The following is a 144,179-nucleotide window of genomic DNA, read 5'->3' on the forward strand; positions in this document are numbered from 1 at the left end:
ATCATACTCAATGGCGAAAAACTGAAAGCTTCCCTCCTAAGATAAGGAAAAAGACAAGGATGTCCACTCTCACCACTTTCATTCAACATACTACTGGAAGTCCTAGCCACAGAAATTAGACAATGTAAATGAATAGAAGTCATCCAAATTGGTAAGGCAGAAGTAAAATTTTCACTATTGTAGATAACATGATGCTATATAAAAAAAACCCTAAAGACCACCAAAAATACTACTAAACTGATAAATGATTCAGTAAGGTCATGGGATACAAAATCAACATACAGAAATCCATTACATTTCTATACACTAATAATGAAGAAATAGAAAGAGAAATTAAGAAAGCAATCCCGGGGGTGCCTGGGTAGCTCAGTTAAGCATCTGCCTTTGGTTCAGGTCATGATCTTGAAGTCCTGAGATCAAGCCCTGTGTCTGGCTCCCTGCTCAGTGGGGAGTCTCCTTCTTCCTTTCCTTCTACCCTTCTCCTCTCCACCCCACTTGTGCTTGCATTCTCTCTCTCTCTCTCTCTCAAATAAACAAAATGTTTAAGAAAACAAATACATCAATCCCATTTACAATTGCATGAAAATAATAAAATACCTAGAAATAAACTTAACCAAGTAAACGAAAGACCTCTATTCTGAAAACTATAAAACACTGATAAGAGAATTTGAAGATGATGCAAACAAATGAAAAGATAATCCATGCTCATTGATTGGAAGAACAAATATTATAAAATGTCCATATTACCCAAAGCAGTCTGGAGATTTAATGCAATCCCTATCAAAATACCAAAAGCATTTTTCACAGAAGTAGAACAAATAATATTAGAATTTGTATGGAACCACAGAGACCCCAAATAAGCAAAGCAACCTTGAAAAAGAAAAGCAACACTGGAGGCATCGCAATTCTGGACTTCAAAGCTGTAGTGATCAAGATAGTGTGGTACAGGCACAAAAACAAACAAACAAACACAGATCAATGGAACAGAACAGAAAACCCAGAAACTAACCTGCAATCATATGGTCAATTAATTTTCAAGAAAAGAAGCAAGACTATCTAATGGGAAACAGACTCTCTCTTCAACAAATGGTGTTGGGAAAACTGGACATGTACATGCCAAAGAATGAAACTGGATGACTCCCTTACACCATACACAAAAATAAACTCAAAATGGATTAAAGACCTAAATGTGAGACCTGAAACCATAAAAATCTTAGAAGAGAACACAAGCAATAATTTCTTTGATATCAGCCATAGCAACATTTTTCTAGATATGTCTCCTGAGGCAAAAGAAATAAAAGCAAAAATAAACTACTGGGACTTCATCAAAATAAAAAGCTTCTGTACAATGAAGGAAACAATCAACAAAACTAAAAGATAACCTGTAAGTGGAAGAAGATATTTGCAATTAAACATATTCAATAAAGAGTTAGTTTCCAAAATGTATAAAGAACTGATACAACTCAATATCCAAATAACAAAAAATCCAATTAAAATTAGGCAGGAAGACATGAACAATTTCTCCAATGATGACATCCCAGATGGCCAATAAACTCATGAAAAGATGCTCAACGTCACTTGTCATCAGGGAAATGCAAATCAAAACTACAATGAGATATCACCTCACGTTTGTCACAATGGTTAAAACCAACAAAACAAAAAACAATAAGTGTTGTTGAGGATGTGGAGAAAAAGGAATCCTTGTGCACTCTTGGTGGGAATACAAACTGTTGCAGCCACTGTGGAAAACAATATGAGAGGTTCCTCAACAAATTAAAGATATAACTACCCAGCAGTCCAGTAATCATACTACTGGGTATTTATGCAAAGAATGCAAAAACACTAATCAGAAGGATATATGCACCCCTATATTTATTTCAACATTGTTTACAGTAGCAAAATTATAGAAGAAGCCCAAATGTCCATCCATAGATAAATGGATGAAGAAGTGGGATATATACTTACAATGGAATATTACTCAGCCATAAAAAAGAATGAACTCTTGCCATTTGTAACAACATGGGTGAAGCCAGAGAATAATATACTAAGTGTAATAAGTCTGTCAGAGAAAAGCAAACACTATATGATTTCACTCAAAACAAATGAGTGAAGAAAAAAAAAGAGACAAACCAATGAACAGACTCCTAACTATAGAGAACAAACTGATGGTTACCAGAAGGAAGGTGGATGAGTGGGTGGATGTGTTAAATATGTGATGGGGATTAAGGAGTGCACATGCTGTGATGAGCACTGGGTGATGTATGGAACTGTGAATCACTACATTGTACACCTAAACCTAATATAACACCATATGTTAATTGTACTAGAATTAAAAATTTTAAAAAGTTAATAAAAATTATGTGATAGTACAATGGGAAACAATGAATGGTGGCCTATTATCACCTCTGCCTGGATAAATCATGTATAATGGATAAGCACTAAGGAAAACTGAATTGGGAGAGACATGCTTTTGAAATGTCCATTCTCACTTTTAGTGTCATGATTTTATGGGCTTTGCTCTAGCTTCTCTCAGGTCTCTTATTACTGTGTGCCAATTGATAAACTTCTGGGAGTAGCCATGAACACACTAAACTACATTTAAATGTGTGTGTGTGTGTGTGTGTGTGTGTGTGTGTGTGTGTGTGTGTGTGAAAGAGAGAGAGAGAGAGCGAGAGAGAGAGAGAGAGAGAGAGAGACCATGATGAAATTGGTTAAAAGCCCCTGCTCTGAATTTTTCTTTTCTTTTCCTTTTCTTTTCTTTTCTTTTCTTTTCTTTTCTTTTCTTTTCTTTTCTTTTCTTTTCTTTTCTTTCCTTTCCTTTCCTTTCCTTTCCTTTCCTTTCCTTTCCTTTCCTTTCTTTTTTCTTTTCTTTTCTTTCTTTTCTTTTCTCTTTTCTTTTCTTTTCTTTTTTCTAAGATTTTATTTCTTTGACAAAGAGAGAGAGAGTACAAGCAGGGGGAGTGGCAGGGAGAGGGAGAAGCAGTCTCCTGTTGAGCAGAGAGACTGACATGGGGCTTGATCCCAGGACCCTAGGATCATTACTGGAGCCAAAGTGAGACACTTAATGGACTGAGCCTCCCAGGCATACCTATCTTTCCTTTCTTATTAAAATTGACCTTAGCTATGTTTTATTGTTGAAGTGATTTGTAAAGTCACTAGCTTGCTTATCTCTGATAACTAATACCCATTTAAACTTTTTTATTGAGGTATAATTGAAATAATATATTTGTTTCAGGTGTACAATATGATTCAATATATGAATATATTGTGAAATTATCACCACAGTAAGTCTAGTTAATATGCATCAACACACATAGTTATACATTTTTTCTCATGATGTGAATTTTTCTTACTCTCTTAGCAGTGTTCAAATATACAATAGAGTATTATTAACTATAGTCACCCTGCTCTTTACTACACTCCAAGTACTTATTTATTTTATAACTAGACATCTCTACCTTTTGACCACCTTCGCCCATATTGCTCACAATCCAAATCCCACATTTGGCAACAACCAATCAATCTGTCTTCTGCATGTATCAGTTTATTATTATTATTATTATTATTTTCAGTTAGCCATCATTAGTTTTTGATGTAGTGTTCAATGATTCATTAGTTACGTATAACACCCAGTGCACATCACAACACATGCTTTCCTTAATACCCATCACCCTGTTAATTCTGCATATAAGTTAGAGCATATGGTCTTTGTCTTTGTCTAACTTATTGCACATTGCCTAATGTACTCAAGGTCTATCTACATTGCTGAAAATGGCAGGAGTTCTTTGTTTTTTCTTCATTTTTAAATTTAAATTCCAATTAGTTAACACACTGTGTAATATTAGTTTCAGGTTGTAGAATTTAGTTTCATCATGTACGTAGAGCACCCAATGATCATTACGTGTGCCCTCCTTAATACCCATCACCTATTTAACTCAACCCTCACCCTCCTTTCTTCCAGTAACCATCAATTTGTTCTCTATAGATAAGAGTCTGTTTCTTGGATTTCCTCTGTTTTTTCCCCCCACATGTTCCTTTGTTTTATTCTTTTTAAAGTTTTGAAGCAGTTTTTATTTGTATTATTGGTTGAATATTTAATAATTTTTAACTACTTTGGTCAAAATACAACTAGAATTTCAGGGACTCATTTACAAAAGGGTTCAATGTTATTGTCAGTCATTTATGTTTGGTTCACAAAGTAGTTCTTTAAACACTGAAATATTTCTAACATCAGTTTGATGGCAGACTGGAAAGAGAAAAACATGGACCACTTTGATGATTTTTTCATATTCCACATCAGTTTTGTCAGAGGCATCTTGAAGTTCAGTTTCTCTGTATACATAAAAGTATTTATCTATTTATTTTTATTGTTATTAATATTATTTTGTATAGCACATATCAGTACTTCATTCCTTTATTTCTGGCCAAATAATACTCCACGGATATATCACATTTTGTCCACCCATTTATCAGTTGACAGACTTTGGAAATGTTTCCAATTTGGGAGCCTGATGACTAAAGCTGCTGTGAATGGACACTCATGTATGAGTTCTGTATGGACATTGGTTTTCACTTCTCCTGGGGATACGCCTAGAAGTGGAGCCTCTGGGTCCCACCATTCCTTTTTAATGACTATGCTATCCATGAACTCCTCAAGTTCCAGCTCTGACATTTAAGTTCGAGATCAGGAGACAGATGATCTCCTGGATCCTTCATCTTTTTTTTATAAAAATTTTTTATTATGTTAGTCACCATACAGTACATCCCAAGTTTTTGATGTAAAGTTCCACAATTCATTACTTGCACATAACACCCAGTGCACCATGCAATACGTGCCCTCCTTAATACCCATCACCAGCCTATCCCGATCCCCCTCCCCCTCCCCTCTAGAGCCCGCAGTTTGTTTCCCAGAGTCCATAGTCTCTTATGGCTCATTCCCCCATCTTTTTACCCCCCCTTCCTTCTTCCCTTTCTTCTCCTACTGATCTTCCTACTTCTTATGTTCCATAAATGAGTGAAAGCATATAATTGTCTTTCTCTACTTGACTTATTTCGCTTAGCATTATCTCCTCCAGTCTCTTCCATGTTGCTGCAAATGTTGTGAAATCGTTCTTTTTGATGGCTGAGTAATATTCCATTGTATATATGGACCACATCTTAATCCAGTCATATGTTGAAGGGCATCTTGGCTCCTTCCACAATTTGGCTATTGTGGACAATGCTGCTATGAACATTGGGGTGCATATGGCCCTTCTCTTCAGTACATCTGTATCTTTGGGGTAAATATCCAGGAGTGCAATTGCTGGATCATAGGGTAGCTCTATTTTTAACTTTTTAAGGGACCTCCACACTGTTTTCCAGAGTGGCTGTACCAACTTGCATTCCCACCAACCATGTAAGAGGGATCCCCTTTCTCCACATCCTCTCCAACATTTGTTGTTTTTTGTCTGGTCAATTTTTGCCATTCTGACTGGCATAAGGTGGTATCTCAAGGTGGCAAAAGAATGAAACTTGACCACTCTCTCACACACCATACACAAATGGATGAAAGACCTCAATGTGAGACAGGAATCCATCAAAACCCTAGAGGAGAACATAGGCTTCAACCTCTTTGACATCGGCCACAGCAACTTTTTTCATGACACATCTCCAACGGCAAGAGAAACAAAAGAAAAAATGAACTTGTGGGACTTCATCAGGATAAAAAGCTTCTGCACAGCCAAGGAAACAGTCAACAACAACAACAACAAAAAAGAGGCAACCAATGGAATGGGAGAAGATATTTGCAAATGACACTACAGATAAAAGATTAGTATCCAAGATCTACAAAGAACTTCTCAAACTCAATACATGTGAAACAAATAATCAAATCAAAAAATGGGCAGAAGATATGAATAGATACTTTTCCAATGAAGACATACAAATGGCTAACAGAGACATGAAAAAAATGTTCAAAATCACTAGCCATCAGGGAAATTCAAATCAAAACCACCTTGAGGTACTTCCTTTGTTTTATTTCTTAAGTTCCACATATGAGTGAAATCATACAGTATTTGTCTTTCTCTGACTCACTTATTTTGCTTAGCATAACACACTCTAGCTCCATCCATGTCCTGCAAATGGCAGATTTCATTATTTTTTATGGCTGAGTTATATATATATGTAATCTTTATCTTTTCATTACTTGATGGACACATTTGGGCTCCAGAAATAATTTCGTTATTGTTGAAAATGCTGCTGTAAACATTGGGGTGCATGTATATCTTTGAATTAGTACTTTTGTATTCATTGGATAAATACCCAGTAGTGCAATTGCTGTATTGTAGGGTAATTCTATTTTTAATTTTTAAAAATATTTAATTAATTAATTAATTAATTTATTTATTATTTGTTTATTTACTTATTTGAGAGAGAGCAGTGGGAGAGGGACAAGCAGACCCCTCACTGAACATGGAGCCCAATGCGGGGAGAGTCAGACATAAAACCAACTGAGCCACCTGGGGGCCCCTGTTATTAACTTCTTGAGGAATCTCCATACTGTTTTCCAGAGCGGCTGCTCCAGTTTACATTCCCACCAACAGTGTAAGAGGGTTCTCTTTTCTTCACATTTTCACCAATACCTGTTGTTTCTTGTATTGTTAATTTTAGCAATTCTGACTGGTGTAGGTCATTGTAGTTTTGATTTGTATTACTCTGATGATGTGTGATGTTGAGCATTTTTTCATATGCCAGCTGGCCATGTGTGTGTCTTCTATGGAAAAATATCTATTCATGTCTTCCGCCCATTTTTTAACTGGATTGTTTATTTTTTGAATGTTCAGTTTTATAAGTTCCTTATATATTTTGGATACAAACTCTTTATTAGAAGTATCATTTGCAAATATCTTCTTTGTATTTCATAGGTTGCCTTTTTGTTTTTGTTGTTCATTTTTTCCTTTGCTGTGCAGAAGCTTTTTATTTTGATGAAGTCACAGTTTATTTTGGCTTTTGTTTCCCTTGTCTCAGGAGGTATATCTAGTAAGAAGTTGCTTTGGCTGATGTCAGAGAGGTTACTGTCTGTGTTCACCTCTATGATTTTAATTGTTTCTTGTGTCACATTTAAGTCTTTAATCCATTTTGAATTTATTTCTGCGTATGGTGTAAGAAAGTGGTCCAGTGTCTTTCTTTTGCATGTTGCTGTCCACTTTTCCCAACACCCTTTGTTCAAGAGGCTTTTTTTCCACTAGATATTCTTTCCTGCTTTGTTGAAGATTAATGACCATATAGTTTGTGGGTTCATTTCTGGGTTTTCTATTCTATTCCATTGGTCCATATGTTGGTTTTTGTGCCCTTACCATACTGTGTTGATCATAACAACTTTGTAATATGACCTGAAGTCTGGAATTGTGATGCCTCCAGTGTTGCTTTGCTTTTTCAAGGTTGCTTTGTCTTCTTGGGGTCTTTTGTGGTTCCATACAAATTTTAGACTAAATTTTAAGAAGGCAAGAGACTCACTGTCTTGTTCATGGTTCTATCACTGGCACCTACCACAGGGCCTGGCACTATGTGGGTTTCCAATAAGTATTTGTTGAAAGAAGGAATGAAATCTTGGAAGAATTCTATCTATTCCACTGTCCTTGGGTTTATATTCAGAACATCTACTGTTTTCAAAAGCACTAATATAATTTGCATTAAGAGTACTGCCTTAATTAGAGGTTTTCTGTCATTCTCTGTGCTCATTTGGCAAAGTCCTAATATCATATTCTTATGATGTGGGCATATGTAAGTAAGTAGAAAGTTTGAATAATATATTTAATTTATAACAGAACCAATTTTTAAGGAGTTAAAAACATTTAAGACCTTTTGTTTCCATTCAGCTAAGCCTAATTTTCATTTAATGTAATTCACTTTCTCAATAAATTAATTAAATTTGCAAAAACAGAAAGTGGGAGACACCTGATATTACCAAAAAAAAAAAAAAGTACATAGCTCATTACTGTGTTTTCCTCTAGCACGGCTCCACAATGCTTATTAAGCCATTGAAAACTCCTGCCAGGCCTAAGGTATTAGCAGGTAGTAGGAAGATTTCTTGTACCCTACCCCACTTACATGAAAGTAGGGTACAAGAAATAAAAGAATAGATTTTGGAGTCAGGTATGAGTTTAAACCACAGATCTTTCATTACTTGCTGTATGACTTGCACAAAATTCCTCAACTTCTCTAAACCTCAGTTTTTACATTGGTAAAATGGATTTACTAAAACTTGCCTTGCTGCTCATTGTCAAAAGTATGAGATTATACAAAAGACTAAAGAGCCTAGCATTTTATGTAATAGCTAGTAGCTTTGATTATAATTGAGGGAAGTTAGAGGAAAAGGAAAAACATGTGAGAAACAGTTAACAAAAAAGAAAATAAAAAATTAAAGAAACAGCTATATTTGGTTTGGAGCAAGGCTGGCTTGAGGAGGTAAGCAGTTATTGAAATGGGAGGAGGCACAACAGGTAAGCTTCTACAAGTTAAACTGCAACAGGTTTTTCTAGAGTAAATTTATTAAAAACAAAAAACATTGTTATGGGCTGAATTGTATTCACCTCCAATATTCATGTGTTGAAACCTTAATCCCCAGTACCTCAGAATGTGACTATATTTGGAGTTAGGGCTTTTGATGAGGTAATTAAGGTAAAATGATGTCATATGGACGGGCCCTAATACAACATGACTGGTATCTTTATAAGAAAAGAAGATTAGGTGTCTATTCATATCTTCTGCCCATTTTATGATTTGTTTATTTGTTTCTAGCGTATTGAGTTTGAGAAGTTCTTTGTAGATCTTGGATACCAGTCTTTTATCTGTAATGTCATTTGCAAATATCTTCTCCCATTCCGTGGGCCACCTCTTAGTTTTTTAGACTGTTTCCTTGGCTGTGCAGAAGGTTTTTATCTTGATGAAGTCCCGCAAGTTCATTTTATCTTTTGTTTCTCTTGCCTTTGGAGATGTGTCATGAAAAAGGTTGCTTTGGCCGATGTCATAGAGGTTGCTGCCTATGGTCTCCTCTAGGATTTTGATGGATTCCTGTCTCACATCGAGGTCTTTCATCCATTTGGAGTTGACCTTTGTGTATGGTGTGAGAGAGTGGTCAAGTTTCATTCTTTTGCATGTAGCTGTCCAATTTTCCCAGCACCATTTATTGAAGAGACTGTCTTTTTTCCACTGGATGTTTTTTCCTGCTTTATCAAAGATTACTTGCCCAAAGAGCTGAGGGTCCATACAAATGGCTAACAGTACCATGAAAAAATGTTCAAAATCATTAGCTATCAGGGAAATTCAAATCAAAACCACACTGAGATACCACCTTACACCAGTTAGAATGGCAAAACTTGATAAGGCAAGAAACAACAATTGTTGGAGAGGATGTGGAGAAAGGGGATCCCTTCTACATTGTTGGTGGGAATGCAAGTTGGTACAGACACTTTGGAAAACAGTGTGGAGGTCACTTAAAAAGTTAAAAATTGAGCTACCGTATGATCCAGCCATTGCACTACTGGGTATTTACCCCAAAGATACAGACGTAGTGAAGAGAAGGGCCAAATGCACCCCAATGTTCATAGCAGCATTGTCCACAATAGCTAAATCGTGGAAGGAGCCAAGATGCCCTTCAACAGATGACTGGATTAAGAAGATGTGGTCCATATATACAATGGAATATTACTCAGCTTTCAAAAAGAACGATTTCTCAACATTTGCTGCAACGTGGACAGCACTGGAGGAGATAATGCTAAGTGAAATAAGTCAAGCAGAGAAAGACAATTATCATATGGTTTCTCTCATCCATGGAACATAAGAACTAGGAAGATTGATAGGAGAAGAAAGGGATAAAGAAAGGGGGGTAATCAGAAGGGGGAATGAAGCATGAGAGACTATGGACTCTGAGAAACAAACTGAGGGCTTCAGAGGGGAGGGGGTGGGGGAATGGGATAGGCTGGTGATGGGTAGTAAGGAGGGCACATATTACATGGTTCACTGGGTGTTATACGCAACTAATGTATCATGGAACTTTACATAAAAAACCAGGGATATACTGTATGGTGACTAACAAAATATAATAAGAAATATTATTATAATAAAAAAAGAAGCTTAGGATACACAAATACATGAAATGTGAGGACATCTGCAACCTAAGGAGAAAGGCCTCAGAATGAAACCAACCCTACCCGAACCTTAATTTTAGACTTCTAGCTTCCAGAAATGTAAGGAAATAATTTTCTATTATTTAAGGCACCAAGTCTGTGTTATGTTGTTTTAGCAGCCCTAGAAAACTAATACAACCACAAAGGTTACTTGATTTGTAAAAGGAACCCATGAGAGACAACATATGTGAAAATATCTACTATAGTGCTTAGTTCATCAGAAATGCTCCATAAATACCTATTGAATATGCCAACAAACAGAAGGGGAGCTGACTCTTATTCCTGATAGTGTTGCTAACCAGTCTTAGGAATTTCATTTGCCTGGACCTCAGAATTTTTACCTATAGAAAGAATAGTTCTAGAGTAAATGAATTTTACTTTTCCATAGAATTGAAGAATTTAATTGTTGGAAAATCCTGATTTCCTAAATGTTTTGCCAGCACAGATGAAACTTGAAATCTGATCTTCACATTCCCAGAGCAATGTTTTTCTTTCTTGCCATAAGTTTTCTGCGACCATGAAATTTACCTTTGATACTTAGATATCTGTTAGGGACATTTCTGTTTGTTTATTTTATGTTAAAATTTTTCAGTGCCAGAAATTTGCCATTATGTTCATTGTGGAAATCTGATTTCAATAACTATGTTGAGGAAATGTTTGTTGACTGTGCTGCATTAAAGATTGCTTAAAGAGGGCTAATTTAAATTAAAACATATAAAAGAGCAAGCTACAAGCTAGTCTGTTTTCTGATTAAGCAATTTATCTTTTGTAATTGCATAGTCAAAAGAAAGTAAAGGATGGGGGAGCCACTGTTTTGGCCTACTTCTGGCTTGGTCAGAAGTGCTGTTTATATTTTGAATTTGTTTTCTTGGTGATAAGGCCTCAAGGTCTAACCTGTGTTCTCCAAAAAGATAAATTTACCTAAGGAAGGTAATATTTACTTCAATTCTTCAATTTCATCCCATAAAATAATTTAGAGCTATACAGTAATATCAAAGTTTTTATTTCACACTATTTAGACAAAAATAGTTGTTAACCTCTGTTTTTGAAACTAATAAAATGTTAACACTACACATGAAACACTGAAATTTACCAACTTGATTTGAAACTGGAAATATGGAATAATCTTATGTGTATTATATAATCTTATGTGTATTATATATTCCACTCTGCAAGACTTCATTCTTTTTGATGTCTAAGTAATATTCCTCTGTGTGTGTGTGTGTGTGTGTGTGTGTGTGTGTAATGTATATACATAACGCATCTACTTTATAGATTCATCTCTCAATGGATGTCTTTGCTCTTTCTGTATTTTGGCAATTGTGCACATTACTGCTATAAACATTGGGGTACATGTGCCCCTTCAAATCACTATTTTTGTATCCTTTGGATAAATACCTAGTAGTGCAATTTTGCTGGGTCATAGGGTAGTTTTATTTTTAACTTCTTGAGGAACCTCTGTGCTGTTTTCCAGAGTGCCTGCTCCTGTTTGCATTCCCACCAATAGTGTAAGAGTGATCCCCTTTTTCCACATCCTCACCAACATCTGTTGTCTCCTGAGTTGTTCATTTTTGTCATTCGGACAGGTGTGAGGTTGTATCTCATTGTGGTTTTGGTTTTGATTTGTATTTCCCTGGTGATGAGTGATGTTGAGCATCTTTTCATGTGTCTGTTAGATATTTGTATGTCTTCCTTGGAGAAATATCTGTTCATGTCTTCTGTGCATTTCTTGACTGGATTTTTTTGTTTTTCAGGTATTGAATTTGATAAGTTTTTTCTAAATTTTGGATACTAGCCCTTTATCTAATATGTCATTTGTGAATATCTTCTTCCATTCCATAGGTTGCCTTTTAGTTTTGATGATTTTTTCCTTGATGTGCAAAAGCTTTTTATCCTGATGAAGTCCCAATAGTTCATTTTTGCTTTTGTTTCCTTTGCCTGTAGAGATGTATCTAGAAAGAAGTTGCTGTGGCCAAGATCAAAAAGGCTGCTGCCTGTGTTCTCCTCTAGGATTTTGATGTATTCCTGTCTCACATTTAGGTCTTTTATCCATTTTGAATTTATTTTTGTTAACTGTTTAAGAAAGTGGTTCAGATTCATTCTTCTGCTATATGGCTATCCAATTTTCCCAACACCATTTGCTGAAGACACTGTATTTTTTCCTTTGGATATTCTTTCCCACTTTGTTGAAGATTAGTTGACCATAGAGTTGAAAGTCAATTTCTGGGTTCCTTATTCTGTTCCATTGACCTATGTGTCTGTTTTTGTGCCAGTACCATACTGTTTTGATGCTTATAGCTTTGCAATACAGCTTGAAGTCTGTATTGTGGTGCCTCCAGCTTTGGTTTTCTTTTTGACATTCCTCTCACTATTCAGGGTCTCTTCTGGTTCCATACGAGTTTTAGGATTATTTTTTCCAGCTCTGTGAAAAATGCTGTTGGTATTTTGGTAAGGATTGCAATGAATGTGTAGATTGTTTTGGGTAGCATAGTCATTTTAACAATATTTGTTCTTCCAATTCATGAGTATGGAATGTTTTTCCATTTCTGTGTATTTTCCTCAATTTCTTTCTTAAGTGTTCTATAGTTTTCAGAGTACAGATCATTTACCTCTTTGGTTGGGTTTACTCCTAAGTATCTTATGAGTTTTGGTGCAATTATAAAGGGGATTGATTCCTTGATTTCTCTTTCTGCTGCTTCATTGTTAATATATAGAGGTGCCAGAGACTTCTGTGTATTGATTTTATATCCTGCAACTTTCCTGAATTGTGTATCAGATCTAGCAATTTTTTTGGTAGCGTCTTTTGGGTTTTCTACATAGAATTTCATGTTGTCTCTGAAGAGTGAAAGTTTGACTTCTTCTTTGCCGATTTGGATGGCTTTTATTTCTTTTTGTTGTCTGACTGCTGAGGCTAGGACTTCTAGTACTATGTTGAACAACAGTGGTGAGAGTAGATATCCTGTCTTATTCTTGACCTTAGGGGAAAAGCTCTAGTTTTCCCCTGTTGAGGATGGCTTTTTGTAGATAGCTTTTATGACATTGAGGTATGTTCCCTCTATCCCTACATGGTAGAGGGTTTTTATCAAGAAATGATGCCATATTTTGTCAAATGCTTTTTCTGCATCTATTGAGAGGATCAAATGGTTCTTATCCTTTCTTTTATTGTTGTAGTGTATCACGCTGATTGATTTTCATATGTTGAATCACCCCTGCACTCAGGACTAAATCCCTCTTGATTGTGGTGATTAATCCTTTTACCGTACTATTGGATCCTATTAGCTAGTATCTTGGTAAGAATTTTTGCATCTGTATTCATCAGGGATATTGGCCTATAATTTTCCTTTTTAAAGGGGTCTATGTTTCTTATTTTTTTTATTTTTTATCTTTTATTTTATATGTATATATTTCTTTTTTCCTCTTGTTTGGTATCAGGCTCACAATTTTTTAAATTTCTTAGGCTGACTATTTGTTTCCTTCTGTTATTTTTTAGAGCAGGCTTCTTCTTCTTTTTTTTTTCTTTTCTTTTCTTCTTTCCTTACTCTTTTTTTCCTTCTTGATTTCTTATTTTTTGGAATCACCCTTACAGTTTTTTTGTCTGTCTCTTTGCATTTTTCTTCCTTTTCCTTTTCTCTTGTGTTGGATCAGGCTTTTTTTTTTTCTTTTGTCTTTTCTAGGTTTTTATTAACAAACAAATCAAAGCACACCTAGTTAAAGTTTCAAACATTCCCCACTACAAGCAAGGAAGAACTCTGTAGAGGATGGAACAGTGGATGGAAAGAGTAGTCAAAACACAACAGCAGGTGTACACAGCATACACTAGAAACACTTCCTGAAGTTTTTGTTGTTGTTGTTGTTTTCTTTTTCTTCTTTTCTTTTCTGGACAAAATGACAAGATGAAGAAATTCACCCCAAAAGGAAGAACAGTAGGTAGTACTCACAGCCAGAGATTTAACTAATACAGATATAAGTAAGATATCTGAACTAGAATTTAAAACAACAATTATAAAGACACTACCTGGGATTGAAAAAAACATAGAAGACACTAGGGAATCCCTTACTGCACAGATAAAAGTACTTTTTCTTCTTAGAAATAACCTTCACACACATCTTTGAAAATTTGAACGTGGAAAATCACACTTATCAAAATTTACAGTGTTGGTTTCATTAGGTATAAGTCTTTTACTTTCCAAACTCAGAGTTATTTAAATGTTTCAGTTTTTCTACCAAAAATATTATCAGCAGAATGTTATGAAAACTTGAATTAAATGCATTAAGTATATTGCTACTTACTAATTTTTTTTGTCTTAAAGCAACCAAAGTTTATTTCTTGCTCATGTTGCATATATATCTGTATTTTGTCATTGAAGTTGTCCAGGGATCCAGACTAATTGGGATTTTCTTCACTTTTTTAAACATTTTTTTTTTTTTTACTTTTTTAAAATTGAGGTATATTTGACATGCAATGTTATATTAGTTTCAGGTGCATAATGAATCAATTCAACAATTCTTTACATTACTCAATGCTTACTATGACAAATACAGTTATCACCTCTTTCCATACAGTATTATAATATTGCTGACTATATTCCCTCTGATGTACTTTTCATCTCTTTGACTTATTTATAACTGGAAGTTTGTACCTCTCAATCCCCTTTATCTATTTTGCCCACCACCACCCCCACCTCCCCTCTGGCAATCACCAATTCTCTGTATTTAAGAGTCTGTATTTTTGCTTGTTTTTTCATTTGTTTTGTTTTTTAGATTCCACATGTAAGTGAAATCATATAATATTTTTCTTTCTGTTTGACTTATTTCACTTTGTATAGTAACTTCTAGGTCTATCCATGTTGTCACAAATGTCAAGATTTCATTCTTTTTTTGTGGATCAATAGTATTCATGTGTGTGTGTGTGTACCACATATTTATATACCACATCTTCTTTATCCATTCATCTATTGATGGACACTTGTTTTGCTTCCATAGCTTGACTACTATATATAATGCTGCTACAAATATAGTGATGAATAATCTTTTCAAATTAATGTTTTCATTTACTTTTGGTAAATACTCAGTAATGGATTTACTGGAATATATATATATATATATATATATATATATATATATATATATTACTGGATACATATATATATATAGTTTTTTTACTGGAATATATATATATATATATATATATATATTACTGGATACATATATATATATAGTTTTTTTACTGGAATATATATATATATATATATATATATATATATATATATATATATATTTTTTTTTTTTTTTTTTGAGGAGGCTCCATACTGGTTTCCATAGTGGTTGTACCAGTTTATATTCCCCCAACAGTGCATGAAGGATTCTTTCTCTCCACATCCTTGCCAACACTTAATTTTATGTAGTTGGTTTTATTTTCTTGTTTAAACCACCTGCTTCAAAAATGGAAAAAATGTAATGAATCTATAAAATATGTGGATATTTCAAGAAAGTTGGATGATTTTATTATATATGTATGTGTATAATATATATGTAGTTAATATAAGCATTAAATAAATCTATATAATTTTTTTCTTTTTAGTACTTGAGAAATCACCAAATTTCAGTATAGGGTGTTCTAGTCAATTAAATACTTGTGCTCACTCAGCTCCATTGTACTAAACATCTGAATTTCTGGAGCAAATCACTTTCTAGATATTTTTCTTTCCAATTTTTATTTAAATTCTAGTTAGTTAACATATAGTGTAATATTGATTTCATGAGTAGAATTTAGTGATTCATCACTTACATGTAATACCGAGTGCTCAATACAACAAGTACCCTCCTTAATATCTATCACCCATTTAGCCCACCCCCTCACCTTCCCTCCAGCAATCCTCAGTTTGTTCTCTATAGTTAAGAGTCTTTTATGGTTTGCTTCCCTATTTTTTCTCTTCCTACATGTTCAACTGCTTTCTTTCTTAAATTCCATATATGGGTGAAATCATATGGTATTTTTATTTCTCTTACTGACTTCTATCACTTAGCATAACACACTCTAGTTCCATTCATGTCATTGCAAATGGCATGATTCCATTCTTTTGATGGCTGACTAATATTCCACCATGTATATCTACCACATGTTCCTATCCATTCATAAGTCAATGGACATTTGGACCCTTTCCATAATTTGGCTATTGTTGATAATGCTGCTATAAACATTGGTGTGTATGTGCCACTTCAAATCAGTATTTTTGTATTCTTGGGTAAATACCTAGTAGTGCAATTGCTGGGTCTTAGAGTAGTTCTACTTTTAATTTTTGAGGAACCTCTGTGTTGTTTTCCAGAGTGGCTGCTCCAGTTTGCATTCCCACAAACAGTGTAAGACAGTTCCCCTTTCTCCATATCCTCACCAATATCTGTTGTTTCCTGTGTTGTTAATTTTAACCATTCTGACATGTGTAAGATGGTAATTCATTGTGGTTTTGATTTATGTTTCCCTGAAGATGAGTGATGTTGAATCTTTTCATGTGTTCGTTGGCCATCTGGATGTCTTCTTTGGGAAAATGTCTATTCATGTCTTCTGCCCATTTCTTAACTGGATTATTTGCTTTTGGGTGTTGAGTTTGATAAGTTCTTTATAGATTTTGGAAACTCTAGATATTTATGTAGCCTCTATGGACAGTGTACTGCTACATTCTTCTAGTTGGTAGGCTCCTGGTTAAAAGAATCCTGTGTAGTCAGTCTTTCAATCCCCTCTTACTCCCATATTATTATCCTCTCCAGTTACTTCTATGGCCAGCTGTATAAATTGATATGGGGCCAGAAGGCCCAGGCCCACTCCAGTCTTATAACCAAGCTTGACCAAGGCAAAATATATAACAAAAAATAGATTTAATTTCCCATATCCTGAGATATTGGATGGAATCCTACCTTGGTTTGACTGACCACCCAAAAGCAATGCTTGACACCTTAACAGTATATCACATTAATAACTACTTGAACCACAGTTAAAATTCTCTATTCATTGGCCTACTCAACTAACCATTTAGGGCAAGGTAATTCAGCAAGATTAATTTCCTCTGCCCCCAAACTTACTAGCCTTTATGCCATCACCAAGTTCAAACATGTCTAAACCCGGAGCTTGTCACAATTATGACATGGAAGTCTTTTTTTTTTTTTTTTGGTCTGGCAAAATATACATAACATAAAACTTACAATTTTAAACATTTCTAAGTGTGCAACTAGATGGCATTAAGTACATTCACACTGTTGTGCAACCATTACTGCTGTCCATCTACAGAATATTTTCATCATCCAAAACTGAAACTCTGTATTCACTAAATAAGACTCCCCATTCCTTCTTCTCCCTGGGCTCCTGGCAACTATTATTCAACTGTCTTTATTAATTTGATTATTCAGAGGTAACTCCTAGGTGGAATAATATTTTTCCTTTTGTGACTGGCAATAAGTGAAATAATCACTTACTATAATGTCAATGTACAACCATGTTGTAGTATGTATCACAATTCCATTCCTTTTCAGGGCTGAATAATATTATATTATAGGTATATGCCCCATTTTGTTTTTCCATTCATCCATATATGGACATTTGGATTGTTACCATGTTTTCAATATTGTGAATAATGATGCTATAAATATGGGTGTACAAATATCTGTCTCAGTCTCAGATTTTAATTCTTTTGGGTATATAACCAGAAGTGAAATTATTGGATCACATGACAATTTTGTTTGTTTGTAGAACTATATACTGTTTTCTATGAACTATACACTGTTTTCTACTGAGGCCACACCATTTTACATACATACCAGTAATGCACAAGGGCTTCAATTTCTCCACATTTTCTCAAGCACTTGATATTTCTCTTTTGTTTTTACTTTTATGTAAAAAAACACTTTTTGGGAACTTGGAAGATGTCAGAGGAGTAGGGGATCCCATTTCAACTGGTCCCCTGAATTTAGCTGGATATCTATCAAACAATTTTGAACACCCATGAAATCAACCTGAGATGTAGAATATATATCTGGATCTCTAGAAACAGAAAAGTGACTGCTTTTTACAAGATAGGACATGTGGAGTTGGGAATCTGCAGAGAAATATCAGAAGTTAAACAGAAGGGGGATGGAGCCTCCATAAGCTGGCACCTGGAAAGTGGTATAACACTGGAGCACAAAATCAGAACCCTTAGAAATCTGCTCTAGTGAGAGACAACATCCCTCTCTGAAAGGGGCCCTGTAAATGAAAAGACAGAATTCTAGGTAGGGCATTTTGTGTTCTCTGGATATGAGGAACCACGGAGCTAAAGGGGGTGCCTGGATTGATAGAGTACCTGAGCAGTGGAACTAGGAAGGAGGTTATGGTGAACAAGCCCAGAAAGGCTCTCTCATCTTGGATCACCATAAATTGTGACCTGGGCTGGTCAATAATCGACCTTTTCCTGAGCAGCTTGAAAAATTCTGGAACCTGCACCCATGACTGAACAAAACTTGCAGGATGGTAGTGGCCTGGAAAGGACATTAGATTGGCACACAGACATGATCTAGGAGCTTCAGGTGCATATGCAAGACTGCAGCTGCTCCTGGTTTTAGAATCACAAAGGGCAGTGGCACTCCTGGGCCCAAGACTACCTGGGAGAGAGATGCTGTGGGTGTGCACCACAGGAGGCTGCAGTTTTTGACGGTGCATACAGAAGTGGAAATTATTTATCCCATATGGTTTATTAAAGAGAGAAGACTGTGATTTTTCTGCTCTGGGCCAGAGCTTTGGGTGCGGACATTTTTGCTCTGATCCTCTAAAGAGGCTCAGAAAGCCTCCAGAGGAAAAAAGCCACACAGAGGACAGGTTTCACCTGAACCCACCCCCTGACAAAGGGCAGGACAACTTCACATAAGCAGGGTTACCTGAGAAAAAGTGCAGCAGGCCCCACCCCCAGAAGACAGACTGGAAGAACAGGTGGACAACAATCCTATGGATCCCATTAGACTATAAAATCCCAAAGCCCATAGCATATTGAGATACAGGTGTGGCTGCAAAACTTGTTTATTTTTCAGGTAAAAGTCTCCTTTTTTTCTTTTTCTTACACTTTTTCTCTATTTTTTTCCTTTTTACCTAGTCCTAATTTCAACTAGATGTTTACTATATCAACTTATATTTCATAGTAATTTTTTAAATTGTATTTTTTCACACCTATATTTTTTATAGATATATGCTTTCTTTCAGTCCATTTTTCACTCCATTCAATTTTACTTTTACATATATACAAGTTTTACTTTCCTTGTAATTTTGGGATGTAGTGTCCTCTAACACACAGACCAAAATACACCCAGGCACAACTGGAACACCCTGCTTTGTCCACACTGAGAAATTATAGTTCCCCTTCCACTCCCCCACATTTTAAATTTTTAAATTTTTTAAATATTATTCTTGTGTTTCATTTTGGCTTTGTTTTTTGGTGGTGGCTTCTGACTACTCTGGATTTTGCTAGGGTGCATTCTGCTTGAGCTGTGGTTGATATTTTGGACTCTGCTCATTCACTCAACCATCCCTTGACAGAATGACTAGGAGGAGGAACTCTCAACAAAGAAAAGAAACAGGGACAATGTCCTCTGCCACAGAGCTAATGAATATGGACAGAAGCAAGATGTCAGAGATAGAATTCAGGATAGCAAGCATAAAGTCAATACCTAGGCTTGAAGAAAGCATTAGTGACAATATAGAATCTCTAAGAGAAGAAATGAGATCGAATCAGGTCAAACTAAAAAATGCTATGAATGAGATGCAATCTAAACTGGGTACTCTAACAGCCAGGGTAAATGAGGCAGAAGAGAGAATCAGTGATCTAGAAGATAATCTAATGGAAAGGAAGGAAGTTGAGGAAGACAGAGATAGACTTCAAGTAGCACATGACAAAAGGATTAAATAGGTTAATGATGCCATGAAATGTTCCAATGCCAGAATTATTGGGATTCCCCAAGGGGGTGGAGAGAGAGGGATGGCTAGAAGGTATACTTGAGCAAATCATACTGATAACTTCCCTAATCTGGGGACGGAAACAAGCATTCTAGTCTAAGAGGCAGAGAGCGCCCCTCCCAAAATCAATAAAAATTGCTCAACACCCTGATATATAATAGTGAAGCTTGCAAATCTTACAGCCAAAGAAACTATCCTGAGAGTAGCCAGAGAGAGGAGGTCCTTACATATGGAGGGAGGGTCCATCCAACAAAAAGATCTAACAATTGTAAATATCTATGCCTCCAACATGGGAGCAGCCAATTATATAAGCCAATCAAAAGCAAAATAAAGAACCAAATTGATAATAATACATTAATAGTAGGAGACCTCAACACTCCATTCACAGCAATGGACAGATCATCTGAGCAGAAGATCAACAATAGAACAAGAACTTTGAATGACACATTGGACCAGATGGACTTCATAGATCATATACAGAACTTTCCTTCCTAAAACATCAGAATACTCATTCTTCTTGAGTGCACGTGGAACTTTCTCCAGAATGGACCACATACTGGGTCACAACTCAGGTCTCATCTGATACCAAAAGACTGAGATTATCCCCTGCATATTTTCAGACCACAATGCTTTGAAACTGGAACTCAACCACAGGAAGAAATTTCGAAGGAATTGAAACACTTGGAAGCTAAAGAGCATCCTGCTAAAGAATGATTGGGTCAACCAGGAAATTAAAGATGAACATAAACAATGCATGGAAACCAATGAGAATGAAATCACATCGGTCCAAAACCTATGGGATACTGCAAAGGCGGTCCTGAGAGGGAAATATATAGCCATCCAAGCCTCTCTCAAAAAATTAGAAAAATCTCCAATGTACAAGCTAACATTATACCTAAAGGACCTGGAGAAAGAACAGCAAATAAACCCTAAACCAAGGAGGAGAAGAGAAATAATAACGATTAGAACAGAAATCAATGCACTAGAAACCAGAAAAACAGTAGAACAGGTCAACAACACTAGAAGCTGGTTCTTTGAAAGAATTAATAAGATCGATAAACCTCTGGCCAAACTTATCCAAAAGAAAAGCAAAAGGACCCAAATCAATAAAATCATGAATGAATGAGGTGAGATCTCTAACCACACTAAGAAAATGCAAACAATTTTAAGAACATATTACCAGCAACTATATGCCAACAAATTAGGCAATCTGGAAGAAACGGATGCATTCCTGGAAACTTATAAACTACCAAAACTGAAACAGGAAGAAAAGGAAACCGAATAGACCTATAACCAGCAACAAAATTGAAGAAGTAATCACAAAGCTCCAAGAGTCCAGGACCGGATGGCTTTACAGGGGAATTCTACCAAACATTTAAAGAAGTACAAATACCTATTCTCCTGAAGCTGTTTCAAAAAACAGAAATAGAAGTAAAACTTCCAAACTCTTTCTATGAGGCCAGCATTACCCTGATCCCAAAACCAGACAAAGACCCCAGCGAAAAGGTGAATTACAGACCAATGTTCCTGATGAATGTGGATGCCAACATTCTCACCAAGATACCAGCCAATAGAATCCAACAGGATATTAAAAGTATTATTCACCATAGCCAAATGGGATTTATTCCTGGGCTGCAAGAGTGGTTCAAAATTCACAAATCGATCAACGTGATACATCACATTTATAACAGAAAGGACAAGAACCACATGATCTTCTCGATAGATGCCCAAAAAAGCATTTGAGAAAATAGAGCATCCTTTCTTAAAACTCTCCAAGGTGTAGGGATAGAGGGAATATATCTCAATATCATAAAAGCTACTTACAAAAAGCCCACAGAGAATATTATTCTCAATGTGGAAAAACAGAGCTTTTCCCTTAAGGTCAGGAACAGGACAAAGAGGCCCACTCTCACCACTGTTGTTCAACATAGAACTAGAAGTCCTGGCCTCAGCAATCAGACAACAAAAAGAAATAAAAGGCATTTAAACTGACAAAGAAGAAGTCAAACTCTCTCTCTTCACAGATGACATGATACTTTATGTGGAAAATCCAAATGACTCTATCCTCAAATTATTAGAACTCATACAGCAATTCAACAACGTAGGAGGATACAAAATGCACAGAAATCAGTTGCATGTCTATACACTAACACTGTAACTGTAGAAAGAAAAATTAAGGAATCAACCCTATTTACAATTGCACTGAAAGCCATATGATACCTAGGAATAAACCTAACCAAAGAAGTACAAGATCTGTACCCTAGAAACTACCGAACATTTATGAAATTGAGGAAGACACAAAGAAATGGAAAAACATTCCATGATCATGGATTGGAAGAATAATTATTGTTAAACTATCTGTGCTACTCAGAGCAATCTATACATTCAATGCAATCCCTATCGAAATACCTATGGTGTTTTTAAAGAGCTGGAACAAATAATCCTAAATTTGTATGGAACTAGAAAAGACTCCAAATAGCCAGAGGAATAATGAAAAAGAAAACCAAAGCTGGTGGCATCACAATGCTGGACTTCAAGTGATATTACAAAGCTGTAATCATCAAGACAGTATGGTACTGGCATAAAAACAGACACATAGATCAATGGAAGAGGATAGAGCCCAGAAATATACCTGAACTCTTTGGTCAACTAAACTCTGACAAAGCAGGAAAGAATATCCAATGGAAAAAAAGACAGTCTCTTCAACAAATGGTGTTGGGAAAATTGGACAGCCACATGTGGAAAAATGTAACCGGACCATTTTCTTACACCATACACAAAGATTAACTCCAAATTTGTGAAAGCCTAAATGTGAGATACAAATCCATCAAAATTCTAGAGGAGAACACAGGCAGCAACCTTTTCCACCTCAGCTGCAGAAACTTCTCACTAGACTCATTTCCCAAGGCAAGGGACACAGAACCAAAAATGAACTATTAGAACTTTATCAAGATAAAAAGATTGGTATCCAAGATCTACAAAGAACTTCTCAAACTCAATACACGAGAAACAAATAAACAAATCAAAAAATGGGCAGAAGATATGAACAGACACTTTTCCAATGAAGACATCCAAATGGCTAACAGACACATGAAAAAATGTTCAAAATCATTAGCCATCAAGGAAAGTCAAATCAAAACCACACTGAGATACCACCTTATGCCAGTTAGAATGGCAAAAATAGACAAGGCAAGAAACAACAATTGTTGGAGAGGATGTGGAGAAAGGGGATCCCTCCTACATTGTTGGTGGGAATGCAAGTTGGTACAGCCACTCTGGAAAACAGTGTGGAGGTCCCTTAAAAAGTTAAAAATTGAGCTACCCTATGATCCAGCCATTGCACTACTGGGTGTTTACCCCAAAGATACAGATGTGGTAAAGAGAAGGGCCATATGCACCCCAATGTTCATAGCAGCAATGTCCACAATAGCTAAATCGTGGAAGGAGCCGAGATGCCCTTCAACAGATGACTGGATTAAGAAGTTGTGGTCCATATATACAATGGAATATTACTCAGCTATCAGAAAGAACGAGTTCTCAACATTTGCTGCAACATGGACGGCACTGGAGGAGATAATGCTAAGTGAAATAAGTCAAGCAGAGAAAGACAACTATCATATGATTTCTCTCATCTATGGAACATAAGAACTAGGATGATCAGTAGGGGAAGAAAGGGATAAAGAAAGGGGGGGTAATCAGAAGGGGGAATGAAACATGAGAGACGATGGACTATGAGAAACAAACTGAGGGCCTCAGAGGGGAGGGGGGTGGGGGAATGGGATAGACCGGTGATGGGTAGTAAGGAGGGCACCTATTACATGGTTCACTGGGTGTTATACGCAACTAATGAATCATCGAGCCTTACATTGGAAACCGGGAATGTACTGTATGGTGACTAACATAATATAATAAAAAATCATTAAAATAAAATAAAATAAAATGCACTCTGTATTATCACAAAAAAAAATAGATTTGCACAGCAAAGGAAACAGTCAACAAAACTAAAAGACAATCTATGGAATGGGAGAAGATATTTGCAAATTTCTTATCAGATAAAGGGTTAGTATCTGAGATCTATAAAAACTCATCAGACTCAACACCCAAATAACATATAATAATAATACAGTCAAGAAATGGGCAGAAGACATGAACAGACATTTTTCCAAAGAGGACATACAAATGACCAATAGACACATGAAAAAAAGTATGCTCTACATCCCTCGGCATCAGGGAAATACAAATCAAAGTCACAATGAGATACCACCTCACCCCGGTCAGAATCACTAAAATTAAAAGTCAGGAAACAACAAATTTGGTGAGGATGTGGAGAAAAGGGAACACTCTTACACTATTGGTGGGAATGCAAGCTGGTATAGCCACTCTGGCAAATGGTATGGAGATTCCTCAAGAAGTTAAAAATAGAGCTACCCTCTAACCCAGCAATTGCACTACTAGGTATTTACCCCAAAGACACAAATGCATTGATCCAAAGGGGCACCTTCCCCCCAATGTTTATAGCAGCAATGTCAACAATAGTCAAACTTTGGAAATACCATACCCAAGGATTAACTCTTGAAAGTAGAATTTCCAAGTTGGGGCTCTGAATTCCTCCCCTTGTAACAACATTATTAATTGATGGGCCTTTTCAGGGGGAGATTCCCACTTCCATGTGGGAACGATTGAAGTTGACAGTAACCCTAATTTATGTAAGAGATCCCTCCCTAGAAGGGGAATGGGGCATTATAGTAGATACAGAAATAAGTGGGTCAAGTGTATTTCATTCAGTTTATATTCCAAGGGTTCTATGAAGTTTTTCCTGATGCCCCCTAGTTTGGCATTTCCCACTGGGAAATTTGCCTTTTGAGGTGTTCAAGACCAAGTGAGCGTCTCCTGTGTTGACCAAAAAGTCAACTGATTTCCACCCCCCCCCATCTCTAGTGTCAGCTGGGGCTTCTCAGGAATTACTGGGAGGATTAACTGAGGAGCCCCCTGGCCCTGTCAATCCTCATCCATTTGGACCATCTGTCTTCATGGGCTATTAGGGTCAGGTGTTTCCCTTCAGAAGCAGAATGGGCACTCCCATTTCCAGTGCCCATTCTTTTTATACACAGCACATTGATTGGGTTCTAGCTTTGCTTTGTTCTGAGGTGAGTGGTCTCACCAGGGTTAAGTGTCTCTGTGGATAGGCACCCTCAGGTCCTGAATGCTGACACTGGGAGGCAATTGTCAGTAGGTGGGCTTGCCGTTTGGCCTTTTTTTCTTTCTTTAAATCCTCCTTGCATTCTTATTTTTTTTAATCCTCCTTGCATTCTTGTTCCCTATCTCAGTTGTTGAACACCCTATTGCCCAACTCAACCAGTCATGAAATGGGAGCATCAGGTTCCAATTCTGACTTTTGAAATTTGTGCCTAATACCTGATGCACTTTGAGAAATGAAATGGTACTTAATCACCATTCACCTTCCTATAGAGTTGGGATAAAGTGGGGTATATAATCTTAAAGTTTCTCTCAATCTCTCTAAAAAGATGGAAGTATTTCTTGGAGTCCCTGATCCACCTCCTTAATCTTGCTCCAGTTAGTTGGCTTTTTCCCTGTGCCTCAATTCCTTTTAGGAATAGGACTCAGTAATGCCTTCGACTTGCCCTTCTTATATCAGTGTCTGAGTCCCAAACTTGGTCTGTATTTGGAACTGCCATGTTTCCCGGTCTCTTGATGTGGTTATATGCTTCATCCCTATGGGCCTTATCAGGTTTCTCCTTTGCATTTCTAAGGATGGAGGTCTTTTTGCTCTCATAAGGAGGATATTTAGGAGAGATTGAATACCTGCCCAGTTGGGATCATGAGTTTGGAAGATGCTTCAGATAAGATTAAGAAACTGTCTGGGTCTTCCCCTCATCCCTCTGAGTTGGCCTTACAGTTGCAGAGGTCTGATGTAATGAAGGGGACATAAACAGTCACCATCCCTCCCTTTCTGTTTGGGACCTGCCTTAGGGCATCATGCCTGAGCGTTGGTAAGACACACCACTATGGGTGCTGGTGGGGCTAGATCTCTGTGAAGCAGTATCAAAAGATGAGGTCTGGGATTGATATTTCAGGGGAGTTGTGGGGGCTGTGGACACTGGACGTAAGGCAGGGGCTGTTGGCCTGATCATGGGTAAGATTTCTAAAAGGTCCTCAGGAGGCGAATCTAATATTAGCAATATGGACTTTTTCTCTTTGGGTGATATCTCTGTGGAGGTCAATTTACATTTCTTTTGCACCCCTCTGTTTTAATATAAAGCCATGAAAAATTGGATATATGGTATTTCATCCCATTTTTGTCTTTGACAGAGAAGGTCCAGTTGGAGGATGGTGTTATAACTTAGGGAGCCATTAAGGGACCAAGTCTCTCTGTCCCCCAGTTGATATTATGGCCAGGCTGTATTACAAAGAAAAATTAATTAGTTTTTGGTTAGTGGGTGGTACCCAAATGATTTCCAGTGCTGGAGGACACAACACAATGGTCTGTTCTCTGGTATCTGGGACACCTAGAGCTCCTTTTACCTGATTCCAACTCCCTAGTGGTAACCTAAAGTGGTTGATGGACACAGATACCACAAGATTTTGCCCACTGCAAGGCTAAAATCTTTTTTGCTAGCTAAGGCTGTTAAAGGTAGCTAAAGTTCCCAAGGATGCTCAGCCAGTGTCCAAGAGGTCTCCAAGGTCTTTCAAATTCTTGATGGGTGGTTTCCCCAATCTGATTAATCTGGGCATCTTCTTGGAGCAGAATGTCCCAAAGAGTGTTGGAAACCATGATGTTGGGGGTGTTTTTAATAATCAAAGAAATTTCTAATCTTAGAACATGAAGGATATGCAAAAGAAGTTCCTCTACCAAGGGATTAAAGATGCACCTTGGCCCCATAGACAGGTCATGAGGTTAATCCTTTGGGGTTTGTTAAGACTTAGAAGAGAGAGGGGATAAAGGACCCCAATGAGTGGTGAATGAGAAGTGGAAAGGGAGAGGGTGCACACTGTGTATTAACCAGAGTGAAAGAGAAACAAAAGTAAGAAAAACTGTTGCAACTATATCTTTTGACTATTGCACTCAGGCATCCCTGGTACCTCCCTGAGGACAAGCTGGGAAGCCCTGGGCCCTTCTCAGACAACCTTTGCTCTGTATATACAACCTCATAATGGAGATATCTTTCAATCTCCTAAGAATGAGTCCTGAACTTATCCTGCTACCATTTTTTTAGGTTTTGCCAATCACCTGGAAAACTGACCTATACTGTTGATCATATTATCCCCTGCTCTGCCTCCATCTGTGGCCACTGTCACAGAGAAGTGGCTGTAACAGAAGAGGCAAACTCAGGTATAAAGGAGGATGGCCCCGGGGAACCTCCCAGCTGGTGATCCCAAGAGGCTCTCCTCTGGTCCTGACAATGTGACAGGAGTTGGGTGACTTTTGAAGGCCACTGGAGATCCCCCCAGCTAGGAGGCCAATGGCCAACCCTATGGAGTTGCCAGAATTTGTTACCAAAGTGGTAGGTTCTTTCTCTACTCAATACTGTTGACCAAACAGCCAAATATCAAAACCGTACTTGTCGGCAAGCAGGTAATTGAATCAATGGCCAGATGACGGAGAAGGAAATCTCATGCTCTAAAGGCAACTTCCCCCTGAGAGGCAGGAGGGGGCATAGATGATATGGCCAGGGGCAGATCAGGGGATGCTTAATGTCAGCTGCATTCTGTTGAAAGGGTGAAGATTTCCAGGAACTTGAGCCATGTTCTTTTTTCTTCCTTATTTGGTCAGGAGTTTCCTGTCATGGTGCCTGTAGGGAAAACATTTTAGTATGTTAATATAATGTATTGAAGGACGATTGTGAACTTTGGTGCACTTTGTCAGCAATCTTGGGTCTGTCTGGCTTGATCTTGTTTCTTGCAGTCTGGTGTCAACCTTACCTGGACAGGAACCCCCATAGGGGAGATAAAAACAAACAAAAACAAAACAAAACAAGAAAACCAAAAAACAGCTTTAGAAAAATTCTCTATGGGGCTCTTTGAGGCTTATCTGGTGACAATAACACCAACTCAGCTAGTCACCAAAACTTTTCAATTCAGTCTATTAGAATATCTTTTTCTAGGGATTCATCTCAAATTTTGTCATGGAAATCAATAGAACAATAAGATTGGTTTTATATAGATTAGTTTTACAGCCATGTTTTTGGAAACACATCTGTTCCATAAAGAGAGCCTTATTTAAAGCAATAACTTGCTTTATGTAACGTGAATGACATTGTTTCTCTTGTGTTTAATGAACTTTCCCATTACCTACTTGTCACTTGGATGTAGACATTAGCAATTTTGGATCATGGCTCCAAATCTGGTCTCATTCCTATACTGTGATATCCTTGGCCAAATGTTATGTTATAGAAATGGCCACAGAGCCATTCCAGTCTTGACTATTGCTAAATTTCCTCTGTATACGTTTTGGTATATGGCTTGGAGCCATCTGTAGTGTTTTCCTGGTTATCATCAAGTTTTCCATCTGCCAGTATTTAACACTGCATGGATATGAACTCACGAGCTAAATAGCTCTCTCAAATCTATAACTATATTATAGGAGTAAAAACCTGAAATGCTCCATGTTTTAATTAAATAAAGAGAGATAATAAATGGAGGAAATAGAATCCCAGTGGTATGCAAGTAAATGAGGCTGATATTAGAAATTATTTCCCTACCTCATCTGAACTTTAGTAGCACTACAATAAAAATTTGAGGTCTGAGAGAAAGTATCTTTTTCTGGCCTTGGAATAAAGCCACTTGAAAAATTATAGTGATGACACAACAAAAGTAAGTCAATTACCATATTTTAACACATGAATATTCAGCTGAGTTGACTGGGGTTCTCTCTGTCATCTCCATGTAGCAGTTATTGTGTGTGAGTGTGTGTGTGTGTGAGAGAGAGAGAGAGAGAGAGAGAAAGAGAGAGAGAAGAGAGGGAGAGAGAGAGAAAGTTATTTTGTGTTTGTGTGCGAGTTGTTTGTTTTCATTTTGGGCAGGTGGGTTGTACTTCTTTCTGAGCAAGAGGAAAGAAACCAGGAATGTTACAACTGAGTGGCAGTGGTACTAAGGCTTTTAGAAACTTACCACCCACTATGATATACAGCAATGTTTTTCAAATTACATGTTGAGAATTATTAGTGGGTTATAAAATAAATTTAGTAGGCCACAACTGAAATATCTAAGAAGTAGAATAGAACAGAGAACATCAGTAGGGATCACATATAGTTAAAATATTGATTTGTAAAGTCTAGTTAAAATATTGATTTGTAAAACCTAGTTTCATATGTATACACACATATATATGCAGAAACACATGCATATCTATTAGGTTACAGTGCAAAATGTGTCTCTTTCCCTGTGTTAAGGTAAAAAAAAAGTTGAGGTCCTCTAATTTTGAGATTGATTAAGAATCTTTGTTCATCTTTTACAATTTTGTCAGAATAAATGATGATGCAGTTTCTTCTTGATTTGAGAGGGTTAAAAAACCACTAGTATTATTGAGTTAAAATTGATTATAAATTTTCTTTTCGTGGTAATGAAAATATCAAGAAAAATCATTTAGAGAAATCTGAGATTAGATTATCCTTAATTTATAAGAGTCATATATCTGAACATATATTGATGTTTCAAATTGCCTTTCTAGGAAAACTCCATTTTAAACACAAACAGCAAGAATCTGGCTAAATATAACTCTCTGGGAGTACTTCAGAACCCCTGGCATTTTCCAATTTTAGGAGCCTGCCTGAGGCAGAGCCCTCCCTCCTTCCCAATAAACACACACACACACACACACACACACACACACACACACACACACACACACACACACACACACACACACACGATGACTATGGTTGCTCTGAAGTTGCCTATCCAAACCCAAAGCCCCAGCAGGTTATTGGGTCCCCCTTAGGATCCTAAGGGCTTTCTTTAAGTTTTTATTTAAATCTCAGTTAGTTAACATACAGTGTAATATTAGTTTCAGGTGTACAATATAGTGATTAAACACTTCCATACAACACCCTATGCTCATCACAAGTGCACTTCTTACTGCCTCTTACCTATTTAACTCATCCCTCCAAACATCTCCCTTTTGTAAACCTTCAGTTTGTTCATTATAGTCAGAGTCTGTTTCTTGGTTTGCCTCTCTCTCATTTTTCCTTTGCTCATTTGTTTTGTTTCTTAAATGCCACATATGAGTGAAATCATATGGTATTTGTCTTTCTCTGACTGACTTATTCACTTAGCATAATACTCTCTAGCTCCATCCATGTTGTTGCAAATGGCAAGATTTCATAATTTTATGGCTAAGTAATATTCCACTGTAAATATATACTGAAGCTTCATTATCCATTCATCAATCCATGGACATGGGCTGTTTCCATAATTTCCCTATTGTAGATAATGTTGGCATAAACATCAGGGTGTATGTATCCCTTTGAACTAGTGTTTTGGTATTCTTTTGGTAGATACCTAGTAGTGTGATTGTTGGACCAAAAGGTAGTTCTATTTTTAACTTTTGAGGAACCCCCATACTGTTTTCCAGAGTGGCTACATCAGATTGCATCCCCAGAAACAGTGTAAAAGGGTTCCCCTTTCTCCACATCCTCGCCAATACCTGTTGTTTCTTGTGTTGTTGATTTTAGCCACTCTGACAGTGTGAGGTAATATCTTATTGTAGTTTTGATATTTATCTCCCTGATGATCAGTATTATTGAGCATCTTTTCATGTGTCTGTTGGTCATTTGTATGTCTTCTTTGGAAAAATGTCTATTCCTATCTTCTGCCCATTTTTAAATTGCATTATACATTTTTGGGGTGTTGAGTTTTGTGACTTCTTTATATATTTTGGATACTAACCCTTTATCAGATATGTAATTGGCAGACATGTTCTCCCATTCCGTAGGTTGTCATTTTATTTTGTTGATTGTTTCCTTCACTGTGCAGAAGCTTTTAATTCTGATGTAGTTAATTAAGGATAATCTAAGGTTTCTCTAAATGAATTTTCTTGATATTTTCAGTACCATGAAAAGAAAATTTATAATTAATTTAACTCATTGTTTATTTCTTCTTTTGTTTCACTTCCCTCAGGAGACACATCCAGGGAGAATATGCTATGGCTGATGTTAGAGAGGTTACTCCATGTGTTCTTCTCTAGGATTTTGATGGTTTCCTGTCTTACATTTATGTCTTTTATCCATTTTTAATTTATTTTTGTGTATGGTGAAAGAAAGTAGTCCAGTTTCATTACTTTGCATGCTGCTGTCCACTTTTCCCAAAACCATTTGTTGAAGAGACTCTTTTTTCCATTGGATATTCTTTCCTGCTTCATCAAAGATTATTGACCATATAGTTGTGGGTCATTTCTCAGTTTTCTATTTTGTTCCTTTGGTCCATGTGTCTAACTTTGTGCCAGTACCATACTGTCTTGATTACTACAGCTTTGTAATAGAACTTAAAGTCTGGAATTGTGATGCCTCCAGCTTTGCTTTTCTTTTTCAAGGTTTCTTTGTCTATTTGGGGTATTTTGTGGTTCCATACAAATTTTAGGATTGTTTGTTCTAGCTCTGTGAAAAATGCTGCTGATATTTCAATATGGATTGCATTAAATGGGTAGATTGCTTTGGGTAGTACAGACATTTTAACAATATTTGTTCTTCCAATCCATGAGCTTGTAATGTCTTTCCATTTGTTTGTCATCTTCAAATTCTTTCATCAGTGCTTTATAATTTTCAGAGTACAGATCTTTTTCCTCTTTGGTTCAGATTCTCCTAGGTATCTTATGGGTTTTGGTGCAATTGTAAATTGGTTTGATTCCTTAATTTCTCTTTCTGCTTCTTCATTATTGGTGTCTAGAAATACAAAAGATTTTTGCACTTTGATTTTGTATCCTGCAACATTACTGAATTTGTGTATAAGTTCTAACAATTTTTTTGGTGGACTCTTTCAGGTTTTCTACATAGCATATCATGTCATTTGCAAATAGTCTAAGTTTGATTTCTTCCTTGCTGATTTGGCTGCCTTTTATTTCTTTATGTTGTCTACTGTGGCTAGGACTTCCAGTACTATGTTTAATAACTGTGGTGAGAGTGGACATCCCATTCTTTTTAATGATCATAGAGGAAAAGTTCTTAGCTTTTCCTCATTGAGGATGATATTTGCTGTTTTTTTCTTTTCTTTTTTTTTTCTTCCCTTCTCCACCATTGTGTATATAGGTGTATTGTGTATAGGGGTGTATAGGGGGTGTATATAGGGTGTATAAGGGGTGTATTGTTTGTGGTTCACTTTAATATCTATTCCATGAATTATATAATATCTATATGAAGTTATGAAAGATAAAACAAGAGAAAAGCATGTAAATTAAAGAGCTCAGAATCTGATATGCAGATATTAAAGAGCCATGAAATTTTCTGTTGGAAATAAGAGGGTTTTGTTTTGTTTTGTTTTTTACTTTTTAAACATTAAGTTTATTGCACAAACTTAGTAGTATGAGATACATTGTAGTTCATGGAAATCAACCACGCTGCTAATACTTAATAGATTATTCCAAATATTAGCTGTTATAGTTTATTTATTTATTTTATAGTATTTTTTAATTATGTTATGTTAGTCACCATATAGTATATCCTTAGTTTTTGATGTAATGTTCCATGATTCATTATTTGCATATAGCACCCAGTTCACCATGCAATATGTGCCCTCCTTAATACCCATCACCGACCTATCCCAATCCCCCACCCCCCTCCTCTCTGAAGCCATCTATTTGTTTCCCAGAGTCCACAGTCTCTCATGGTTCATTCCCCCTTCTGTTTACCCCCCCTTCATTCTTCAGTCCTTCTCCTACCAATCTTCCTATTTCTTATGTTCCATAAATGAGTGAAACATTTCACTTAGCATAATCTCCTCCAGTCCTGTCCATGTTGCTGCAAATGTTGGGTAATCGTTCTTTCTGATGGCTGAGTAATATTCCATTGTATATATGGACCACATCTTCTTAATCCAGTCATCTGTTGAAGGGCATCTTGGCTCCTTCCACAATTTAGCTATTGTGGACAATGCTGCTATGAACATTGGGGTGCATATGGGAGTCTCCTCAATAAATGTTGCTGGGAAAATTGGATAGCTACATGCAAAAGAATTAAATTTGACCACTCTCTCACACCATACACAAAGATAAACTCCAAATGGATGAAAGACCTTGATGTGAGACAGGAATCCATCAAAATCATAAAGGAGAATATAGGCTGCAATCTCTTTGATATCAGCCACAGTAACTTTTTTCATGACACATCTCCAAAGGCAAGAGAAACAAAAGAAAAAAATGAACTTGTGGGACTTCATCAAGATAAAAAGCTTCTGCACAGCCAAGGAAACAGTCAAAAAAAAACCTAAGAGGCAGCCCACAGAATGGGAGAAAATATTTGCAAATGACACTACAGATAAAAGACTGGTATCCAAGATCTACAAAGAACTTCTCAAACTGAATACATGGGAAACAAATGATCAAATCAAAAAATGGGCAGAAGATATGAACAGACACTTTTCCAATGAAGACATACAAATAACTAATAGACACGTGAAAAAAATATTCAAAATCATTAGCCATCAGGGAAATTCAAATCAAAACCATACTGAGATACCACCTTATGCCAGTTAGAAAGGCAAAAATTGACAAGGCAAGAAACAACAAATGTTGGAGAGGATGTGGAGAAAGGGAATCCCTCTTACACTGTTGGTGGGAATGCAAGTTGGTACAGCCACTTTGGAAAACAGTGTGGAGGTCTCTTAAAAATAAAAATTGAGCTACCCTATGATCCAGCACTTGCACTACTGGGTATTTCCCCCAAAGATACAGATGTAGTACTGTTTTTTTTTTTCATATATTGCCTTTATTATGTTGAGCTATATTCCCTCTAAACCTACCTTGTTGAGTGTTTTTATCATGAATGGATTTTTTACTATGTCAAATGCCTTTTCTGCATCTATTGAAAGGATGATATAGTTCTTATCCTTTCTTTTATTAATGAGGTGTATCACATTGATTGATTTGCAAATATTGATCCACACGTGCAACCCAGGAATAAATTCCACTTGAATAATTCTTTTCGTGTATTATTGGATTTGGTTTGCTAGCATTTTATGGAGAATGTTTGCATCAATGTTCATCATGGATATTGGCCTGTAGTTCTCTTTTTTTTTGTGGTGTCTTTATCTGGTCTTGGTATCTGGGAAATGCTGACCTCATAGACTGAGTTTGGGAGTTTACCTTCCATTTTTATTTTTTGGAATAATTTGAGAAGAATAGGTATCTACTCCTCTGTAGATGTTTGGTAGAATTTGCCTGTGAAGCCATCTGGCCCTGAACTTTTGTTTGTTGGGATTTTTTTTTTATTCTTTTTCTTAGGTGGTTATCATATTGTTCAAGTTTTTTATTTCTTCCTGTTTCAGTTTTGGTAGTTTATATGTTTCTAGGAATTTATCCACTTCTTCCTGGTTGCCCAATTTGTTGACATATAGTTTATGATAATTTTCCCTTATAATTGTTTGTATTTCTGTGGTGTTGATGGTTGTTTCTCCTCTTTCATTTGCTATTTCATTTATTTGGGTCCTTTCCCTTTTCTTTTTGATGTGTGTGGCTAGGGGTTTATCAATTTTATTATTTTTTTCGAAGAACCCTCTCCTGATTTCATGACTTATTCTATTGTGTTGTTGTTGTTGTTGTTGTTGTTTAGTTTGTATATAATTTACTCCTTCTCTAATATTTTTATTTCTTTCTCTGTGCTGGCTTTAGGATTCGTTTTGCTTTTTCTAGCTCCTATTGGTGTAAGGTCAGGTTGTTTATTTGAGATTTTTCTTTCCCTAAGGTAGGCCTGTATTGCTAAATACTTCCCTCTTAGGATTGCTCTTGCTGCATCCCAAAGGTTTAGGACCAGTATGTTTTAATTCTCATTTGTTTCCATGTAATTTTTTAAAATTTGTATTTATTTACTTATTTATTTACTTATTTATTTATTTATTTTTAATTTCTAATACTAGCCCTTTATCTGATATGTCATTGAGAATATCTTCTTCCATTCCGTTGGTTGTCTTTTAGATTTGTCTACTGTTTCCTTTGAAATGCAAAAACTTTTTTCCTGATGAAGTCCCAATGGTTCATTTCTGCTTTTGTTCCCCTTGCCTCTGGAGACATGTCTAGCAGGAAGTTGCTGTGGCTGAAGTCAAATAGGTTGCTGCTTTTGTTCTCCTCTAGGATTTTTTTTTTAATGTTTAGAGCATTTTATTTACTTTTTGGGTTTTAGTAATACATATGTGAGCTTCTAATTAGCACATTTTTATTACTAATACATTAATAGATTTACATATACCATGGAAGTTAATTTGGAGAATTTCCAAGCATACTGTTGGTCTCTGACCCAGTGGAATTTAGCTACACACATTTTTTTTGAAAGTAAGTTCATAATGATCTAGACTTGTTTCAGGTCATTGGGCAGCTATTGCCTCCAAACTTTGTAATTTATTTTTTATTCATACATTTATTTTTTATATTTTAATTAAGTTCAATTAGCCAACATACAGTACATCATTATTTTTTGATGCAGTGTTTAATTATTCATTAGTCATATAACACCCAGTGCTCATCAGATCATGTGCCCCCCTTAATGCCCAACACCAAGTTACACCATTGCCCCACCCACCTCCCTTCTATGACCCTCAATTTGTTTCCCAGAGTCCAGAATCTCTCATGGTTTATCTCCCTCTCTGTTTTCTTCCCATTCAGTTTTCCCTCCTTTCCCCTATGGTCCTCTGTGCTATTCCTTATATTCCGTATATGAGTAAAACCATATGATAGCTGTCTTCCTCTGCTTCACTCATTTCACTTAGCATAATCCCCTCCAGTTCCATCCATGTTGATGCAAATGGTAGGTATTCATCCTTTCTGATGCCTGAGTAATATTCCACTGTATATATTGGACCACATCTTTATCCACTCATCTGTTGAAGAACATCTCAGCTCCTTCCACAGTTTGGCTGTTGTGGACATAGCTGCTATGAACATTGGGGTGTATGTGCTCTTTCTTTTCACTACATCTCTATCTTTGGGGTAAATCCCTACTAGTGCAACTGCTGGGTTGTAGGATAGCTCTATTTTTAACATCTTGAGGAACCTCCACACTGTTTTCCAGAGTGGCTGTACCAGCTTGCATTCCCACCAACAGTGTAAGAGGGTTCCCCTTTCTCCACATCCTCTCCAACATTTGTTGTTCCCTGTCCTGTTAATTATGACCATTCTAACTGGTGTAATGTGGTTTTGATTTACACTTCCCTGATGGCAAGTGATGTGGAATATTTTTTCATATGTCTGTTGGCCATTTGTATGTCTTCTTTGGAGAAGTGTCTGTTCATGTCTTCTGCCCATTCCTTGACTGGATTATTTGTTTTTTGAGTGTTGAGTTTGATAAGTTATAGATCTTGGATACCAGCCTTTTATCTGTAATGTCACTTGCAAATATCTTCTCCCATTCTGTAGGTTGCTTTCTAGTTTTTTTGAGTGTTTCCTTTGCTATGCAGAAGATTTTTATCTTGATGAAGTCCCATAAGTTCATTTTTACTTTTGTTTCCCTTGCCTTTAGAGATGTGTCTTTTTTTTTAAGATTTTATTTATTTATTTGACAGAGAGAGAGACAGCCAGCGAGAGAGGGAACACAGGCAGAGGGAGTGGGAGAGGAAGAAGCAGGCTCCCAGCGGAGGAGCCTGATGTGGGGCTCGATCCCAGAACACCAGGATCACGTCCTGAGCTGAAGGCTGATGCTTAATGACTGAGCCACCCAGGCGCCCCCGAGATGTGTCTTGAAAGCAGTTGCTGTGGCTGATATTGAAGAGGTTACTGCCCGTGTTGTCTAGGATTTTGATGGATTCCTGTCTCACATTTAGGTCTTTCATCTATTTAGAGTTTATCTTTGTGCATGGTGTAAGAGAATGATCCAATTTCATTCTTCTGTATGTGGCTGTCTAATTTTCCCAGCACCATTTATTGAAGAGAATGTCTTTTCTCCACTGGATGTTCTTTTCTGCTTTGTTGAAGTTTAGTTGACCAGTGTTGAGTTCCCATTTCTGGGGTCTCTATTCTGTTCCACTGATCTATGTGTCTGTTTTTGTGTCATTACCATGCTGTCTTGAAGATCACAGCTTTGTAATATAGCTTGAAGTCTGTAATTGTGATGCTTCCAGCTTTGGTTTTCTTTTTCAACATTTCCTTGGTGATTCCGGGTCTTTTCTCATTCCATACAAATTTTAGGATTTTTTGTTCCAGCTCTGTGAAAAATGGTGGTATTCTGATAGAGATTGCATCGAATGTGTACATTGCTCTGAGCATCATAGTCATTTTAACAATGTTTATTCTTCCAATCCATGAGCATGGAATTCTTTTCCATCTCTTGGTGTCTTCCTCAATTGCTTTAATAAGTGCTCTGTAGTTTCTAGAGTATAGGTCCTTTACATCTTTGGTTAGATTTATTCCTAGATATCTTATGGTTTTTGGTGCAGTTGTGAATGGGATCAATTCCTTAACTTCTCTTTCTCCAGACATATTCTTAATGTATAAAAATGCAACTGATTTCTGTGCATTGATTTTACATCCTGCCACATTGCTGAATTGCTATATGAGTTCTAGCAATTTTGGGGTGGAGTCTCCTCTAGGATTTTGATGGATTCATGTATCACATTTAGATCTTTAATCCATTTTGAATCTATTTTTGCATATAGTGTAACAGAGTGGTCCAATTCCATTCTTTTGCACGTGGCTGTTCGATTTTCCCAATACCATTTATTAAGAGATTGTCTTTTTCCCTCAGACATTCTTTCCTGCTTTGTTGAAGATTAGTTGACCATACAGTTGATAGTCTATTTCTGGGTTCTTTATTCTGTTCCATTGATCTGTGTGTCTGTGTTTGTGCCAGTACCATACGTCTTGGTTACAGCTTTGTAATACAGCTTGAAGTTTGGAATTGTGATGCCTCCAGCTTTGATTTTCTTTTTTAATATTATTTTGTCATTCGAGGTCTTTTCTGGTTCCATATAACTTTTAAGATTGTTTGTTTCAGCTCTGTGAAAACTGCTGGTGATATTTTCATAGGGATTGCATTGAATGTATAGATTGCTTTGGGTGTCATAGACATTTTACAATAATTGTTCTTCCAATCCATGAGCATGGAATATTTTTCCATTTCTTTGTGTTTTCCTCAATTTCTTTCATAACTGTTCTATAGTTTTCAAAGTACAGATCTTTTACCTCTTTGGTTAGGTTTATTCGTAATTATCTTATGGTTTTTGGTACAATTATAAATGGGGTGAATTCCTTGATTTCTCTTTCTGCTGCTTCATTGTTAGTGTATAGAAGTGTCAGAAACTTCTGTGCATTGATTTTATATCCTGCAACTTTGTGAGTTTGTGTATCTGATCTAGCAATTTTTTGTTGGAGTTTTTGGATTTTCTACATAGTCTATCATGTCGTCTCTGAAGAACAAAAGTTTTATTCTTCCTTGCCAATTTGGATGGCTTTTATTTCTTTTTGTTGTCTGATAGCTGAGGCTAGGGCTTCCAGTATTATGTTGAACAACAGTTGTGAGAGTGGACATCCCTATCTTATTCTTGACCTAAGGGGAAAAGCTCTCACTTTTTCCCTATTGAGGATTATATTCACTTTGGGTCTTTCATATATAGCTTTTATGACATTGAAGTATGTTCCCTCTATTCCTGCATAGTGGAGGGTTTTATCAAGAAATGATGCTGTATTTTGTCAAATGCTTTTTCTGCATCTATTGAGAGGATCATATGGTTCTTATACTTTCTTTTTTAATGTGGTGTATCACATTGATTTGTGGATGTTGTATCACTCCTACAGCCTGTGAATAAATTGCACTTGGTCATGGTGAATAATCTTTTTAGGTACTGTTAGAGCCTATCAGCTAATATCTTTATGAGCATTTTTGCATCCATGTCATCAGGGATATTGGTTTGTAATTTTCCTTTTTAGTGGGGTCTTTGCCTGGTTTTGGGATCAAGGTAATGCTAGCCTTCCATTTCTATTTTTTTGGAGCAGTTTCAGAAGATTAGGTGTTAATTCTTCTTTAAATGTTTGGCAGAATCCCCTGGGAAGTCATCCAGCCCTGGACTCTTGTTTGTTGGGATATTTTTGATTACTGATTCAATTTCTTTGCTCATTATGGGTCTATTCAGCTTTCTATTTCTTCTTGTTTCAGTTTTGGTAGTTTGTATGTTTCTAGTAATTTATTCATTTCTTCCAGGTTGCCTAATTTGTTGGCATATAATTGCTCTTAATATTCTCTTATAATTATTTGTATTTCTTTGGTGTTAGTTGTGATCTCACCTCTTTCTGTCATGATTTTATTTATTCGGTTCCTTTCTCTTTTCTTTTGATAAGTTTGGCTAGGGCTTTATCAATCATGTTAATTCTTTCAACAAAGCAGCTCCTAGTTTTGTTGATCTATTCTACTGCTTTTTTTTATTTCTATATCATTGATTTCTGCTCTAATCTTTATTATTTCTCTTCTCCTGCTGGATTTCAGCTTTATTTGCTATTTTTTTTCCCAGTTTCTTTAGGTGTAAGGTTAGGTTGTATATTTGAGACTTTTCTCGCTTCTTGAGGAAGCCCTGTATAGCTGTATACTTCCCTCTTAAGACCACCTTTGTTGCATCTGAAATGTTTTGAACTGTCATGTTTTCATTTTCATCTATGTATTGTTAATTCTGCTTTAATTTTCTTGTGACCCATTCATTCTTTAGTAAGATGTTCTTTAACCTCTATGTATTTGTGGTCCTTCCAAATCTTTTTTTGTGGTTGATTTCAAGTTTCATAGCATTTTGGTCTGAATATATGCATAGTATTATCTCAGTCTTTTCACACTGGTTGAACTCTAATTTGTGATCCAGCATGTGATCTGTTCTGGAGAATATTCCATGTGCACTTGAAAAGAATTTGTGTTCTGTTGGTTTTGGATGAAATGCTCTGAATATATATGTTAAGTCCACGTGGTCCTGTGTGTCTTTCAAAGCCCTTGTTTTTTTGGTTGATTGTCTGTTTAGATGATCTGTCCATTGCTGTGAGTGAGGTGTTAGAGTCCCTTACTATTATTTATTATTGTCTATAAATTTCTTTACATTTGTTATTAATTGATTTATGTGTTTGGTTACTCTCAAGTTAGGCTCCTAAATATTTACGAGTGTGAGATCTTCTTTTTAGGTTGACACCTTTATTATGATATGGTTTCCTTCTTCAACTGTTATTATAATCTTCAGTTTAAAAACTAGTTTCTTGGGGGTGCCTGGGTGGCTCAGTCGTTAAGCGTCTGCCTTCGGCTCAAGGTGTGATCCCAGCGTTCTGGGATCAAGCCCCGCATCAGGCTTCTCCGCTGGGAGCCTGCTTCTTCCTCTCCCACTCCCCCTGCTTGTGTTCCCTCTCTCGCTGGTTGTCACTCTGTCAAATAAATAAATTAAATCTTAAAAAAAAACCTAGATTTTTTGATATACGGATGGCTACTCAAGCTCTCTTTTGATGTTCATTAGCAGGAAAGATGGTTTCCCACCCCCTCACTTTCAAGCTTGACGTGTCTTTGGGTCTCAAATGAGTCTTTGGTAAGCAGCATATTGGTGGATCTTGTTTTTTTTTTTTTTTAAATTCATTCTGATACCCTATGTCTTTTGATTGGAACATTGAGTCCATTTACATTCAGAGTAAATATTGAAAGACATGCATTTAGTGCCATTGTATTACCTGTAATGTCGCTGTTTCTGTATATTGTTTCTGTTCCTTTCTGGTCTTTATGTTTAGACTCTCTTCCCGCTCAAAGGTCCTCCTCTAATATTTCTTGCAGGGTTGGTTTAGTGTGCACAAATTCCTTCTGTTTTTGTTTGTCTTGAGAAATCTTTGTCTCTCCTCTTTTCTGAATTACAGTCTTATTGGATAAAATATTCTTGGCTGCATATTTTTCGCATTTGGCACATTGGATATGTTATGCCAGTCCTTTCTGGCCTGCAAGTTCTCTGTGGACAGGTCTGCTGCCACCCTCATGTTTCTACCCTTGTGGATTAAGGTCCTGCACTGCTTTCAGGATTTTCTCTTTACCTATGTAATTTGTAAGCTTCACTATAATATGTTGTGGTGTTGACATATTTTTATTGATTTTGAAGGGACTTCTTTGTGCTTATTGGACTTGAATGCCTGTTTCCTTCTCCAGATTAAGTATGTTCTCAGCTATAATTTGTTCAAAAAAACCTTCTACCCCTTTTTCCTGCTCTTCTTCTGAGACTCCTATAATATGGATATTATTTTGCTTTCTGGAACTGTGGAGTTCCCTAAGTCTCCCTTCATGATCTAACAGTTCTCTTTCCCTCTTCTTTTCAGCTTCATTATTTTCCATAATTTTATTTTCTATATCACTGATTCACTCTTCTGCTTCATTCATCCTCATTTTAATGGCCTCCACTTTGGACATCTCAGTGATATCATTTGTAATTTTGGCCTGACTAGATTTCATTTCTTTTATCTCTACAGTAAGGGATTCTCTAGTGTCTTCTATGCTGTTTTCAAGTCCAGCTAGTATCCTTATAATCATTGTTTTAAATTCTGGTTCACTCATCTACTTATATCTGTATTGATTAAATCCCTGGCTGTGAGTACTACCTCCTGTTCTTCCTTTTGGGGTGAATTTTTCCATCTTGTCATTTTGTCCAGAAAAGAAAAGAAGAAAAAGAAAAAAACAACAAAAACAACGATAACAACAAACAACAAAACAAACTAGACCCTGGGTGTGTTTTTGTCTTTTTGTTAAAAGAAACTAGATCCCAAAATAGAAGGAATATATATATATATGTATATATATATACATATATATATGTGTGTGTGTATATATATATATGTATATATATATATATTAAAATACATTGAACAGAAACAAAAAATAATTATATATATATCATCAAAATCGATGCATACTATATATAGTATATATATAAATAAAAAAGGAATAAAAAAAATTGAAACAATAAGAATGTAATTCAAAATTAACAAAAACTAAAGAATAAACATACAAAGCATGCTTGAAAAAATATGAAAATAAGTGAAAAAAATAAAAATAGAAAACCTAAGAATAAAAGTACAAAGGATGATAGGTATTATTTTCCCTTAGACTTGAAGCTTGTCAGCCCTCTATCATCAGTAAACTTGGTGTGAGTTGTTTGTGCTTGTCTTCTGGGGGAGGTGCCTGTTGTGCTGATTCTCAGGTGGACTTGCCTAGTGGAAATGCGCCTCTAGTGGGCTGAGGCAGGGCTCCATGTAAGCGGCTCCGGACTCCACTAGGCGGTGCTGTTTTGCTCCCTGAATGTTTTAAGCACTAATAGGAGAGATGAATATGGCTGTGTCCTGCTCTCTAGCCCTAGAGCTGAAAATTTGCACCCCCCACTCTCCAATGAGCCCTCAAAGAAGGGCAATCACTCTTGCCTCCTGGTTTCCATCAGAACTCTGTGTTCACCCAGGCTGTGACCCAGCGTTTTTATCTCAGTCATGTGACTGAGCTTCAACACTCCAAATTTTAGGGACTCCTGTGTTGGCATGAATCTGCCCTGATCCTCCTTGGGGATAGAGGTGTCTCCCCAGCTTCTGCCTTTTGCTGGACCCCTGCCAGGAAAGTGGTTTGCAGTTTATGGCAACACAGAGCAGAAAGCCAGCACCTAGACTTGTTGTTCTCAGCCTGTTTCCATGCTCCTCTGCCTGGGAACAGTGCATCAGTTGGGCTCCAACTGTTCTACTTATTACCCAGGGGATCCTCAGATCATGGTGTCATACCTGTGATTCTGCCCCACTTCACCAACTGAATATCTTTAAGCCAGGCACGTCTCCCACTGTAGCAGACTCCTAAAAATTCCGTTTTTGCACTCTGTTGCTTATAATGCTTTGTGATAACCTCCTTCAACAGGCTCTCTCCCTGCTGCTGTATACTCAGCTACATCACACCAGATTCAATCTCCATACCTCTTACCTTCCAAAAGAATATCACCTGCCTACTTGTAGACTTGCAGTATTTGTTTTCTCAGACTTCTGATTAATTTCTCAGGTGTTCAGAATGATTTGATAACTATCTAATTGTATTTTAGGGAAAGAGAAACTTAAGTTCCCCCAACTCCTCCACCATCTTAACTCCTCCTCCTGGCATGCACTGATTTTGATGAGAGTTCTCTGTGTTTCCTGGTTCTGAATGTCTGTTTCCTTCCCCATATTAGGGAAGATTTTAGCTACAATCTCCTCAAATAAACCTTCTGCCCCCTTTTCTCTCTTCTTCTTCTGGGACTCTTACAATACAAATGTTTTTATATTTTATGGAATCACTGAGTTTCTTAAGTCTCTCTCATGTTACATAATTCTTTCTGTCTTGTGTAAGCTTCATTATTTTCCAACCTACTGTTCATTGCGTCACGTGTGTTTCCAATCTTATTTATTGCATTCTTCATCTCTGATTGATTCTTTTTGAACTCCTTTGTCTCTGTGATAAGGGTCTCACTGATGTCTTCTACTCTTTTCTCAAGTCCAGTGAGTATCCTTATAATTATTGCTCTAAATTCCACATCAGGCATGTTACTTATATCTTTTTCACTTAAATCTCTGGTCATGGCCTTGTCTTGTTCTTTCATTTGAGATAAATGCTCTGTCTTTTCATTTTGTCTAAGTCTCTGCCTTCTTCTCTGTATTAGGAAAGTCAGTTATGTTTCCTGATCCTGAATGTAATGGCCTTGTGAAGAAGAGGTCATGTAGTGCCCAGGGCCTGATGCTTCAGCGAGTGTCTACAGTGTGTGCTCTGGTGTTGTGTTTTGGCTGCTCTATCCTTCAGGCCAGTTGTCTGCAGAGGTTCTTCTTGCTGCTTTGGGCAGTGTTTGTTCTATGGCCTGAATTTGGCAAGTTTTAACTAGGTGTGCTCTGGTCTGCTTGTGAAATGAGGCCTGACACCACTCCTACTAGAACTGAGGCCCTGCAGAGCTCTCTGATTGGGAAATGTTGTATGGCAGGGGTTTGTGATGGTCTTCTAGGGGAAGGGCTCACCTTACTGGGACTGAGGCAGTAATGCCTGTGAAGTACAGTCCTATTAGAATGCCAGGGGGTGATGCTTGGTGTAGGCAAGTTAGGCAGCCAGTTTAGGCTCTGCACTGCCTCCCAAAGGTGGCTCTGTGTTTATGCTGAGGGGCAGGAGAGGAAAATGGTCCTGGCCATCTCCTTTGCTCCTAGAGAGGCATTTCCCTGAATGCTGCCTCTCAGGGGTAAACTCTGAAAAGAACAAATAATCTCTCCCTCCTGTGTGCCCCAGGCATTCTTCAGATCACTGTTTCCCTGCTGTCTGCTCCCCTGGTTGTTTGCCTGCCTTCTCTCAAGGAGAGCACAGTGCCCTCTGGGCTCTATACCAGCCAAGCCCACTGAGTTTTAAAACTCCAGGGTTTAAGCCCTGCTGGTTGCAAGAACTCATGAATTTCAGCCCCTCTCATTTTCCAAGTCAATGGCTTTGGGGAAACTTTCTCCTTATGTGTTCCCCTGCATGCTCCTTTCTGCTTGCTCTTCTCTACAACCATGGCTCCCCACCCCCTCCACAGCCCCTGATATCTGCTTCTCCCCTGAGCCACATCTCCACGCTTCCTACCTTCTTTGATGTGGCCGCTTCTCTCCCTTTAGTTGTGGAATTTGTCCTGTCAGTCTTCAGGTTGATTTCTGGGGTATTTAGGATGATTTGATAGTTATCTAGTTGTGTTCCTGGGACAAGGTGAGCCTAGGGTCCTCCTATTCTGCTGTCAGCTTTCTCCCCTCTCCTATGTTTTTTTTTTTTCTTGAGACTTCGTCAACATGATGCTGTTCCAGCTACTTATGGCATACTTCAAGCTATTTTGGTCTTTAGTTGTTTTCATTTCAATGAAAAAATTGAGTAGGCTAATTGATGATTCATTTGTTTTCAACATCCATGGCCTGAAACCAATCAGGTTTTTCTTGTCTGCAGAGGCTGTCAGTTCATCTATCTATGAGCTGTCTTTTCTAGCCCTCCATTTAAGTATATATACTCCCTGGCTTCCAGATAAAGACAACTTCTAAATCTACTATTTGCCTTACCTGAATTAGAAAAGTGCTTTGATTTTATCTACATGATGCTTGATTGGAATTGTGAGTAAAATTCCTTTTTTTTTTCTTTTCTTTTCAGCCAGGCTTGCTGTTTTACAGAACTAGTCTGAGATATTTGAGTATGGTTATACTTAAGTGACAATGGATCTGTCTGGCTTTAAGAAAGTAAAATGACATTTTGAATGGCAAAATTATTTGTTGCTAGCCTTCTTTATCCAAATGATCAGAGGGAGTATAGCTCTGTAAATATACACAAAATAAATGATGTGTGAAAATAGCTATTTATTTTATATTGCTTCAGTGATCAATGAAGGTCACCACTTGATTGATCCAACTATTGTGATCAGAATTAATCAAGAAAATGGCTGAAATTAATGTATCAACGGTGCTATGATATGAGTTTGCTGCTACCTAAAGCCTTTCATAATCAATAAAATATACTCCATTTATTATTTGTTTTGCCATATTATTATTTTTGGCCAGTGCTACTATTAAAATGGATATGTATTGTATACATGGGCATGTATGACAACAAGCCCATTAGTGTGGTAAATATAATAATGTAAAAGCCTCTGATTGCATTTGTAATGACAATCAATTTTCCTCTCTAATTACATAATTAATGTAATTATGTAATTACCATTACATACCTTTGCAATTTGCACAGGACTGCACTCAACTCGGTTCATGTTGTATTCCAATAAAGCATTTTGCCTCTGTCATAAATCTTTAGAACACTAAGTTGTGGGGATGGTGGCAATGGAAGATTGATCTGCAGTGTTGGAATTCAGTGGGAAATCATGTCTTGTCATTGATTACTAAAGGAGTCATTAATTTATGGAAGCTGGTTGGAGATTTTGGCAAGTTTAGACCTTATTTCAAAATCATTCTCAATCTAGCCACAGTGTTTCCCAGAGAGAGAAAGTGAAGATGGGATGGAGGGAGGAGAAGGCAAGGGAGTTGGGAAAAGAGAGAGAGAGGGAGAGAGAGAAAGAGAGAGAGAGAATATAAATTACATTTTGGGGAGACTGGGTGGCTCAGTCATTAAGTGTCTGCCTTCAGCTCAGGTCATGATCCCAGGACCCTGGAATCAAGCCCTGCATTGCACTCCCTGCTCAGTGGGAAGCCTGCTTCTCCCTCTCCCACTCCCCCTGCTTGTGTTCCCTCTCTGCTGTCTCTCTCTGTCAAACAAATAAATCTTTAAAATATATATATATATATATTTAAATTTAAATATATATATATAAATTTCTAAAATTGCAAAAATTATTTTATGTTGCATTTTGTTAAAGAAAATAGGGTGAAAAGTGTGTATATGATTATATCAAGCTCAATAGTCAGTAACCTGACTATTAATAAGCCAAAATTATGTTGAATAATTGATTTCTGACCATAATCTTTGTTCTTTCAGAAATGTAACTGTTGGAAAATATCTAGCTGCTTTTTTTTTTAGATTTTATATATTTATTTGAGAGAGAGAGAGAGAGCACAAGAGTGGGGTGAGGGGCAGAAGGAGAAGCAGACTCCACACTGAGCAGGGAGCCCGATATGGGACTTGATCCCTCGGTCTGGGGTTTTGGGATCATGACCTCAGCCAAAGGCAGATGCTTAACTGATTGAATCACCCAGGCACCCCTAGAAAATATCTAGCTTTTCAGTGTAAAAGCAGATGGCTCAGCATAAGAATTCAAATAGCAGGTGAAAAACAACGAAGAGTAAGTTATTTTCTTGTTTTCAACATGGAACTATTTTATGTTTTTTAAAGATTTTACTTATTTATTTGACAGAGAGAGAGACAGCCAGTGAGAGAGGGAACACAAGCAGGGGGAGTGGGAGAGGAAGAAGCAGGCTTCCAGTGAAACAGGGAACCCAATGTGGGGCTCAATCCCAGGAACCTGGGATCACACCCTGAGCTGAAGGCAGATGCTTAATGACTGAGCCACCCAGGTGCCCCTCAACATGGAACTATTTTAAAGGTAGAGTCTTATGTTTAGACACTAATTAAAATGGTATAAAAAGAATCTAAAACTATAAAAGGAAGATTTCAAACCTAAGAATTTCATAATTTGTCATTTAGTTTATGATATAGTTTTTGTATACCTTGTAATGTAGGTCTTATTTATCTGAGTTTCAAGTATATGTTTTATTTAGCTTATCTTCATTTAGGGCTTTGAAGTACCTGTGGCTAATTTTGTAAGTGAACAGAATGGATGTAAAAAACACTCTTTTCTTTCTTTCCCTTTTTTTGGTTCATTCTAATTTTTAAATTCTGAAAATGTGTTTGCAATAGTATAGGTTATGTAATGACAGGGAACATTTGAGCTTTTACCGGGGGTTGGAAGTTTTGAACATCAGCAATGCAGCAGAGCAGATAAAGAAAGAAACATAGTATTATTGTTGCTAAATTTTTATTTCTATGGTAACCATGATGTCACTGGTGCCTGCAGTGCTTAAGCCTTCCATTTCTAATAATGAGCTGATTTGGTAAGACAGAAATGTAAAATGAAAAAAATCTAATTAATAGAATGTACTAATCTAATTAATAGAATGTAATCGCCAGATGCAGTGATATAGATAATATTTGGGAATTGTAAAAGGCAGAATATTGGTTGGGACTAAAAGAAAAAAATATAGTATAGAGTTTATTTTAATAAAAGGAAAAATGTTTTTTAAATATAATGACTATGACATGAATGTAAAGGAGATTTAAAAAATACAGTAGAAAAAGAGCTATTCATATATTATAGCTTTTACTATTTGTAGCTAAAGAAGAGACTATAGAAAAATCATGCTTTGGGGATTAATATTTAGTTCCTGTTAAGAAACACAGAAAATAAGTGACATGCGTATTATCTAACAGTAATATTGCTAAGAGGCATATTAATAAGTTTACTGTATTGCAGGTGATTGCTGTTTATACTCGTTTTCCTAAACTAACTTTATTCTCTTCCTGGTGCTACAGGAAGCTTTCTATCTGCTATTACTATCTTATTTTATTTTATTTATTATTTTATTTTATTTTAATTATGTTCAGATAGCCAACATATAGCAAAGCACTAGTTTTTGATGTAGTGTTCAACAATTCTTAGTTGAATATAACACCCAGAGCTCACCACAACACATGCCCTCCTTAATACCCATCACCAGGTTACTCCAACCCACAAGCCCTTCCCTTCTATCACCCTGAATTTGTTTTCTGGAGTCCAGAGTCTCTTATGGTTTATCTGTTTCCCTCTCTGATTTCTTCCCATTCAGATTTCCCTCCTTGCCTCCCTCTCTCCCTTCCCTTCTTTCCTTCCCTTTCCCTCCCATCCACCCATTTCCTCCCTATGGTCCTCTGGGCTATTTCTTATGTTCCACATATGAGTGAAATCATATGATAATTATCATTCCCTGCTTGACTTTTTTTACTTAGCATAATCCCCTCAAGTTCCAACCATGTCGATCCAAATGGTAGGTATTAATCCTTTCAGATGGCTGAGTAATATTCCATTGTATATATATACCACTTCTTTATACATTCATCTGTTGAAAGCCATCTCGGTTCCTTCCACAACTTAGATATTGTGGACATTGTTGCTATGAACATTGGTGTGCCTGTGATCCTTTTTTTCACTGCATCTGTATCTTTGGGGTAAATACCCAGTAAAGCAATTGCTGGGTCATAGGGTAGCTCTATTTTAACATCTTGAGGAACCTCCATACTGTTTTCCAGAGTGGCTGAATCAACTTGTATTCCACCAACAGTGTAAGAGGGTTCCCCTTTCTCCACATCCGCTCCAACATTTGTTGTTTCCTGCCTTGTTAATTTTTGCCATTCTGACTGGTGTAGGGTGGTATCTCATTGTGGTTTTGATTTGAATTTCCCTGATGGCTAATGATGTTGAACATTTTTTCATGTGTTTGTTAGCCATTGTATATCTTCTTTGAAGAAGTGTCTGTTCATGTCTTCTGCCCACTTTTTGATTTGATTATTTGTTTTTTGGGTGTTGAGTTTGAGAATTTATTTATAGATCTCGTATATCAGCCCTTTATCTGCAATGTCATTATCAAATATCTTCTCCCATTCTGTGGGTTGCCTCTAAGTTCTGTTGACTGTTTCTTTTGCTTTGCAGAAGCTTTTTATCTTGATGAAGTCCCACAAGTTCATTTTCACTTTTGTTTCCCTTGCCTTTAGAGACGTGTCTTGAAAGAAGTTGCTGTGTCCAAGGTTGAAGAGGTTACTGCCTATGTTCTCCTCTAGGATTTTGATGGATTCCTGTCTCACATTCAGGTCTTTCATCTATTTAGAGTTTATCTTTGTGTATGGTGTAAGAGAATGGTCCAGTTTCATTCTTCTGTATATAGCTGCCCAATTTTCCCAGCACCATTTATTAAAAAGACTGTCTTTTTTCTATTGGATATTCTTTCCTGCTTTGTCAAAGTTTAGTTGACCGTAGAGCTAAAGGTCCATGTCTGGGCTCTATATTCTGTTCCACTGATCTTTCATCCATTTGGAGTTTATCTTTGTGTATGGTGTGAGAGAGTGGCCAAGTTTCATTCTTCTGTATATAGCTGTCCAAGTTTCCCAGCACCATTTATTGAAGAGACTGTCTTTTTTCCACTGGATGTTTTTTCCTGCTTTGTCAAAGATTAGTTGCCCAAAGAGCCGAGGGTCCATTTCTGGGTTCTCTATTCTGTTCCATCGGTCTATGTGTCTGTTTTTATGCCATTACCATGCTGTCTTGGTGATCATAGCTTTGTAATATAGGTTGAAATCAGGCAACATGATGCCCCTAGCTTTGTTTTTCTTTTTCGACATTTCCTTGGAAATTCAAGGTCTTTTCTGGTTCCATACAAATTTTGGGATTCTTTGTTCCACCTGGTCATAGTGAATAATCCTTTTAATGTACTGTTGGATTCTATTGGCTAGGATCTTGTTGAGTATTTTGACATCCCTATTCATGATGGATATTGGTTTGTAATTCTCCTTTTTGGTGGGATCTTTGGTTTTGGGAACAGGGTAATGGTGACCTCATAGAACGAGTTTGGAAGTTGTCCTTCTATTTCTCTTTTTTGAAACAGCTTCAGTAGAATATATATGATTTCTACTTCAAATGTTTGATAAAGTTCCCCTGGGAAAACATCTGGCCCTGGAGTCCTGTTTTTTGGGAGGTTTTTGATTACTTCTTCAATTTCCTTACTGGCTGTTTGTCTGTTCAGATTGTCTATTTCTTCTTGTTTCAGTCTTGGTAGTTTATAAGGTTCCAGGAATGCATCCGTTTCTTCCAGATTGCCTGATTTGTTGGCATATAGTTGCTGGTAATAATTTCAAATAATTGTTTCTATTTCCTAGGTGTTAGTTATAATCTTTCCCCTTTCATTCATGATTTTATTGATTTGGGTCCTTTCTGTTTATTTTGGACAAGTCTGGCCAGAGGTTTATCGACCTTATTAATTCTTTCAAAGAACCAGCTTCTAGTGTCATTGATCTGTTCTACTGTTTTTCTGGTTTCTAGTTAATTGATTTCTCTTCTAATCTTTATTATTTCTCTTCTCCTGCTTGGTTTAGGGTTTATTTTCTGTTCTTTCTCCAGGTCCTTTAGGTATAAGCTTAGCTTGTGCATTGGGGATTTTTCTAATTTTTTGAGAGAGGCTTGGATGGCTATGTATTTCCCTCTCAGGACCACCTTTGCAGTATCCCATAGGTTTTGGACCAATGTGGTTTCATTCTCATTGGTTTCCATGAATTGTTTAAGTCCGTCTTTAATTTCCTGGTTGACCCTATCATTCTTTAGCAGGATGCTCTTTAGCTTCCAAGTGTTTAAGTTCCTTCGAAATTTCTTCCTGTGGTTGAGTTCCAGTTTCAAAGCCTTGTGGTCTGAAAATATGCAGGGGATAATCTCAATCTTTTGGTATTGGATGAGACCTGATTTGTGACCCAGTATGTGGTCCATTCTGGAGAAATTTCCATGTGCACTCAAGAAGAATGAGTATTCTGATGTTTTAGGAAGGAATGTTCTGTATATATCTATGAAGTCCATCTGGTCCAATGTGTCATTCAAAGTTCTTGTTTTGTTGTTGATCTTTTGCTTAGATGATCTGTCCATTGCTGTGAATGGAGTGTTGAGGTCTCCTCCTATTAATGTATTATTATCAATTTGTTTCTTTATTTTGCTTTTGATTGGTTTATATGATTGGCTGCTCCCATGTTGGAGGCATAGATATTTATAATTGTTAGATCTTTTTGTTGGATAGACCCTTTAAGTATAACTCTGTCCCTCCACATCTATTACTACAGCCTTCAGTTTAAAATCTAATTTGTCTGAGGATTGCTACCCCAACTTTCTTCAGAGGTCTGTTGGCATGGTAAATTGTTCTTCTTCCCCTCACTTTCAGACTGGAGGTGACTTTATGTTCAAAATGAGTCTATTGTAGACAGCATATGGATGGGTCCTGCTCTTTATCCAATCTGAAACCCTGTGTCTTTTCATGAGAGCATTCGGCCCATCTACACTCACAGTAATTATGAAAGATATGAATTTAGTACTATCATATTGCCTGTAAAGTTCCTGTTTCCATAGATTTTCTGTTTCTTTCTGGTCTATGTGACCCTTGGAGTCTCTCTTTGCTTACAGAATCCCCCTTAATATTTCTTGCAGGGCTATCTTGGTGGTCACATATTCTTTTGGTTTCTGCCTGTCCTGAAAGCTCTTTATCTCTCCATCCATTCTGAATGACAGCCTTGCTGGATAAAATATTTTTGGATGCATGTTCTTTTCATTTAGTAACCTGAATATGTCTTGCCAGCCCTTTCTGGCTTGCCAGGTCTCTGTGGAGAGTTCTGATGTTATTCTGATGTTCCTCCCTCTGTACATAAGAAATCTCTTCCCCCTAGCCACTTTCAGGATTATTTCCTTGGATCAAAGATTTACAAATTGTACTGTTATATGTCGTGGTGTTGGTCTCTTCTCATTGATCTTGGGAGGGGTCCTGTGGGCCTCTTGGACATGAATGCTTGCTTTCTTCCCCTGGTTAGGGAAGTTCTCAGCTACAATTTGCTTAAATATATCTTCTAGACCTTTCTCTCTCTCTACCCCATCAGGGATCCCAATAATTCTGACATTGGAACATTTCATGGCCTCATTAATCTCTTTCAGTCTGATCTCTTGGGCTTTAACCTATTTTTCCCAGGCATCCTTGGTTTCCTTCTTTTCTATTATCTTATCTTCTAGCTCACTAATTCATTCTTCTGCCTCCTTTACCCTTGCAATCAGAGTATGCAGTTTAGAGTACATTTCACTAATAGCATTTTTAAGTTTGGCCTGATTAGATCTCATTTCTGCCCTTCAAGATTCTATATTGTTGCTAATATTTTTCTTAAGCCTAGATATTAACTTCATAAGTGTTACTCTGAATTATATTTCTGACATCTTGGTTATATTCATATCCATTAGCTCTGTGGCAGAGGCCACAGTCTTGATTCTTTTCTTTGCTGGGGTTCCTCCTCTTAGTCATTCTTTTGGGGGATGGTTGAGGGAATGTAGAGTCCAAAGTATTAACCACAACCCAAGCAAGATGCACCTGTTTTCTAGGGACTTTAAGGTTGTTGTCCTCTTCTTCTTCCAGCCTGTCTTCTGGGGGAGGGGTCTGCCGTGCAGTTACTCAGGCAACCCTGTTTGGGCAGATTTGCCCTGCTCCCATGGGGGGGGGGGCTGGGCTCAGTGAAAACCGGGTTTTTGGGTTTTTGTTCTCTGGTGGCTTTCCCTGGAGGCTTTCTCTGTCTCTTCTGAGAGTCAGAGGAGAAGTGACCACAACCAAACCTCTGTCTCAGAACAGAGAAATCACATTCTGCTCTTCACTGAGGTCTCCAGACCACACAGTCTCCATTTCTATCTGCATTGGTAAAAACCACAGCCTCCCCAGTCTGTGAGAGGCCCCTGGTTCATGTGTGAGCACCTGAAGCTCCTGGATCCCATTAGGGGGCTGTCCTGAAGTCCTTTCCCCACTGCTACTGGTCTGAGTCTGTGCCTGGTTCCCAGCATGAGATGCTTGTGCATTCCTGTGTTATATCACCTTCTTGGCACCAGCTTATGGCGGCTCCCCCCCACCCTGTTCTGTTTATCTTTCCAATATCTACCCTCAGAATCATAGCTCCATGCTTCCTTCCTACCTCGGGGCCAGAGATATTCTGTCTGTAGAGGTTGAGATATATATTCTTACATATCAGGCTGATTTTGTGGGTGTTCAGAATGGTTTGCTAGATATCCAGCTAAATTCAGGGGACTGGTTGAAATAGGGTCTCCTACTCCCCCGCCATCTTTTCTTTCTTCTGAGTTTTCTATTCTATTGATCTATGAGTCTATTTTGTGCCATTACTATACAATTTTAATTACTACAGTTTGTAGTATATATTGATACCTGGGATTGTGATACCTTCACCTTTGTTCTTCTTTCTCAAGATTGCTATGGCTATTCAGGGTCTTTTGTGGTTCTATACAAATTTTTGGATTATTTATTTTAGTTCTGTGAAAAGTCTGCTGGTTCCATAAATCTGCAGAATGCTTTGGGTAGTATGGACATTTTAACAATATTTGTTCTTCCAGATCATGAGCATGGAGTATCTTTTCTTTTTTGTGTGTCAGCTGCAGTTTCTTTTATCAGTGTTCTATAGTTTTCAGAGTACAGATCTTTTACCTCCTTTTATTCCTAGATATTTTATTATTTTTTGTGCAATTATAAATGTGATTGTTTCCTTACTTTATTACTTCATTATTAGTGTATAGAAATGCAACAGATTTCTATGTATTTGTTTTGTATCCTGTGACTTGACTGAATTCATTTATCAGTTCTGGTGGTTTTTTGGTGGAGTCCTTAGGATTTTCTATATATATGTCATCTGCAAATAGTGAAAGTTTTACTTCTTCCTTCCTTATCAATTTAGATGCCATTTATCTCCTTTTCTTGTCTGATTGATGTAGCTAGGACTTCCCATACTATCTTGAATAAAAATGGTGAGAGCGGACATACCTGTCTGGTTCCTGATCTTAGAAGAAAAGCCTCAGTTTTTCATCATTGAGTATGATGTTAGCTGTGGGTTTTTTCATATATGGCCTTTATTATATTGATGCATATTTCCTCTAAATTTACTTTGTTGAGAGTTTTTATCATGAATGGATGTTATACTTCGTCAAGTGCTTTTTTCTGCATCTTTTGAGGTGATCATATGATTTTTATCTTTCCTCTTGTTAATGTGATGTATCCCATTGTTTGATTTGTGAATATTGAACCATTCTTGCATCCCTGGAATATATCCCACTTGATTGTCATGAATGCCTTTTTTTAATGTATTGTTGGATTTGATTTACTAATATTTTATTGAAGATTTTTGCATCTGTGTTCATCACAAATATTGGCCTAGAGTTTTCTTTTCTCTCTCTTTTTTAGTGTCTTTACCTAATTTTAATACCCATTGTATATTCTTACCTCTGTTGTTATAAATTAATTGTCTATTCTGTTCCTTTGATCAAATTTTTGTCCCAGTCCCATACTGTGTTGATAACTATAGCTTTCTTAGTATAATTAAGATACAAACCCTTTATCTGATCTGAGTTTTGCAAATATTTTTCCCCCGGTATGTTATTTGTTTTTTTTTCATGATTAAATGGTGTCTTTAACAGAACACGTATTTCTATTTTAATGATGTTCACTTACCAGTATTTTTTCATAAGTCATAGTTTTTTTCTTTAAATATAAAAAGTTATTGCCAAACCAAAAGTCAGCTGGATTTTCTATTTGATTATTATAGTTCTTTTTTTTAATATGCTATTTATTTATTTGACAGAGATAGAGACAGCCAGCAAGAGAGGGAGCACAAGCAGGGGGAGTGGGAGAGGAAGAAGCAGGCTCATAGCAGAGGAGCCTGATGTGGGGCTCGATCCCACAATGCCGGGATCACGCCCTGAGCCGAAGGCAGACGCTTAACCGCTGTGCCACCCAGGCACCCCTGATTATTATAGTTCCGACACTAATTCCAATGGTTAGGAGTTTCCCACAGACCACCAATCAATTCTTCAACACTAGCTTGGCATCCTACAATTCAACTCAATCCTTAGACTATCTACTTGGAGATATCATCAGATCCCACAGTTTAAGAGATCACTTTTAAAAGGCTACACACTACCCACTTCATATGCCAATTAAGTGTCCAGATTGTCACCTGTCCTTCTGTTTTTAAATTTAAATTCAATTTAGTTAACATATAGTATATTATTAGTTTCAGGAGTAGAATTTAGTGATTCATCAGTTGCATATAACACCCAGTTCTCATTACATTAACATCCTCCTTAATGCCCATCACCCAATTACCCCATCTCCCCACCCACCTCCCCTTCAGCAACCTTCAGTTAGTTTCCTATAGTTAAGAGTCTCTAATGGTTTGTCTCCCTCTCTTTTTTTCCCTCCCTTCCCTGATGTTCATTTGTTTTGTTTCTTTAATTCCACGTATGAATGAAATGATATGGTATTTGTCTTTCTCTGATTACTTATATCGCTTAGTGTAATACATTCTAGATCCATCCATGTTATTGCAAAGGGCAAGATTTCATTCTTTTGATGGCTAATATTCCATTGTGTATATACTATATATTCTTTTTTTAAATGATTTTTTATTATATTATGTTAGTCACCATACAGTACATCCCCGGTTTCTGATGTAAGGCTCGATGATTCATTAGTTGTGTATAACACCCAGTGCACCATGCAATACGTGCCCTCCTTACTAGCCATCACCGGTCTGTCCCATTCCCCCACCCCCCTCCCCTCTGAGGCCCTCAGTTTGTTTCTCATAGTCCATAGTCTCTCATGTTTCATTCCCCCTTCTGATTATCCCCCCTTTCTTTATCCCTTTCTTCCCCTACCGATCATCCTAGTTCTTATGTTCCATAGATGAGAGAAAACATATGATAGTTGTCTTTCTCTGCTTGACTTATTTCACTTAGCATTATCTCCTCCAGTGCCGTCCATGTTGTAGCAAATGTTGAGAACTCATTCTTTCTGATAGCTGAGTAATATTCCATTGTATATATGGACCACAACTTCTTAATCCAGTCATCTGTTGAAGGGCATCTTGGCTCCTTCCATGATTTAGCTATTGTGGACATTGCTGCTATGAACATTGGGGTGCATATGGCCCTTCTCTTCACTACGTCTGTATCTTTGGGGTAAACACCCAGTAGTGCAATGGCTGGATCATAGGGTAGCTCAATTTTTAACTTTTTAAGGGACCTCCACACTGTTTTCCAGAGTGGCTGTACCAACTTGCATTCCCACCAACAATGTAGGAGGGATCCCCTTTCTCCACATCCTCTCCAATAATTGTTGTTTCTTGCCTTGTCTATTTTTGCAATTCTAACTGGTGTAAGGTGGTATCTCAGTGTGGTTTTGATTTGAATTTCCTTGATGGCTAATGATTTTGAACATTTTTTCATGTGTCTGTTAGCCATTTGTATGTCTTCATTGGAAAAGTGTCTGTTCATATCTTCTGCCCATTTTTTGATTTGTTTATTTGTTTCTCGTGTATTGAGTTTGAGAAGTTCTTTGTAGATCTTGGATACCAGTCCTTTATCTGTAGTGTCATTTGCAAATATATTCTCCCATTCCGTGGGCTGCCTCTTAGTTTTTCTGACTGTTTCCTTGGCTGTGCAGAAACTTTTAATCTTGATGAAGTCCCATAAATTCATTTTATCTTTTGTTTCTCTTGCCTTTGGGGATGTGTCATGAAAAAGGTTGCTTTGGCCGATGTCATAGAGGTTGCTGCCTATGTTCTCCTCTAGAATTTTGATGGATTCCTGTCTCACATCGAGGTCTTTCATCCATTTGGAGTTTATTTTTGTGTATGGTGTGAGAGAGTGGTCAAGTTTCATTCTTTTGCATGTAGCTGTCCAATTTTCCCAGCACCATTTATTGAAGAGACTGTCTTTTTCCCACTGGATGCTTTTTCCTGCTTTATCAAAGATTAGTTGCCCAAAGAGCCAAGGGTCCATTTCTGGGCTCTCTATTCTGTTCCATTGGTCTATGTGTCTGTTTTTGTGCCAGTACCATGCTGTCTTTGTGATCACAGCTTTGTAGTACAGCTCAAAATCTGGCATTGTGATGCCCCAGCTTTGTTTTTCCTTTTCAACAGTTCCTTGGAGATTCGGGGCCTTTTCTGTTTTCATACAAATTTAAGGACTATTTGTTCCAGTCCTTTGAAAAATGTCCTCGGTATTTTGATCGGGATAGCATTGAAAGTGTTGATTGCTCTGGGTAGCATGGACATTTTAACTATGTTGATTCTTCCGATCCATGAGCATGGAATATCTTTCCATCTTTTTATGTCTTCCTCAATGTCTTTCAAGAGTGATTTATAGTTTCTAGAATATAGGTCCTTTACATCTCTGGTTAAGTTAATTCCAAGGTAACGTATGGTTTTTGGTGCTATTGTAAATGGGATGGATTCCCTAATTTCTCTTTCTTCGGTCTCGTTATTCGTATATAGAAATGCAACTGATTTCTGAGCATTGATTTTGTATCCCGCCACGTTACTGAATTTCTCTATAACTTCTAATAGTTTGGGAGTGGCTTCTTTTGGGTTTTCCATATAGAGTATCATGTCATTTGCGAAGAGAGACATTTTGACTTCTTCTTTGCCGATTTGAATACCTTTGATCCCTTTTTGTCGTCTGATTGCTGTTGCAAGGACTTCTAGTACTATGTTGAATAATAGTGGTGAGAGTGGGCATCCTTGTCGAGTTCCTGATCTTAAGGGAAAGGCTTCGAGCTTTTCCCCATTGAGAATAATACTTGCAGTAAGCTTTTCATGGATGGCTTTTATGAGATTGAGAAATACACCTTCTATTCCTATACTCTGAAGGGTTTTAATCAGGAAAGGATGCTGTATTTTGTCAAATGCTTTTTCGGCAATGATTGAGAGGATCATATGGGACCTGAGTCTTTTCTTGTTGATATGATGTATCACGCTGATTGATTTGCGAATATTGAACCACGCTTGCATCCCAGGTATGAATCCCACTTGATTGTGATGGATAATCCTTTTAATGTACTGTTGGATTCTATTAGCAAGTATCTTGTTGAGGATCTTGGCATCCATATTCATTAGGGAAATTGGTCTGTAATTCTCCTTTTTGAGGGGGTCTTTGCCTGGTTTGGGGATCAAGGTAAGATTGGCCTCATAGAAGAAGTTTGGTAGCTTTCCTTCTGTTTCTATTTTTTGAAATAGCTTTAGGAGTATAGGTATTATTTCTTCTTTGAATGTTTGGTAGAATTCCCCAGGAAAACCATCCAGACCTGGAGTTTTGTTATTTGGAAGGTTGTTTATCACTGACTCAATTTCTTCATAATTAATTGGCCTGTTTAAGAAATCAATTTCTTCCTTTTTCAATCTTGGTAGTTTATAGGTTTCCAGGAAGGATTCCATCTCTTCCAGATTGCTTAGTTTATTGGCATATAGCTGTTGATAAAAATTTCTAATAGTCCTTCCAATTTCAAAGGTGTTCATTGTGACCTCTCCTTTTTCATTCATAATTTTAATAATCTGGGTCCTTTCTCTTTTCTTTTGGATAAGTGTTGCCAGTGGTCTGTCAATTTTATTGATTTTCTCAAAGAACCAGCTTCTAGTCCTGTTGATCTGCTCTACTGTACTTCTGGTTTCTGCTTGATTGATTTCAGCTCTAATTTTGGTCTACTGCTTCCTCGTGCGTGGATTAGGCCTGTCCCTCTGTTGCTGTTTCAGCTTCTTGAGGTGAGAATATAAAAACTGCATTTTAGATTGTTCTATTCTTTTGAGTGAGGCTTGGATGGCTATGTATTTCCCCCTTAGGACTGCCTTTGCAGTATCCCATTGGTTTTGGACTGTTGTATTTTCATTCTCATTGGTCTCCATAAATTGTTTAATTTGATTTTTGATTTCCTGGTTTATCGAGTCATTCCTGAGGAGGATGGTTCTTAGTCTCCAAGTGTTTGAGTTTCTTCCAAATTTTTCCTTGTGGTTGAGTTCCAATTTCAGAGCGTTGTGGTCTGAGAATATGCAGGGGATAATTTCAATCTTTTGGTATCGGTTGAGACCTGTTTTGTGTCCCAGAACATGGTCTATTCTTGAGAATGTTCCATGGGCATTAGAATAGAATGAGTATTCTTTGGTTCTGGGGTGTAGTGTTCTATATATATCTATGAGGTCCAACTCGTCGAGTATGGCATTCAAAGCCTTTGATTCTCTGTTTAGTTTTTGCCAGGGTGTTCTGCCTATTTCTGATAGTGGAGTGTTGAGGTACCCTACTATTAATGTATTTTTATTTATATTTCTCTTTATTCTGGTTAAGAGTTGGCTTGCGTATCTTGCTGCTCCCCTGTTGGGGGCATATATATTTATAATTGTCATATCCACTTGTTGAATACTTCCTTTAAGAATAATATAGTGCCCTTCTGCATCTCTAACTATAGTCTGTAGTTTAAAATCCAATTTATCTGATATGAGAATTGCTACCCCAGCTTTCTTTTGAGGTCCATTTGCGTGAAAGATGGTACTCCATCCCCTTACTCTCAGTCTGAATGCATCTTTGGGTTCGAAATGAGTCTCTTGTAGACAGCAAATGGATGGGTCATTTTTTTTTATCCAATCTGCAACCCTGTGGTATTTTATGGGAGCATTTAAGCCATTCACATTAAGACTGAGTACTGAGAGATATGATTTTAATGATGCCATGTTGCCAGTAAAGTCTTTGTTTGTATTGGCTGTGACTTTCTGTTCTGTATCACTCTTGGGGCCTTTTTACTTTTATAGAACCCCCCGTAATATCTCCTGTAGGGCTGGTTTTGTGGTTACAAAATTGATTAGTGACTGGCGATTCTGAAATGTCTTTATTTCTCCATCAATTCTGAATGACAGCCTTGCTGGATAAAGGATCCTTGCCTGCATGTTTTTCTCTGCAAGAACTTAAATATGCTCCCCCAACCCTTTCTCTCATTCCAGGTCTGTGTAGACAGGTCTGACGTAATTCTGATGCCTTTGCCTTGGTACGTGAGAAATTTCTTTGCCCTGGCCACTTTCAATACTGTATCCTTGGATCTAATATTTGCGAATTGGACTATGACGTGACGTGGCGTAGGTTTGTCGTGGTTGAGCTTGGGAGGGGTCCTCTCTTCCTCTTGGACACGAATGTTTGTTTCCCTCGCTAGATTAGGGAAGTTTTCAGCTACAATTTGTTCAAATATCTCTTCTAGACCTCTGTTTTTCTCCACCCCCTCGGGGATGCCGATGATTCTAACATTGGATCGTTTCATTGAGTCAGTAAATCCCGTAACCTACATTCGTGGGCTTGGATTTTTTTAAGAGCAGTTTCTATTTTGGTTTTTTCCTCTATTAACCCATCCTCCAATTCACTAACCCGTTCCTCTGCTTCTGTGACCCTGGCCATCAGAGCCTCTAGTTTTGCCTGCATTTGGCTCATAGAATTTTTAATTTCTGTCAGATTCGCTCTCATTTCTGTCCTTAGGGATTCTATATTCTCAGTAACCTTTTCGTTAATAGTTTTTCAATTCTACTCATCATTTTGACCATCGTTACTCTGAATTCCATTTCTGATACTTTGGTTACATCCATATCCATTATTTCTGTGGCAGAGGCCATAGACTCACTGTCTTTTCTTTGCTGGGGGGGGAGCTTCTCCTTCTTGTCATTCTGATGAGGAGAGGTTGCAGGGTTGTCCAGAGCCCAAATATTGGCTGGGTCCCAGGCCGTGCCCCTTGTTTTATAGGGATCTTAGGGATGTGGGCTTCTTCTTTAAAGATTTTATTTATTTATTTATGTGGCAGCCAACCAGCGAGAGAAGGAACTAAGCAGGGGAGTGGGAGAGGAAGAAGCAGGCTCCCAGCGGAGGAGCCCGATGAGGGACTCCTTCCCGGAACGCCGGGATCACGCCCTAAGCCGGAGACAGGCGCCTAATGACTGTGCCACCCAGGCGCCCGGGTTGTGGACTTCTTGATTTTTCAGCCTGCCTTCTGGGGGAGGGGCCTGCCCCACCGATACTCAGGCAACTCTGTTTGGGTAGAGTCTCCATGTACCCTGCGAGGGGGGATGAGGATGGGCACTCTCTGAGCCAGTATTTCCAGGCTTTTGTTCTCTGGCAGCTTTCCCTGGTGGTCTGCTGTGCCTCTTCTGAGAGTCAGAATAGCAGTGGCCGAATTTCAGCCTCTGTCACAGAACAGAGGGATTGCGGCCCGTTCTCCACTGATGTTCTGGCCACTTTAACTCTGTTACTGTTGGTGCTGCTCAACCCTGCAGCGTCCCGGGATGTGCGCCCCACACCCGGCATCCCAGCCCTCACTTCCAGGGCTGGCGCATCTCTGTCCTTTGTGTTTCTAACGCTGCCAGCCGCCAGCCGCCCCGCGCGCTCCGGAAGCTCCCGGTCTCAGTCTGGATCCAGTGAGCACACCGGGATTCCGGTGTTCCGTGAGATGCCTGGTGGCTCACACTCCCGGCTCCCGGTCTCAGTCTGCTGTTTTGCAGGTGCCTTCCAAGAGCCCCGCCCGCTCTCCTGTGCAAGTGGCTACCACTTCCCGGTGCCCGAACGCGGAGGCTCCCTCCCCCTTCCGTTTATCTTCCGATATCTGTGCACGGTTTCATGGCTCCCCGCTTCATACCTCAATCCTCAATCCTCAGCGCTGGAGATGTTCATTTGTAGAGATCCAGATGCATCTTCCTGCGTCTCAGGCTGGTTCCGTGGTTGTTTAGGCTGGTCTGGTACCTATCCAGCTCGACTCGGGGGACCGGCTGAAAAAGGTGTCTCCTACTCCTCCGCCATCTTAACTCCTCCCCCTATATACTATATATTTTTTATCCATTCATCTGGGCTCTTTCCATATTTTGGCAATTGTGCACATTGCTGCTATTGACATTGGGGTGCATGTGTCCCTTTGAATCACTATTTTTGCATTCTTTGGATAAATAAGTAGTGCAATTGCAGGGTCATAGGGTAGCTCTATTTTTAACATATTGAGGAACCTCCATACTGTTTTCCAGAGTGGCTGCTCCCGTTTGCATTCCTACCAATAGTGTAAGAGGGGTTCCCGTTTCTCCGCATCCTCACCAACCTCTGTTGTTTCTTGTGTTGTTAATTTTAGCCATTCTGACCAATGTGAAGTTCCAGAATCTCATTGTGGTTTTGATTTGTACTTCCCTGGTAATGAGTGATGAGCATCTTTTCATGTGTCTGTTAGCACATGATGTCTTTGCACAAATGTGAAGACATTTGTATGTCTTCTTTGGTGGAATGTCTGTTCATGTCTTCTGCCCACTTCTTGACTGGATTTTTTGTTTCTTGGGTGTGAAGTTCTTTATAGATTTTGGATGCTAGCCCTTCATCTGATATATCATTTGTGAATATCTTCTCCCATTCTGTAGGTTGCCTTTTAGTTTTGTTGATTGTTTCCTTTAATGTGCAAAAGCTTTTTATCCTGATAGTCCCAGTGGTTCATTTTTGCTTTTGTTTCCCTTGCCTCTGAAGATGTGTCTAGCAAGAAGTTGCTGTGGCTGAGGTCAAAGAGATTGCCGCCTGTATTCTTTGCTAGGATTTTGGTAGATTCCTGTCTCACATTTAGGTCTTTCATCCATTTTGAATTTATTTTTGTGTATGGTGTAAGAAAGTGGTCCAGTTTCTTTTTCTTAAAAGATTTTTTTTATTTATTTGAGAGAGAGAGCAGAGCTAGGGAGAGAGCACAAGTGGGGCAGGAGAGGCAGAGGGAGAGGGAGTAGCAGGCTCCCCACTGAGCAGGGAACCCAACATGGGGCTTGATTCCAGGACCCTGGGATCATGACCTGAGCCAAAGGCACATGCTTAACCAAGTGAGCCACCCAGGTGCCCTGAAAGTGGTCCAGTTTTATTCTGTCTTTGGCTGTCCAATTTTCCCAACACCATTTGTTAAAGATAATTTTTCCATTGGATATTCTTTATTGCTTTGTCAAAGATCAGTTGACCTTAGATTTGAGGGTCCATTTCTGGGTTCTCTATTCTGTTCCATTGATCTACTTGTTTGTTTTTGTGCCAGTACCAGACTGTCTTAATGATTATAGCTTTGGAATACAGCTTGAAGTCTGGAATTGTGATACCTCCAGGTTTGGTTTACTTTTTCAACATTAATTTGGCTATTTAGTGCCTTTTGTGATTGCATACAAATTTTAGGATTATTTGTTCCAGCTCTGTGCAAAATGTTGGTGGTGTTTTGATAGGAATTGCATTGAATATGTATGTTGCCTTGGGTAGCATAGATATTTTAACAATAATTGTTCTTCTGATCCATGAGCCTGGATTTTTTTTTTTCATTTTTTTGTGTCTTCCTCAATTTCATTCATATGTGTTTTATAGTTTTCAGAGTACAGATATTTTACCTCTTTGTTTGTTTATTCCCTGGTATCTTTTTTTTTTTTTTGTGTTGTGAATGGGATCAATTCCTTGATTTCCTCTTCTTCTGCTTCATTGTTAGTGTATAGAAATGCCACATACTTTTGTGCATTGATTTATATTCTGTGACTTTGCTGAATTCCTTTATCAGTTCTAGCAATTTGTTGGTGGAGTCATTCTGGTTTTCTACATAGTGTATCATGTTGTCTATGAAGAGTGAAAATTTGACTTCTTTGCTGATTTGGATGCCTTTTATGTCTTTGTGTTGTCTGATTGCTGAAGGTAGACTTCTGGATGGCTTCCCAGGGTAATTCTACCAAACATTTAAAGAAGAATTAATACCTATTCTACTGAAACTTTTCAGAAAAAAATAGAAATGGAACAAAAACTTTCAAACTCATTCTATGAATCCAGCATTACCTTGATCCCCAAACCAGACAAAGACCCCACCAACAAGGAGAGTTACAGACCAATATTCCTGATGAACATGGATGAAAGAATTCTCACCAAGATACTAGCTAATAGGATCCAACAGTACATTAAAAGGATTATTCACCACAACCAAGTAGGATTTGTTCCTGGGTTTGCAGGGCTGGTTCAATATCTGCAAATCAATCAGTGCGATTTACCACAATAATCAAGGAAAGGAAAGGATAAGAACCATATTATCCTATCAGTAGATGCAGAAAAAGCATTTGACAAAATACAGCATCCTTTCTTGATAAAAACCCTCTACCATGTAGAGATAGAGGGAACATACCTCAACACCATAAAGGCCATGTACAAAAGACACACAGTGAATATCATCCTCAATGGGGAAAAACGAGAGCTCTTCCCCTAAGGGTCAGGAACAAGACAGGGATGTCCACTCTCAGCACAGTTGTTCAACAGAGTACTGGAAATCACCTGTGTTTCTGAACTATCAGTTGTTGACTGGAGTTTCCCATAACCTTTTCCTTGGGTTTGATTGATCTTCCAGAGTGGCTCACAGAACTCAGAAACATTTTACTTACTATATCAGGGATTTATTATAAAATGATGTAACTCAGAAATAACCAGATAAAAGAGTTGCATAAGATAAAGAATATGGGAAGGTGATGAGCCTCCATGTACAGTCCAAGCACACCATTCTTCCAGTACCTCTATGTTCTCACCAACCCCAAGCTCTCCAAACCCCAGCCTTTAGGGTTTTTTATGGAGGTTTTTTTTTCTTTAATAGGCAGGGTTGATTAAATCATTGGATATTGCATACTGATTAAACCTCCAGCCCCTATACTTTCTTGAGATTGGGGTGGAGGGTGGGACTGAAAGTTCCAACTCTCTAATCACGTGGTTGGTTCTCCTGACAACAAGCCCCAATCCTTAGTTGGGGCCCAAAAGTCATATCATTAACCTTTATCATCACTTAGGAAAATCCAAGAGCTTTAGGATTTCTATGCCAGAAACAGAGATGAAGACCATATATATTTTTCTTCTTATAAATCACAATATCACAATTATCTTCTAGGAGTTTTATAGTTTTATATTTTACATTTAGGTTTATAATAGTTTTTGAGTTAATTTCTGTAAGAGATGCATGGTCTGTGTCTAGATTCATTTTTTTTTTTTGCACATGAATGTTGTATTGCTCCAGATCCAAATCTTGAAAAGACCATTTTTTCCTTCATTGAAATATTTTTGCTCCTTTGGTAACAATTAGTTGCCTACATCTCATGAGGGTCTATTTCTATTTTTATTTTGTTCTATTGATATATTTGTCATTATTTCAGCAATGCCAGACATTGGGTAGTGCCAGTTTTCTGACTTTGTTCTTTGGTGTTGTGTTAGCTATCTGCATTTTGTGTTTTTCCAAATAAGACTAATAATATTTGTCACTATTCACAAAATAAATGTCAGGGCTTTTAAGTTCACATTGAAACTATAGAATATGTTGGGAAGAATTAACAGCTTTGATAAAATTGAGTCTTCCCACCCATGAACATTGAATATTTGCATTTATTTATATCTTATGATTTCTTTCAATAGAATTTGTAGTTTCCTCATATAGATCTTATATATAGTTTTTAGATTTACTCCTAAATACTTCATTTTTTGGAGTGCTAATAAAATGATATCTTTAATATTTTTTAAATTTTGAGTGTAGTTGACACATAATATTATAATATTATGTTTTAAATTTCAAAATTCACTGTTCATTGCTCGTATATGGAAAGCAATTCACTTTTGTATATTAGCCATACGTCCTGTTAACTTGCTATAATTGCTTATTCTGAGAATTGTTGTTGTTGGTTCTTTGGGATTTTCTACACACTCAGGCCATCTGTAAACAGTTTTATTTTTCTATTATTCCCTATTCTATTTATTTCCTCTTTTATTCCTTTCCCTGTCTTATTGCATTAGCTAGTATTTAATTATAAACAATGTAGAATAGTAGTGGTGAAATGGCACTTTCCTGCCTTGTTCCTGATGTTATTGAGAAAACATCTAGTTTTTCACCATTAGTATAATGCTAGTTGTAGGTCTTTTGTAGATTTTTAAAGATCAAGTTGAGGAAGCTCCCCTCTATTTTTAGTTTTATCACAAATGGATGTTGGGTTTATCAAATTTTTTTTAAGAGAGGGAGAGAGAGAGAGAGAGAGAGAGAGAGGTGGAGAGGGGTAGAGGGAGAGGGAGAGAATCTCAAGCAGGCTCCATGCCCAGCACAGAGCCCTATGTGTGGAGCTCAATTTCACAACCTGAAATCATGACCTGAGCTGAAATCAAGAGTTGGATGCTTAACCAGCTGAGCCACCCAGGTGCCCCTTGTCAATGTTTTTTTTTTTCATCTAGTGATAAGCTCATATGATTCTCTTCTATAGCATGTCCATATGGTGGATTATATTAATTAAAATTCAAATGTTGAACCAGCCTTGCACACCTGGAATAAATCCCATTTTGTCATGTTGTATATATTTTTTCATGAATTGCGGGATATGATTTGCTAATATTTGTTGAAAAGTTTTACAACTATGTTCATAAGAGGTATTGGCATGTAGTTTTCCTCTCTTGTAACATCTTTATCAGTATTATCCAGGCTTCATATCGTGAATCAGGAAGTGATTCCTGCGCTTCTATATTTTGGAAGATATTGTACAGAATTGGTATCATTTCTTTCCCTTAAATGTTTGGTAAAAGTCTGCAAAACTATCTGAGCTTAGTGTTGTGTGTTTGGAAGGTTATTAATTATTGATTGAATTTCTTTAATAGATATGGGCAAACCATGTTATCTATTTACCCTTGTGTGGGTTTTGGTAGATTGTGTCTGCTATTGACTGAATGTTTGTTTCCCTCCCAAATTCATACAGTTGGAACTTATTATCCCACGCGTTGCCATTTAGAGGTGAGGCCTTTGGGAGGTAATTAGGGTATGAGGACAAGGCCCTGATAAATGGGATTAATGATCTTATAAAGAGGCTTTAGGAAGTTCTTGCCCTTCTTGCAATGTAAGGACACAGTGAGAAGCCAGCCATCTATCTATGAACCACAAAGTGGGTCCTCTCCAGACATTAAATCTTCTGACACCCTGATCTTAGACCTCAAACTTCCAGAACTGTGAGAAATAAATTTGTTTTTTTTTTATAAACCACCCAGTCTATGGTAGTTTGTTATAGCAACCCAAATGGACTGAGACAGTGTCTTTCAAGTAATTGGACCATTTCATCTAAGTTTGCAAATCTGTAGACATAACATTCCTTAATGTCTGTGTGATCAGTAGTGATCTTTTTTCATTTCTGATTTAGTAACCAGGGCAATCTCTCCTTTTTTCTTGGTTGATTTGGCTGAAGATTCATCAATTTTATTGATCTTGTCAGAGAACCCACTTTTGTTTTTATTGATTTTTGTCTATTTTCTCTTTTCACTTGTATTAATTTATTTTCTAATTTTTATTATTTGTTTTCTTTTGCTTGCCTTACATTTATTTTGCTTTTCTTTTCTAGTTTCTACGTTATATAATTAGATTATTCATTTCAGACCTTCCTTCTTTCTTTATATATACATTTAATGCTATAAACTTCCCTCTAAGAACTGTTTTACCCACACATTCTGAGAAATTATGTTTTCATTTTAATTTAGTTCAAAATATTTTTAAATTTCTCTTGAGATTTCAACTTTGACCCATGTGTTATTTAGAAGTATGTTGTTTGATAGCCCAATATTTTGGGATTTTCAGCTATCTTTCTGTTGTTGATTTTTAGATTATTTCCTTTGTGGCCTGAGAGTGTACTTTGTATGATACCTGTTCTTTTAAATTTGTTAAGGTGTGTGTTTTATAGATTGAAATGTGTTCTCCTTTGATCAGTATTCCATGTGAGCTTGAGAAGAACATGTATTCTGCTGTTGTTGGATGATGTATTATTAAAATGTTAATTAGATACAGTGGATTGATTATGCTTTCAGTTCAACTATATCCTCATTGATTTTCCACTTGCTGAATCTGTCAATTACTGACTGAGATGGGTTGAAGTCTTCAACTTTAATAGTGGGCTTGTCTGTATTTCCTTGCAGTTCTTTCAGTTTTGCCTCCATATGTTTATGCTCTGTAGTTAGCCACCTGCACATTCAGGATTGTTATGTCTTCTTGGAGAATTGACCCATTTAACATTATGTCATACCCCCATTTATTCTTGATTGTATTCTGCCTAACTCTGAAGTCTGCTTTGTGTGAACTTAATATAGCTACTCTGTTTTTTTCATTTGGCTATTGTTGGCATGATATATATTTCTTTATTCCTTTATTTTTAATCTTTATTTTTAAACTGATAAATAAATGGATATGGACTATTTTGTCCACAAAGTAGACCATGATGGATGGTTTGCAAAATTAGTTGCTATAAATTTATCTATCCCTATATGTATGCACTTGGGCAGTTTTACTCTGCTGCTCCTTCCATCAAAAGATAGTCTCTATTTCCATTTCCCTATGAATTTGGGCTGAGCTTTTGACTTGCTTTGATCTGTAAAATGTGGTGGAAGTGATTATATGGAGTTTTAAGCTTAAGCCTCATGAGCTTCCATTCTTACTATATTTGTGCCCTGAGACCTTCATTGAATAAAGTCTGGATGGTTTCTTTGAGGATGAGATACCACATCGTCCATTTTATATCTCATGCCAACTACTAGACATGTGAGTAAGACCATACTGAATGATTCATTTTGAGTCAACAGGCAACTGTATCACATGAATGATTTTAGTTGATACCAGCAGATGAATTGCCTAACTGAATCCATCCTATGTAATCATAATATATAAAACAGTATTTTTAAGCTACTAAATTTTGGGGTGTTTTGTTATGCAGTGGTGAAAGCTAATACTCTTCTATGAGCAACAAATTTCTCTCTTCTTAGAACGTTTTCTTTACTTTCTTGCTTTAATTAAAACTGGGCTCTTCCTTGCAGTTTTCTCAAATGCCAAAACATTGTTCTTATACCACCTAAATCTTAGGCACAGGACATGGAGTAAGTGAATCCCTTGGTTCCCACTGTTCTTCTGTTCTTTTTAGAACATTAGTCTTCCTTCTTTCTGTTTAATACTCTTTGTACCTTTTATTTACATACCCATAAGACTGTTACCACTAATCCTTCTTATTGTTGTCATCTGCTGACATCCATCTGAAACTCCCTGATTCATGCATACCTGTAGAAATCACCATTTCTCAATTTCCATCCCTAAACTTCTCTCCCTCCCCCCCCCCCCCCGGGAGAGGGTGGAAGGTACAGAGGGAGAGGGAGAGAGTGAATCTTAAGCAGGATCCATGCCCGACACAGAACGTGATGTGGGGCTCAATCTCACAACCCTGAGATCATAACCTGAGCTGCAATCAAGAGTCAGACTCTTAACTGACTGAGCTACCCAAGCACAACCAAACTAGATTTTTTTTAAGATTCATTTATTTATTTTAGAGAGAGAAAGCGAGTGGGAGGGTCAAAAGGAGAAGGAGAGAAAATCTCAAGGAGACACTGAGCTGAGTGGGGAGCCCAATGCAGGACCCAATCTCACAACCATGAGATCACAACCTGAGCTAAAACCAGAGTCAGATGCTTAACTGACTGCACCACCCAGGCACCCCCCAAACTGATTTTAAAACAAAGTCTGTAACAAGAGATAAAGAAGGGCATTATATCATAACTGACTGAGCCACCCAGGTGCCCTTCTATCCCTAAACTTTCTACCATTCCTAGGGATTTAAATACTTTTCTGAGTAAATCAATGGCTTGGTAACTCAATTCTTTCATCTGCCCTTACCTCCAATCATTATTTCCTACACTCTATCAAAGTCACTTTTTGCTATGATTATAGCCAAGATCTTATATTCAGTCTTTTTTGCTGGATTTTCCTCCCCAACACAGCCTTCAAATATTAGAATAACTTAGAATACTGTCCAGAGTACTTTTCAAATCCATATTTGAATTTGGATTAAGTCAGTCTGATTATTCATTTTTGGGTGTTGAATTTTATAATCTCTTTATATATTTTGGATAGTAACCTTTTATCAGATATGTCATTTGCAAATATCTTCTCCCATTCAATAGGTTGTCTTTTGGTTTTGTTTAATGCTTCCTTTACTGTACAGAGCATTTTATTTTGATAAAGTCCCAATAGTCTTTTTGTTTTGTTTTGTTGTTTGTTTGTTTGTTGTTTTTGCTTTTGTTTCCCTTGCCTCTGAAGGCGTATCTAGAAAAAGGTTGCCATGGCCCATGTCAAAGAAATTACTGCCTGTGTTCCCTTCTAGGATTTTGGTGGTTTCCTATCTCATATTTAGGTTTTTAATCCATTTTTAATTTATTTTTATGTATTATGTAAGAAAGTGGTCCAGTTTCATTCTTTTGCATGTTGTTGTCCAGTTTTCCTGACAGCATTTGTTGAAGAGACTGTCTAGTTCCCATTGAATATTTGTTCCTGTTTTTTCAAATGTTAATTGACAATGTAGTTGTGAGCTTACTACTGGATTTTCTGTTTTGTTCTGTTGATCTATGTGTCTATTTTTTGTGACAATACCATACTGTTTTGATTACTACAGCTTTGTAATATAGCTTGAAGTCTTGAATTGTGATGCTTCCAGCTTTGTGTTTCTTTTACAAGATTGCTTTGGGAATTTGGAGTCTTCTGTGGTCCCATGCAAATTTTAGGATTGCTTGTTCTAGTTCTGTGAAAAATGCTGTTGGTTTGATAGGGATTGCATTAAATGTGTAAATTACTTTGGGTAGTATAGACATTTTAACAATATTTGTTCTTCCAATCCATGAAAATGCAATGTCTTTCCATTTCATTGTGTCATCTTCAAAATTTTTTTTATCAGTGTTTTCTTGTTTTCAGAGCACAGGTTCTTCACCACTTTTGATGGTTTACTCCTAGATATCTTATTATTTTTTGTGGAATTGTAAATGGGCATGTTTTCTTAATTTCTCTTTCTGTATCTTCAGTAGTGGTGTATAGAAATCCAACAGACTTCTGCACATTTATTTTGTATCCTGCAATTTTATTGAATTCATTTATCAGTGCTAGCAGTTTTTTGGTGGAGTCTTTTGGGTTTTCTATATATAGTGCTATGTCATCTGCAAATGTGAAAGTTTTCCTTCTTCCTTGCTGATTTTGATGTTTTGATTTATTTTTGTTGTCTGCTGCAGCTAGGATTTCCAATACTACGCTGAATGATAGTGGTGAGAGTGGACATCCTTGTCTTATTCTTGACTATGCAGGAAAAGCTATTTCTTTTTCTTTTCTTCTTTTCTTTCTTTTTTTTTTTTTTGGTATGATTGACTTCTAGTTTCATAATATTGTCAGAAATGATGCATAGAAAAACAAACAAAGAAACAAAAATATAAAACAAAGAAAGAAATGATGCATAGTATGACTTCGATCAATTTGTTGAGACTTGTTTTGTGGCCAAATATGTGATCTATTCTGAAGAATGTTCTGTGTGTAGTTTAAAAGAATGTGTATTCTGCTGTTTTAGGATGGAATATTCTGGATATATCTGTTAAATCCATCTGTTCCAGTTTTTCATTCAAAGCCATTGTTTCCTTGTTGATGTTTGATGTTCTGTTTAGATTAACTGTCCATTGATGGAAGTGTGATGTTAAAGTCCCCTAGTATTATTGTATTATTACCAAATAGTTCCTTCATGTTTGTTAGTATATATTTTATGTATTTGGCTGCTCCCATGTTAGGTGCATAAATATTTACAATTGTTATATCTTCTTGTTGGATTGTCCACTTTATTGTTATATACTGTCCTTCTTCATCCTTTGTTACAGTCTTTGTTTTAAAGTTTACTATGTCCGTTATAAGTATCACTACTCCAGCTTCTTTCCGGGATTCATTTGCATGATTAATGTTTCCCCATTCCCTCACTTACAATCTGCAGGTGTCTTTAGGTATAAAATAAGTCTTTTGAAAAAAAATAAAATAAAATGAGTCTCTTGTAGGCAACATATATATGGGTATCATTTTCTTAATTTACTCTGTCACCCTATGTTGTTTAATTGGAGCATTTATTCCATTTTCATTCAAATTAATATTGATAGATATATACTTATTGTCATTTTATTATTTGTTTTATGGATGTTTCAAAGATTTTCACTGATATTTTGTCTTTCTTTCATGTGTTGCTTATTTCTTTAGTGATATATTTTGATTACTTTCTCTTTATTCTTTGCGTATTTATTAGTGGTTTTTGATATTTAGTTACCATTAGATTTGTATATAAGATCTTCTGCATATAGCAATCTATAGTAAGTTGATGGTCATTTAAGTTTGAACACATTCTTTACTCCCCTCCTGCCCATGTTTTAAGTATATGGTGTCATATTTTTCTGTCTTTATTTTGGGAGTAACTAGGGGAAGGGCAGAGGGAGCAACGGGCTCCCTGCTGAGCAGGGAGTCCGATGCAGGCCTTGATCCCAGAACCCTGGGATCATGACCTGAGCCAAAAGCAGATGCTTAACTAACTGAGCCACCTAGGTGCCCCTCCTGATTGATTTTTTAAAGATTTTATTTATTTATTTATTTATTTGAGAGAGAGAGAGAAGAGAGCATCAGTGGGGAGGAGAGGCAGAGGGAGAGAGGGAGAAGCAAATTCCCGCTGAGCAGGTAGCCCAATGTGGGGTTTGATCCCAGGACCCTGGGATCATGACCTGAGCCAAAGGCAGATGCTTAACCAACTAAGCCACCCAGGTACCCCTTGACTGATTTTTTAATAGAAATACTCATTTTTGGAGGGGGCAAGATGACAAAGGAATAGGGGACTCTGTTTCAACTGGTCCCCTGAATTTAGCTGGATATCTACCAAACCATTCTGAACACCCACAAAATCAGCCTGAGATGTAAGAATATATATCTGGATCTCTACAAGCAAAAATTGTCCACTGGTTGCAAGGTATGAAGGGCAGTGCCATGATTCTGTGGGAAGATATCAGAATATAAATGTAAGGGGGAGGAAGCCACCATAAGCTGACCCCTAGAAAGTGATATAATGCTTGAGCACAGAAGTGTACTGCATGGGAGGTGGGGGGAGGGTAGACAGGGGATGATTTGCAGAATGCCAGTGTGGACCAGGAAGGGCCTTACAACAGCACTCAAACAGGATCCAGGAGCTGGAGGGCTGTGAACACATGAACCCAAGGCTGCACAGGGTTTTAGAGACCCAAAGGGCAGAGACAAGCAGGGCTCCTGAGTTGACCACAGAGAGGATCACTGGGGACATGCACCACCCACAGGAGGCTGTGGTTTTCAGTGGCACTTACAGAATCGGAGACTGTGTGTTCTGGAGTGTTCAGAGAAAAGCAGCCTGTGATTTATCTGCACTAGGTCAGAGGTCTGCCTGAGGACATTTTCCTTTGCTCTGACCCTCAGAAAAGGTGTGGAAAGCTTCCAGAGAACAAAAGCCCAAGAAACTGGTTTCCACAGAGCCAGCCACCTGAGAGGGAGCAGGGTAACTGTGCCCAAGCAGGGTTGACTGAGAAACAGCTCAGCAGGTCCCTGCCCCAGAAGACAAGCTGAAAGAACAAGAGGACTACAATCCTAGGGTCCCCATAAAACTGTAAAACTCCAACACCTGAGGAAAATAGTATATTAAGCTCCAGGCCTTGCCTCATGGCTGGTGTATTTTTCAGATACAACTTTTATTTCTTTTTTTTCTCTTTTTATTCTTTCTCATGCTTCTTCTCTGTTTTTTCTTTTCACCTTTTTCTCATTTCAACTAGATGTTTAATATAATATATTTCATAGTACCTTTTTAACTTGTGCTTTTTCACACCTATATTTTTATATAGATAAAAGCTTTAATGTACTCCTTTTTTCCCTATTCAATTTTACCTTTATATATATGTCAGTTTTATTTTCCCTGTAACTCTGGGAAGTAGTGTCCTCTAACATACAGAACAAAATACACCCAGGAAGAACGGAAACATCCTACCTTGCCCACACTGACAGATTATATCCTTCCTCCCCTCACCCCCTCTTTTTTCCTCTTTCTTTTTTTTTAATTTTAAATTTTAAATTTCTTTTTGATATTTTAATTTTATAAATTTTATTCTTGGGTTTCATTTTGTCTTTGTGTTTTTGGTGGCAACTTCTGACCACTCTGGATTTTCCCAGGGTGAATCTTGGCTGGTTTTTGGTTGATACTTTGGACTCTGTACATTCCTTCAACCACTTCTCAACAGAATGAATAGGTGGAGGAACTCCCAACAAAGAAAAGAACCAGAGACAATGGCCTCTCCCACAGACCTAATCGATATGGTTATAAGCAAGATGTCTGAGACAGACTTCAGGGTAGCAGTTATGAAGTCAATAGCTAGGCTTGAAAAAAACATTAGTGACAACACAGAATCTCTAAAGGGAGAAATGAGAGCTAATCAGGCCAAACTTAAAAATGCTATGAATGAGATGCAGTCTAAACTGGATACTCAAATAGCTAGGGTAAATGAAGAAGAAGAATGAATTAGTGATCTAGAAGATAAGCTGATAGAAAAGAAGGAACAGGAGCAGGCCTGGAACAAACAACTTAAAATCCATGAGAACAGTCTTGGAGAGATTAATAGCACCTGAAACGTTCCAATGTCAGAATTATTGGGATCCCTGAGGGGATGGAGAGAGAGAGAGGACTAGAAAGTATATTTGAGCAAATCATAGCTGAAAACCTCCTTAATCTAATGAAGGAAACAAGCATTTTTGTCCAAGAGGCAGAGAGGACCCCTCTCAAGATCAATGAGAACAGTCCAATGCCCCGGCATATAATAGTAAAACTTGCAAATCTCAGAACCAAGGAAACCATCTTGAGAGCACCCTGGGGGAAGAGATTTCTTACAGAAATCTCACAACATCAGAATAATGGCAGACCTGTCCTCAGAGACCTGGCAAGACAGAAAGGGATGGCAAGACATATTCAGGGTACTAAATGAGAAGAACAAGCAGCCAAGAATACTTTATCCAGCAAGACTGTCATTCAGAATGGATGGAGATAAAGAGCTTCCAGGACTGGCAGAAACTGAAAGAATATGTGACCACCAAGCCAGCCCTGCAAGAAATACTTAGGGGGATTCTATAAAATAAGAAAGATCCCAAGAGTAATATAGACCAGAAATTTACAGAGACAATCCATAGAAACAGGGACTGTACAGATGGATAGGCATGGCAATAAATACATATCTTTCAGCAGTTACTCTCAATGTGAATGGCCTAAATGCTCCCATGAAACAGCACAGGGTTGCAGATTGGATACAAAGACATGGCCCATCCATATGCTGTCCACAAGAGACTCATTTTTAATCTAAAGACACTTCCAGACTAAAAGTGAGGGGATGGAGAACCATTTTTAATGCCAATGGACCTCAAAAGAAAGCTGAGATAGCAATTCTGATATCAGACAAATTAGAATTTAAACCAAAGACTGTATTAAGAGATCCAGAAGGACACTATATCATTCTTAAAGGGTCTATCCAACAAGAAAATCTAACAATTGTTAGACTGAAAGAAAATCTAACAATTGTTAGATCGAAGAAAATCTAACAATTGTTAGATCCCAACATGGGAGCAGCCAACTACATAACCAAAATAAGGAGTCAGATCAACAATAATACATTAATAGTAGGAGATTTTAACTCTTCACTCTCAACATTGGACAGTCATCTAAGCAGAAGACCAACAAAGAAACAAGAGCTTTGAATGACACATTGGACCAGATGGACTTCATAGGTATATGCAGAACATTCCACCATAAAACAACAGAATACCCATTCTTGAATTCACATGGAACTTTCTCCAGAATGGGTCACATACTGGTTCACAAATCAGGTCTCAGCCAATACTAAAAGACTGAGATTATTCCCTGCATGTCATCAGACCACAATGTTTTGAAACTGGAACTCAATCACAAGAAAAAAATTGGAAGGAATTTGAACACTTGGAAGTTAAAGGATATCCTGCTAAAGAATGATTGGGTCCACCAGGAAATTAAAGAAGAGCTTAAACAATTCATGGAAATTAATGAGAAGGAAAACACTTCAGTCCAAAACCTATGGGATACTGCAAAGTTGGTCCTAACAGGGAAATACATAGCCATCCAAGGCTCTCTCATAAAAATTAGAAAAATCCCAAATGCACAAGCTAACCTTATACCTAAAGGAGCTAGAGAAAGAACAACAAATAAAACCTAAGCCAAGCAGGTTTAGGAGCAATAATAAAGAGCAATAATAAATACTAGAGCAGAGATCATGAAATAGAAACCAGAAAAACAGTAGAACAGATAAACAAAACTAGAAGCTGGTTCTTTCAAAGAATTAATAAGATTGATAAACCACTAGCCAAACTTATCCAAGGGAAAAGAAAAGGACCCAAATTAATAAAATTATGAATGAAAGGGGAGAGATCATGACTAACACCAAGGAAATAGAAAAAAAAAACATTAGAAATTATTACCAGCAAGTATATGCCAAAAAATTACACAATCTGGAAGAAATAGATGCATTCCTGGAAACTTAGAAACTACAAAGACTGAAACAGGAAGAAATAGACACTCTGAATAGACCAATAACCAGTAACGAATTTGAAACAGTAATCAAAAACCTTCCAAAGAAACAAAAGCCCAGGGCCAGATGGCTTCCCAGGGGAACTCTACCAAACATTTAAAGAAGAAATAATACTTATTCTACTGACACTGTTTCAAAAAATAGAAACAGAGGGAAAACTTCCAAATTCCTTCTATGAGGCCAGCATTATCCTGATACCCAAATCAGACAAAGACACTATAAAAAAATGAAATCTACAGGCCAATATATCTGATGAACATAGATGCAAAAGTTCTCAAGAAAATAGTAGCAAACTGAATCTAACAATACATTAGAAACAATCACCATGATCAAGTGGGATTTCTGCCACGGATGCAAGGGTGGTTCAATAATTTGAAATTAATCAATATGATGTGATGTGATAACATTAACACAGGAAAGGATTTAAAGAAAATGTATGATTACCTCAACAACTGCAGAAAAAAAAAACATTTGACAAAATACAACATTCATTTATGATAAAAGCTCTCAGCAAGGTAGGTTTAGAGGGAATATATTACAACATAATAAAGGCCATATATGAAAAACCCACAGCTAACATCATACTTAACATAAAAAATTGAGAGCTTTTCCTGTAAGGTCAAGAACAAGAAAAGGATGTCCACTCTCACAACTTTTTTTATAAAAATATAATTTTAGGTAGTTGACATACAGTGCAACATTGGTTTCTGGAGTAGAATTCAGTGATTCACCATTTCTATACAACACTGAGTGCTCATCATAACAAGTGCCCTCCTTAACACCCATCATCCATCTAGGCCCCCACCTACAACCCTCCATCAACCCTCAGTTTGTTCTCTATCGTTAAGAGTCTCTTATATCTTGTTTCCCTCTCCTTTCCCCCCTTCCCCTATGTTCATCTGTTTTCTTTCTTAAAGTCCACATATGAGTGAGATTATATGGTATTTGTCTTTCTCTGACTGACTTATTTCACTTAGCATAATACCCTCTAGTTCCATCCATGTTATTGCAAATGGCAAGATTTCATTTTTTTTTGGATGGCTAAATAATATTCCATTATATATATTACATCTTCTGTATCCATTCGTCAGTCGTGGACACCACTTTTATTCAATATAGTGCTGGAAGTCCTAGCCACAGCAGTCAGACAAAAAAATAGATTTTATAAAAAGCACCCACATTAGTAAGGAAGAAGTAAAACTTCCACTATTTACAAATGATGTGATACTATACATAGAAAAACCTAAAGACTACAAAAAAAAAAAAACCAACCTACTAGAACTGATAAATGAATTCAGTTATGTAACAGGATATAAAATTAATATATGGAAGTCTGTTGCATTTCTATACACTAATAATGAAGTAGTAGAAAGGATAATTAAGAAAATCCATTGAGCACCAAAAAGTATAAAATACCTAGGAATCAACTTAACCAAAGAAGCAAAAGGCCTGTACTCCAAAAACTATAAAACACTGATGAAATAAATTGAATATGACACAAACAAATGGAAAGATATTCCATGCTCATGGATTGGAAAAACAAATATTGTGCAAATGTCCACACTACCCAAATTATTCTACAGATTTATTGCAATCTCTATCAAAATAACAACAACATTTTCACAGAACTAGGACAAATAATCCTAAAATTTGTGTGGAACCACAAAAGACCCTGAATAGTCAAAGCAATCTTGAGAAAAAAAAGAACATGACTGGAAAAACTAGAATCCCAGATTTCAAGATATACTACAAATCTGTAATAATGCAGTATGGATCTGGCACCAAAATAGACACATAGAAGAATGGAACAGAATTGAAAGTCAGGAAATAAACCCACAATTACTATGTGGTCAATCAATCTATGACAAAGCAGGCAAGAATATACAATGAGGAAAAGACCATTTGTCTTCAACAAATGGTTCTGGGAAAATTAGACAGCTACATGCAAAAGAATGAAATGACCACTTTCTTACACCATACACACACAAGAAAACCTCAAAATGGCTTGAAGACATTAGCATGAGACCTGAAACTATAAAACTCCTAAAAGAAATCGTAGGCAGTAATTTCTCTAACATCAGCCATAGCAACTTTTTTTTTTTTTGGATATGTCTCCTCAGGAGAGAGAAACAAAGGGAATATTAAACTATTTGGAATACACCAAAAAAAATTGAAACAAACAAAAAACATCAAGAAAACACTTTTGTGCAGCAAAGGAAACCATCAACAAAACAAAAGGCAACCTAAATGGGAGAACATCTTTGGAAATCATGTATCTGATAAGGGGTTAATATTGAAAATATATAAAGAGCTTATATGACTAAGCACAAAAACAATAATATTAAGAATAAAAATAATATCTGAATAAAAATGGGCAGACCTGAATAGACATTTTTCCAAAAATACATCCAGATGGCCAACAGACACATGAAAAGATACTGGACATCACTCATCATCTAGGAAATGCAATTCAAAACTACAATGAGACATCACCTCAATACCTGCCAAAATGAGTAAAATCAAAAACTCAAGAGCAAAAAAGTGTTAGCATGGATCTGGAGAACACTCATGCACTGTTGATTGGGATGCAAATTGGTATAGCCACTGTCGAAGACAGTATGGACATTCCTCAAAAGATTAAGAATAGAATTACCATATGATCTAGTGATTCCACTATTGGGTATTTACCCAAAGAAAACAAAAACATTAGTTCAAAAAGATATATGCACCCCCATGTTTATTGCAACATTATTTACAATAACCAAGATATGGAAACAACTTGTGTCCATCCATAGATGAGTGGGTAAAGGTGATATATTTATATCTATATCTATCTATATCTATATATGGAAATTACTCAGCCATAAAAAAAGAATGAATGAAAATCTTTCCATTCACAACAACATGGATGGGCATAGAGGGTATAATACTAAGTGAAATAAGTTAGTCAGAGGAAGCAAATACCATATGATTTCACTCATAAATAGAATTTAAGAAACAAAGAAAAACAGAGATAAACAACAACAACAACAAAAAGACTCTTAATTACAGAGAACAAACTGGTAGTTGGGAGGGGTGGTGGGTGGGAGAACAGGTGAAATAGATAATGGGAATTAAGCAGACACTTATCTTGGTGAATATGGAGAAATGTATAGACTTGTTGAATCATATTGTACACCTGAAACTACTATAACACCGTATGTTAATTATACTTGAAAAAAATATCTTATAAACACCATTAAACATAGATATTTTACAACCTCCTTGTTCTATTCCATAGTTTTGTAAGTAGCAGCCCATAGTTATTATTATACTTTATATATAGTAAGGAAAGTTCTTTTCATTAAACTTTTTAAATTTTTCATAAAGAAAAACAGATTATTATGTCTATTTTACATACAGTGGGAAAGAGATTGAGAGAAGTGACCTGTTTAAGGTCTAACAGTTCCTAAGTAGTGATGTTTTATCCCTTGTATAATACCAGATACATAGTAAGTACTAACTACATATATGTGTGTGTGGAGCGAATGGATTGGCCCAAAACTACTCTGTAATTATATCTATAAGATTATTTCTATTGCAGCCCAAAGTTTTGAAGCAACTCATTATGTTTCAGCCTTCCAATATTTGATCACTTCTGGACATACTTTATAAGATATTATTATACTTTACTTGCATCACAGAGTATTTAACTGAAGCCAGAAATATTGAGTGCCATTATGTTTCAATTTTATTTGGTATTATAACAATAACGTTTTAGTGATTTAGAAAGTAATTTCTTGAAGATAAGGGGTTGTGTCTTCTCTATGTCCAAGCCTATATAGAGTTACTCAATTGGCCGTAGCATAGTCAATTTGGTAGTTGAGAGTATATTAATGATCGTTTGCGCAGCAATCCATCAGATTAAATGTGCTTTGATCCAATTGGATTGTTAAAATGAACAAAAATACAGGATTCACTACGCCATAGTATGTTATTTGGGGGTCATAGGTAATGTCCTGTAATGCATCAAACATAGTGCTTTGAACATCAGAACACTCAATAGATAAATGTAACAATGATGGTAAAATCAAGCTTAATGACAATTATAACATTTGTTTTTAAGTGATCAACAATTCTGTGAAAATGGAAGAACATAGGTGGCATTTTTTACCCTAGCTGAAAGTATAATTAAGTTCAACAGTATTTTATGGTTTTGTTTGTTTGTTTTATTCATTATCATGGAGATATGCTATATTGACACACTTTCATTTTGTAACCTGGTCCTAGTGGAGTTTTATTAAACTTCTCTTTATAAATGCATATCTTGATAGCATTTGTAACATCATCTCTACAGATTTCTTTAAATTATGAGACTTTGTGCATCATTTATACAAAATATCTACTGTTGAAAGCTCTGCCTTTGAGAAAATATTACATAATTGTGATACCTTAATACAAAAGTATTTCTTACAAAACAAAAACATCATTTTATACCAAAGTTTTAAACCATTTAATATGGTGAATTCCTTAGATGACTTTGCATCAAGGAAAGCAGTGTGCCAATATTTTAGCATAACACCAGAAAGCATGTGTTACAGCAGTGCTGATACTCCCATCCAGGATATTATAAACTGGATTGTGTCCCTCAAATTTCATATATTTGCCCATTAGCCCTAATGTGACTATATTTGGAAATAGGGCCTTCAAGGAAGTAATTAAGGTTAAATGAGGTCATGAAAATGGGGCCTTAATCTGGTAGGATTGGTGTCCTTATAAGAAGAGGAAGAGACACTAGAGCTTGCTCACTCTCCTTGTGCACACAAAAGTCATATGAGCGTACAATAAGAAGTCAGCCACTATTTGCAAGCCTGGAAGAGAGGGTCCACCAGAAACCAAACGTGCACTCTTCTATTTTGGACTTCCAGCTTCCATAACTGCAGGAAAATGAACATGTGTGTTTAAGCCACCCAATCTGTGGTATCTTGTAATGGTGTCTCAAGCTCATTAACATATTGGATTTTTGGACACAATCTCCCTCCCCAAATGACTGCTAAAATTCAAGAGTTTTTACCCAGTTCAAACTAAGAATCGAATTTCTTTCTTCTGTTGCTCTCTTCCCTTACAATTTGATGACTTTCTTCTGTGTTATGTTTGGATTATTTTATCATTATTTTTTGTGTATCTATACAGGTTTTTGGATTTTGCTTACCATGAGGCTCATATATAACACCCTTTCTATATAGCAGTCTGTTGTAAGTTGTTGGCTGCTTAAGTTTGAACACATTTTAAAAGCACAACATTTTTACTTCTCCACCCCCATATTTTATATGTATGATGTCATATTTTACATCTTTTTATTTTGTGACTCTTTTAACAAATTTTTATATATAATTAACTTTACTGTTTTTGTCTTTAACCTTCATGGTAGCTTTGTAAATGATTAATCTACTACCATTACTATATATTTGCTTTAGCCAGTGAATTTTTTTTCCTTTTATAATTTCTTACTCCTAGTTAGGCCTTTTCTTTTCTATTTAAGAAGTCTAACATTTCTTATAAGGGTAGTTTAGTGGTGATAAACTTCTTTAATATTTTTCTGGAAAACTATCTTTCCTTCAATTCTGAATGATAACCTTGCCAGATAGAGTACTTTTGGTTGTAGGGGTTTTTGTTTGTTTGTTTGTTTGTTTGTTTTCCTTTCAGCACTTTGAATATATCATGCCGCTCTCTTCTGGTTGGCCTGCTAAGTTTCTACTAAAAATTCTGCCAAAAGTCTTATGGGTGTTCTATTGTATGTAGTTAGTTGTTTTTCTCTTGCTGCTTTTAAGATTTACTCTTTAATTTTTGACATTTTAATAATTATATGTCTTGATGTGGACCTCTTTGGGTTTAAGTTGTTTGGCGCTTTCTGTGCTTCCTGGACTTGGATGTCTGTTTCCTTCCCAGGTTAAGGAAGTTTTTGAGCATTATTTCTTCAACTAAGTTTTTTTTTACCCCCTTTCTCTTTCTTCTCCTTCTGGGACCTCTATAATGCACAAGTTACTACACTTGATTTCCCAGAGGTTCCTTAATCTATCCTTTTTTAAAATTCTGGGTGGTGGTTGTTGTTGTTGTTGTTGTTGTTGTTTTGTTAAGCTTATATGATTTCCACTACTCTGTCTTCTAGATCACTGACCTATTGTTCTTCACTAACTACTCTTTTGTTGATTCCCTCTAGTGTATTTTTCATTTAAGTTATTTTATTCTTTAGCTCTCTGACTTCTCTTTGTCACCTTCTTATGCTTTCTCTCTCTTTGTTGAAGTTCTCACTATGTTTAACTATTCTCCCAAATTAAGTAAGCACATTTATGACCATTATTTTTAACTCTTTATCAAACAGATTGTTACATCTATTTCATTTAGTTCTCTGAGATTTTGTTTTGCTCTTTCATTTGGAACATATTAGTTTGTGTCCTCATTTTGCCTGATTCTCTGTGATTGCTTCTATGTATTAGGTAAATCAGTTGCATCTCCTGGTCTGAAAGAAGTGGCCCTATGTATAAGTGTCCTGTGGGTCCCAGTAGAGCAATATCTCCTGGTCACCAGAACCAGGTGCTCCAGGCTATGTGGGTTGTATATGCCCCCCAGTTGTGGCTGGGCTGCAACTGCTACAGGCATGCTGATGGGAAGGGTTGTCTTCTGGGTTTAACTGGCTAAGAGGCCAGGTATTGTTGTGAGTGACGTCGGCCCCCATCATAGGGGGGTGAAAGGTCTGGCTGTAGCTGGTACAGCTGTACTGGTTGGGCAGCCTTCTAGCTGGCCAAGAGGCCTGCCTGTATATGCTTAAAGCATTCCGGTGAGTGGGGTCAGCCGTTGGTGCAGCTGGCTAAGAATCCCAACCATACTGCTGTGGTTATGTTAGTGGGCAGGGATGCCCCCTCCCCCAGGGCAGGAATCACCTTAGAGGAATGCCAGAACTATCTGGGGCTGCCCACTGGGAGTTGGTGGGTTTTGGTCACTGTGTGGGGATGGTAGTCCTGACTAAGGCTGCACTCTGGATGTGGTGAGGAGGGGTGCCTGGCTGTGGGCAGATTGGGTGGGTGGGATAGGTCCATGGGAAAATGCTAGGGTTTGGCAAGTGGTGCTAGCAAGCTAGATTGAGAGTGTCAGAACTGGCTCCACAGATTGAGAAAACATGTCCAGAAAAGGAAATTCAAAATGAATTTAAACAGAAGTATTGTTTATTATAATACATACAGAGCTTTGCATGATGATTATTTTCTTATTTTCATTAATGCCTTGTATTGCATTGCATTACATTGTATTAATGCTAGCATAGTTAACATACAGTGTTTTATTAGTGTCCTGTGTACAATATAGTGGTTCAACAATTCCATACAACACCCAGTGCTCATCATAAGTGCACTCCTCTGGCTGTTGCAAGGAAGTGTTGAATTGCTATATTGTACACAGGACACTAATACTGCACTGTATGTTAACTAGAATTTAAAAAAAAAAACTTAATAACACAAGTGCAGTCCTCCATCCCCATCAACTATTTCACCCATGTCCCCACCCACCTCCCCTCAGGTAACCATCAATCTGTTTTCTACAGTTTAACGTCTGTTTCTTGGTCTCTCTCTCTCTCTCTCTCCTCTCTCTCTTTCTCTCTCTCTTTTTCCTTTGCTTGTCTGTTTTGTTTCTTAAATTCCACACTGAAGCAAAATCATGTGGTATTTCCCTTTCTCTGACTTATGTTGCTTAGCATTATACTCTCTAGCTACTTCCACGTCTTTGCAAATAACATTTTAGTCTTTTTATGGCTGAAAAATATTCCACTCTGTGTGTGTGTGTGTGTGTGTGTGTACCACATCTTCTTTATCCATTCATCGGCCGATGGACGTCTGGGCTCTTTCCATAATTTGGCAATTGTTGATAGTGATGCTATAAACATGCGGGTGCATGTATCCCTTTGAATTAATGTTTCAGTAGTTTGGGAATAGACGCTGAGTAGTGCAATTACTGCATCATAGAGTATTTCTATTTTTAACTTTTGAGGAACCTTTGCACTGTTCTCCACAGTGGCTGTACCAGCTTGTATTCCCACCAAAACTGTAGGAGTGTTCCTTTTTCTCCACATCCTTGTCAACATTTGTTTCTTGAGTTTCTGATTTAGCCATTCTAACAGATGTGAGGTGATATCTCATTGTAGTTCTGATTTGCATTTCCCGGATAATGAGTGTTATTGAGCATATATTTATGTATCTGTTGGCCATCTGATATCTTCTTTGGAGAAATGTTTATTCATTTCTTCTGCCCATTTTTATTTTTTTTTATTTTTTTTATTTTTTAAAGATTTTATTTATGTGACAGAGAGACAGCCAGTGAGAGAGGGAACACAGCAGGGGGAGTGGGAAAGGAAGAAGCAGGCTCCCAGCGGAGTAGCCTGATGTGGGACTCGATCCTGGAACGCCAGGATCACGCCCTGAGCCGAAGGCAGACGCTTTAACGACTGCGCTACCCAGGCGCCCCCTTCTGCCCATTTTTAAAATGTATTATTTGCTTTTGGGTGTTGATGTGTATGAGTTTTTTATATATTTTTAGATACTAACAATTTATCAGGGATGTCATTTGCAAATAATATGCTAGCCAGTAGATTGCATTTTACTTCTATTGATGGCTTCCTTCACTGTGCAAAAGCTTTTTATTTTATTATAGTCCCAGTAGTTTATTTTTGCTTTTATTTTCCTTGTTTCAGGAAACATATCTAGAAAAATGTTGCTATAGTTGATGTCAGAAAAACTAGTGCCTGTGCTCTGTGCTAGGATTTTTATGGTTTCAGGTTTCAAATTTAGATCTTTAATCCATTTTGAATTTATTTTTGGGTATGGTGAAAGAAAATGGTCTAGTTTCATTCTTTTCCATGTAGCTGTGCAGTTTTACCAAAACCATTTGTTGAAAAGACTGTCTTTTTCCCATTGGTATTCTTTCCTGCTATGGAAAATTAATTGACTATATAATCATGTGTTTATTTCCAGATTTTCTATTCTGTTCCTTTGATTACTGTGTCTATTTTATTTTGTGCCACTATCATACTGTTTTGATTACTACAGCTTTGTAATATCACTTGAATTCTGGAATTGTGGTATTTCCAGATTTGCTTTCATTTTTCAAAACTGCTTTGGCTGTTTAGGGTATTTTGTGCTCCCATACTAATTTCAGGATTGTTTTAGCTCTGTGATAAATGCTGTTGGTATTTTAATAAGTATTGCATTAAATCTCTAGATTGCTTTGGGTGTTATAGACATTTTAACAGTATTTGTTCTTCCAATCCATAAGCATGGAATGTCTGCATTTTTTGGTGTCATCTTCAATTTCTTTCATCCATGTTTTATAGTTTTAACAGTATAGGTCTTTCACCTCTTTGGTTAGGTTTATTCCTAGATAACTTATTATTTTGAGTTCAATTGTAAATTGAATTGTTTTCTTAATTTCTCTGTCTTCTGCTTCATTATTAGTCTATAGAAATGGAACAGAGTCCTGCACATTGATTTTGTATCCTGTAACTTTACTGAATTCATTGATCAGTTCTAGTATTTTTTTGTGTGTGGAGTCTTTATGGTTTTCTATATATAATGGCATGTCCTTTGCAAATATTGACTTTTACTTCTTCCTTGCCAATTTGGATGCTGTTTATTTCTTTTGGTTGTCTGATCGCTGTGGCTAGGACCTCCAGTAGTATTTGAATGAAAGTTGTGAGAGTAGACATATTTGTCTTGTTACTGACCTTAGGGGAAATGCTTTTTCTCCATTAAGGATAATGCTAGCAGTGGCTTTAATATGTTGAGGTATATTCCCTCTAAACCTACTTTGTTGAGGGTTTTTGTTATGTATCGATGTTGCACTTTGTCAATTGTTTTTTCTGCATCTATTGAAATGATCGTATGGTTCTTATTCTTTTTCTTACTGATATGATATATCACTTTGAACGATTTACAAATATTCAACCACTCTTGCAACTCAGAAATAAATCTCACTTTTTCATGGTGAATGATTTTTTTGATGTATTGTTGGATTCCATTTGTTAGTATTTCATTGAGAATTATTGGATCTATATTCATCAGAGGTATTGGCCTGTAGTTCTCTTTTTTCGCGTTGTATCTTTATCTGGTTTTGGCATCAGGGTAATGCTGGTCTCGTAGAATGATTTTTAAAGTTTTCCTTCCTTTTCTATATTTTGGAATAATTTTAGAATAGGTATTAACTCTTCTTTAAATGTTTGATAGAATTCATCTGTGAAACTATCTGGTCTTGGACTTTTGTTTGTTGGAAGTTTTTTGATTACTCACTCAATTTCATTGCTGGTCATTGATCTGTTCAACTTTTGTATTTCCTCCTGTTTTAGTAATGATAGTTTATGTTTCTAGGAATTTAACCATTTCCTCTAGGTTGTCGCATTTGTTGGCATATAGTTTTTCATAATACTTTGCAATGATTATTTGTATTTCTGTGGTGTTGGTTATTATTTCTCCTCTCTCATTTGTGATTTTGTTTATTTGAATCCTTTTTCTTTTTTCTTCATTAGTCTTGCTATAGGTTTTCAGTTTTATTGATTTTTTTCAAAGAACCAGCTCCTGGATTTATTGATCTGTTCTTTTGGGGTTTTTGTTTGTTTGTTTCAATGTCATTTATTTCCGCTCTAATTTTTATTATTTCCTTCCTTCTGCTGCTTTTATGTTTTGTTTGTTGTTCTTTTTTCTATCACCTTCCTTCTTGAGGCAGTCCTGTACTGCTATAAACTTTCCTCTCAGAACAGCTTTTGCTACACTCCAAAGGTTTTGGACTGTTGTGTTTTCTTTTTCATTAGTATCCTTGTATTTTTCTTATTTATTCCTTGATTTCCTGGTTAACTCATTAATTGTTAAGTAGCATGTTATTTAACCTCCCTGTATCTGTGGTTTTTCCAGAATCTATCTATCATCTTTCTTTCTTTTTTTCTTTCTTCCTTTCTTCTTTCTAAGTTTGTATTTATTTATTTGAGTGAGAGAGAGAGAATGAGCTCTGGGGAGGGGCAGAGGGAGAGAGAGAGAGAAGCAGACTCCCTGCTGAGCAGGAAGCCCAGTGTGGGGCTGGATTTCAGGACCCAGAAATCATGACCTGAACTGAAGGCAGATGCTTAACCAACTGAGCCACCCAGGCACCCCCAGAATTTTTCTTGTGGTTGACTTTTAGTTTCATAGTGTTGTAGTCAGAAAAGATACATTGTATGATTTCCATCTTCTTGAGTTTGTTGAGGCTTTTTTTTTTTTTTTGGCTTAATATGTGAACTATTCTGGAAATGTTCCATGTGCACTTGAAAATAATGTGTGTTCTGCTATTTTAAGATGACATGTTCTGAATATATCTGTTAAATTAATCTGTTTCAATGTGTCATTGAAAGCCATTGTTTCCTTGTTAATAATGTTCTGTTTACATGATCTGTCCAATGTTGTAAGTGGGGTGTTAAAGTCACCTATTATTATTGTTTTTTTATCAATTAGTTCCTTTCTGTTTGTTATTAACTGTTTTATGTATTTGGGTGCTCCTATGTTGGATTCATAAATATTTACAATAACTATGTGTTCTTGTTGGATTGTTCCTTTGTTATTATATATTGTCCTTCTTTGTCTCTTGTTACAGTCTTTGTTTTAAAGCCTACTCTGTTTGATAGAAGTATTGCTATGTCAGGTTTCTTTCAACATCCATTTGCATGATATATCTCCATCCTCTCACTTTCAAATTACAGGTATCTTTTGATATAAAATGGGTCTCTTGGGGCCCCTGGTGGCTCAGTCGTTAAGCATCTGCCTTCAGCTCAGGGAGTGATCCCGGAGTCCTGGGATCGAGCAGTACATCGGGTTCCTCCACTGGGAGCCTGCTTCTTCCTCTCCCACTCTCCCTGCTTGTGTTCCCTCTCTCGCTGGCGGTCTCTCTGTCAAATAAATAAAGTCTTTAAAATAAAATAAAATAGGTCTCTTGTAGGCAGCATATAGATGGGTCTTCTTTTTTTTTTTTCCCCCACTCTGTCCTCCTATGTCTTTTGATGGGAACATTTAGTCTATTTACGTTCAAAGTGATTTTTTATAGATATTTATTTATTCCTATTTTATTGCTTGTTTTGTGGTTGTTTCTGAAGATTTTCTCTGGTCCTTTCTTATCTTTTTCTCTTTCATGTGTTGCTGATTTTCTTTAGTGATATATTTGGATTCCTTTTTCTTTATTCTTTGCATATTTGTTAATGGTTTTTGATATATGGTTTCCATTAGGTTTGTATATAAACTCTCTTGCATTACGCAATCTATATAAAGTTGACAATCATGTAATTTTGAATCCATTCTTTTCTCCTCTCCTCCTTACATTTTTGGTATATGTTATTATATTTTATAGCTTTTTTATGAGTTCCTTGACTGATTTTTTTACCAAGAAAAAACCATTTTTACTGTGTTTGTGTTTCCTACTTCTATACTGTCATTTTTGGTCTCTCTTTTCCACTCAAAGTATTCCTTTTACTTTTTTATTTTTTTAGTTTTTTAAAAAATTTTTTATTATGTTATGTTAGTCACCGTACAGTACATCCTTAGTTTTTGATGTAGTGTTCCATGATTCATTGTTTGCATATAACACCCAGTGCTCCATGCAATATGTGCCCTCCTTAATACCCATCACCGGCCTATCCCAATCCCCCACTCCTCTCCCCTCTGAAGCCCTCAGTTTGTTTCCCAGAGTCCATAGTCTCTCATCGTTCATTCCCCCTTCTGTTTATCCCCCCTTCATTCTTCCCTTCCTTCTCCTTCCGATCTCCCTGCTATTTCTTATGTTCCATAAATGAATGAAACTGTATGATAATTGTCTTTCTCTGCTTGACTTATTTCACTTAGCATAATCTCCTCCAGTCCATGTTGCTGCAAATGTTGTGTAATCGTTCTTTCTGATGGCAGAGTAATAGTCCATTGTATATATGGACCACATCTTCTTTATCCGTTCATCTGTTGAAGGGCATCTTGGCTCCTTCCACAATTTAGCCATTGTGGACAATGCTGCTATGAACATTGGGGTGCATATGGCCCTTCTCTTCACTACGTCTGTATCTTTGGGGTAAATACTCAGTAGTGCAATTGCTGGGTCATAGGGTGCTCAATTTTTAACTTTTTGAGGGACCTCCACACTGTTTTCTAAAGTGGCTGTACCAACTTGCATTCCCACCAACAGTATAAGAGGGATCCCCTTTCTCCACATCCTCTCCAACATTTGTTGTTTCCTGCCTTGTCCATTTTTGCCATTCTAACTGGCGTAAGGTGGTATCTCAATGCGGTTTTGATTTGAATTTCCCTGATGGCTAATGGTATCCAAGATCTACAAAAAACTTCTCAAACTCAACACATGAGAAACAAATAATCAAATCAAAAAATGGGCAGAAGATATGAACAGACACTTTTCCAATGAAGACATACAAATGGCTAACATACACGTGAAAAACTGTTTAAACTGCTGATTCTATGTCACCTCTCCACACAGGGTACTGTCTCTTTAAGGACAGCTACCCAGCTATCACTTACTTTCAGTGTAGCCCACTGTTGTGTCAGCTGGATTTTAAAGCTCCGGATTCCAAGCCCCACTGGTTATATAAACTCATGGAATTCAGCCCCTCTGGTTTTTAAAGCCAAATGTTACGGGGATTACTCTTCCCCATGTGAGATCCCTGGTGCAAGGGCCCATTTCTCTGTCTTCCCTGCAAATATCCCACTGCCTTCCTCCTTCAGGTAGCCTCCCTCTGCCTTTCTGACCTTCCTAACCTTTCAGGTGCACCTTCTCTATATTTAGTTGGGAGTTTGTTCTGCCAGTCTTCGGATCCTCTCCAGTTTATTGACTTGGAAGTGGATGATATCTAGTTAAAAATATGGGGCAGGGTGAGCTCAGTTTCCTCTTACTCTGCATCTTTCCTAGCTCCTATCAAGAATGACTTTTAAATGTTCTCTTTTATGCCCTGCTGAACATAATTGTATTACAGCACTCATAAAATTTAGGGCATTTATTGAATAAATATGTCTCTTTTTATATCACACAACATAAAAAGGCAGAAGTTTTTCAGTCAAACTGACCTAGATTCTTATCCCAGATCTGCCACATGGCAAGTTCCTTAATCTCTCTAAACCCTTCTCATGTTTAAAATGAGGATAGTAACAATACCTACTTTACAGTGTTTCTGTAAGAGGTACATGAGAAAATGTTTGTAAATGTATATAAAACTTAGGACAGTGGTGCCTGGGTGTCTCAGTCAGTTAAGCATCTGCCTTCAGCTCAGGTTATGATCCCAGGGCCCTGGGATGGAGCTCCACTTCAGGCTCCTTGCTTGGCAGGGAGTCTGCTTCTCCCTCTGTCCCTCCTCCCTGCTTGCACTCTCTCTCTTTCTTTCTCTCTCTCTCTCTCTCACACACACACACAGTCTCTCTCTCTCTCTCTCTCTCAAATAATAAATAAAATCATTATAAAAACTTAACACATTGACTATCACTAGTAAGGATTCCAGAAATAGTATATTCTATTATTGTTAATATTAATAAAATGACACCCTTTTAATATTTGTATTCTTTATGCCTAGCATAGCAGGCTTTTAATATATTTTATTGAATTAATTAGTCAAGGTTCAACAGATAAGATAATGTATAAACTTGCTCAAGCTTTTAAACTCTCCAGAAAATGGAAACCTTAGAATTATTACTGCTAAGCATATAAATTGAACAGTGTTGGCTTAAAGTTCAGAAAATTAGTCATGGGTTCTATTATTTCTCTAAAACTTCAAGAAATATTTTTTGAACTTACTTCTCCAGAGAAAGTAACTAAAACATCCAATTAATTGGGCCAACTATAGCGTTAGTGTGTATTCAGGTGCATCTGTAGTTCTTGATCTCTTCTTATTGTCTAATGGAAATAAAGGTTATTTCATAGCCTGTTACAAAACACCTGGTCAAAGCAAAAGGATTCAGAATGGAAAAATAAAAAATCAATTGTCCAACTTCACGAAGAGGGTTCTTATTTTTTAGAGATAAAGTCTTGCTAAGAGAATAGAGTTTAGGATCAAAGGAGGTTGGGATATTATTAAAAACAGACATACTATAGTCAACACATACATGCACATCATTAAAAGGCACACACAAACATACTTGCACACACGCACAAACACCCAGGCTGACACATGCTGGAATTCTCTAATATTTTTAATAAGCTTTAAGCAATGTGGCAGGGACTTCTTAGAATATTCCAGTGTTTTGGTGGTTTGAACTTCCAGGTTGAGTCACTGATCAGTTTTATTTCACCCTCATCACTCTGGCTATTCCTTAATGATGTCCTGTGAAGTAGCAAATGCTGAGCTGCTATTGTCACAGGAAATGGTGTGGTAGTAAATGGATAGGAACCACTCTCAAAGAATTGCTCATTCAAGTAAGCCTAGACCAGAAATAGGCAATTGAATATCAAAAAAGGCTCAAAATCATACTGGTTACTCCCAAAAAGTAATATGTGAATGTTTTAATTTTGCAGATTAAAGAGAACATCATCCTTAAAGATAAAAGACTGAAATTTTCCTCAGCCACAGCTGGATTTTTGCTACTGATTCATGTTTCCATATTACATTGCACAGCCCTTAAGAATATGGATGGAATTCCCAAGTGAAGGGATAATTTATTGTGGATTATATAGACTAAGGATAATGAATATCCTTGGTACGTTTGATAAAGGGAGAGATTCAGTAATTTTTTTAAAGATTTTATTTACTTATTTGACAGAGAAAGAGAGTATAAGAGAGCACAAGCAGGGAGAGCTGCAGAGGAAGAGGGAGAGGGAGAAAGAGGGAGGCTGATGCAGGGCAATCCCAGGACCCTGGGATCATGACCTGAGCTGAAGACAGACGCTCATCTAACCGAGGCACCCAGGCACCCCAATTCAATAATGTTCTTGAGCACTAGCTGTAGGGTCAGAAAGACATGAATTTGAATCCTGGTTATGCCACTTCCTAGCTGTGTGACTTCATTTTTTTTCCCTGTAATCTGAACATAATAAGATTGGGCATAATAAGCATAATCTGAGTAAAACCTTACCCTGAAAGGTTTTTATAATTATGTAATGGGCAAATGACTATTATTATCATTATTATCATTCTATATAGATCATATCTGTACCTAATAATTAAGTAATATGTTACAATAATATATAGCTTTAGTAATTAGTAAAGCCTTGAATGATGTTTCCAAACATGCCTAACACAATAAAACAAATGTAGTGAATGTTGACAATTGGTAACTCTGGGTGATGAGTATATGGGAGTTCCTTGTACTATTCTTTCAACTTTTCTGTAAGTTTGTCATTTAATCAAAAAATTTTTAAAAAGTAACAAAGGTGTCTAAACATGTGATGTCTTTAAATTCCCACAGTGTGTTTGCCACTAGCCAACAACTCAGGAACCATGGTGACCCAAAAAGTTTGTGATTCATCTGTTTATGAATACAGCTGAGCACAGTACCTCTGTTTAGTTTTATGCTTATCAATACATTTGCCTTATTATATGATTTCTCTAATACTGTGTGTATTGGGGGGGGTACCCAAACTTTAACAATGTCCTAATTCTGAGCAAATTTGCATTAGCACTTTGGGTAAGATGATGACCTTAGCTGGGTTGTGGGGCTGTGTGTAATAAGTGGCCTTTCTGAAGTCTGGGGCCATTTTCTGCCCTGAGAAACTCTCTAGTTGATTACCCCACATCACCCCACCTCTAGTTCAACCAAAGTTTCCTAATAAAAAGGCCGATTATTTCAGTGGCCTTTTTGCATCCTCACTGCCAGGCAGAGAAACAGTGAAACTTTTCAAATAAATTATCTTCCAGCCTGGAACTCTTTTTTTTTTTTAAAGATTTTATTTATTTATTTGACAGAGATAGAGACAGCCAGCGAGAGAGGGAACACAAGCAGGGGGAGTGGGAGAGGAAGAAGCAGGTTCTTAGTGGAGGAGCCTGATGTGGGGCTCGATCCCAGATCGCAGGGGTCACGCCCTGAGCCAAAGGCAGACGCTTAACCGCTGCGCTACCCAGGCGCCCCTCCAGCCTGGAACTCTTTACCTAAGAAAGTTTTATAATCTACTGTAGAGTTTCAAGAGTTAATCTAAAGTAACCATAAAACTACCTTTACATTGCAAAGAAAACCTTGGGTAAACTTTTCATGTGCTTCCAAATTTTCTTTTCTCGATAAATCAGGTAAGGGTTGTAAAGATTCACAAACACATCAAGACAAATTATGTTGGTCTGATTTCACTCTTGGTTTTAAATGGGATCATCCTTGGCCATGAAGGCCAGATTCCAGACATGAAGCCCTTTGGAATATCTTCAGAAAGGCAATGTTGTGTACCCGGTTACAAGAAAAAGAATTGACCGTTACTTGCGTCAGTGTCAATTTCTCTGAACAAGTCACTTAGTTGGTTGAATAATTTCCATCAGGGAGAGGTAAACAGACTTGTCTTTTGCTCATTTGGAAATAGATTGTAAGGACAAAGACTGTAAAAATGTTTGGGTATTTACTTTCAGAAATATATAATGCAATTTAAAAAAAAAGGGGGGAAGTCCATTCAAAGGAATTTGATAGAAAATGTATCTAATGCTTTCCCCACATAAGTGTGGCTTCTTTATGAGGAAATGTTTTGGATTTCTATCAGGAGCCTCACAGTTTTGATTATTATATTTTTGTTGTTCATTGGAGGTAGAGAGAAATTCCATGGTATTATATATTTGGGAAAGGAACTAGATACCTTTGATAAATCCTTGAGTTTCTCTGGTTACATACACCTAGCATAAATTAAGTCTTACTAAATAAACTAAACCTTTATCAAATGCCCATATAAATTAACATTTTAAAAACATAAGGTAGGTGAGATTTCTTTCTAAGGTGTGCAGTCATCACGTTATATTAATAAAAGGGAGCATGGCCTGAAGTTTGGTTTTGAGCCTTTTGGTTCTGTACACTTTGCTTTTACACCTTATGGGGGTGGGGAAATGGCACCTCAATCCCATAGTGTTCTCAGTGAACATAATGCACATTCTATTTTAATAGCTTTTTATAGTCTCCATTTTTATTAATGCACCCTGAATATGCTATGCTTTTTATTGTGAATAACAAATAAAGGATGGCTATAAAAATAGTCATAACACTATACTATTTTCTTCCATAGTTTTATCTCCCACTGTAAACTTAGATGCCACACAGAAATGCAATTAAAGTAAAATGAACTCACAAAGAAAACATTTAAGGCTATGACAACAGCTCAGTCAGCTCCCCATGGCTTCTTTCACTGGACATATTAATAACAGCACAATGTTTGCTTGCCTTATTTCATACAGAAGTTGAAGACAGGCATTTCATAGGCATCTTAACTCCTGGGAGCCTCGTGAATATTAGTTACTTGTGGTGAGACAAAAAGGTTATTCTGAGATAAAAATGTTTCTGAAAAGTAATGCAATCCCTTGGGATGCAGGAGGACTTCATACTTTAAATGTTTACTGTCCAATAACCTACACTATCACTTAAATATGTTACCAGCAAATACTAATTAATCACCCATTATGTGATAGGTTCTGTTCATGGCACAAAGCAGTATGAAACACAGCTCTGGTCTTCAGGCAATGTATAATCTGTTTGAGGGAAAATAGAACATAATTTAGTAAACAATGAATTAATATACATAGGCAATAATTGTTTAAGACTCACAGAAGAGGAAGAGTCTTGCTAGGATTATTTTCCAAGGAAGATTTCACTATAAAAGTGGGATTTGGGCAAAATCTGGGTCAATTCATATGGGTCAGCTAGATAGAGGGTAATAAAGTGACCTTGTAATTTCCAAAAGTATATGAAAGACAAAGTGCTAGGAGGACCAAGTAAAATATTTTATTCTCCTTTACTTTTTATTTTTTTATTTAATTTTTATCAGGAATAGAGACAAATGCACTATGAAACCAAAGAGAAGGCTGGAAAAGAAAGGTCAAGCTAGATTTTAGAGATTTTTGAATGCAAGGCTGAGAAATTTCAGCTTAATCTTATAGATGGTATAAATCCACGGAAGGCATTTAATCAGAAGTGTAATATGATTTAAAAGAATCACATAGTGATGTGTGGTATCACGGGGAAGGAAAAAAACTGGAAGCAGGGATGATAGCAAGGGTTGGACTATCATCCTTAGAGCAAGCAGGAGGGTACCCAGACCAGAGTTCAGCACTATAGAGGGAAAGTGTAATTAGAAACCCAGAGGATAGATATATTGAAAAATACAGGGGTGTCTCTGGCACTTGAGTTTCAGTACTCAGTGCTGTGCATCTCCTTCCATGACCAACACCTTTAAGTTCCAAGGGAATAATATGCCACTTCTTGTGCCCTATTCCTTGCACAAAAAAAAAAAAATGAAGATGACATCTGGGAAGGTTATTTAACTATGCTTCTACCCATATCAGAGATCTGAGCTGCAGAACTAGTTAGGTTAACAGCAAAGACTTATCAAATCCTTTCTCTCAGGTGTTCTGAAAGACTTGTTTCTTACCCAATGAGAAATTATTTCCCAGTAGTGCTTACAGTATGCTTTCTTGATTCTTTTCATGTTTTTTCATGATTCTAAAGGAATTAATGAATCAGCATGAGATTCATGAGAGTTGCACATTACAGCTGAAGAACGTTTTGCAATATTATGCATATGCATATTCTTCAAAGTGTATATAGGCAGGTCTAGACATGGCATGCAAAAAGCATTGATATCAGTTCTTTACTTTGGAATGTAGTAGACATTGAATGACAGAATTATAAATAGTTCTATTTATGTAAGCTATTTGATATATCTAAATTTTCAAAAGAAATAAAAATTATAGCTTATTTATTTTTGAATTAATAACATATTAGTTGTATACAATGAAAACTTAGTAATTAAATAGATAAATCATAATAACTGAACCAATATTAAAAATAATTTTATTTTTTGTCTTACCTTTAATTTTTGTTTATGAAAATGAATCAAATTCTATATACTTTAAATCTGATTATATTTTATTCATTACTTTTGATTTTTTACTGTCAATAGGACTCAACTTACATAAAAATCTTGATTATGAATTCCTTTTTAAAAATATTTTATTTTTAAATAATCTCTACACCAAATGTAGGGCTTGAACTTACAACTCCAAGATCAAGAGTTGCAGGAATCCATCAAAATCATAGAGAAGAACATAGGTTGCAACCTCTTTGACATCGGCCACAGCAACTTTTTTTATGACACATCTCCAAAGGCAAGAGAAACAAAAGAAAAAATAAACTTGTGAGACTTCATCAAGATAAAAAGCTTCTGCACAGCCAAGGAAACAGTCAAAAAAACTAAGAGGCAGCCCACGGAATGGGAGAAGATATTTGCGAATGACACTACAGATAAAAGACTAGTATCCAAGATCTACAGAGAACTTCTCAAACTCAATCCACGAGAAACAAATAATCAAATCAAAAAATGGGCAGAAGATATGAACAGACACTTTTCCAATGAAGACATACAAATGACTAATAGACACGTGAAAAAATGTTCAAAATCATTAGCCATCAGGGAAATTCAAATCAAAACCACATTGAGATACCACCTTACACCAGTTAGGATGGCAAAAATTGACAAGGCAAGAAACAACAAATGTTGGAGAGGATGTGGAGAAAGGGGATCCCTCTTCCACTGTTGGTGGGAATGCAAGTTGGTACAGCCACTTTGGAAAACAGTGTGGAGGTCCCTTAAAAAGTTAAAAAGTTAAAAATAGAGCTACCCTATGATCCAGCAATTGCACTACTGGGTATTTACCCCAAAGATACAGACGTAGTGAAGAGAAGGGCCATATGCACCCCAATGTTCATAGCATCATTGTCCACAATAGCTAAGTTGTGGAAGGAGCCAAGATGCCCTTCAACAGATGACTGGATTAAGAAGATGTGGTCCATATATACAATGGAATATTACTCTGCCATCAGAAAGAACGATTACACAACATTTGCAGCAACATGGACGGGACTGGAGGAGATTATGCTAAGTGAAATGTTTCACTCACTTATGGAACATAAGAAATAAGAAGATCGGTAGGAGAAGGAACTGAAGAATGAAGGGGGGTAAACAGAAGGGGGAATGAACCATGAGAGAGGCACATACTGCATGGTGCACTGGGTGTTATACACAAATAATGAATCATGGAACATTACATCAAAAGCTAAGGATATACTGTATGGTGACTAACATAACATAATAAAAAATTATTATTAAAAAATAAATTAAAAAAAACAGAGTTGCATGCTCTACCAATTGAGCCAACCAGACACCCCTTGATTATGAATTCCTAATTAATGATTTTGCCAAAACGAAGGGAAGAAAAATTAACTTAAGGAATAAATATTATATATAAATTCATAATTTTTAAAGATATAATTTTTTTTTGTCAGAGAGAGAGAGCACAAGTAGGGGGAGTGGCAGGCAGAGGGAAAAGCAGTTTACCCGTTGAGCAAGGAGCCTGACGTGGGACTCTATCCCAGGACCCAGGGATCATGACCTGAGCCGAAGGCAAATGACGCTTAACCTACTGAGCCACCCAGGCATCCCTCAATTTATAATTTTTATACAACTTTATTTTACTATCCATCTAACATTCCTGGTCCATGAAAGATCACACAGACATATGCAATAATGATTGAATTCAGACATCATTGCTATTTTTTGTCAAAATTAAGCCATATGGAAGTCATAGTTTTACACATTTTTTGTTTTGTATTTAGGAAGGTATATTGGTCAATGTAGAAGGACAGAACGTATTTTTAAGCTTGATTAATAACTAGTAAATATTTAGACATATGATATGTGCGTCTTCATTCTACTCTTGTTCTAGGTTCTGTGTTAAGAGTAGACCTGATTGGGGACTCTTCTGAAATGAAAATTTCCATGTGTGTGTGCATGTTATGGACATGTGAGGATTTTTTAGATATAATTTAGTAAAATACAGAACATAGATTTTAAATATACAGTTTTATGAGTTTTGACAAATATGTACACTTCTGTAACCACTAAAAAAATCAATATATAAAACATATCCATTTCCCATAAAGTCCCTTTGGGTATCTTTATTGACAATTTACCAACCCCCATCCCTATCAGAAACTTCCATTATTCTTGTTTCTATCACTATGGATTGGTTTTACTTCTTCTGGAATTTTATATAAATGGAATCATGAAGAGGTACACTTTTGTGTCTGGCTATTATCTATCCCTATAGTATTTTTTAGTTTTATCTGTTATTATGTGCACCACTAATTAGTTTCTTTTTTGTTACTGAAAGCATTCCTTTGTATGAATATACCACAATTTGTTTTCCATTCAGTTGTTGCAACACATTTGAGTTCTCCTAGTTTAGAACTATCATAAATCATGCTGCTATAAACAATTTTGCATTTACTATTTTTATGTGTGTGTGTAAGTTTTTGTTTCTGTTGAGTAAATCCTTTGGAGGGGCTTATAGATAAGTTTAACTTTATGAAAAAATGTCAAACTGTTTTTCAAAGTAATTATACAATTTTATGATTCCATTAAGAATGTATGGGAGTTCCAAATGCTCCACATCAATGCCAAATTGAGACGTTCTTTTTTTTTTTTAGTTTTTATTTAAATTCCATTTAGTTAACATATGGTGTAGTATTAGTTTCAGGTGTACAATTTAGTGATTCAACACTTATACACAACACCTGGTGTTCATCACAAGTGCACTCTTAATCCCCGTCACCTATTTAACCCATCACTCCATCCACCTCCCCTCTTGTACTATCAGTTTGTTCTCTAACATCTGTTTCTTGGTTTTCCTCTCTCTTCCCCCCCAAGATCATTTGTTTTGTTTCTGAAATTCCACATATGAGTGAAATCATATGGTATTTGTCTTTCTTTGACTTATTTTGTTCAGCATAATACTCTCTAGCTCCATCCATGTTGTTGCAAATGGAAAGCTTGAATTATTTTTTTTATGGCTGAGTAATATTTCATTATATATATATATATAAACACACCATGTCTCCTTTTCCCATTCATCAGTACATAGACATTTGAGCTCTTTCTATAATTTGGCTATTGTTGCTAATGATGCTATAAACATTGGGGTGCATGTAACCCTTCAAATTAATATTTTTGTATTCTTTGATCAAATATCTAGTAGTACAATTTCCTGATTGTTCCATTTTTAACTTTTTGAGAAACCTCCGTACTGTTCTCCAAAGTGGCTGTACCAGTTTGTATTCCCACCAATAATGTAAGAGGTTTCCCCTTTTTCCACATCCTTGCCAATACCTATTGTTTCTTGTGTTGTTAATTTTAGCCATTCTGACTGGTGTGAGATAATATCTCATTGTAGTTTTGATTTGTATTTCCTTGATCATGAGTGATGTTGAGCATCTTTTCATGCATCTGATGGCCAGCTGTGTGTCTTCTTTGGAAAAAAATGTTTATGTCTTCTGCCCATTTTTTAAAATGGATTATTTGGTTTTTTGGGTGTTGAGTTTTATATTACTGAATTAATCCACATATTTAATGCAATCCCTACCAACAGAATTTTTTTTTCTCAGAGCTAGAACAAACAGTCCTAAAATTTCTATAGAACCAAGAAATACCCTGGGGGCGCCTGGGTGGCACAGCAGTTAAGCGTCTGCCTTCGGCTCAGGGCGTGATCCCGGCGTTATGGGATCAAGCCCCACATCAGGCTCCTCCACTGTGAGCCTGCTTCTTCCTCTCCCACTCCCCCTGCTTGTGTTCCCTCTCTTGCTGGCTGTCTCTATCTCTATCGAATAAATAAATAAAATCTTAAAAAAAAAAAAAAAGAAATACCCTGGATAGCCAAAGCAATCTTGAAAATGAAAAGCAAAGCTGGAGGCATCACACTTCCAGACTTCAAGTTCTATTACAAAGCTGTAGTAATCAAGACAGTATGATACTGGCACAAAAACAGATACACGGATAACTAGAACAGAATAGAAAACCCAGGAATGAACCCACAATTACATGCTCAATTAATCTTCAACAAAGCAGAAAAGAATATCCAATGAAAAAAGGACAGTCTCCAACAAATGGTGTTAGGAAAACTGGACAGCAATATGCAGAAGAATGAAATTGGACCACTTTCTTACACCATACACAAAAATAAATTCAAAATGAATCAAAGACCTAAATATGAAACTGAAATCATAAAAATCCTAGAGGAGAACACAAGCGGTAACCTCTTTGACATCAGCCATAGCAACTTCTTTCTAGCTATGTCTCCTGAGGCAAGGGAAACAAAAGCAAAAATAAACTGTTGGGACTACATCAAAATAAATATCTTCTGCACAGTGAAAGAAACAATCAACAACACTAAAAGACAACCTCCAGAATGGGAGAAGATATTTGCAAACGTCTTTTCAGATAAAGGGCTAGTATCTAAAACCTATAAAGACCTTATTTAACTCAACACCTGAAAAAAAATTGCAGTCAATAAATGGGCAGAAGATTTGAACAGACATTTCTCCAAAGAAGACATACAAATGACCAACAGACACTGATGAGTGCATTTATAATGATAATTTTATATGAAATGCTTAGCTTTGTATGTATTTAATATAAATGGTATAACAGTTTTGAAGTCCATCCGTGCTTAGTGTGTATTAGTACTTCATTCCTTTTTATTGTTGAGTAATTGTCCAATATATTTTATATAGTATATGTGAATTCATGTGGTATACATGGGTATACCATATATTATTTATCCATTCATAAGTGGTTAGACATATAGGTTGTTTCTAGTTCTTGTACATTATAAATGATCTTTCTGTGATTATTCATGTACAAGTTTGTTATGAACATAAGTGTTCAAATCTCTCATTTAGATATGCAAGGAGTGGGATTACTGAGTTGTATGGTAACTCTATGCTTAACATTTTGAGGAATTTGTCAGTCTGTTTTCCAAAGTGGTTGCACCATGTTATATCTAACCTTATGTATAAGTGAAATAGTTGGTCAGCTATTTACATGGAACTATTTTATACTGAAATAATTTTATCCTTAGGATCTCTGATAATATCTTAAATTATATTTTTACTATTTATTCCATTTAATTAGGTATTCTCTCTTGCTAAAATGCAAAAGTCTATGTTTGCAGGCAACATAATAAGCATATATTTCCCAAAGTGTTTTTTTCTTTCTTTTCTTTTCCTTTTTTGTTTTTAAACACTAGTTTCATAAACTATCAATTGTTATTCTATGACAAATGACAAAAAAACTTTTGGGAACAATAATTTAAATAAAATTAAACATTTTTTTCCCTTGGGGACTCTTCAGACTCTCTACTAATCTAATGTGCATTGTAATACTACAAAAAAGGAAAGTGTGTAGTATTTCCAAACCCTATTTGAACATGAACACTATTTAAAATAAATAGTAAAAGATGCTATACTTCATTTTTCTCAATATAGTTTTGGAAATTTGTTACAATATAATATAATATAATTTCTCACTGACAAAATTCTGAGGAAAGGCTGATAAATAAAGCACAAATATTTAAGTTTTGATAGATGGGTCAGAGGATAAGAAAGAGAGAGGAGGAGAGATCAGAATCTCTATGATCAAATCATGGAGCACTATCAGGTCTGGCTTTGGTTTATAAAATTGGCCTGGATTAAGTGTCTAGTAGGGAAGAGGGGCACTGGAAGAAACATGGGAAAATATCAATCATACCTTTTGAAACTACCATTTTCATGATAGCAGACAACTAGTATGTATGTGTGATTAGTAGCCTTTGGATTTATGTACATCTTTTACAGCTCTTTAGTTGGCATTTAGAAATATTCCTGTTGCAGTGATATTCACCAAGCATATTCTTTCTAATTGGTAAAGTTGACATGGAAATAATTCATATTAGGGTATAAAAATTCTATTTTTAATCAACAAAACCATCATTCTTTCAGTAATTCAGACTTAAAATTTTGAAATCATTTATGACATTTATGTTTCCTTTGGCCCCCTGTTAAATCTATCGCTGAATCTTGCCTCATTGATTTTCTTACATTCTATCTACAATTCTAGCTCAGAACTCTCATCTCCCCATTCAAAACCATTCTTCACATTATGGTCTGTTTGATCTTCATTAAAACCCTTTTCTCCCCATGTATAACAATCTCTTGCTCAAAGCACTTTCATGAATATAATATCCAAACCCTTTGAGATGGTATTCAAAGACTTCCATTTTGTAGCCCATGCATACTTTTCCAATCCTCTATTCCACTGCCCCAAATAGGATCCCTATGTCCCTGTCATTAATTTACAATCAACAGGCTATAAGCACTCTCTTCATACTTATTTCCTTCTTTCCCTCTTCACCTATCTAATATCAAACTATTTTTCAATACTCAGATCAAACACTATTGCTACAAATCCTTTCAATAATATCAACATATAGTAATATCTACCTCTTCTGGATTAATTGAGCATTGCTGTCTATACCACTGATTTGGGACCTATATGTCTTGCTTGTTTGTACCTTATCTTATCAAATAGATGGTAAGCTTCTTGAAAGTAGCAATTATAACATATTTATTTAAATCTTCTAAAACTCAGAAAAAGCTTTTAAAGAATTAAAGCTTTATGAAGAAATACAAATTTTTATAAATAAAAATGCTTCAGGTGTCCATATCTTGATCTCTGAACACAAACTTAAGCATAATAAAGGAACTCTACATTTCGTTCCTTAAAAAAAATTAAACATTTCTCTGTATTCTATTTTTATATTAGTACTTGAAATTGCATCTATTTTCTCCCCGAATTATCATCTACTTATAAATTGAGCCCCATGTCGGGCTCTGTGCTGGGCCTGGAGACTGCTTAAGATTCTCTTTCTCCCTCTCCCTCTGCCCCTCCCCTCCCCTGCTCAAGCTCTCTCTCTCAAAAAGAAAAAAAAAGCTAATGAATTTTTTGCTTAGTATTATATAATATGACAGAGTATTAATTCATCTTTTCAACAAGCACTCATCAATTTTGTACTAAGAATCTCTTGTGTCCAGGGTCCTGGGCAAGAGGAGATATGAAGTTGATAAAGTTCCAATGACTAAAAATTGCAGTTCACAGCCTGCAGTGGAGGAGAAGATATATAAATAACACTCACGTGCAAAAGATGTTATAATGGAATGTCACATAAAGTTTTCCAGAAATACAGAAGATATAATGTTATTCTCCCTGGGTGAATTAGGAAAAGCTTCACATTAAAAGTATTTGCATTGGACCTTAAATAATATATAAGAGATTTCGTCTGGTGAGAAAAGGGGGAAGGATCTACCAAGCCAAGTAATATGCAAAACAAAACAAAGCAAAAATCATGGAAACCTGAAAAAAATAGATAACAAAGGAAGGATGAAAAGATGCAACTGAAGTGTTGGAAATCTGATTACAGCCATTGAAGAGATTTAGTAATCAGTGGAGCCCAAAACTTGCTGATTATAAAAAAATTTCCTTGTGCTTTGTAAAAATACAGATTACCTGATCCTAATCCTGGAAATTTGTATTCAAAAGATCTGGGATAAAAGGAATCTTTTTAAAGCTGGCTTCCAAGTTATTACAGTAATTAACCAAGTTTGGGAAACTATATTCTAAAGTGCTATTTAAATTTTAATGTATATAAAATTATCTGGAAACTTTGTAAAAATGCAGATTCTGATTCAGTTGGTCTAGGGTGGGATTTAATATTTTTTTGCCTTTTAATTTTTTTTAGTATGTTCAGTTAGCCACCATATACAACATCATTAGTTTTTGATGTAGTATTCAAAGGTTCATTAGTTGTGTCTAACACCCTGTGCTCATCACAACACGTGCCAGATTTAATATTGTGCATTTAGTCTTCTAACAAGCTCCCAGGTGATAACATTGCCACTGGCCCATGGACTACACGTAGAGTAGCAGTGTTCTAAGACATACTAAGGAGATAAGAAAAATACTGAGTCATAGACATTTTTAAGTAATAACATGTCCAGATTTCTTTCAGAAATTTCACTCTGGCACTATAGTACACAATAGATTTGTGTGGTGGACAATAGTAGAAACAGAGAAGAATGAGTATAAGGCTATTGTCACAGTTTGGGTGACAAGCGATAATGGAGTAATTATAGAATTGGTAATAATAATGGAAAAGAGGATATATTTTAGAAATAGTTCTCAGGGGACTCACAGGAAGTTTTAACTGCATAGTGTGTGGGGAAGCGTGATGATGAAAAGGGATAAATCTTTTGTGGCAACTTCTATGTTTAGATGAGGATACAAGGAAAAAACGTTTTTTTAGAAAAAATGATTCTTTAAAACATACTGCATTTGTATTAGTCAGGGTTCTCCAGAGAAACAAAACAAATAGGGTGTGTGTGCATATATATAGGGAGAGATCTTTTTTAAAGATTTTTTTATTTGTTCATTTTTGCGAAAGAGAGGGAGAGAAAGAGGTGTAAGTGCTGGGCATACAATAGTGGACAAAGTAGGCCAAGCACCCTGCCTTCATGGAGCTTGCATTCCAGCAGAGAGACCTGCAATAAACAATAAATGTTATTTTTTAGTATTTTATTTATTTGCGAGAGAGAAAGAGAGAGAGAATGAGTGGGGGGAGGGGCAGAGGAAGAAGCAGACTCTCCGCTGAGCAGGAAGCCCGATGTGGGACTTGATCTTAGGACCCTGGGATCATGACCCAAGCCAAAGGCAGAGGCTCAAGTGCCCTGGGAGAGATTTATTTTAAGAAATTGGCTCATGTGATTACGGTGACTTGATGGGGTAGGTCAGTAAGCTGGAGACTAAGGGAAGCGCTGCAATCTGAGTCCAAAGTCAGTCTGCTGGCAGAATTCTTTCTTGCTCAGGGGAGGTCAATCTTTGCTCTATTTAGGCCTTCCACTGATTGGGTGAGTCCTACCCACATGAAGCCTACCTACACAATCTGAATGTCCAATAATATGGTATTTAAAGGTAAATAAACAATAGCGACCTATTTAATGGAAAATATGTGGCCATTAAATATGATTTGTTGGAACATGAGCTTTCAATCTGCTCTGTGAAGATTTAGAGATTCCTCAACAAGATTTAAAAGGTTTCCCATAAAGGGGTGAATACAAGTTGTCAGGCCCCTCAAATTTCTATGCAACATTTCAAACACACCACTCCTGTTTTACAGATTGGTTTGCTTTGAGACTTCTTAAATCCATAAATGTTTAGAAAGCCTAAATTTTCCCCATGTTTTAAGAACCAAGGACAGATGGTTGTGGGAAGGTGGCAGTGGAATTAAAAGGACCCTAGGCTCATCTCAGCCCACAAACATTAAATAAAATCATCCTAAATACATCAGGAATCAACCTGAACAAGGAACAAGTAATAAGACAGGGATGTCCACTCTCACCACAGTAATTTAACAGACTCCTGGAAGTTTTAGCCATAGCCATCAGACAACAAAAGGAAATAAAAGGCATCCAGGATGATATTAATTCTGGGTCTTTCCTATATGGCCTTTATGATGTTGAGGTATGTTCCCTCTGTCCCTACTTTGTTGAGGGTTTTTACCAGGAATGGATGCTATACTTTGTCAAGTGCTTTTTCTGTATCTATAGAGAGGATTATATGGGTCTTATTCTTTCTTTCATTAATATGGTTTCTGTACATTGATTCTGTACACATTGATTGATTTGTGAATATTGAACAAATCTTGCTCAGGAATAAATCCCACTTGATCGTGGTGAATGGTGCTTTTAATGTACTTTTGGAATCAATTTGGTAGTATTTTCTTGAGAATTTTTGCATTCATGTTCATCAGGGATATTGGCCTCTAGTTCTCTTCTTTAGTACAATCATTGGTTTTGGAATCAAGGCAATGCTGGCCTTGAAGAATGAGTTGGAAGTTTTCTTTCCATTTCTAGTTTTTGGAACAGTTTGAGAAGAAGAGGTATTAACAGTTCTTTAAATGTTTGGTAGAATTCTCCTGTGAAACCATATGACCCTGAACTTTTGTTTGTTGGGAGATTTTTTTTTTATTACTGATTCAATTTCTTTGCTGGTTATCAGTCTGTTCAAGTTTTCTATTTCTTCCTTTTTCAGTTTTGGTAGTTTATGTTTCTAAGAATTCATCCATTTCTTCCAGATTGCCCAATTCATTGCCATATAATTTTTCATAATATTCTCTTATAATTGTTTGTATTTTTGTGATGTAGGTTGTGATCTCTCCTCTCCTAATTATGATTTTATTTAGTTGGGTCCTTTCCCTAAGTCCGGCTAGAGGTTTATCAATTTTATTAATCTTTTTCAAAGAACCATCTCTTGGTTTCTTTGATCTGTTCTACTAGTTTTTGTTTATTTCTACTCTGATCTTTATTTTTTCCCTTCTTCTGCTGGCTTTAGGTCTCATTTTTTTTTCTTGCTTCTTTAGGTGTAAGGTTAGGTTGCATATTTGAGTTTTCTCTTGCTTCTTGAGGTAGAGCTGTATTGCTATATACTTCCCTCTTAGGACTGTTTTTGCAGCATCCCTAAAGTTTTTGACCATTGTGTTTGCATTTTCATTTGTTTCCATATATTTCCTTTTTTTTATTTCTTTGATTTCCTGGTTGACCCATTCATTCTTTAGTAGGATGTTTTTTAACCTCCATGTATTTGGGGTCTTTCCAAATTTTTTCTTGTGGTTGACTTCAAGCTTCATAGTGTTACGGTTGGAAAATATGCATGGTATGATTTCAATCTTTTTTTATTTGTTGAGGTTTGATTTGTGACCCAGTGTGTGATCTTTTCTAGAGAAAGTCCCATGTGCACTTGAAAAGAATGTATATTCTGGTGCTTTAGAATGAAATGTTCTGAATATATCTCTGAAATCCATCTGGTCCAATATGTCATTCAAAGCCATTGTGTCCTTGTTGATTTTCTGCTTAGATGATCTGTCCATTGATGTAAGTGAGGTGTTAAAGTCCCCTACCATTATTGTATTATTATCAATGAGTTCCCTTATGTTTGTTATTGTTTTATATATTTTAGTGCTCCCATGTTGGGGGCATAAATATTTACAATTGCTAGATTGTCTTGTTGGATAGTCCCCTTTATTATTACATAGTACCGTTCTCCATCTCTTATTGCATCTCTATTTTTTTTCTGACAAAAGTTTTGCTACTCTGACTTTCTTTTGACATCCATTTGCATGATAAATGTTTCTCCATGTCCTCAGTTTTAATCTGCAGGTGTCTTTAGGTCTAAAATGAATCTCTTGTAGGCAGCATATAGTTGGGACTTGTTTTTCTATCCATTGTGATACCCTATATCTTTTTATTAGAATATTTTGTCCATTTGAATTCAGAGTAATTATTGATAGCTATGAATTTTGTGCCATTTTATTAGTTGTTGTTTTCTGGTTTCTGGAGATTTTCTGTTCTTTTCTAGTCTTTGTGACTTTTGGTCTTTCTTTCCAACTCAAAGAGAACCCTTTAATAGTTATTGCAGGGCTAGTTTAGTGGTCATGAACTACTTCATGTTTTGTTTGTTTGGGAAACCCTTTATCTCTCCTTCCATTCTGAACGATAGCCTTGCTGGCTAGAGTATTCTAGGCTGCAGATTTTTCTTCTTCAGCTCATTGAATATATCATTGCCACCTTCTTCTTGTCTGCCAAGTTTCTGTGGAGTCTTCTACTGTTAAACTTATCTGTCTCCCCTTTTAAGTTAGGGACTTCTTTTGTTTTGCTGCTTTTATGAATTTTTGTTTATATTTTTTTAAATTTAACTATGACACGTGTTGGCTTTGTCCTGTTTTGTTGATTTTGTTGGGGGTTCTCTGTGCCTTCTGGATCTGGATGTCTGTTTCCATCTCCACATTAGGGAAGTTTTCACTATGATTTCCTCAAATAAATCTTCTGACCCTTTTTTTTTCTTTTTTCTGCTTCTGGGTCTCCTATGACATGAATATTATTATACTTTATGGAGTCACTGAGTTCCCTAAGTATACATTTGCAATCTAATATTTTTCTTTCTCTTTTCAGCTTTATTATTTTCTGTAATTTTGGCTTCTATATCACTTATTGGTTTCTCTGTTTCTTCCATCTTTTTGGTCATTACATCCAGTCGGTTTTGAATCTCAGTTATGGCAGTTTTCATTTTCCTTGATTAGTTTTTAGGTCTTTTATTTCTGTGATAAGGGAATCCCTGGTGTCTTCTTTGCTTTTCTCAAGGCCAGCTGGCATCCTTATGATTGTTGTTTTAAATTCTGGATCAGGCATATTACTTATATAGGTTTCAATTAGATCCTTGGCTGTGACCTTTTCTTATTCTTCTTTTGGGATGAATTCCTCTGTCTTGGTATTTTGTCTAGGTCTCTGTCTTCCTCTGTGTATTAGGAAAGCCTATTACATTTCTTCCTCCTGAGAGTAAGGGCTTTATGAAGAAGAGGTCATATAATGTCCATGGCCTTGCACTTCAGGAAGTGTCTCTGGTATATGCTGTGTGCACTCTGCCACTTTGTTTTTGCCACTCTTTCCCTTAGGTCAGTCCTCTGCAGAGTTTCTCTTTGCCTACAGTGGTGGAGTGTTTGGACCTTGGGCAGAATGTGGTGAGTTTTAACTAGGTGTGCTCTGGTCTGCTTGTTTAAAGAGACCTAATGATATTTTCCCTGTTGCTGAAACTTTTTAGAACTCTATGGTTAATAGATGCAGTGTGCATGAGTGTGGGGGCATTGTGCTGGTCTTCTGGGGGAGGTACCCACTTTCTGGTCCTCAGGCATGCTAACTGGAAAAAACAACACCAGCAGAGCACAGGGGGTTGGGTCTTGTTGTAACTGGTTTAGGCAGACCATATTGGTACTGTGCTGCTTCCTGAGGTTAGTTTATGCTAAGGGGCAGGGGAGGGAAATGGTGCCTGGTGGCTCTTTTGTTCCTGGAATGGCAAAGCTACCTCTCCCAGATGCACTCCATGAAGGGGGAACCATTTCTCCTGTGTGTCTCAGGGAATCTTCAGATAGAGCCATCTGCCCCTGGGCTATCTGCCTTCTTTCTCCAGAGGAACAGTGCAGCACCCTCAGGGCTCCACACCAGCCAAGCTGAGGACCTCTAAAACTCCAGTCTTTGAGACCTGCTAGTTGTAAAAATGAAAATCAGCCCCTCTCATTTTCCCAATGACCTTGGGGAAGTGTTTTTCTTGTGCAATCCCCTGTTTGTCACTTTCTTTCTCCTCTCTCTGCAACCAGAGCTCCCTCCCTTCCACAGCACCCATGATCCATTTCTCCATCAATCCACATCTCATATCTCCTATCTTCCACCATGTGGCCTCTTCTCTATCACTAGTTGTTTAGTTTGTTCTGTCAGTCCTCAGATCAAGTTCTTGGGTATTCAGAATGATTTGGTATTTATCTAGCTGTTTTCCAGGGATGAGGCAAGCCTAGGTCCTCCTACTACTCCACCATCTTCTCATAGTATCATTTTGAAGATTAAATTATCTAATTCGTATCTATAACTTAATAAGTGCTCTGTAATAGAAAAAGATTCTCAATGGAAAAGAATATATCCAATGCATACAGTGATAAACTTAAATTATAAGATTATACATAATTATTTCTCTATTGGCTTATCTCAAGTTTATCATTTTTTACTACACTGGCCACATATGATTTGTTGCCAACGAAAGCATAATAAGTGTCATTGAAAAGAGTAAAGACCACTCCATGAACAGGCAGTGCTATCTGTACTACACACTGACAATGACTGTGTCCATGGTTTTCATTATCATCAATAGAACTTGTCATTGGCTGGAGTTGTTTCTTTGCCTTTAAGCTCTGAAGTAGTAACTTCCCCTGTGGTTGAAATAAATGAAATGAAAAATGGTATATCTGCTATTGTTGACGATCTTGTGTTTGTAGTTGCACTTCAGAGTTTGGAATTCCTTTACCCCATACTCACTTGTAATGGCTTACCTTTGTGGTATTCAGTTTCTGTATGTGAAGTATTGTTACAACATTGTTTTTACTGACTTGATTCAAGGATCTTTTTATTCCTTTTGAAATCAGTGATATGGTTATGGGGGGAAAAGTGCCCCCTTCCCATGACCCTTTCTTTTAACTCTCATTTTGTATATTTTCCATCTGTATATTAACATGAAATTTAACCCATGTATATACTCTAGATTTTTTTGAACAAAGATGTTGGCAAAAGAAACCTCATTTATTCCATGCATGATTTACTACATAATTCCAGGGCAAGGAATAGGTGAACAGGAATAAACTCTAAGCTAATTTATGGACCCAAGAAAGATCATCATAGTTTCATATGAAATTTTTTTTATCAGTATCCATAATTTTTTCTCTCATTCCAGGTACATTGGGTCTAGAAATTGGTTAACACTATATTGCTTATCCTCTTTTTCATGGCTTCTAAGTTAATTCCCTTGTGGCTAGAGAAAATACTTAGTATTATTTGAGTCCATTTAAGTTTTATGGACTTACTTTGTGGCCTGTGTGGTCTATCAGCTAAATGTTCTATGTACATTTGATGAGAATGTGTGTTCTGTTGCTATTGGATGAAATGGAATGTTCTATAAATATCAGTTAGGTCAAGTTGCTAGTGTTGTTCGAACCTACTATATCCTTGCTGATTATCTAATGACTTATTATGTAAGTTATTAAGAGAATGGTAAGTAAATCTCTGATGATATTTTGAATTTGTTAATTTCTCTTTGGATTTATGTCAGTTTTTGTCTCCTGTAACTTGGAGCCCTGTTATTAGGTATATAAACATTTAGGACTATTTATCTTCATGATGTTCTCTTGACAATCTTTTGATCTTTTATCATTATGAAATTTCTTATTTAATCTTTGTAATATTTTTTTGTCCTGAAATCCACTTTGTTGATTATCAATATAGTTACTCAAACATTCTTTTAATTAATATTAGCTTTATACATCCTTTTCCATCCTTTCCTTTTGACTTTTTTTACATTTATAGTATGTTTCTTATAAGAAATGTATAGTTAGTTGGTCTTGCATTTTTATCTAACCTGACATATTCTGACTTTTAATTCAGATACTTTGAATCTTTACAATTAATTTGATTACCAATTAGATTTAGGTCCCATCAGTTCTTTGTCCCCTTTTTATCCTCTTTTTCTGCTTTCTTTTATACTGAGTAATTTTTGTGATTTCCTTTTATTACCTTTGTTGGTTTATAAAAATAGTTTTTGTTTTGCTATTTTAATGGTTGTTTTAGAGTTTAGTGTATGCATCTTTATCTTTACACAATCTAACTTCAAGTTCTGTTATAGTTCTTAACATGTGGTATAAGAAACTTATAATAGTATACTTTGACTTCATTCCTCCCGCCTTTATGTGATTCTTATTATGTATTTTAAGCTTCACATAAATTCCTGTTATTTTTCAATTTCAATTAACTTTTAAAGGTACTCAATAGTTTTAAAATATTTTATGTTTATGCAAGTAGTTACCATTTCTGGTTCTTTTTATTCATTTGTGTAGATCCATATTTCCATCTAATGTCATTTTCTTCTTGCCTGAGAGATTTCTTGAAATTTTTCATAGTTCAGGTGTGCTGATAATGAATTCTTACAGCTATTGTATGTGTGCAAATGTTTCATTTCATTTTCATTTTTTACTGTTAATTTTGTTAGGTATAGAACTGACAGATGTAACATAGATATACAGCAGGTGTAGGCTGACAGATGTTTGATTCCTTTCAGTACTTTAAACAAGTTGCTTCACTGGAAAAACATCTATTCATGTCCTCTGCCCATTTTTAATTGGATTGTTCAGGTTTTGGATGTTGAGTTAAATAAGTTCTTTATATAATTTGGATACTAATCCTTTATCAGATATGTCATTTGCAAATATCTTCTCCCATTCTGGAGGTTGCCTTTCAGTTTTGTTGATTGTTTCTTTCACTGTGCAGAAGATTTTTGTTTTGATGTAGTCCCAATAGTTTATTTTTGCTTTTGTTTCCCTTGCCTCAGGAGACATAGCTAGAAAGAAGTTGCTATGGCTGATGTCAAAGAGGTTACTGCTTGTGTTCTCCTCTAGGATTTTTATGGTTTCAGTTTCATATTTAGGTCTTTGATTCATTTCAAATTTATTTTTGTGTATGGTGTAAGAAAGTGGTCCAATTTCATTCTTAGCATGTTGCTGTCCAATTTTCCCAACACCATTTGTTGGAAACTGTCTTTTTTCTACTGGATATTCTTTCCTGCTTTGTCAAAGATTAATTTGCCATATAATTGTGGGTTCATTTCTGGGTTTTCTATTCTGTTCCATTGATCTACATGCCCATTTTTGTACCAGTACCGTACTGTCTTGATTACTACAGCTTTGTAATAGAGCTTGAAGTCTGGAAGTGTGATGCCTCCAGCTTTGCTTTTCTTTTCCTTTTTTTAGTTAAGATTTTATTTATTTATTGGACAGAGAGAGAGCAAGCACAAGTAGGGGGAGCAGCAGGCAGAGGGAAAGGGAGAAGCAGGCAGAGGAAGAGGGAGGACCCTGGGATCATGACCTGAACTGAAGGCAGATTCTTAATGACTGAGCCACCCATGCACCCCTGCTTTTCTTTTTCAAAATTAGTTTGGCTATCCAGGGTGTTTTGTCATTCCATAGGAATTTTAGGATTGTTCTAGCTTTGAGAAAAAATGCTATTGGTAATTTGATAGGGATTGTATTAAATGTGTAGTATAGATACTTTGGGTAGTATAGATATTTTAATAATAGACACACAGATGGCCAACAGACACATGAAAAGATGTTCAACATCACTCATCATCAGGAAAATGCAAACCTAAATTACAATGAGATATCATCGAATAACTGTCAGAATAGTTAAAATCAACAGTACAAGAAAAATGCTATTGGTAATTTGATAGGGATTGTATTAAATGTGTAGTATAGATACTTTGGGTAGTATAGATATTTTAATAATAGACACACAGATGGCCAACAGACACATGAAAAGATGTTCAACATCACTCATCATCAGGAAAATGCAAACCTAAATTACAATGAGATATCATCGAATATCTGTCAGAATAGTTAAAATCAACAGTACAAGAAACAACAGGTGTTGGCATGGATGTGGAGAATAGGGAATCCTCCTACACTATTGTGGGAATAAAACTGGTGCAACCACTCTGGAAAACAGTATGGAGGTTCCTCAAAAAGTTAAAAATAGAACTGCCCTATCATTCAGCAATTGCACGACTAGGTATTTACTCCAAGATTACAAAAATACTAATTCAAAGGGATTACTTGCAACCTGATGTTTAGAGCAGCATTATCTACAATTGCCATATTATGGAAACAGACCAAGTATCCATCAACTGATACATGGATAAAGATGTGGTATATATATACAACAGCGTATTACTCAGCCATAGAAAAGAATGAAATCTTGCCATTTGTAATGGTGTGGATGGAGCTAGGGAGTACTATGCGAAGCAAAATAAGTCAGAGAAAGACAAATACCATATGATTTCACTCATATGTGGAATTTCAGAAACAAAACAAATAAGCAAAGTGAAAAAGAGGGAGAGAGAGAGAGAGAGAGACAAACCAAGAAACAGACTCAACTATAGAGAGTGAACTGATGGTTACCAGAAGGGAGGTGGGTAGAGGGATGAGTTAAATAAGTGGTGTGTATTAAGGAGTACACTTGTGATGAGCACTGAGTCATGTATGGAAATACTGAATCACTGTATTGCTCACCTGAAATTAATATTGTACTGGATGTTAACTACCTGGAATTTAAGTAAATTCTTAAAAAATAAACATGTTGCTCCACAGTCTTCTTACTTGCATTGTTACTAACAAGAAATCTGCTGTAGTATTTGTATTTTTCCTCTGTATATAATGTGACCTCCCCCTCCACTGGCTGCTTTTTTTTTCCTTTGACACTGGTTTTTAGCAGTTTGATTATGATGAGCCTTAGTGCGGTTTTATTCATGTTTCTTGGGTCTGGGTTTTGTTGAGATTCTTGGATTTATATATTTATACTTTTCAAAAAATTAGTGAAAATTTGGTCATTATTTCTTCAAATTTTGTTTCTGCTCTCCATCCCCTTCTGATGGCTCCAATTACACATATAATAAAAATCCTTGAAGTTGTTCAGCAGATCGATATCTTTCATTTTAAAAAATATGTTTTCTTTTTTATTTGAATAATTTTATTGTTAGGTGTTTAAGTTGACTAATCCTTTCTTCTACATTTGCTAATATGATGTTAACTCTGTGCAGAGTTTTTTCATCTATTATGAGAAAACTATGGTTTTCATGTCTAGAACTCTTACTTGGGTATTTTTCTATATTCGCATGTCTCTAACTTTTTGAACTTGTGGAGTAAATTTATAATACCTCCTCTGATGTTGTCTTAAGCAAATTCTAACACCTCTGTAAGTTCTAGCTCAGTTTCAATTGATTGATTTTTTTGCTCCTTATTATGGATTATATTTTCCTTCTGCTTTGCCTAACTTTATAATCTTTGATTTGATGCCAGATATTGTAAATTTTCATCTTATTGAGTACTGGTTATTTTTGTATTACTATAATTTTTTTGAGTTCAGTTCTGGAATATAGTTAATTGGAAATAATTTGATCCTTTCAGATTGCACTGGCCTGAATTATATTCACCCAAAATTAGTATCCAGCTGGAACTTCAGAATATGACCTTATTTAGAAATAAAGTCTTACAGACATAATTAGTTAAATGAAGTCATGCTGGATTAAGACAGGCCCTAAATTCAATGACTACTGTCCTTTTAAGGCCATCTGAAGACACAGGGAAGAAAGCAATATGACCATGGAGACAGAAATTGGAGTGATTCAGGTATAAACCAAATAATACGAATGATTGTCAGCAACCATTAAGGCTAACAGAGAAACATGAGACTGATTCTCCCTCAGAGTCTCCAGAAAAAACAAGCAAACAAACACAAACAAACAAATGAACCCTGCTGACACCTTGACTTCAGACTTCTGGTCTCCCAAACTATAAGAAAATAAACTTCTGTAGTTATAAGCCACTCTATTTGTGGTAATTTGTTTATGACAGTCTTAGGAAACTAATACAGAAATCTTGCTTGTTACGATTTGTTAGGTATGACTAGAAGTGTTCAGTTTAGGACTAATTCTTCTCCACTAGTGAGACAAGGCCCTCGGCATAGTCTACTCAATGGCCAAAGAATTACGAGATTTTACATTCTGGCTTGTGGGAATAGACACTATTCTTAGCTTTGTAGTAATTTTTTTCTCACACCCCCAAGTAGTTTCTTTGTACTCATGCACTGATCAGTACTGCACTGAAAACTCAAGGAAGACTTTCTTCAAGGGGGTTTATTTGGGAAAGTTCTCTACTCTCTGGTAATCTGTACCATGAATTCCAGGTGGCTTGGTCTCCCTGGACTGTCACCAGTGGACCTTTAACTTGGGGATCCCTGAAGACTTCACCTCAACTTCTTCACCCTGGGTCACGTTCTGGAAATTCTCTCCAAGCAGTAAGCTAGGGCAAAGGCGTGGCTCATCTTATCTGTTTCCTATTTTCAGGGATCACTGTCATTTGTTACCTGATATCCAGTGTCTTTTATTTTTATTGTTTGTTTACTTATTTATTTATTTATTTATTTATTTATTTATTAGAGAAAGAGCAAGCAAGAACATAAGCATTGGGGGATGGGCAGAGAGAGTGGGAGAGTGAATTTCTTTTTTTGAGAGATTCTTTTAAGTAGGCTTCACCCTCAGAGCACAGAGCCTGATGCAAGGCTTGATTTCACATCCCTGAGATCATGACCTGAGCCAAAATCAAGGGTTGGATGCTTAACCGACCGAGCCTCCCAGGCGCCCCTCCAGTGTCTTTTAAACTATTGTTTTATAAAATCTGTGTTGTTTATTATTGTTTCTAATCCCTGTTACTGCATCTTGTTTGGAAGTGGAAGTCTTCCTGAGCCAATATTATGAAAATTCTACAAAAATAATTTAAAGTATTTCCCAGTAAATGAAAAGAAGAATAAACTGTCTACCTTGTGGCTAAGCAATGGAACAGTAATTATTTTGCCAGCATCTAAATGTTTGTCAAATGCAGCTTCTCAAAAGTGATAAGAAAGTACAGAGACAGGTATTCCTTTGGTATTCCTGACAAACCAGAAGTCCATCCTTTCTACTGATGACCCTTGACTCTTGGGTGTTGATGCAGTGCTAACATTGTGCCAATTGTTCATAGGCTTGTGAGAATTAAATTGATTAATTCATGTTAAGTGCTTAAAAAGCCCTTTGATTTGACATATAAAATTTTATTTTCTATGTGGAACAAAAATTGCCTTAAATGACAGTTTATAAACTCCTTTTCAATACTATTTCAGATAAAAAACCTTTCACATTTCACTGTCACATGGTTTCTGATAACTAATTGTTTTCCTTCATAGGTATCTGGGCAAAGATAATTCTAGGCAGGGTAACATTAAGTGCAAATGCTCTGAAGCAAGAAAGTCTTTGGTTTGTTCTATCAATGCCAAGGAAGGTAGTTTTGGTGGTGTGTGGTAAGCTTAAAGGACTGTGAAAGAAAATCAACCCACAAAGATAGTTTTGGGGCTATGGAAATTATGGCAGATTCATAAAGAATGGAAAGCCATATTAAAGATTTCAGTTTTTACTAGGAGATAGGAAATTATTGGAAGGTTTTAAACAGTGAAGCAACATAATCCAGTTTATGATTTTTAAAATAATTACTCTGACTACTCTGTGAAAAAAAGTATATATATATATATATATATATATATGTATATATATATGTGTATATATATATATATATATATATATATATGGAGCAACAATGAAAGTAAAAAAAAAACTGTTAGGATGCCATTGAAGAGATTTAGCTGTTAGGTTTTAATCATCTGGTCCATAGCGTTGGTGTTTGAAGCAATGACAAATAGTCAAATTTGGGGTATATTTTGAAGATAGAATCAATGAGATTTGCTGATGGATTAAATATGAAGTGTGAGAGAAAAAGAGGAGTCAGGAATGACTACAATTTAAAAAATCTTACCATCTGGACAAATGGAATGTAATTTACTGTGACAGGGAAGAAAGAGAAACAATTATTCAATGGGTGTTATATTGAGATGTATGTTAGACATCTAATTGAATATATCTAATAAGCATTTGGTTGTACAAGTGTGGACATCAGAACAAAAAAGGAAGGCAAATTTGGTAAAGTAGAAGGAGAATCCAGAGAGAAGGAAAGGAAGGAAAATTTGGTAAGTAGAAGGAGAATCCAGAGAGAAGGGAGTCTCAAAAACAAAGTGAACAAAAAATTGTTAAAAAAGGATGGAGTGTCAAATTACAGTGTCAGGCTGATAGTTCAAGTATGATAAGAACTACAAAATTATTATTGTGTTTGTCAAGATACAACTCATTGATGACCTTAAAAACACTGAATAGATTGGTAAAAGGCTGAATGAAATAGAGTCAAGAGAAAATAGTTGGCTATGTAAAACCAAATATATCCATGAATTTTCAAAAGAAAAAAAATACAGATTAACAGAACAAATTAAGCCATACATAACTCATTTTTCATCACAATGAGAAAACAAAGAATACTACAAATATCAAATTAAAAAGTAAAAATAATGAAAATTCATGTATTAGAAACATATCAGACATTACCTTAGTCAAGAGTGGTGCTATTGCCAAAAATGTGCAACATGGAGGAATCATCAGAAAACCCAAAACAAAGAAAATTCTACCAAACTGCTGGCCTATATTCTTCAAGTATGTAAAGGTAAATAAAGATTGAATAAGACTGAAGAACTGTCCCAGATCAGAAGAGACTAAAAGACATAACCAAATGCAATGTATGATCCAGAATTGAGTCATGAAATGGAAAGAAGAAATACCTATAAAAGATATTAGAGAGTCAGCTGGTGAAATTTGAATATAGACTGCTCATTAGAAAATAATATTTTATTATGTTACATTTACTTTTTCTGATAATCGTTTTGTGGTTATGCAGGAATGTCTTTGTTCTTAGGAAATATGCATTGAAGTATTTTGGGATAGAAGAACATAATGTCAGCAACTTGCTCTCAAATTGTGGTGTGGAAAAATACGTATGTATGTATGTATATATATATATATATATAGAGAGAGAGAGATGTAAATTTAAGTGTATATGTATTATATATCTAGGAAGAATGATAGAGCAAATCTAACAAAATATTAACTGGGGAGTCTAGATGAAAGGTGAAAAACACAGTGCTTCTTTGCACTATTCTTACAACTTTTTGTTAAGTTTTAAATTATATCAACATAAAAAGTTAAAATGAGAGGACAGGGAGTAAAGATAGCAAGTACAGGCAAATTGTTTGAGAATTGCTGTGAGAAGGATAAGGAAAGAGTGACAGTTACTTAAGGGGAATGTAAAATGAAGGGAGATTAAGAGAAAATAATAAGCCCCAGGTAGTTTTAAGTGCATTACCTATGCTAATTCATTTAATTCACACACACACACACACACACACACACACACACACACACACACACATATCAAACACAGAAGTTCAGATACTAAAGTTATCTTCATTAACAAATGAGGAAACTGAGGCACAGAGCAGTGAAATAACTTGCTGAAGATCACACTGCAGTATGTGATAAAAAGGGAGATGCTGCAGAATGTTGTATGCTGATGGGAATGAACTGAAGAGAGGGAAATAGGAAACAATACCATTGGCTGAGTGTAAAGATGGGGAAACAGGTGTTAGAGGTTTAAAAGAAAAATCAGTTTGATTTAATCTTCGTGGACAGTGGAAGAGTTCAGAGAAATGTAGTAAGATTGCAAAGCAGCACTAATAGCTAACTCGAGGCTTTGAAAGTGAGATGAGTTGTCATGGTTCTGTTTTTCTCTAACCATATCCGATTGTCCAGTACAGCACAGAGTAGATGCAGAGTTATGGGTTTTCTCATCCTTATCACAAAGGGAGAAAAGGACAAGGGATTTGAGAGTGTGTGCAATGGAGTTGGAATGCAATAGAGTATGGTATTTAAACTGTGTAAGGAGGGAAATGAAAACGTGGTGAGAGACTGAAAAGGTGGTAGGATAGATAGATTATCAGGCCCAGAGGGATAAAATGATTGATGTAGTTGAAGTACCAGTGAGAATATGCTGGAAACATAGGAGATCATGGTTAGAGATTTGAATATGTCAAACTGAGATTGTGGAAACATTGTAGTTAGTGGTAATGACAAGATCTAGGGTTATATCCATGGGACTGGGGGCTGAGGTAGGGTGGAAGATAAGATCATTGGAAGAAAGGATGTTAAGAAAGAAAGAAACCATGATCTTAGAAGAATCATTCATGTGTATATTAAAATCACTGACAATTATGCATCAAGGTTAATACCCATCAATTATCATGTGGTTTCACTCATTTATGGAACATAAGAAATAGGAAGATCGGTAGGAGAAGGAAGGGAAGAATGAAGGGGGGGTAAACAGAAGGGGGAATGAACCATGAGAGACTATGGACTCTGGGAAACCAACTGAGGGCTTCAGAGGGGAGGAGGGTGAGGGATTGGGATAGGCCGGTGATGGGTATTAAGGAGGGCACATATTGCATGGTGCATTGGGTGCTATACGCAAATAATGAATCATGGAACATTCATCAAAAACTGGGGATGTACTGTATGGTGACTAATATAACAAAACAAAAATTATTTAAAAAATGGTTAATACCTGTGTTCTTTTAGTCATTAATTCATTCATTCATTTAGTTAGTAAATGCTCATTGAATACTTTTTAATTTGTTAGACACTTTATCAGGTGCTAGCAAAACAGTGAAGAGAAGACAAAGTCCAATGCCTCAAGGAGCTTATATTTTAGTTGGATAGATAGATAGTAAATGCATAATATAATTGAGGTAATGCTGATGCTGTGAAGAAAAATAAAACAGAATAAATTGGTATTTTTATAGGAATAAGCATGGATTTGTACATTGTTTTGGATAGGATTTGTGCTAAAGAGCAAGAAATGCAGGCTAATTTAATTTAAATTAAAAAATGCTTCTATCTTCAAAACAAACAAAAAGAATAAGGCATGCAAAAATCAGGGAGACATGCCTTTAGGCAGAGAAAAGAACAAGTTCAATGATTCTGAGGTTAGAATGAGTTTGACTTATTCAAGGCCAATCTAACTAGAGTAAAGTGAGAAAAGGGGAGAATGGTAGGAGATGATGTTGGAAAGACTGGTAAGACATATCTATTGGCCTGATTTGGATGGGGTGGTAATATAATATGAGTAATGCTTTTTAAAAGATTTACTGTGGTTGCTGTGTGAAGAACAGACTAAAGAAGGGCACAAATAGAAACAGGAAGATGGTTTATTTAGGAAGCCAATTCTATAATCTGGGCAAGAGATGATGATGATGTTGATGAGAATGATGATGATGCATTGCTTGAATCCTTCATTCTATCCTTTACCACGGTTGTTTTTAGTTAAAAAAATGTAGAGTCATCTCCAAGGCAGACCAAACCTTTTCAGTAGAGAGTGACCTTAGCTTGTAAAATGTGTCAAAAGTGCTAAGGTCACCAATTTTAGTATTGAAGTCCAAATTCATATAAATTAAATTGTTCATGTAAAAAGTGTGGGGCAGTAAAAATTGTAAGCAGAGGGACAAGTGTAAAATAAAGAATGAAACTGGCTAAGATAGTAACATAATCATCTAATTAATCTTTGCTATATTGAGAGGGACATACCAGGAAAATTGGATGATTCTTATTCAGACTATCTTAAAGGAGATGCCACATTATATTTTCTAAATAGTGAACTGCTATTTAAATGTGAATATTTAATGTTCTTATTTTTTTTAATTTTTGGTTTGGAAGAAGGAAAGGTCATTTCTGGTAAAGACATACTGTAATTCCTTTTATTCCCCCTCTCTTTGGCTTTGCTGGTGTTAGAAAAGGACAGTATTAGATGAAGAACCTACTAGTTCCAGAGAAGAAAGCCTGAAATGAAAAGGGGGAAAGTGAAAGTAAAAACACTGCTCTGTCTCAAGGAGAAGAAAATGGGCATTATACTCTGTTATTGGGTTATAAATATTATAACACCAGAGCCATAGAAGTAGAAAGCAAGGGTTAATGATTCTGAAAAAAGAAAAATGTTTTCAACTGACCTAGTATAACGACAGGGAATTTTCAATACATTTCTAGGTTTTATTTTTTTTTCATTCTTACCTTCAATTATCCTTAGTTTCTGTATCTCTTTAATGGCACGTGTGTTTAATAAAATGGTAATATTTTAATAGTCAATTTGTCTTATAAAAAACATATTGAGCATACTACATGCCGTGGCTGGGAAAGGATTTTAAAATTACAGAAGTTAAAGTAGGGTAACACAATACACAAGAAACAAATAACCAAATCAAAAAATGGGCAGAAGATATGAACAGACACTTTTCCTTTTTTTAATGTTAATATGAACGTTGCCTCTTTATTAAGCTCTAGTCAGAATTTTTTTATATTGCTGTCTGTTATTTTATTTTATTTTATTTATTTTTTTAATAATAATATTTTTTATTATATTATGTTAGTCACCATACAGTACATCCCTAGTTTTTGATGTAAGGTTCTATGATTCATTACTTGCGTATGTATTGCATGGTGCACTGGGGGTTGAACAGACACTTTTCCAATGAAGACATACAAATGGCTAACAGACACATGAAAAAATGTTCAAGATCATTAGCCATCAGGGAAATTCAAATCAAAACCACATTGAGATACCACCTTACGCCAGTTGGAATGGCAAAAATGGACAAGGCAAGAAACAACAAATGTTGGAGAGGATGTGGAGAAAGGGGATCCCTCTTACACTGTTGGTGGGAATGCAAGTTGGTACAGCCACTTTGGAAAACAGTGTGGAGGTCCCTTAAAAAGTTAAAAATAGAGCTACCCTATGACCCAGCTATTGCACTGCTCGGTATTTACCCCAAAGATACAGATGTAGTGAAGAGAAGGGCCATATGCACCCCAATGTTCATAACAGCATTGTCCACAATAGCTAAATTGTTGAAGGAGCCAAGATGCCCTTCAACAGATGAATGGATAAAGAAGATGTGGTCCATATATACAATGGACTATTACTCAACCATCAGAAAAAACAATTACCCAACATTTGCAGCAACATGGATGGGACTGGAGCAGATAATGCTAAATGAAATAAGTCAAGCAGAGAAAGACAATTATCATATGATTTCACTCATTTATGGAACATAAGAAATAGCAGGGAGATCAGTAGGGGAAGGAAGGAAAGAATGAAGGGGGCGTAAACAGAAGGGGGCTTGAACCATGAGAGACTATGGACTCTGGGAAACAAACTGAGGGCTTTGGGGGGAGGTTGGGATAGGCCGGTGATGGGTATTAAGGAGGGCACATATTGCACGGAACGCTCGGTGTTTTGTGCAAATAATGAATCATGGAACACTACATCAAAAACTAAGGATGTACTGTATGGTGACTAATATAACATAATAAGAAATTATTATTAAAAACACAATAAAGTGAAGTGTTTTACATATATGTATACACAGAAAAATGTTTTTATATATAGTTAAAAAAAAACCTCCCAACAAACAAAATTCCAGGGCAGGATGGCTTCCCAGGGAAATTCTACCAGACATTTAAAGAAGAGGAATATCTATTCATCTGAAACTCTTCCAAAAAATAAAAATGGAAGGAAATCTTCCAAACTCCTTCAATGAGGCCAGCATTACCTTGATTCTAAAACCAGGCAAAGACCCTATTGAAAAGGAGAGATACAAGTCAATATTCCTGATGAACATGAATGCAAAAATTCTCAAACAAGATACTAACAAATGGAACTCAACAGTATATTAAAATTATTATTATTTTAGTGGTGGGTAGGGACAGAGGAAGAGGGAGGAAAAGGGAGAGGGAGAAGCAGACTCCCCGCAGAGCAGGGATTCTGACATGGGCCTCGATCCTAGGACCCTGAGATCAAGACCTGGGCCAGGCCACCCAAACCATGAGATTTTTTTTTAAGATTTTATTTATTTGTCAGAGAGAGAGAGAGAGCACAGAAGCAGGGGGAGCTGCAGGCAGAGGGAGAAACAGGCTCCCTGATGAGCAAGAAGCTGGATACAGCACTTGATCCCAGGACCCCGGGATCATGATCAGAGCCGAAGGCAGTCTCTTAACTGACTGAGCCACCCAGGCATCCCCAAACCATGAGACTCTTAATGATAGAGAAAAACTGAGGGTTGATGGAGGGATGTGGGTGGGGATGGGCTAGATGTGTGATAGGTGTTAAGGAGGGTGCTTGTTATGTTGAGCACTGGGTATTGCATGTAAGTGACAAATCATTGAATTCTACTCCTGAAACCAATATTGCACTGTGTGTTAAGTAAATTTTAAATAAAAATTTGAAAAGAAAAAAGAGATATTAGTATCTGAAAATGTAGAGCAAGGTATACTGATATGAAAAAAATCAATTTGGAGCTGTCTTTCCTTTTTATTCTTCATTCATGGAACCATTTTCTAGATCCTGACAGACTGAATTAGATTTACCATTTCCCCCTTAAATAAATTTTATTAAATTATTTTGGCAAGAACACACTAATGAAGAAAAACATGGAGAACTATAACCTTCCCTATTTTTATAGAAAAAAATTGATATAACACAGGCATTGTTGCTTAATTACTTAATTGCCAGACATTACCCAAGCTGAAGCAAAATAAAGAGCAAATTCCTGTTGACTTCTCACTGGACTTGACCAAATAAATACCATTTCTTTCTTCAGCCTGTGGTTTTGAGTTAAGACACTGAAAAAGGAGTTTGGCTAAAATAGCTATTTAATATAAAAAAGAGAGAGAGAGAGAGATGTATCCCATCTTCTTGATAGAAACAGGAAATATCTAAGTTGCAGAGATAGCATATCTTGCAACATTGTATAATGTCTTCCCGTATACTATTTTATGTATTTTTTCCTGCTCCTACTTGTTTTACATTTCTCATCTTAATTTTCATATAATGGCTAAGTATTTTCTGGTTTTTAGAAAACTGACAGGAGGGAATATGTTACATGCTAATGATTAATTTTAGTGTTTATTTATATAATTAAGAGCAAGGACTGCATGAATTTGCTTATTTTGAGGTACCAGTAAATTCTCCTCATTTAAAAGCATTGTCCAAGCCTTTTCTGGTTACAGAAAACATCTAATCACCCTGCGCATGAGGACTCCTTTTCATAGGCCTTTTTAAAAAATAAGTATTATTCCAGGCACCTGGGTGGCTCAGTCGGGTAAGCATCCAACTCTTGATTTTGCCTCAGGTCATGATCTCAGTGTTGTGAGATTGAGCCCCGTGTCAGCCTCCATGCTGGGTGTGGAACCAGCTTAAGAGTCTCTCTCTCCTTCTCCCTCTGCCCCACCATGCCCCTGCTTTCATGTGTGCATGCTCTATCTCAAAAAAATAAATAAAAATAAATATCATCTGTATTTTTTCTGTTTTCTTTGTATTTTCATCTTATTATTTTCTATTTTTTTTATTAGTCAGATATTGCCTTGAGTTGGCAGATGTTTAAAATCCTGTTTTCCTATCATTATTTTCTTTCCTTCCTTCCATCTTTCTCCAAGTATGTATAGCTTAGTTAGTTTCAATCAGTATTTCAGGTCTCAAGAAAAGTACTTTTCAGCTTCATTTTCATCCATCTTTAGTCAAGACACTCCTTTGTATATCTCATATCCTTCTTCTTTGTTTTGGGGGGTCATCATAATATTTATTTTAATTTTTTAAATTTAAATTCAATTAACCAGCATATAGTACATCATTAGTTTCAGATGTAGAGTTCAATAATTCATCAGTTGCATATAACACTCAGTGCTCATCCCATCACATGCCCTCTTTAATGCCATATCCTTCTAATGTTATTTATTCTAAGATGAAAACATTTCAAGGTATGGTGCCTATGTTTTGGAAAGGACAAAGGCAGAAGGGAGGGTCATCATGGATAGCAGGGGCAAAGAGAGCTGTAACCTAACCAAGGATAGTAATTTAGTCATAGGTGTAAAGTTGTTAATGTTTAAAGCATGCATGTTTGTTTTACATATAGTGTCATTGTATTAATCAAGATTCTCCAGATAAATAGAATACGCCCCCCCACACACACATCCTATTGGTTCTGTTTCTCTGGAGAGATCTAATGATAAGCCATAGTCCTTATAATAAATCAATCAATCAATAAATAAATAAATATAAATCAATCAATCATGTTCTTTATAATAAATAAATATGTACTTATGTGCACAAAATATGTACATATATTTACATATATAATGTATTTATTATCACTATGATTCATTATAAGGATTACGTCCCAAGATCTGCAGAGGAGTAGGGGACCCCTTTTTTCAGCTGGTCCCCTGAATCGAGCTGGATATCTACCAGACCATCCTGAACACCCATGAAATCAGCCTGAGATGCAGAAAGATACATCTGGATCTCTACAAATGAACATCTCCAGCGCTGAGTATTGAGGTAGGAAGAGGGGAGCCGTGAATTCGCACACAGATATCAGAAGATAAACAGAGGGGGGAGCGAGCCAACGTGCTCGGGCACTGGGAAGCAGTAGCCACCTGCACTGGGGAGTGGGCTGGACTCTCAGACCAGCACCCGCTAGAAAGCAGACTGAGACCCTGAGCCCGGGAATGCACGTGTGACCAGAATGAAAACCGGAGCTCCGGAGCGCTCAATGGAACCAGACTAAAACCGGGGGCTCGGGAGCACGTGCGTGTCCAAACTGAAAACCTGAGCTCCAGAGCGCATGAACCACAGTGAAACAGGGAGCTCGGGAGCATGCGTGGGAACCGGGGGTTGCTGGCGGTGTTAGAAACACAAAGGACAGAGACGTGCTAGCCTTGGAAGTGAGGGCTGGGAGAGCAGCTGTGGGGTGCACAACCCAGGACACTGCAGGGTTTTTAGTAGCACCAACAGAAACAGAGTTAAAATGGCCAGAGAGCTCAGGGGAGAGCGGACGGCGATCTCTCTTTTCTGAGACAGAGGCTAGCATATGGCCACTGCTGCTCTGACTCTCAGAAGAGTCACAGAAAACCGCCAGGGAAAGCCACCAGAGAACAAAAGCCTAGAAATTCCGGTTCACATTGTGCCCATTCCCATCCCCCCTGCAGGGAACAGGGCAACTCTAACCAAAAGGTTTGCCTGAGGATCAGCGCGACAGATCCCTCACCCAGAAGGCAGGTTGAAAAATCAAGAAACCTATATCCCTAAGGTCCCTATAAAACAAGAGCACACTGCCTGGGTCCTGGTCAATAATTTAGGCTATGGACAACCCCACAACCTCTCCTCATCAGAATGACAAGAAGGGGAAATCTCGCCCAAAAAAGAAAAGATAATGAGTCTGTGGCCTCTGCCACAGAACTGATGGATATGGATATAACCTAATTATCAGAAATGGAGTTCAGAGTAATAATGGTCAAGATGATGTGTAGACTTGAAAAAAGTATTAACGAAAATATTAATGAGAATATAGAATCTCTAAGTGCGGAAATGAGAGCGAATCTAACAGAAATTAAAAACGTTATGAATCAAATACTGTCTAAACTAGATGCTCTAAATGCCAGGGTAAATGAGGCAGAAGAATGAATTAGTGAATTGGAGGATGGGATGGTAGAAGAGAAAGTTAAAACAGAAACTTGGCTCAAAAAAATCCAATCGCAAGAATGTAGATTACGGGAGATTACTGACTCAATGAAACGTTCCAATGTCAGAATCATCGGCATCCCCGAGGGGGTGGAGAAAGAGAGAGGTCTAGAAGAGATATTTGAACAAATTGTAGCTGAGAACTTCCATAATCTGGCAAAGGAAACACACAGAACAGACCATATACTGGATCACAAAACAGGTCTCAACCGATACCAAAAGACTGAAATTATTCCCTGCATATTCTCAGACCACAATGCTTTGAAACTGGAACTCAATCACAAGGAAAAATTTGGAAGAAACTCAAACACTTGGAAACCAAGAACCATCCTGCTCAAAAATGATTGGGAAAACCAGGTAGCTAAGAAGGAGATTAAACAATTTTTGGAGACCAATGAGAATGAAAACACATCCATCCAAAACCTATGGGACACTGCAAAGGCAGTTCTAAGGGGAAAATACATAGCCATCCAAGCCTCACTCAAAAGAATAGAAAACTCTTAAATGCAGTTTTTATATTCTCACCTCAAGAAGCTGGAGCTGGAACAGAAGAACAGGCCTAACCCATGCACGAGAAGGCAGTTGATCAATATAAGAGCAGAGATCAATGAATTGGAAACCAGGAGCACAGTAGAGCAGATCAACAGTACTAGAACTGCTTCTTTGAAAGAATAAATAAGATTGATAAGCCACTGGCCAGATTTATTCAAAAGAATAGAGAAAGGACCCAAATTAATAAAATTATGAATGAAAGGGGAGAGATCACAACAAACACCAAAGAAATAGGAGGGATCATTAGAAACTTTCATCAACAGCTTTATGGCAATAAATTAAACAACCTGGAAGAAATGGATGCCTTCCTGGAAAACTATAAACTACTGAGACTGAAACAGGAAGAAATTGATTATTTATTTATTTATTTCTTATTTTTATTTTTTAATAATATTTTTATTATATTATGTTAGTCACCATAGAAGTTATAGAGCAATTCAGCAATGTGGCGGGATACAAAATCAATGCTCAGAAATCAGTTGCATTTCTATACACGAAAAATGAGACTGAAGAAAGAGAAATTAGGGAATCCATTCCATTTACAATAGCACCAAAAGTCATACGTTATCTTGGAATTAACCAGAGACGTAAAGGCTCTATATTCTAGAAACTACAAATCACTCTTGAAAGACATTGAAGAAGACACAAAAAGATGGGAAAATATTCCATGCTCATGGATCAGAAGAAGAAACTTAAAATGTCTATGCTACCCAGAGCAATTTACACTTCCAATGTCATCTCGATCAAAATACCAATGACATTTTTCAAAGAACTGGAACAAACAGCCCTTAAATTTGTGTGGAACCAGAAAAGACCCCGAATTGCCATGGAATTTTTGAAAAGGAAAACCAAAGCTGGGGGCATCATGTTGCCAGATTTCAAGCTATACTACAAAGCTGTGATCACAAAGACAGCATGATACTGGCACAAAAACAGACACATAGACCATTGGAACAGAATGGAGAACCGAGAAATGTACCCTTGGCTCTTTGGCAACTAATCTTTGACAAAATGGGAACAAACATCCAGTGGAAAAAAGACAGTCTCTTCAATAAATGGTGTTGGTAAATTGGACAGCTACATGCAAAAGAATGAAACTTGGCCACTCTCTCACACCATACACAAAGATAAACTCCAAATGGATGAAAGACCTCAATGTGAGAGAGGAATCCATCAAAATCCTAGAGGAGAACATAGACTGCAACCTCTTTGACATCGGCCACAGCAACTTTTTTCATGACACATCTCCAAAGGCAAGAGACACAAAAGAAAAAATGAGCTTGTGGGACTTCATCAAGATAAAAATCTTCTTCACAGCCAAGGAAACAGTCAAAAAAACTAAGAGGCAGCCCACGGAATGGGAGAAGATATTTGCAAATGACACTACAGATAAAAGACTGGTATCCAAGATCTATAAAAAACTTCACAAACTCAATACACAAGGAACAAATAGACAAATCAAAAAATGAGCAGAAATATGAACATTTTTCCAATAAAGACTTACAAATGGCTAACAGGCACATGAAAAAATGTTCAAAATCATTAGCCATCAGGGAAATTCAAATCAAAACCACACTGAGATACCACCTTACGCCAGCTAGAATGGCAAAAATGGACAAGGCAGGAAACAACAAATGTTGGAGGGGATATGGAGAAAGGGGATCCCTCCTACATTGTTGGTGGGAATGCACGTTGGTACAGCCACTTTGGAATACAGTGTGGAGGTCCCTTAAAAAGTTAAAAATTGAGATACCCTATGATCCAGCCATTGCACTACTGGGTATTTACCCCAAAGATACAGATGTTGTGAAGAGAAGGGCCATATGCACCCCAATGTTCATAGCAGCATTGTTCACAATATCTAAATTGTGGAAGGAGCCGAGTTGCCCTTCAACAGATGACTGGATTAAGAAGATGTGTCCATGTATACAATGGAATATTACTCAGCCATCAGAAAGAATAATTACAGAACATTTATAGCAACATGGACGGGACTGAAGGAGATATGCTAAGTGAAATAAGACAAGCAGAGAAAGACAATTATCCTATGGTTTCATTCATTTATGGAACATAGGAAATAAGAAGATTGGTAGGAGAAGGAAGGGAAGAATGAAGGGGGGGGTAATCAGAAGGGGGAATGAACCATGAGAGACTGTGGACTCTGGGAAACAAACTGAGGGCTTCAGAGGGGAGGGGGTGGGGCATTGGGATAGGCTGATGATGGGTATTAAGGAGGGCACATATTGCATGGTGCACTGGGTTTTACACGCAAATAATGAATCATGGAACATTACATCAAAAACTAAGGATATACTGTATGGTGAGTAACACAACATAATAAAAGATTATTATTAAAAAAAGAAGAAGAAACCACATCTCAAAATTTTAAAGAAAGAAAAACTTATACATACAAAAATAATATTAAATATAATGAAGGTATAGAATGTAACTGTAAAAATGAAAATTTAAAAAGATTTTGAAAAAGAGAAATTGTTTGAAAAAGGAAAGAGGAAAACTTTTTTAAAAAAGAGAAAAAATAAAATAGAATAAAAAGTTGAAAGACTAAAGAATCATTGGAAAAAAGTCATGAGTTCTATGTCCTTATTCCCCCTACCACTGGTGTTTTGCAGTTACCATTAATTGGTAATCTTAGTCTTGGCTGGGTGTTTTTGCTGATCTTCTGGGGGAGAGGCCTGTTACATTGATTCTCAAGTGTATTTGCCCCAGGCAGAATTATACCACCCTTGCCAGGGGTCCAGGCTAATTAATCTGCTTCAGTTTGCTCTATGTGGCTTTTGATTCCTGAAGACTTTCCACGCAGCTTTAGTGGATGAGAATGAAAATGGTGGCCTCCAAATCTCCAGCCCTGGAGCCAAATGTTCTGGGCCCCACTCCTCAGTGAGCACTCAGAGAAAAGCAGTCGATCATTACTATCTCCCTGGTCTCTGGGGGCTGCACTCCATGCTTACCTGGCCTGTGACTGAGCATTTCTCTCTTAGGCACACAACCCCATTTCAAGTCTCCAAACCCTGCTGACTCCTGTGGCACACTCCAGTGCCATTCCTTCCAGGGGACGATGGGGGTCTTGTGGGTTCTGCTGCTTGTTGGGTCCCTGCCCAGATCGCAGTCGCTGTGCTGTAGTTTGTGGTTTATGGCAACCCTCTGCTGAAAGCCCACTCCTAGCTTCACTCTTTGCAGCTGGCTTCCCCCACTCTGATGCCTGGGAGCCCTGCCACACTCAGGCAGCCCCCCGGTCTTCCTGTGATCTGGATGATCCTGAGACCATATTGCCCCACCTAAGGTTCCATTCCTGCTTAGCTGACTGAGCAACATCCTTCACTGGAGCAAACTTCTAAAAGTTCTGTTTTTGTGCTCCACTGCAATATCATTTGCTGGTAGTTGACTGATGGAGGCTCCCTCCCCACCATGGTCTATCTTCCCATATATTGCCTCAGATTCACTTTTCCGCACCTCCTACCTTGGAGAAAGTGGTTGCTTATCTATTCATAGAGTTTCAGCTATTCTTTTCTTTGCTCTCTGGTTGAGTTCACAGGTGTTCAGAATGAATTGATAGCTATCTAGCTGAATTCCTGGGAACAGACAAAATTAAGGTCTCCTACTCCTCCACCATCTTGGACTTTTCCAACTTTGGTTTTAGATAACAGAACAAATTGATGACGTAAGAAATTTCGGGAATAATCAAAGCAGTGGTGATACAGAAGCTTAATATATTGGAGAGATTCAAGCCAAGTAACTGATAGAATGAATTGCTCAGGAAAGGTATTAAGTGGACAAATAGAGATGAAAGCAAATTTAATAATTTGCTGTTGTGAAACCATCCAATAAGACAATGTATGAGAAAGAAATATACTAACAATAAATATATAACAAAATAGCATTATCTAACATCTTGGTTAAAGGAACAATTTTTTACAGTTCAGAGGCAGGCCGTTGTGGAAAAACAAGAACCACAACAACTAGTTAAATACATCTGAAATTAATGCTATCCAGCATGAGGTTAGAGAAATTTTTGGATTTAAGCACACCACAAATAAAAGAGGCCCTGATGGTAATGAATCTGAAGATTAGTTATATACCCTCAAATAACAGAGAAAGTTGGAGAGCCATTAGTGATTGCAAATGAAAAACATGAAGATTTGTATGTTTTTTTTTTCACTTATTAGGAAAATATTTTGGCCATGAGTGAATTTAAGAACACTAACCAAATACCTACTGAATCGGAATATCTGATGATAAGGAATGCCATTTTAGAAATAACCCACATGATTTATTCTTTTCTGTGCTAAGGCTTTAGGATCACAAAAATCAAAGGCATTAATTTGGAAGTTTGAAAAGCTTGGAGAAGGTCCATAGCTTTCATCAGATCCTTCAAAGAGACCTTTTATTAAAAAAAATTGTTAAGAGGAAGAAGAAGAAACACAATAGACTTAATCCCAAGTAATTCCTATTTTGCATTCATCTGCATCACATAGTTAGAAGGAAATCAGTGCTATTTGAGTAACAGCTTCCATAGTTAGGTAAATTGATGTTAGTTTCAAGTCTATGCTCAAATATTACCTTATCAGAGAAATCTCTCTTGACTGACTTCCATAAAACAATAGCTACTTTCATTCTCTTACTATCACCATATCAACATATGCAATTCCCCAGTCAATAGTGACTGATTCAAGGGATAGTAATTCAGGTCAATTGGAAGAAGTGCAATTTTTATCACAAAGGATTTTGTTCTTCCCTTTGATAGCATGGAAAAAGGACAAGAGGCTTGCAGTTGTTGCAGCAATTTTGTAGCTATAAGGCAAGACTCTGGGTTTGACAGATACAGAAGTTTTAGTATAGATTTTTTTATATATATGGATACAAAACACACACACACACACACAAACACACATCATGGAATATAGAACAGACAGATGAAGTGAAATGCATTATAGGTGGTAGCATTTTAACTGATTGATCAAGTTTTGCCTGATGCCAGCCCACCTCCAAGTTTTCAGTAACTATATGCAATAGATTTCTTTCCTTTTCTTTTTCTAAATTGCATTTCAGTTGGGTTTTTTGTCACTTGTAAACAAAAGTATCCATATATAGACCCTGACTATTGCTTTAAATCAAGATGATCATGTTCAGAGTGAGCAAAACAGGTGAGCAATACCTATTGCAGAAAGGTATGGCTGCCTGAGGTTTGCAATACATTACACATGTTCTTTTTTTTATAGTAATATTTTTTATTATAGTATGTTAGTCACCATACTGTATATCCCTGGTTTTTGATGTGAAGTTCGATGATTCATTAGTTGTGTATAACACCCAGTGCAAACTGAGGGCTTCAGAGGGGAGGGGGGTGGGGGAATGGGATAGGCCAGCGATGGGTGGTAAGGAGGGCATGTATTGCATGGTGCACTGGGTGTTATACGCATGTTCTAATACTTAGGCATTTTATAAATATACAATTTCTTTAGATCCTTGTTTAGATTATTTAGTTTTCTTTAAAATGATAAAATGGATGAAAAGCCTAATTGTGAGACAGGAAAACCATCAAAATCCTGCAGGAGAACACAGGCAGCAACTTCTTTGACCTTGGCTGTAGCAACTTCTTATTAGATGGGTCACTGGAGGCAAGGGAAACAAAAGCAAAAGTGAGCTATTGGGACTTCATCAAGATAAAAATCTCCTGCACAGCAAAGGAGACGATAAAAAAACCTAAGAGGCAGCCTACAGAATGGGAGAAGATATTTGCAAATGATGTATCTGGTAAAGGGCTAGTATCCAAAATCCATAAAGAACTTACCAAACTCAACACCCAAAAAATGAATAATCCAATTAAGAAATGGCTGGAGGGGGTGCCTGGGTAGCACAGTCCTTAGGAGTCTGCCTTCGGCTCAGGGAGTGATCCCGGAGTTATGGGATCGAGCCCCACATCAGGCTCCTCCGCTATGAGCCTGCTTCTTCCTCTCCCACTCCCCCTGCTTGTGTTCCCTCTCTCGCTGGCTGTCTATCTCTGTCAAAAAAAAAAAGAAAGAAAGAAGAAAGAAAGAAAGAAAGAAAGAAAGAAAGAAAGAAAGAAAGAAAGAAAGAAAGAAAGAAAGAAAGAAAGAAAGAAAGAAATGGCTGGAGACATGAATAGACATTTACCAAAAAAGACATCCAGGTGGCCAATAGACACATGAAACGATGCTCAACATCACTCATCGCCAGGGAAATACAAATCAATACCACAATGAAATTTGCAACGATGTGGATGGAACTAGAGGGTACTTTGCTATGTGAAATAAGTCAATCAGAGAAGACAATTATCATATGATCTCACTGATATCTGGAACTTAAGAAATAAAACAGAGGATCATAGGGGAAGAGAGGAAAAAATAAAACAAGATGAAACCAGAGAGGGAGACAAACTATATGAGACTCTTAATCATAGGAAACAAACTGCTGGAGGGGAGGGAGTTGGGGGGATGGGGTAACTGGGTAATAGGTATTAAGGAGGGCACGTGATGTAATGTGCACTGGGTATTATATAAGAGCGATGAATCACTGACCTCTACCTCTGAAACTAAAAATACATTATATTAACTAGTTGAATTTAAATTAACAATAAATACAAAGTCATGAAAATGAAAAGTACAGCATAAAGAATACAGTCAATAATATTATAATAACTTATGGTGACAAATGGCATCCTCGTTTATTGTAATGAGCACTGAGTAATCTACAGAAATGCCGAATCACTATGTTGTATACCTGCAACTAATATAACATCGTATGTTAACTATACTTAATATATATATATATATATATTTATGTAAAAAAAAATTCACGATGAGACACCACCTGATGCCTGTCAGAATGGCATTCTTTTGATGGATGAGTAATATTCCTCTGTGTGTGTGTGTGTATGTGTGTGTGTGTATCACTTTTTCAATATAGTTAATACAGTGTTATATTAGTTTCAGGTGTACAATATAGTGATTCAACAATCCCATAATCACCCATCTCCCCCCCCCCACTTCCCCTCTGGTGACCATCAGTTTATTCTCTATAATAAGAGTCTGTTTCCTACTTTGTCTTTCTCTTTCTTTTTTTTTCCTTTGCTCATTTTTCTTAACTTTCACAAATGAGTGAAATCATATGGTATTTGTCTTTCTCTGACTGATTTATCTCACTTAGCATTATACCCTCCAGCTCCATCCATGTTGTTGCAGATGGCAATATTTCATTCTTTTTTTATGGCTAATATTCCATTGTATCAATATTCATGCTGTATGTCCATGATCTGTTTGCCCTGTCTTCTCTCTAAGAGCTATCTCAGTGCCCTCTGGGCTCTGCCTGAGACAAGCTTGTTGACCTTTAAAACAGTTCCCAAGCCCAGTGGTTGCAAAAACTCAGGAAACTCAGTGCCTCTTGTGTTTCAAGCCAATCTCTATGGGGATTTGTTTTCCCTGTGTGGGCTCCCCTGTGTGCTAGTTTGTCTTATGTTCTTCTCCATGACTATGGCTCCCTCATGGTGGTCACAATCTGTTTCTCTCCCAGGCCATGTCTTCACATGCCCTACCCTATTTCATGTGTCCTCTTCTCCACCTTTAGTTGTGGAGTTCTGCCAGTCTTCAGGTCTATTTCTAGGGTATTTAGGATGATTTGATAGTTATCTAATTTTATTTGTGGGACAAGTTGAGCCTAGGGTCCTCCCACTCCACTGCCATCTTCTCAGTTGCCAAGAACAGTCAATTTTGTTTATTCAAGATTTTATTTATTTGAGAGAGAGAAGAGAGGGAGAGAACAGGGGAGACAGAGGCAGAGCAAGAAAGAGAATCTCTAAGAGACTCCATGCTAAGCACAGAGCCCAACACGGGGCTTGATCTCACAACCCTGAGATCACAACCTGAGCCAAAACCAAGAGTCAGACACTTAAGTGACTGAGCCACCTAGGGGCCCAAACAACAGTCAATTTTTACAAGAAGTTAGATTACTTTGTTGTTGTTGTTGTTGTTATTGTTGCTTTTTGTTGTTGGTGGATCAGGGTAGTTGTCCTTTTATTTTTTTCAGGGTATTGTTTTTGAAGAACCCAAAGGGATGTGAAGCAACTGATTTCTCATTTCCTTGGAGGCTCCAATGCTATGAGGATAGTGATGAGGTCACTCACAAAATTATTTGTTCTTTAGGCTGGACTCTTCGTTTGGCTCTGTGCAAATAATTATGAAACCATTATTTTAGAACAAAAATTCCAGTTTGCTTTAAACCAGTTTTTGTTTAAAAGTGGTTTTTTAAATATTTTTTATCTGAGAGAGAGGATATGAAAGAGATAGAAAGAGCACAAGCAGGGGAAGGGGCAAAGGGAGAGGGAGAAGCAGACTCCCTGCTGAGCAGGGAGCCCGATGCCGGATTTGATCCCAGGGCCCTGAGATCATGACCTGAACCAAAGGCAGATGCTTAACTGACTGAGCCACCCTGGCACCCCTAAATCAGTTTTTGTTTAGATGTGACCTTACCTGAGTTTTGACTTCTCTATACTGACCCATATTATGAAACACATAAGTTCTAGGTATGGATAGTGTATCATTTCACTTATCAAATAATTCAAAAATAAGAATCTCTGTCATTTCCATTTGTGAAAATGTTTAAAGACTGTGTGTATGCATGAACGTATGTGCACATATCTGTCGGGTTTGGCGAGCAATCCCTGACACAGAGAATGAAAAGATTACTCCAGACACCTTAGTAGGAGATAGGAGAGGCCTGGGGACCAGACACTCTAGTGGTGAAAGGCCCTGAGCCAAGCTTTGTCTCCACTTTTATCAGGGTCTTAGCAACGTATCAGGCACAAGTGCAAAGCAAGGAGGAGGATGTAACTTTAATGGTCAGGATAATATATGGGGCAGTGTGTGATAAGGATGAGGAGGCAAGGAGTCGTGAAGTACGTGACTACCACAGGTACCCGTTTTTCTTCAAAATTTAAACATTTATTCCCTAGATGAGAGCCTTGAGCCACAGTAAGAATCTGGCTGTTTTCAGCCAAGAAACTTCAAAGAAGGCCCAGTGTTCTAGGCACTCCTCCTTTGCTTTTCAATTAGTCTCATCCAGGGAGGCACATACGAATCAGATTTTGTCTATCCAGGCACTGTGAATTCCCACACGTATGTGTATCAGTCAGGGTTCTCCAGAGAAGGAAACTAGTTAATATAATATATTTATGTGTATGTGTGGAAGGAGGGGGAATACACACACACACACACACACACACACACACAGAGAGAGAGAGAGAGAGAAAGAGAGAGAGAGAGAAATTTAAAGAATTAGCTCATGTTGGGGAGAAAAAATATTTTTTCTTCTGTCCTCCTGTGTTCTTTGGCTGGTCTAAGGGTTAAATTGACGTAAGACAGATATAAATGGGGAAAAATAAAATACAAAAGTTAATAGTATTTATATATGGGAGAGACCCAGAAAAATTGAGTAACTCCCCAAATAGCCAAAGTCATCACTATATGCATACCATCCTCAGCTAAAGACAAAGAGGATACTAGGGGTGGGGTATCAGTTATGGAAGATTACCAGGAAAAGCACAGTAAACAAGGGTAAGATTTTTATGCAGATTTAAGTCCTCGTTTCTCCATTGATAAGAGTGCCTAGAAATTTTGTCATTCCCTTCCTCCTGGTATAGCAAGGGAGATACCCATATCAATGGAGATTTCCCTTGTAAATGTCTCTTAGAAAAAGCTAACTTCTATTGGTTTTCAGAGCTTCTCTTATGTGTGCAGTTTCTTAAAATAACCAGCTTAAAGTACTGAGTATGCCAAAGAGGCATATATTGGAGGGACAAAATTTGCTACCCTTCATTTATATAATTGTGGGGGCTGGCAAGTCTGAAATCTGTAGAGCAACTGGCAGGCTAAAAACTCCAGTAGGACTTGATGCTACATTCTTTTTTTTTTAAGATTTTATTTATTTATTTGACAGAGAGAGAGACAGCCAGCAAGAGAGGGAACACAGGCAGGGGGAGTGGGAGAGGAAGAAGCAGTCTCCCAGTGGAAAAGCCTGATGTGGGGCTCGATCCCAAGACCCCAGGATCACACCCTGAGCCGAAGGCAGATGCTTAACGACTGAGCCACCCAGGCACCCCTTGATGCTACATTCTTAAATCAGAATTTCTTCTTGTTGGAAAATCTCACTTTTTGCTCTTAAAGTCTTTCAACTGGATGAAGCCCACCTACATTGTCTAGGGTAATATTCCGTACTTAAAATCAACTGATTGTAGATATTAACTACATCTACAAACACCTTTGCAGCAACATCTGGATTAGTGTTTGATCAAATAATTGGGTACTATAGCCTAGCCAGGTTCACACATAAAAGTAACCATTACAATATCTTATAAGGACATATAATTCTTAGTTTCAAGATTTTCGAAATCAATTTCTTAAGCAACTGCACATTAGATAGAAAATTTGTCCTTATTTTTTTTCTAATTCATTAAGTGAATATTCTTCATAGAGATTAGGTTTATTATCTTTAACATTTTTTTTTCCTGGGAAGAAGCACTACCACACTTAACTACTTTTAGCTAACAAAAAAATTGTTTCTCACTTGCTAACCCAACATAATCTGTTTCTGACCATATTCATGATTTTGCAAGATTTTGGCAGTTATCTTAGGGCACTTTAGTTATGTTTACTGTCTCCTTTACTTTCCCCAAATTGGAGAAACAATAGCTTGCCAGAACATCGTGGGCAAGGGCTGTTTTGAAATAGTCCATCTTGCTTTCAGATCATTATCACAGAAGAAAACACATCCTGTTTTCAAACAGGTTTATTTCTGTTTTCCTATTATTGCTGTTTTTGGATCTAGGGACTCACCATAATCCATTATAAGGGTGTGATTTTTAATAACATGGTAGGTATTTAGTATTCCATTCTGTTTACTGTCCACATTTGTGAGAAATCTCCTCCTGTTCCTTTGAGAATGATAATGGTTAAAGTAACTTTATTCATAATTTTAGCTCCATTATATAAATCATTTGATATTTAAAAATTATTATTTTGAGGATAATCTCATTCTGCATTGTGAGTTGTCAAGTAGGTCTCACCACTTATTATGGCCAAAGACAAAATTGAGTAATATCTAGCATATTTGGATAATAATAGTCTGTTTATAGCTACACAGAGAAATTAATTTTTTTGTTTTCTGATTACATTGAATAAGTAATTGAAAATTCAAAGGATTAAAAGACATAGATATATCATATTCCAAAGCATATCTTACCCTTGCTTCTCCTTAACCAAAGCTTTCAAAAGGAGCCAGAAATTCTTTCTCATAAGTCTTATTAATAAGATTTGGAGCAAAAAAAAATCCAATTATAATGTTGGAGGTTATTGAGTGCACGCACTTGCCTTCAGGTACCAGATATACCAGATTGTCCCAAACATATACAAGCTTTAAATTTTAGGACCTTTAGGGAAAAATCAACTTTACTAATCTGTTTTAATGTTTAAATGCCATAAAAATGCAGATACACAGCAGATACCTGTTGTGCTCAGTTAGTTCTGATGGTATTATACCAGAAAAGGCTTGCTTTCAAGAATAAAACAAATCTAGCCACACTTTTCTTTGACGGTGTTGAGCCATGCCCTATTTTTAAAGTTAGTATTTCAAAAAATTATACTATAGGCAATCTGAAGTTGCAAATCTAATGTCATGGTTGTTTGACTCTATAGGACATTACAAATCAATAGCGACCTTTAGTATAATTTCATACAATCTAAGTAAGAAAACAATTTGTACTTGACAAGTGGTTAGAACGAAGGTGTTTGGTTAAATTTGTGTACTTTTTCTTTTAGGTAGTATATCCATAAGTGACACAGACATAATAAAGATGCCTTTATAACATGATGCATGATAGAGTAAAATTTTGTGTAATATGATTTCATTTTAGATCTTGATTTAAAAATGAAAAGGTTAGTCAGAAGTTAAAATTTTATTTTTAACAGCTTGATTCACATGTAGTTTGTATGCCACCCATAAAAACAAGGTTATAGTGAGGTTTCAGAATCCAGGGTATTAATAACTGTGTGATAAACACAGATATAGAAGTAGCAGTAGGATACTTAGACTACGTTTTATAAAATTGTACAACTGTACTCAGAGAAAGAAAAATAAAATTATCAACATAGAGATTCAGCCAAGATGCTATGTTTGATTTGTGTATCTCTATACAACCTTGCCCTATGCTACCTAGAAGATTAATGCATCAAATATATCTTTGCCTTTTAACACAGTAAGAGAAATTTGCTCAAGTACACACATGCACACAAAATATTCTGCAAAGCAAGAGAAGTAATTAATTTTAAATTCATTTGAAAAGCCTCATATAGATAATAATGGGAAACAATATTATTGCCAAGTTATGAATTTAATGTGCTATAATTAGACTTAGGACCTAAATTAAGTTACTCTCTTATTAAACTAGAAATGCATTCAAGATCATAAAGCTTGGATGCAATGTGTTTTCCTTATGAAAATAAACATTCTGGTAAGCGAGCTTCCGTATTTAATATGAATGGAGACAAAATAAAATAACTCCAAATCACATAAATGCTCTGGAGATTTTCAAGGAGATAAGAAGGTGGGTTTGTTTACTTGCAGGAATGCTGTTCTATGGCATTGGGAGTAATCCAAATGAATTTGTCTCATTCTGTGATATGGATTATGTTGATTATTGAGCCAATTACATTTTGATCTTTGCAGTATAAAAATATATTTTACACAGTAAATAGTAAGACTGTTCTGAATTGATTCATAGAACAGCAGCAATTTATGAAATTCTTGTGCTATTTAATGATTCACTGTACTATTCAATGAGCTGAGTTTTTCTGGACTACCACCATAAGGAGGTAGGGAAGAGCAATTTTACTTTCAAGGTCATTGAGTTTAAATTCGCTCAATTCACAGAAAGTGACATAATTCCAGTATTTGTGGTGTGTGTAGCAGAACTGAAATACAGCAAATTTATAAAGTAGGTTAGATTAATCTTTAGTTGCCTGCTATATCCTCATTCAGGATCCCTTTCTCCTTTTCTTTTTTTTTTTTTTTAAAGATTCTATTTATTTATTTGACAGAGATAGAGACAGCCAGCGAGAGAGGGGACACAAGCAGGGGGAGTGGGAGAGGAAGAAGCAGGCTTCCAGCGGAGGAGCCTGATGTGGGGTTCAATCCCAAAACGCTGGGATCATGCCCTGAGGGGAAGGCAGACGCTTAACAACTGAGCCACCCAGGCGCCCCCCCTTCTCCTTTTCTGATAACATTCTAAGACTCAAAAGACAGTAGATCTAATGGTAGAGTAGATATTTTGGGATGTCAGACTGCCATGTACTATTTCTAGTACATTTCTAGTACTGAGAAAAACTCATTGCTTCTGGAATGAAAATTCCTGGAGAAAAATCATTAAAGGTAGTTTTACTCTGAAATAATATGTATTGCTATTATTTGTGTAATTCATTCTAACACACTGGACAATTTACAAAATATACAATTCACACATTTTTAGTATATAGTTTATACAAATAAAAAAAGACAACCACTCAGAGATACACCCATTATATTATCGGTGTGGGTGAGTGAACGTACAGATAAAATGATCAGCAATGGTGTATGCTCTAAATACACAAACTTCTGTATGGTTAAATAATGATTTTCATTATTTACCATTAGAAATAAAGCTTATATGGACTTTGAAAATGACAAAATGGGTTACAAGATGATTGCAAATTTAAAAACCAGAGTGAGTCTTTAAAAGTCCTTACAAGGCGCCTGCATGGCTCAGTCTGTTAAGTGTCTGCCTTTGGCTCAGGTCATAATCCCAGAGTCCTGAGATCGAGTCCTGCATCAGGCTCCCTGCTCGCAGGAATCCTGCTTCTCCCTCTCCTCCCTTGTCATTCTCTCTCTCAAATAAATAATTAAAATCTTTAAAAATAAAATAAAAGTCCTTATAGTAAAAGGGGCTCCTGTGTGGCTCAGTTGGTTAAGCATCTGACTTCAAGTCAGTTCATGATCTCAGGGTCAGGGGATTGGCCCAGTGTTGGGCCCCACGCTCAGCGGGGAGTCTGCTTCTCCCTCTCTTTCTCTCTCTCTGCCCCTTCCTTGCTCATGCTCTCACTCTCTCTCAATTAAATAAATGAAATCTTTAACAAAAAAGTCTCTATAGTAGGGTAAGTAACACAGGCATCTACGTGGTATCTATTACTGTAATGACTCCATTTCTAGAAGCCATAGGAAAACTTTGTTTTATGTAATGCTTCATTGTTTATCAGAGCCAGCATAAATCTAACTGCATTTGGTAATGCTTTTGCTACTACTCTGAGCAGTTAAAAACATTTTGACATATCTCCTATTCTTTTTTGGTTCTTAGGCATTTCCCATTTAGAAAGGTTTTTCCATATTAATATTCATGCTTTCTACTGCTTTTCCCTGTTCTTTCAATTGATGTCTTGTTAGTTGACATAATGAATAGAGCAAATTGCCTAATCAAGCTTTTTGTAGTACTAAGAACTGGAGAAAGATTTTTTTTAAATTATATGCATGTAATGTGTGTCATCAAAATCAGTGGCATTGTTAATGAGAATGAGCTCATAACAAAGTCACTTGAAAAGAGGAACTATTTCTGCCCTCCCCCTATGATCATCACACAGAACAGAGAAACAAACAAAGATATATAGACAGTCAACATCTGTGGAGTAAAATTTCCAAATTTATAATGGAATTAATGCTTTCAAAACTATAAATATCAAAATGTGGCTCTGCATCTGCTAACTCATGCTTTTTGACAATAAGCTGTGCTGAAAGACAGTCAATTACTATTGCCGGTGAGCACTATGGGATAAGGGATTACAATTTGTTTATCTTCTGATGCACATCCATGGGCCATATGATTAGGGTCTTCATGGAAACAAACTGTCCATAATTTCCTTCCAGCATGAGGATAGGGTAGTAAAAATATCTCAGAGATGTAGAACCACCTCAGCAAAACCTGTTAATTATACAGATTGTATGAAGGTTGATATAATCTATCCATCTCATCCACACATATCTCAGAGTCAGGTATGTATGCTATTGCAATTAGTGTGTTAGAGATTTATTATGCTATCTTCTTCAGAACTTAGATTTTTCTCCCTCATCAAGGTGAGGACTGAGTAGCACACCTCTTTTTCTTTTCTAATGCCAAAGAAAACCAGCTTAGAAGAATAATCAAACTTACCATAGTTGTTTTTCAACAATACAAAGACTCAAAATATATGTGTTTTTCTACAACAGACTTGTTTTCATATTTGTGTTCTTTTGTCTTTGTAGTTATATGTTGCTAGTATCACCAATTTAGAGTATTCCCCTGGAAACTCCTCTTTTAATAACATTTCATTTTTAAAAAATCTTTGTAATTCAAAGTGCACATCATTATAATGGAAGTCAATAAGAAGCATTAGGACAAAGTAAATATCAAAGCAATGTGTGTTTCGTACATGCCTAAAAAGGTATATATCATGGAAATCAACAGTCTATAGGTACTGAGCTTTGGATTGTTTAGTCAGAAGCAGGATGAGGCTGTATGAAAAATAATTTCCATTCCTTGTGTCTTATGACCTGTGGCACACAGTTGCAAGCTAGCCAACTGATTAGGGGTGATTTCTATGATTAGAACATGATGTGAAACCAACTGGCATATGTGGGAATTTGCCCCATGATGTGGATCTTTTTAATACCATGCTGTAATCAATGCAGCAAATAAGTTCTATTCAAAGTAGAAATAAGAGTATCTATTGTCCAAATTGTCCACAATTATTCACTATTTCTATGATCACAATTATGAAATTCTGGTTCTAGTGAGTGAAAAAAATGGATTATACACTATAGGAAAGACAGAGTTTTTGCTAAAAGTAAAATGAAAGGTAAAACAGCATTGTGACATCCTTTATTTTTTTCATATTCAAGA

The sequence above is a fragment of the Ursus americanus genome, chromosome X (assembly GCF_024610735.1).
Source record: "Ursus americanus isolate L20-20 chromosome X, mUrsAme1.1.p, whole genome shotgun sequence".
Lineage (NCBI taxonomy): Eukaryota > Metazoa > Chordata > Mammalia > Carnivora > Ursidae > Ursus > Ursus americanus.